Genomic DNA, 143,467 nt, shown 5'->3' on the forward strand with positions numbered 1-143,467 from the left:
GGAAAGAAATTCCCAAATAAATAACATGTACGATAAGGATAAAAGGGAAAATTCAATTAAACTCCCCCCTAAATAGCCCCTGCTCCGTTGCACACTTCCCACCTAGAATTAGAAAACAAGGGGCAGAATCCCAGCATTATGGCCACGCCTACACCTTTATGCAATGAGGCAAGGGGAGGAGCCACAGGGCTAGATACAGTGCGGCTGCCATTCCCCTTCCCTGCTATTGTGTACACTTGCCCGCCGGTAACCATGGCAATAAGCGCATCCACCCTGTACCTTATCAGCTCCGGGCCGGCTTCCAAGCAATTCTTCCCTCTGTTTAACCTCCCTTCCCAGGAATTCCTATCAGCAAGAGCAGATGGGGGGGGCTGAATGGATGCAACATCCCATAATATTAAGTCAGGGACACCTTACCCTAGAGATACCTTCTTTTCTATGAAATAATGAGCCCAGTGTTGTTTCCTCGGCTTTGCCTAGCTGTCCTGTGTCACTCTCAGGGATCATTGGTCTAATTAAAGTGACAGTAACACCTTTTTGTTTCTATTCATTGAAAACAGACAAAACACCCCTTACAATATGGCTTGGTCCACCCCCCCCACCATGATTATTAAAGGGGTTGTTCACTTCTGAGTTAACATTTAGGGGCTGATTTACTAATCCACGAATCCGAATCCCGAATGGGAAAAAATCATATTGGAAACGAACATTTTGCGACTTTTTCGGGAATTGTCGCGACTTTTTTGTAGCCGTTACGACTTGTGCGAATTGTCGCGACTTTTTCGTATAGAGCGCTAGTAAACGGCGGGCAAACCTTTCCGTTTTTATTCGCGACGGCTACGAAAAAGTTGCGACAATTCGCGCAAGTCATAACGGCTACGAAAAAGTCGCGACAATTTCCGAAAAAGTCACGTCGGCGATGAAAAAATCGCAAAATATCGATCATTACGAAAAAAAAACGCATTCGGACGTTTTTCGGACATTCATGGATTAGTAAATCAGCCCCTTAGTATGATGTAGACTAGAGAGTAATATTCTGAGATAGTTTGCAATTGGTCTTCATTTTATTTGTAGTTTATTTTATAGGGATGCACCGAACCCACTTTTTTGGGTTCGGCTGAACCCCTTGAACTCACCCCGACAGATTCGCCCTGCCAAAAAAAAGGCCGAATCCTGCCCGAATACCGAAACGTATTCTTGATTTGGTGCATCCCTTTTTGTTCGGCAGCTCTCCAGTTTCAGCAACTGGTTGCTAGGGTGCAATTTAACTTAGCAACCTGGGAGTGATTTGAGAGAGTGAATAGGAGAGGGGCTGAATAGAAAGATAAGGAATAAAAAGTAACAATAACAATAAAACTGGAGCCTCACAGAGCAATAGGGTTTGGCTGCCGGGGTCAGTTCTCCTGTTGCTAGGGCTCAAATGACCTTAGCAACCACAGGGGTTTGATTGAGAGACAGGTATATAAATAGGAGAGGGGCTGAATAGAAAGATAAGGAATAAAAAGTAACAATAACAATAAAACTGGAGCCTCACAGAGCAATAGGGTTTGGCTGCCGGGGTCAGTTCTCCTGTTGCTAGGGCTCAAATGACCTTAGCAACCACAGGGGTTTGATTGAGAGACAGGTATATGAATAGGGGAGGGGCTGAATAGAAAGATAAGGAATAAAAAGTAACAATAACAATAAAACCGGAGCCTCACAGAGCAATAGGGTTTGGCTGCCGGGGTCAGTGACCCCCATTTGACAGCTGCAAATAATTCAATAACTATACATAATAAATAAAGAAGACCAATTGAAAAGTTGCTTAGAATTGGCCATTCTATAACATATTAAAAGTTAACTGAAAGGTGAAGCCCCCGTTTAATTGCTAATTTCTGAGAAATTTCCATTTCCGCTGGCGGGGCGTTTCTCATGAAGCCGCTAATCATTAGCAGCAATGTTAGAGTGCAAGCTCCAAAGAGTATGACCCTTCCTGCTCCCTGTATTAGTCACTATTTGCCTGTAATCTGCATGTTTCATGTGTACACCCTTCTATTGTACGGCGCTTTATAAGATAATAATACTGTGATAATGGCGACCATTACTGACAGGGGCACAGAGGGCACTTGTGTTTTGTGGCCAATGTGATCAATAGTTGGGCAGCCCCATTGCCCTAGTGCCTAAAGGTGCCCATACACGGGCCGATAGTAGCTGCCGATATGAGTCCCTTAAACCGATTCAGCAGCTAATCGGCCCGTGTAGGGGCAGAAACGACAGGCCTGCCCGACCAATATCTGGCCTGAAATTGGCCAGATATCGATCGGGCAGGTTATAAAATTCAGTCGGATCGGGGACCGCATTGGCCCCAGGGCCAATTATAGCCTACACGCTCCCTGATATTGCCCACCCGTAGGTGGGGATATCGGGTGAAGAATCTCAATGTGTATGGAGGCCACAGAGAAGGGGAAACGAGGCCGTTCCCATGATGGGGAGGCTACATATATATACATATAAGCAGTAAAAGTGTTTATCTGGAGCAAACAGACACTAAGCCCTGATAGATCCCGGCAGATAGCTGTCCCTCTGCACACAGAATGGGAGCCGAGGGGTCACTACACCTGGCCGCACTCGAGCAGGAACGGCCCAAAGCAGGAAACAGCCTGTTTGTTTAGAGGGAATATTTCCTCCCATTCTCTCCCGGAAACTGAGCTCATGGAAGACAGGTGGGAGCCGGGATAGCGGGACAAGTGGCACGGAATGCTGGATATTGTCCTGCCGGGGGGGGGGGGGGCCGTCGCACTCACATTCCCAGCTACGCTCTACCCACAATATTATATTCTTATGGAACGGCACACAGTAACATGGACATGCAATGGTGTAACTTGGGCTTCACTGTGATAGTTACCCCACATTTTATACATCTAGACTGCAAGCTCCTTGGGGCAGGGCCTCCCATTATACCACTAGAGTGTAAGCTCCTTGGGGCAGGGCCTCCCATTATACCACTAGAGTGTAAGCTCCTTGGGACAGGGCCTCCCATTATACCACTAGAGTGTAAGCTCCTTGGGGCAGGGCCTCCCATTATACCACTAGAGTGTAAGCTCCTTGGGGCAGGGCTTCCCATTATACCACTAGAGTGTAAGCTCCTTGGGACAGGGTCTCCCATTATACCACTAGAGTGTAAGCTCCTTGGGGCAGGGCCTCCCATTATACCACTAGAGTGTAAGCTCCTTGGGGCAGGGCCTCCCATTATACCACTAGAGTGTAAGCTCCTTGGGACAGGGTCTCCCATTATACCACTAGAGTGTAAGCTCCTTGGGACAGGGCCTCCCATTATACCACTAGAGTGTAAGCTCCTTGGGGCAGGGCTTTCCCATTATACCACTAGAGTGTAAGCTCCTTGGGGCAGGGCCTCCCATTATACCACTAGAGTGTAAGCTCCTTGGGGCAGGGCCTCCCATTATACCACTAGAGTGTAAGCTCCTTGGGGCAGGGCCTCCCATTATACCGCTAGAGTGTAAGCTCCTTGGGGCAGGGCCTCCCATTATACCGCTAGAGTGTAAGCTCCTTGGGGCAGGGCCTCCCATTATACCACTAGAGTGTAAGCTCCTTGGGGCAGGGCCTCCCATTATAACACTAGACTGTAAGCACATTGGGGCAGGGCCTCCCATTATACCACTAGAGTGTAAGCTCCTTGGGACAGGGTCTCCCATTATACCACTAGAGTGTAAGCTCCTTGGGGCAGGGTCTCCCATTATACCACTAGAGTGTAAGCTCCTTGGGACAGGGCCTCCCATTATACCACTAGAGTGTAAGCTCCTTGGGGCAGGGCCTCCCATTATACCACTAGAGTGTAAGCTCCTTGGGGCAGGGTCTCCCATTATACAAATAGTGTCCCATTAAACCACTAGACTGCAAGCTCCTTCACACAGGGCGTCCCATTATACCAGTAGCTGTAGCTTCTCGGGTAGATTTTCCCCAGTATATAACTAGACTGCAAGCTCCTTGACACAGGGCGTCCCATTAAACCAGTAGCTGTAGCTTCTCGGGTAGATTTTCCCCAATATATAACTAGACTGTAAGCTCCTTGACACAGGGCATCCGATTATACCAGTAGCTGTAGCTTCTCGGGTAGATTTTCCCCAATATATAACTAGAGTGTAAGCTCCTTGGGACAGGGCCTCCCATTATACCAGTAGAGTGTAAGCTCCTTGACACAGGGGTCCCATTATACCAGTAGCTTCTCGGGTAGATTTTCCCCAGTATATAACTAAAGTGCAAGCTCCTTGACACAGGGGTCCCATTATACCAGTAGCGTCTCGGGTAGATTTTCCCCAATATATAACTAGACTGTAAGCTCCTTGACACAGGGCGTCCCATTATACCAGTAGCTGTAGCTTCTCGGGTAGATTTTCCCCAATATATAACTAGACTGTAAGCTCCTTGGGACAGGGCCTCCCATTATACCAGTAGCTGTAGCTTCTCGGGTAGATTTTCCCCAGTATATAACTAAACTGCAAGCTCCTTGACACAGGGGTCCCATTATACCAGTAGCTGTAGTGTCTCGGCTAGATTTCACCCAATATATAACTAGACTGTAAGCTCCTTGACACAGGGTGTCCCATTATACCAGTAGCTGTAGCTTCTCGGGTAGATTTTCCCCAGTATATAACTAGACTGTAAGCTCCTTGACACAGGGGTCCCATTATACCAGTAGCTGTAGCTTCTCGGGTAGATTTTCTCCAATATATAACTAGAGTGTAAGCTCCCTGACACAGGGAGTCCCATTATACCAGTAGCTGTAGCTTCTCGGGTAGATTTTCCCAATATATAACTAGACTGTAAGCTCCTTGACACAGGGCGTCCCATTATACCAGTAGCTGTAGCTTCTCGGGTAGATTTTCCCAATATATAACTAGACTGTAAGCTCCTTGACACAGGGCGTCCCATTATACCAGTAGCTGTAGCTTCTCGGGTAGATTTTCCCAATATATAACTAGACCGTAAGCTCCTTGACACAGGGCGTCCCATTATACCAGTAGCTGTAGCTTCTCGGGTAGATTTTCCCCAATATATAACTAGAGTGTAAGCTCCCTGACACAGGGAGTCCCATTATACCAGTAGCTGTAGCTTCTCGGGTAGATTTTCCCCAATATATAACTAGAGTGTAAGCTCCCTGACACAGGGAGTCCCATTATACCAGTAGCTGTAGCTTCTCGGGTAGATTTTCCCAATATATAACTAGACTGTAAGCTCCTTGACACAGGGCATCCCATTATACCAGTAGCTGTAGCTTCTCGGGTAGATTTTCCCCAATATATAACTAGACTGTAAGCTCCTTGACACAGGGCGTCCCATTATACCAGTAGCTGTAGCTTCTCGGGTAGATTTTCCCCAATATATAACTAGACTGCAAGCTCCTTGACACAGGAAGGCGGCTGGACTGTAAATGCTCTCTCTGGGAGAGATTCCATGACCCCACAATAGAGCGCTAGACAATCCATGGGAAAGTCCTCTCACTGTTGCTGTCTCACCTGCAGTCCCACAGTGAGTGCCGAGCATGTCTCCCATAAAGATCCCATTTAGGAGCAGCCGGCGGCCATAAAGCCACAGACCTTTGATCCAGCCCTTCCCAGTATCTCCCTGCCTACACAATCCCTGCACAATAAAGCGCATTTGTTTGGCAAGTTTATGAGTGGAGGATATCGGCGGGGGGTTTATGGGCCCCTGTTACCTGGACCATTTTGCATTTTATAGGATTTTTTTCCCTTTCTTGCTCACCCCCTGGAAATGGGGGTGCAACTGCCCAGGAACAAAACCCTGGGAAAATAGGGTTACGCCTTCGTAAACATGGCCGCTCTCTGGGTCCTAATGCAAATTCACTCCTGATAAGTAGGGCGCCATGGCAACTAACGATTCTCCATTCTCCTTTAGTCTAAAAACTACTGCTTACATGTGGCCCTGTACACTCATTATATTAACTCAATGAACCCTTATCCCCCAGAGCTTACAGTCTAATCCTCATATGATATAATAGTCACTAAATTTGCTCAGTAGAAATAACCCATAGCAACCAAGAAGATATTTGCTTTTAAACAGGTGACCAATTATACCACTAGAGTGTAAGCTCCTTGGGGCAGGGTCTCCCATTATACCACTAGAGTGTAAGCTCCTTGGGGCAGGGCCTCCCATTATACCACTAGAGTGTAAGCTCCTTGGGGCAGGGTCTCCCATTATACCACTAGAGTGTAAGCTCCTTGGGGCAGGGCCTCCCATTATACCACTAGAGTGTAGGCTCCTTGGGGCAGGGCCTCCCATTATACCGCTAGAGTGTAAGCTCCTTGGGACAGGGTCTCCCATTATACCACTAGAGTGTAAGCTCCTTGGGGCAGGGCACCCATTATACCACTAGAGTGTAAGCTCCTTGGGGCAGGGCCTCCCATTATACCACTAGAGTGTAAGCTCCTTGGGGCAAGGTCTCCCATTATGCCACTAGAGTGTAAGCTCCTTGGGACAGGGTCTCCCATTATACCACTAGAGTGTAAGCTCCTTGGGGCAGGGCCTCCCATTATACCACTAGAGTGTAAGCTCCTTGGGGCAGGGTCTCCCATTATACCACTAGAGTGTAAGCTCCTTGGGGCAAGGTCTCCCATTATGCCACTAGAGTGTAAGCTCCTTGGGACAGGGTCTCCCATTATACCACTAGAGTGTAAGCTCCTTGGGGCAGGGCCTCCCATTATACTACTAGAGTGTAAGCTCCTTGGGGCAGGGTCTCCCATTATACCACCAGAGTGTAAGCTCCTTGGGGATAGGTCTCCCATTATACCACTAGAGTGTAAGCTCCTTGGGACAGGGCCTCCCATTATACCACTAGAGTGTAAGCTCCTTGGGACAGGGCCCCCATTATACCACTAGAGTGTAAGCTCCTTAGGGCAGGGCCTCCCATTATACCCCTAGAGTGTAAGCTCCTTGGGACAGGGCCTCCCATTATACCACTAGAGTGTAAGCTCCTTGGGGCAGGGTCTCCCATTATACCACTAGAGTGTAAGCTCCTTGGGGCAGGGCCTCCCATTATACCACTAGAGTGTAAGCTCCTTAGGGCAGGGCCTCCCATTATACCACTAGAGTGTAAGCTCCTTAGGGCAGGGCCTCCCATTATACCACCAGAGTGTAAGCCCCTTGGGGCAGGGTCTCCCATTATAAAGAAAAAAAAGGTTCCATAGCAGATAACAGATAAAACACCATTGTATTCCACAGAGTTTCTCTGTTAGTTGCTATGCCACCTGGCTGCCCCCGGGGCTACACAGCATATTATAGTTTAATTACTTTGATACATTTTTTGGTGTTACCGTTCCTTTAATGCTCAGCTCTCTTATGATTGGACTAGAATTAAAAATTGCACCATATTGCACCCACAACATGCCTAGGGCCACGGCCATCCATCTCACAACATGCCTAGGGCCACGGCTGTCCATCTCACAACATGCCTAGGGCCACGGCTGTCCATCTCACAACATGCCTAGGGCCACGGCTGTCCATCTCACAACATGCCTAGGGCCACGGATGTCCATCTCACAACATGCCTAGGGCCACGGATGTCCATCTCACAACATGCCTAGGGCCACGGCTGTCCATCTCACAACATGCCTAGGGCCACGGATGTCCATCTCACAACATGCCTAGGGCCACGGATGTCCATCTCACAACATGCCTAGGGCCACGGCTGTCCATCTCACAACATGCCTAGGGCCACGGCTGTCCATCTCACAACATGCCTAGGGCCACGGATGTCCATCTCACAACATGCCTAGGGTCACGGCTGTCCATCTCACAACATGCCTAGGGCCACGGATGTCCATCTCACAGTTTTCCCAATCTGTATTTTAAAGGACAAATAAACTATCCCTTTTTATCAGCCCTAAGGCACAGGGTCTGCTTCCCAGAAACGGGGTTCGGGGGGGCTATATTTCAAGGAAGGCTATTGGATGTAACACTATCCAGCCGTCACTGAGTCTGACTCCTCCCCATCCATGTAAAAGTGTCGGCGGAATCCTGTGGTTTATCCGTGGAACAATGCAACAAAAGCGTCGTGGGTGTGATCCGAAATGTCTGCAGCCTTTGGTATCAAAGGGGGGGGGGGGACAAAGGCTCTCAGCGCTCGGGTTTGGGTCACCTTCGGCCGTGATACTGTGCCCACCCCGTTACTGGAACGGCCAATTAAATGGAGCAGGACAAAGGCCGCTGGGCACCTGATCTGAATGCCACTGGGGCTATAGATAAAGGAAGAGAGAGATACGACGTAATGCATTTGGGGGCCAAGAATAGGGGTGCCCAGTGCTTACATGCCATGGCCTCCTTAGAGTGGCAGCTGCAACAGCCAATCACGCAGAAACACACCAGTGGGTTCCCTGGGTATCTGGGGGTAGGTACGGCGGGTTCCCTGGGTATCTGGGGGTAGGTATAGGGGGTTCCCTGGGTATCTGGGGTAGGTACAGTGGGTTCCCTGGGTATCTGGGGGAGGTATAGGGGTATCTGGGGTAGGTACAGTGGGTTCCCTGGGTATCTGGGGTAGGTACAGGGGTATCTGGGGTAGGTACAGTGGGTTCCCTGGGTATCTGGGGTAGGTACAGGGGTATCTGGGGGTAGGTACGGCGGGTTCCCTGGGTATCTGGGGGTAGGTATAGGGGGTTCCCTGGGTATCTGGGGGTAGGTACAGTGGGTTCCCTGGGTATCTGGGGTAGGTACAGGGGTATCTGGGGTAGGTACAGTGGGTTCCCTGGGTATCTGGGGTAGGTACAGGGGTATCTGGGGTAGGTACAGTGGGTTCCCTGGGTATCTGGGGTAGGTACAGGGGTATCTGGGGTAGGTACAGTGGGTTCCCTGGGTATCTGGGGTAGGTACAGGGGTATCTGGGGTAGGTACAGTGGGTTCCCTGGGTATCTGGGGTAGGTACGGCGGGTTCCCTGGGTATCTGGGGGGAGGTACGGCGGGTTCCCTGGGTATCTGGGGGGGAGGTACGGCGGGTTCCCTGGGTATCTGGGGGGAGGTACGGCGGGTTCCCTGGGTATCTGGGGGGAGGTACGGCGGGTTCCCTGGGTATCTGGGGGGAGGTACAGTGGGTTCCCTGGGTATCTGGGGTAGGTACGGCGGGTTCCCTGGGTATCTGGGGGGAGGTACGGCGGGTTCCCTGGGTATCTGGGGGGAGGTACGGCGGGTTCCCTGGGTATCTGGGGGGAGGTACGGCGGGTTCCCTGGGTATCTGGGGGGAGGTACGGCGGGTTCCCTGGGTATCTGGGGGGAGGTACGGCGGGTTCCCTGGGTATCTGGGGTAGGTACAGGGGGTTCCCTGGGTATCTGGGGTAGGTACGGCGGGTTCCCTGGGTATCTGGGGTAGGTACGGTGGGTTCCCTGGGTATCTGGGTACATAATGTCCCTAGGATATAACCAGCTTTACAACATAATTGATTTCCAGCCTAACAGCAAGATTACAGTCTTTTTTTTAATTATGTCTTTAAAGTTCCTGCATTTACTAAGGCAAACTCCATACTTTCTGTCGGAGCCCGCGAGTTTCCAGTGAATCGTCATTTCTATTCGGACGGAGGAAGAGGCCTCGAGGTGACAGTCTGCGTTCGCCAGTCACTTTGCTGTAAGACGGGCGGGGGCAGTTTTTTTTTCATAGCTACAGGGAGATTAATGGAATTATTATGTGTTGTTGAAAATCCGGTTCTGGGGCAGTGACATCAGCCGCACACAGAGCTTCTCCACCACAATCCTGCATTCAGGCACACTTTACTGCTGCGCTGCAAGTTGGAGTGATATCCCCCCCCTCCCCCCCAGCAGCCGATCAGCAGAACAATGGGAAGGGAGCAAGATAGCAGCTCCCAGTAGGTATCAGAATAGCACTCAATAGTAAGAAATCCAAGTCCGGCTTGGGACTCCTCCAGTTACATGGGAGTAGGAGAAACAATAGGTTAGCTGAAAGCAGTTCTAATGTGTAGCGCTGGCTCCTTCTGAAAGCTCAGACTCAGGCACACTTTACTGCTGCGCTGCAAGTTAAAGTGATATCCACTCCAAAGCTTTAAAATAGCTTTACCACAATCATGTCCCACTGGAGAACGTCCTGGGAAAAGCTGCTCAGCCCTTCTGTTAGGAGCCATTAGTCCACCTTATGAAATGTAGAGACATGGTGGAGCGGACAAGGCCCTGATACATTGCTGGGACAATCCAGAAGACTCCTGGCTGGATCCATCATCAACATCATCATCAAGCAACCCACAGGCCTCAGTGGGCAAGGGAGCCCAGTACCTGATTTTGGGCAGCTTTCTTCTTTCAGATGTTCTAGGAAGTCCTATAGCTTCAGGTCCAAGTGTGAGCAACCAATGAAAGCCCTCCAGCTATTCCGTAGAGTCCATCTTAGTGTGTGGTCAGCTCCTCCTCTATTAAACCAAGTCAACCACATGGAAAGTACTACGTTAAGTCTTCAGGAAAGTCTATAGAAAGTGTATGCCACTGGCAGAAAACTGCAGAAATCTTGAGAAGATGGCGGCCAACGTTAGGTCCATGTGTCCTGCTTTAGGTTCTGAAACTATTCCAGTCTGACACCACTATTTGCGATGAGAAAGGTTCCATTAATCTGACTGGTCCCAGGGCAAACACAGAGAATTACAGCCCATTCCACTTCCACACAAGCTGAAGACATCTCACATACGCAGATGGAGCTAATGGGCCAAAATGATCACTTTGAGAGCAGCTGTCCCACTGAAGGTCCTTTGTGGACCTTCAATTACTTCTCTTCCCCCGGCTGCTAAAGCTGCATAGCTACATACAAATAACTGGCCACTATATGGAAACAGTTGGGCAGCATTGCCTTAGACCTCTTTGATCCAGAGGTTAAAGTTGCCCTACACGAGACATCTATGGAACTTTCCGGGTTGTCACTTTAGTACGATTGGTGCCTGCCAATTATTTTATGTACACACTTTCAAACCTGCCCAACTGATTATCTAACCGATGTGTGATGAAACATTGCTAGATGTGCGATTGTTCTACCCTTACGATAATTTGTCTGGTTTGGTGGATCGAACTGAAACTGGTCATTAAGATGCCCATACACCTTCGGGTGGGCGATATCGAGAGAATCCAGGCTAATTCGTGTATAGGCAAAGTCGGTCCGGGACCGCATCAACGAGCCGATGCGTTCCCCGATCCGACTAGATTTTCTAACCTGTCCAATCAAGATCTGCCCGATTTCAGGCCAGATATCGGTCGGGCAGGCCGGTCGGTAGTCCCCATACACTGGCCGATTAGCTGCCAAATCGGTCTAAGGGACCCATATCGGCAGCTAGAATCAGCCTGTGTATGGGGACCTTAACGATAACTGGTCATTAAGGAGAGGAAAATCTTAACGTGTATGGCCAGCGATGTCGCCAAGCGAGCGGATCTTCTCCTGATATCCCCACGTACGGGTGGCCGATATCAGGAGAATCCAGGGTAATTCGATCGTTTGGTCCTGGGGCCAAACGATCGAATTATGAAGACGGGCATAAAGTCGGTCCGGGGACCACATCAACAAGCCAATGCGGTCCCCGATCCGACTAGATTTTCTACTAGATTGGCTGATTTCAGGCCAGATATCTGTCGGCCGTGTACGGGGACCTTAAAGGTGGCCACACACGTGGCGATTTCCGATCTTTTGTGTGACTGATCGTTGCAATCGGCCACTAACATTCAGGGCTGAAACGGCAGATAAGGAGGTAGAAACAATAGGATTTCTACCTACTTCTGCCGATTCAGCCCTGAAGGCAGATTTTGATCAGGTGCCTTCTATGGCGCCCGATCAAAATCTTTTAACGAGGTTTCGTACGATATTATCGGTGCGTGTATGGCCAGCTTAAGGGAGGGGACGCTTTAGTCTTTTTCCTTGGAAACACCCATATCTCGATGCCATATCATATAATGCCGCGGGAGACAAAGAGAATGGCCGAACCTAATGAGGGGGTAATCAAGTAAGCTGCTCAGCTGCAGTAGACTAGATGGGCGGGTAGATTACAGATCTGAGATTCCATTGTTCAAGTGCAGCCCAGGTGACTGATGGGATCTTATCTCCACTCCTGCCCCTAAGCCTGTCTTCTTCCCACTGCTTCAATGCAGTTACTTCCGCTCTTCAACGAGAGCTACTACTTGCCAAGTTCCTTCATCGTTCCCAAATCTAATCCTGCCATAAAGTCGTGGCACTGTGCTTATCAGCCAGAAGATACGCCCAAACTAAAACCACACATTGTTCTCAGGAGTTACGCTGCCAAACACCCATTATACTCCTAATGAGTAAATCTCTAGCCACATCCAACAGTTTGTCATTATGGGTGAACCCCCACATCAACATTAACCCATATATTAATGGTAATAAATGAAATAACTTAAGGTGCCCATGCACGGGCCGATTCTAGCTGCCGATATGGGTTCCGTGTATGGGCACTACCGACAGAAATCGGCCACATCTCGATCGGGCAGGTTAAAAAATCTAGTCGGATCAGCGACCACACCGACTCGTTGATGCTGTCCCTCAACCGACTTTGCCTATACCCGTCGTAATTCGATCGTTTGGCCCCATTTTTTTAACCTGCCCGATGTTGCTGCCCCTACACGGGCCGATAAGCTGGCGAATCGGAGAGATTGATATCAGCAGCTAGAATCGGCCCGTGTATGGCCACCTTTACTTTCCAGCCCCAACAAAAGCTTGAGGAGACTAAAGCCAGCCATGCACGTTTAGATTTTAGTCTTCCTCCGATGAACGTTCGGATATCGGCCGTACTTTTAAATGCAACAATCTGAATCTAAAGGTCCCCATACACGGGCTGATTCTAGCTGCCGATATGGGTCCCTTAGACCAATACAGCAGCTTATCGGCCCGTGTATGGGCACTACCGGCGGGCCTGCCCGACCTATATCTGGCCTGAAATCGCCCAGATATCGATCGGGCAGGTTAAAAAATCAAGTCGGATCGGGGACCGTATCGGCTCGTTGATGCGGTCCCCGAACTGACTTTTCCTATACCCGTCGTGATACGATCGTTTGACCCTGGGGCCTGGATTTAGCCTGGATTCTCCCGATATCGCCCACCCGTAGGGAGAAGATCTGAAGGTGTATGGCCACCTTAACAGTCAAACTAAAATTGTAGGATAAAGCCTTTAAAATACAAATGGGAGGATGCTCTGAACATGAAATAGTTGGCAGACGCCAATCGTACCAAAGTGACTCCCATTGTAGGTCCTCGACTAAACGACCAATCGCCATGGTAAGAAAATTATCGGGACGATAATCTGGAGCCCACAAACAGTCCAAACCTATCAGCAAGCTTAACTTTTTGAAGCTTCAAACCTCTTCATTGTCCTATCACATGATAGGACAGGGTAACAATATACCAATCCCTTTATGTGAAACCTGCTATCCATTTATTTCCTCTTCATAATCATCTCTTTGGGGAAGCTATGGAACCCTATGGAAACTACTATCCCTGAACAGATAATACACCATGGCTTGGTCTCATAAAACTATTTGTCAAGTGACAGGAAAGCTAACAATCCCCAGTGTGGCTATTTGTGGCACGCAATAAAGATGCCCCAAGTAATCTAATAAAGTTTAGGGATTCAGGGATAACTTTGTATGCACTGGGGCCCAGTGGTTAACTGTGTGTCTTCAGTCGTTGCTAAAGTAGAAATCCTACAGCTACAGTAGGTGCCCCCAACCTTTGGTTATTTGGTAGTCCCTATGTAACCTGGCAGCCTACAGGAGGTTCTGTTTCTCCAAGCTAAAAATTCAAAAATGAGCACCAGTTTGAGGCCACTGGGAACAACACGTTGCTCGCGAGCCACTGGTTGGGGATCGCTGACCTAAAGTGTCACCGTCACCTTCTTGTCTTAAGGTGGCCATACACGCTAAGATCCGCTCGCTTGGAGAAGTCGCCAAGCAAATAGATGTTCTCCCGATATCCAAACGATCGAATTAGAACAATGGCTATAGGTGTCTGTCGGTTCAGGGACCCCATCAACGAGCCAATGCGATCCCCGACCCGACTAAATTTTTAAACCTGCCTGATTTCAGGCCAGATGTAGGTCGGGCAGGCCGTCGGTAGTGCCCATACACAGGCCAATAAGCTGCCGAATAAGTCTAAGGGGCTGATATCGTCAGCTACAATCGGCCGTGTATGGCCACCTTAACTTTCTCAATCTCAACCTAATCTCGTCATCTTGACCTACTGTCTATCATTCCAAACCATCACCATATTGCAATACAGTCACCATATTGCAATACAGTCACCATATTTCTCTACTGTCTCCATCTAGCCCTACTGTCTCCATCTAGCCCTACTGTCTCCATCTTGACCTACTGTCTCCATCTTGACCTACTGTCTCCATCTTGACCTACTGTCTCCATCTTGACCTACTGTCTCCATCTTGCCCTACTGTCTCCATCTTGCCCTACTGTCTCCATCTTGACCTACTGTCTCCATCTTGACCTACTGTCTCCATCTTGCCCTACTGTCCCCATCTTGCCCTACTGTCTCCATCTTGCCCTACTCTCTCCATCTTGCCCTACTCTCTCCCCATCTTGCCCTACTGTGTCTCCATCTTGCCCTACTGTCTATCTTTCAAAACTATCAACATATTACAATACAGTCATCATATTGCTCTACTGTCTCCATCTTGACCTACTGTGTCTATCAACACCATATTGCTCTATTGTCCTCAACTTGCCGTACTGTCTCATATTTCTCTAGATATACCATTAGGATTAATGTTTAAATAGAATAAGAAACTACCATACTGACTGCCCTGGCTCAAGTCCACCCACTAAAATAGCAGTACCCCTAAAGGCCACAGTAGATGGTGCTTTTGTGATTGTCTATGGCCGGAACTGATTCATATATTTATATGGAATTATATAAAGATTCACCATTTTGGGTAAAAAGGGAAAACCACATCCTGATGATTTACTAGAAGAGAAACTAAATGCTCCTAATTAACATTTTTTTAAAAGCTGTAGATCCTGCCCTAATCTTTCATGTACCTTTGGGATCAGCTCGGGGCTGTACTGGAGCAGAAAGGAACCTCGCGCAGATCCGAGGGCTGGATGCCGGCAGTTACAACCGAAACTGACTTCTCTGTTAATTCCTTCTTATCTGCTCAGCGGCTGATCAGCCGGAAAAGCCTCAACCATCAGGGCTGCTTGCCCACTAGACAAGAGGGTAAAGCAGTTCATAAACACTGAAAAGAACCAGAACTGTAGGATCAGGGACATTCAGATCCCGGACTACAGGTGCCTCAGAAGGCTAAGATGCTCGCTTGTTGCTAGGATCAATGACCCTGGTAACTGGGCATGAGTGTAAATGACAGTACGAATGGGCCTAAATAGAAACACATGCAACATTAATAATAAAAAAAATTACATGTAACTCAAAATCAGCCTTTTTTCTGGTTACCAGGGTCACTGTTCCTAGCAAACAGATGGCCCTTTGCATTTGTGAGAGGAGAGTGGCCCATTAACTGACCTGGAGATCTACTCTGCTTTGACCTGGAGATTCTGCTCTGTTTGTCTTTCCCAGGTTCCTTATCTGTGCCGATATATTGTCCCTGTAGTTACAAGGCTGCTTTATTGTGACCGGCCCGTATATATGTCACTGTCTCAGCCGGAATGCCCAGCGCTGAGGGGAGGAGCCCCCAGAAAAACACATACACGGTATTTACTAAGCAAATGCCTGAGAGCTTTTCCATCACGTTGACGTGGAGCTAATGGCAATAACCTGTACCCGGGCCTCTCATTAGGGGAAACTAGGGATGGGTTTTATTGGTTCCCTGGCTAATCGGGTGGGGTACACAGTCAGTCCCTCCCAGTGCAGTAGGTACAGTGGGTTCCCTGGGTATCTGGGGTAGGTACTTTCTGTGCAGGGGGGAGGGGGGATACAGAGTCAGTCCCTCCCAGTGCAGTAGGTACAGTGGGTTCCCTGGGTATCTGGGGTAGGTACTTTCTGTGCAGGGGGGGAGGGGGGATACAGAGTCAGTCCCTCCCAGTGCAGTAGGTACAGTGGGTTCCCTGGGTATCTGGGGTAGGTACTTTCTGTGCAGGGGGGGATACACAGTCAGTCCCTCCCAGTGCAGTAGGTACAGTGGGTTCCCTGGGTATCTGGGGTAGGTACTTTCTGTGCAGGGGGGGGGGATACACAGTCAGTCCCTCCCAGTGCAGTAGGTACAGTGGGTTCCCTGGGTATCTGGGGTAGGTACTTTCTGTGCAGGGGGGGGATACACAGTCAGTCCCTCCCAGTGCAGTAGGTACAGTGGGTTCCCTGGGTATCTGGGGTAGGTACTTTCTGTGCAGGGGGGGGGGATACACAGTCAGTCCCTCCCAGTGCAGTAGGTACAGTGGGTTCCCTGGGTATCTGGGGTAGGTACTTTCTGTGCAGGGGGGGGATACACAGTCAGTCCCTCCCAGTACAGTAGGTACAGTGGGTTCCCTGGGTATCTGGGGTAGGTACTTTCTGTGCAGGGGGGGGGGGATACACAGTCAGTCCCTCCCAGTGCAGTAGGTACAGTGGGTTCCCTGGGTATCTGGGGTAGGTACTTTCTGTGCAGGGGGGGGGGATACACAGTCAGTCCCTCCCAGTGCAGTAGGTACAGTGGGTTCCCTGGGTATCTGGGGTAGGTACTTTCTGTGCAGGGGGGGGATACACAGTCAGTCCCTCCCAGTGCAGTAGGTACAGTGGGTTCCCTGGGTATCTGGGGTAGGTACTTTCTGTGCAGGGGGGGGGATACACAGTCAGTCCCTCCCAGTGCAGTAGGTACAGTGGGTTCCCTGGGTATCTGGGGTAGGTACTTTCTGTGCAGGGGGGGGGATACACAGTCAGTCCCTCCCAGTACAGTAGGTACAGTGGGTTCCCTGGGTATCTGGGGTAGGTACTTTCTGTGCAGGGGGGGGGGGGATACACAGTCAGTCCCTCCCAGTGCAGTAGGTACAGTGGGTTCCCTGGGTATCTGGGGTAGGTACTTTCTGTGCAGGGGGGGGATACACAGTCAGTCCCTCCCAGTGCAGTAGGTACAGTGGGTTCCCTGGGTATCTGGGGTAGGTACTTTCTGTGCAGGGGGGGATACACAGTCAGTCCCTCCCAGTGCAGTAGGTACAGTGGGTTCCCTGGGTATCTGGGGTAGGTACTTTCTGTGCAGGGGGGATACACAGTCAGTCCCTCCCAGTGCAGTAGGTACAGTGGGTTCCCTGGGTATCTGGGGTAGGTACTTTCTGTGCAGGGGGGGGGGATACACAGTCAGTCCCTCCCAGTACAGTAGGTACAGTGGGTTCCCTGGGTATCTGGGGTAGGTACTTTCTGTGCAGGGGGGGGGGATACACAGTCAGTCCCTCCCAGTGCAGTAGGTACAGTGGGTTCCCTGGGTATCTGGGGTAGGTACTTTCTGTGCAGGGGGGGGGATACACAGTCAGTCCCTCCCTCCCAGTGCAGTAGGTACAGTGGGTTCCCTGGGTATCTGGGGTAGGTACTTTCTGTGCAGGGGGTATACACAGTCAGTCCCTCCCAGTGCAGTAGGTACAGTGGGTTCCCTGGGTATCTGGGGTAGGTACTTTCTGTGCAGGGGGGGGGATACACAGTCAGTCCCTCCCAGTGCAGTAGGTACAGTGGGTTCCCTGGGTATCTGGGGAAGGTACTTTCTGTGCAGGGGGGGAGGATACACAGTCAGTCCCTCCCAGTGCAGTAGGTACAGTGGGTTCCCTGGGTATCTGGGGTAGGTACTTTCTGTGCAGGGGGGGGATACACAGTCAGTCCCTCCCAGTGCAGTAGGTACAGTGGGTTCCCTGGGTATCTGGGGTAGGTACTTTCTGTGCAGGGAGGGGGGATACACAGTCAGTCCCTCCCAGTGCAGTAGGTACAGTGGGTTCCCTGGGTATCTGGGGTAGGTACTTTCTGTGCAGGGGGGGGGGGGGGGATACACAGTCAGTCCTCCCAGTGCAGTAGGTACAGTGGGTTCCCTGGGTATCTGGGGTAGGTACTTTCTGTGCAAGGGGGGGGGGATACACAGTCAGTCCCTCCCAGTGCAGTAGGTACAGTGGGTTCCCTGGGTATCTGGGGTAGGTACTTTCTGTGCAGGGGGGGGGATACACAGTCAGTCCCTCCCAGTGCAGTAGGTACAGTGGGTTCCCTGGGTATCTGGGGTAGGTACTTTCTGTGCAGGGGGGGGGATACACAGTCAGTCCCTCCCAGTGCAGTAGGTACAGTGGGTTCCCTGGGTATCTGGGGTAGGTACTTTCTGTGCAGGGGGGAGGGGGGGATACACAGTCAGTCCCTCCCAGTGCAGTAGGTACAGTGGGTTCCCTGGGTATCTGGGGTAGGTACTTTCTGTGCAGGGGGGATACACAGCCCCAGGGCAGTAGGTACAGTGGGTGCCTTGGCTATAGAGGGACAGGCCGCTATGTGTGGGAGACTGAGCCCGGCTTTGTTACTGAGCCGCACTCAGATCCAGAGAACCATGTAACCTGGAAGGCACAATTATTCCCTTCACAAAACATGAAACATAACAATACGTTGCATTCTGCCAAATTACCCTTCTGGGTATCACTTGCCAACACCACATGAAGATATTGGGGGGGGGGTTGCAGGGAGTAACTCCCAGCAGGCACAGACTCCCCGAGAGCAGTGGAACAATGTGCTGCGGGTCAGTAAGTTCCTGTAACGCTGGGAGCCGGGGGGGGGGGACGGGAGGCAAACAAGGCGGAACACTGAGCGCCCAATGTGTATCCAACTCTTCCCTACTCGCAATTAAAGGGCAAGTTATTTCACAAATACCGAGCAGTAATAAATACATAAGAAAATAATTAAATGTCTGCCCTACCACCTCTGCCCGTAGGTTGTGCCATGCATCAACTGCTTTCATTCGCACTTACTGGAGTCAGAACCAGCAGTGCAGAGAATACACAGAAACCCAGCGTTCAGCAATAATAAAAGGGGCAGGTTCACCTTTAACTTTTAGTACGTTATAGATTGGCTAGTTCTAAGCAACTTTTCAATTGGTCTTCATTACTTATTTCCTATAGTTTTTAATTATTTGCCTTCTTCTGTCTCTTTCCAGTCTTCAAATGGGGTGTCACTGACCCCGGTAACCAAAAACTATTGCCATGTGAGCAGGGTCGGACTGGGGGGTGAAGGGCCCACCGTGGCTCCTATCCTAGGGGCCCTGCAGGTGCCCCCAGCCAGACGTGTCCCCTAACCCCCCCCCAGCCAGGCGTGTCCCCTAACCCCCCCCCAGCCAGGCGTGTCCCCTAACCCCCCCCCCAGCCAGGCGTGTCCCCTAACCCCCCCCCACAGCCAGGCACGTCCCCTAACCCCCCCCCCAGCCAGGCGTGTCCCCTAACCCCCCCCCACAGCCAGGCACGTCCCCTAACCCCCCCCCCAGCCAGGCACGTCCCCTAACCCCCCCTTCAGCCAGACGCGTCCCCTAACCCCCCCTTCAGCCAGGCGCGTCCCCTAATCCCCCACAGCCAGGTGCGCCCCCTAACCCCAGCCAGGCACATCCCCTAACCCCCCCACAGCCAGGCACGTCCCCTAACCCCCCCCCCCAGCCAGGCACGTCCCCTAACCCCCCCTTCAGCCAGGCGCGTCCCCTAATCCCCCCACAGCCAGGTGCGCCCCCTAACCCCAGCCAGGCACGTCCCCTAACCCCCCCTTCAGCCAGGCGCGTCCCCTAACCCCCCCTTCAGCCAGGCGCGTCCCCTAACCCCCCCTTCAGCCAGGCGCGTCCCCTAACCCCCCCTTCAGCCAGGCGCGTCCCCTAACCCCCCCACAGCCAGGTGCGCCCCCTAACCCCCCCACAGCCAGGTGCGCCCCCTAACCCCCCCACAGCCAGGTGCGCCCCCTAACCCCAGCCAGGCACATCCCCTAACCCCCCCACAGCCAGGTGCGCCCCCTAACCCCCCCACAGCCAGGTGCGCCCCCTAACCCCCCCACAGCCAGGTGCGCCCCCTAACCCCCCCACAGCCAGGTGCGCCCCCTAACCCCCCCACAGCCAGGTGCGCCCCCTAACCCCCCCACAGCCAGGTGCGCCCCCTAACCCCAGCCAGGCACATCCCCTAACCCCCCCACAGCCAGGCGCGTCCCCTAACCCCCCCACAGCCAGGTGCGCCCCCTAACCCCCCCACAGCCAGGTGCGCCCCCTAACCCCAGCCAGGCACGTTCCCTAACCCCCCCACAGCCAGGTGCGCCCCCTAACCCCAGCCAGGCACGTCCCCTAACCCCCCCACAGCCAGGTGCGCCCCCTAACCCCAGCCAGGCACATCCCCTAACCCCCCCACAGCCAGGTGCGCCCCCTAACCCCAGCCAGGCACGTCCCCTAACCCCCCACAGCCAGGTGTGCCCCCTAACCCCAGCCAGGCACGTCCCCTAACCCCCCCAGCCAGGTGCGCCCCCAAACCCCCCCCAGCCAGGTGCGCCCCCAAACCCCCCTCACAGGGCCCCCCACCCAACGTCCTCCTCAGAGCACGTAAATTTGACGCGTCAGGGGAGGAGTGGTCGGGAGGGGGAGCACCGGCAAGGGTCGGGTCTGGGCCGCCGGGGTTTTTCCCAGTGTCCCATTGGCCCAGTCCGACCCTGCCTGTGAGGCTCCAGTTTTACTATTATTGCTTTTCGTAACTTTCTTTTCTATTCAGGTTCCTCACCTATTTACATACCAGTCTCTCATCCAAACCACTCCCTGGTTGCTAAGGTAACATGCACCCTAGCAACCAAATAGCTGCTGAAACTCCAAAGAGGAGAGCTCCTGAACTGGAAATAAAATAACTCCAAATAATAAATAAATCAAGACCAATTGCAAATTTTCTCAGAATATTACTAAATTACTGGGAAAAAAATAAAGAAAAAAGGTAGAAACGTGTTCCTTTCTACCCCAAGCAACAACCGCGGAAGCATCTATATTTCTATATAATTTTGGCACAGAACTGGGGTATAATTAGTTATTATTATCATCAACGTATCCTATTAAGCTGTACAATAATTACTGGTTTCTGCTATCTGCCGTATAGCGATAGGACTTGCGTCAGCCATGGGGAGGTAGTGGGTGCAGTTCCCCGTGCGCGGGCAGAGGAGGCTCAGATGACACACAGGTGCTGAGCAGGGAGCCTGACGTGAGCAGTAATGTGAGATAAGATATGGGGGGGGGGGGGAGTGATTTAAAGAACCTGCTATTGTACTTTATGGCAGCGCTGTAACAAAGGGGTAACGGCTCCGTCACTACAGTAACCTGCCGGCTTCCCTGACGTAACCATTCGCTCCGTGGCTGCGCCGCTATTTGCAGTTCAGCTGCAGTTCCCTAAACCTGAACAGGGCAGTGCGCTTGGCCTTTAATTTCCTATAATAGTAATGATCCAATACTCCCCTCTGTTACCGGCATCAAAATCCTGGTAACAGACCATTAAAGTTCATTTTGAGCTTAATTTCCCCTTTAACCCAGCCCTCGGGTACTTGGTCTCTAACACAAAGTCCAGGCTGACTTCTCTCTCTTTTTTTTTTTGCCATAACAATTGCCTACGACAGCAACCAATGCATCTCGACAGCAACTAACCCAAAGAGCTTACAATCATATGTGCTATAATAGAGCAGTATTATTAATAATCTACTTCCCCACAATTCATAGGGAGGAACAATGTTACAAGTAGAACCGTCCAATCATAAAGTCTTTTTTAATATGATTAAAGAAATGTGGGACTCATCCTATGTAATTTAACCAGTAACAGCCCCCCCCCCCCAGTCTGAGCAAAGCTTCTCTTTGTAGCAATAATACTTAATGAAATGAGTCGGTGTAGCACAGGAAGGGTTAATGAGCCGGCACCCAAGTGATTAACCCCTTGCGCACCCCCCAAGCCCGTCACCCACCTGTGAGAGTAATAGAATCCGTTCCAGGGGACAATCCACACCCAGATCCTGGATCCCTGCAGCGAGTAGAGCCCACAGCCTGCGCAGCACTCACCCGGCCCGACTCATTCCCCCGCTTGCCGGCCCCTTTTGTCCATATTCCAAATTTCTTTTTTAATTCTTTTTAATTTCCCAGCTGTGATTTCCTCACTCTCCCTTTCTCCCGGCTGTATCCAGCAATCTCTGTATCCTGAGCCAAAGTGATCTCTCCTTCCCCTCTTCTCTATCCCTCCCTCATGGACTAATCTGCCCCCTCTCTCCTCCTCCTCTTCCTCCTCCTCCTCCTCCAGCTCAGGTTGGATTCTTGACAAGGCGACTAATCTTCATTGATTTAAACTTTGCTCTTCCCTGAATAAAGTGGAAATAGGCAGGGGAACTTCCAATATATATATATATATATATACATTTACCCAATTTTCTGCATGATACTTACCAAGGAGATTTCTGCTAGATTGTAAGCTCTTGCGGGCAGGCCCCTTGTTACATACTCATATATCTCATCTGGGAACTGCCACTTACACTGTGACCTACAGCACTTATATTTGCCTATTTGTGTCTGTAAGTTACCCTCCCATATAGATTGTAAGCTCTACGGGGCAGGGACCTCCATCCTCTTGTGTCTTTGACTCTTAAAGGTGCCCATACACCTTAAGATCTGCTCGCTTGGAGATGTCACCAAGCGAGCGGATCTTCTCCCGATATCCTCACCTACAGGTGGGGCGAAACGATCGAATTATAATGACGGGCATAGGCAAAGCTGGTCCGGGGGCCGCATCAACGAGCCGATTAGATCTTGTAGAGTGTAAGCTCTTTTGGGCAGGGCTCTCTTCCCCTCCTGTATCGGTTACTGATTGCTTTATATGTTACTCCTTGTAGAGTGTAAGCTCTTTTGGGCAGGGCTCCCTTCCCCTCCTGTATCGGTTATTGATTGCTTTATATGTTACTCCTTGTAGAGTGTAAACTCTTTTGGGCAGGGCTCCCTTCCCCTCCTGTATCGGTTACTGATTGCTTTATATGTTACTCCTTGTAGAGTGTAAGCTCTTTTGGGCAGGGCTCTCTTCCCCTCCTGTATCGGTTACTGATTGCTTTATATGTTACTCCTTGTAGAGTGTAAGCTCTTTTGGGCAGGGCTCCCTTCCCCTCCTGTATCGGTTACTGATTGCTTTATATGTTACTCCTTGTAGAGTGTAAGCTCTTTTGGGCAGGGCTCCCTTCCCCTCCTGTATCGGTTACTGATTGCTTTATATGTTACTCCTTGTAGAGTGTAAGCTCTTTTGGGCAGGGCTCTCTTCCCCTCCTGTATCGGTTACTGATTGCTTTATATGTTACTCCTTGTAGAGTGTAAGCTCTTTTGGGCAGGGCTCCCTTCCCCTCCTGTATCGGTTACTGATTGCTTTATATGTTACTCCTTGTAGAGTGTAAGCTCTTTTGGGCAGGGCTCCCTTCCCCTCCTGTATCGGTTACTGATTGCTGTATATGTTACTCTGTATGTCCAATGTATGAAACCCACTTATTGTACAGCGCTGCGGGATATGTTGGCGCTTTATAAATAAATGTTAATAATAATAATTTTCTAACCTAACCGATCAAGATCTGCCCGATTTCAGGCCAGATATATCAGTCAGGCATGCCCGTCGGTAGTGCCCATACACGGGCCAATTACCTGTCGAATCAGTCTAAAGGACCCATATCGGCAGCTAGAATCGGCCCGAGTATGGGGACCTTTACCCTCCCATATAGATTGTAAGCTCTATGGGGCAGGGACCTCCATCCTCTTGTGTCTTTGACTCTTAACTTATTGCAACTGTATCTTGTATTTATTGTTATACTGTGTATTTATCTATTATTATCTTAATAACCCCCTGTTTGTATTAATATAGTCTACTGTACAGCGCTGGGTATATAAATAATGGCACTTTATAAATAAAGATATGCATACATATTGGTTTGTCTGTATGTCAGCTGCTATGGCCCTGTGACACTAGATCCCAGGAGTGCCGGCCCTGGGGCCAAAGGCTACCAGTTACATCACTTTACTTGTCCTTACTTGTACTTAGTACCTTACACACTGGCAAGCCCAGTGAATATCACTTTACTTGCCCTTTATTGATTTTGCTGTGCAGCTGATATCTTCTAATTATGCTACTGTGTTATTATTTACAGTTATTGCCCCCGGTCAATCATGTGAACAGCCCCATGGCTATCAGTGAATCCTATTTTCCCCACTACAAATGTAATAATATTATTACTACAGTCCTTTATAAAGCTCCAAAATATTCCACAGGACTGTACATAAAGGTACATAGCAGTGGCATAAAAAATTATGTGCTGGCCCCCCTGCAAAATAATCTTCAGAGGGGCCCAGCACTCAGAGAGCTATAAAGCTCCAACATATGCGTAACTAGGAAGCAGGCTCTGTAGTCACGGGTGGGCCTGGGGGACAGGGGGGCCCCGCACTGAGGGGTCTGCTTCCTCTATAGTCATTAGAACCCCCCCTTCCCAGCAGCCCACAAGGAGAGAGGGCAGGAGGCTCCCCGAGTGCTGGGCCCCTCTGAAGATTTTTTTGCAGGAGGGCCAGCACATTTTTTTATGCCACTGCTATGTACCTTTATGTACAGTTCTGTGGAATATGTTGGAGCTTTATAAAGGACTGTAGTAGTAATATTATTACATTTGTACTGGGGAAAATAGGATTCACTGATAGCCATGGGGCTGTTCACATGATTGACTGGGGGCAATAACTGTAAATAATAACAGTAGCATAATTAGAAGATATCAGCTGCACAGCAAAAAAGTGATATTCGCTGGGTTTGCCAATGTGTAAGGTACAGCGAATGTAATTGGTAACCTTTGATCCCAGGGCCGGCATAGCTGCATAGCGAATAGGACTAATTTCACTTTTCCGCTCAAGTGCTGCAAGTTGTATCCTGCATTTTACATAACTCCACATGATATAATTACTTTTGAAAGCCCTCTTATTCTAATTGCCAAATTCTAATTGCCAAGCTGTACTTTTCTTGCTTGGGGGTGGGATGGACCTGCCTAGGCAATTGCTTCTCTGTAAATACAGCAGCTAGATCTCTTTAATCTACTTGCCCGCCCATAGACTCATTCAGACCTCAGGGATATTGGCACAGATCTGTAGTGTTTTGTCACTCAGGGGACAGAACGCCCCTCCATTCATCTGAATTCAAAGCTTCAAGTACAGTTTTGGGCTGGCAATTACTGCTCAAAAACAGATAGAGAGATTTCTCTGCTGTTCCTCTTCACTACATGCTCCACCCAGTGGCGACGTGCGGAATCTGCTAATAAATATTAGTTAACTGGGTAAAATATATATCAATTGTGCATTTAAATAAGTACATTAGTAAAACTGAATAGAGCAAGTAATCAGTGGAAAAACAAAACTAATAAGGGCTGGTTTACTAACGTAAAATGAGGTGCTTTTTTGTCAATACTCCCTCTGTACTTGCAGCAGATTGATAGAATAAGGTGAAACATGCAGGGCACACAGAAACAAAAGGGTTATACAGGTATGGGACCTATTATCCAGAATGCTTGGGACTCGGATTGTTGCTCCTCGAATAAGGATTAATTATATCTCAGTTGGGATCAAGTACAGGTACTGTTTTATTATTACAGAGAAAAGGGAATCATTTAACCATTAAATAAACCCAATAGGGCTGTTCTGCCCCCAATAAGGGGTAATTATATCCTAGTTGGGATCAAGTACAGGTACTGTTTTATTATTACAGAGAAAAGGGAATCATTTAACCATTAAATAAACCCAATAGGGCTGTTTTGCCCCCAATAAGGGGTAATTATATCTTAGTTGGGATCAAGTACAGGTACTGTTTTATTATTACAGAGAAAAGGGAATCATTTAACCATTAAATAAACCCAATAGGGCTGTTCTGCCCAATAAGGGGTAATTATATCTTAGCTGGGATCAAGTACAGGTACTGTTTTATTTTATTACAGAGAAAAGGGAATCATTTAACCATTAAATAAACCCAATAGGGCTGTTCTGCCCCCAATAAGGGGTAATTATATCTTAGTTGGGATCAAGTACAGGTACTGTTTTATTATTACAGAGAAAAGGGAATCATTTAACCATTAAATAAACCCAATAGGGCTGTTCTGCCCCCGATAAGGGGCAATTATATCTTAGTTGGGATCAAGTAAAGGTACTGTTTTATTATTACAGAGAAAAGGGGAACATTTAACCATTAAAATTATAATTACTTGCTTATAATGGAGACTATGGGAGACGGCCTTTCCGTAATTCTGGAGAACGGATCCCATACCCATACCTGTATATATAATATATATATATATATATATATATATATATATATATATATATATAATATATATATATATATATATATATATATAATGTGTGTGTGTGTGTCAGTGTGTCTGTGTGCATCCACAAAATGCTGGAATTCTGAAAAATAATGCTATGCAATGGGGAAAAAAAACCCCATGGCGGAATGCTAGTGAGTGCTGCACCTTGCACTTGCTTCGTGAACCCTAGGGCTCTATTACGTGGTACCTGAGGCTTTTAGCTCCATTACATCCTGTTCGAAGCTCCACTTCCTGGAACAAAAGAAAAAAAAACAAAAAAACACATCAGCAAATTACCGGACATGTAAGTACAAAGGACACATTATATTGTGTAAGAGCATATTATCCAGATATACATCAGGGCAGCCCTCCGGCTCAGCTGCAACCTCCAGCATCCATTCAGTTGGCAACGGGATGCTGGGAATGGTCTGCAGGTTGGATATCTCAATAGTTGGGGCTTCCAGCCTTTCTACATCTCCTCTCTAACCCCAAGAGCTTACCCTGTGGAACTGTCCATCCAGCCCCTCTGATAATGGTGTTGTCTTGCCCTTATCACTAGGAAGACAGAAGGCTGATAACAGAGGGACACCGGGAGCATAAATATCTCCGGATTTCCCAAAAGTGTCGGGAAAAATAAGTAGCTGTCTCCTTGATTCCAGGATGGGCTGGGCTAGTGTCACTGATACAAAAAGAACTGTCACCAATGATATCATTTGCATCGCGTCCCCTGGGAATTTCTATGCAGATGGAACTACGGGTCATCATAAAGGAAGTGCTGGGAGAGAGTGATATGGGGAGAGCAAGACTAAAGATAAATTAGAGATTTGCAGTGGGAAAGTGTATTGCGCTTGGTCAGGCTGCCCAATGAGACCAACACTGACTACTAGGAGCTTGGAGTCCTTGTAGATAATAAACTTGGCTGTAGCAAGCAATGCCAGGCAGCAGCTGCAAGGGCAAACAAGGTTTTGAGCTGTATTAAAGGGGGTATAGATTCACGGAGGAGGGGGTTATACAGGGGTATGGGAGATAGCTCTCAGTACAAGTGAGGGAATACAGGGGTACGGGAGATAGCTCTCAGTACAAGTGAGGGAATACAGGGGTAGGGGAGATAGCTCTCAGTACAAGTGAGGGAATACAGGGGTAGGGGGGATAGCTCTCAGTACAAGTGAGGGAATACAGGGGTAGGGAGATAGCTCTCAGTACAAGTGAGGGAATACAGGGGTAGGGGAGATAGCTCTCAGTACAAGTGAGGGAATACAGGGGTAGGGGGGATAGCTCTCAGTACAAGTGAGGGAATACAGGGGTAGGGGGATAGCTCTCAGTACAAGTGAGGGAATACAGGGGTAGGGGAGATAGCTCTCAGTACAAGTGAGGGAATACAGGGGTAGGGGAGATAGCTCTCAGTACAAGTGAGGGAATACAGGGGTAGGGGGGATAGCTCTCAGTACAAGTGAGGGAATACAGGGGTAGGGGGGATAGCTCTCAGTACAAGTGAGGGAATACAGGGGTAGGGGGGATAGCTCTCAGTACAAGTGAGGGAATACAGGGGTAGGGGAGATAGCTCTCAGTACAAGTGAGGGAATACAGGGTTATGGGGGATAGCTCTCAGTACAAGTGAGGGAATACAGGGGTAGGGGGGATAGCTCTCAGTACAAGTGAGGGAATACAGGGGTAGGGGGGATAGCTCTCAGTACAAGTGAGGGAATACAGGGGTATGGGGGATAGCTCTCAGTACAAGTGAGGGAATACAGGGGTAGGGGGGATAGCTCTCAGTACAAGTGAGGGAATACAGGGGTAGGGGGGATAGCTCTCAGTACAAGTGAGGGAATACAGGGGTATGGGGGATAGCTCTCAGTACAAGTGAGGGAATACAGGGGTAGGGGGATAGCTCTCAGTACAAGTGAGGGAATACAGGGGTAGGGGAGATAGCTCTCAGTACAAGTGAGGGAATACAGGGGTAGGGGAGATAGCTCTCAGTACAAGTGAGGGAATACAGGGGTAGGGGGGATAGCTCTCAGTACAAGTGAGGGAATACAGGGGTAGGGGGGATAGCTCTCAGTACAAGTGAGGGAATACAGGGGTAGGGGGGGATAGCTCTCAGTACAAGTGAGGGAATACAGGGGTAGGGGAGATAGCTCTCAGTACAAGTGAGGGAATACAGGGGTAGGGGAGATAGCTCTCAGTACAAGTGAGGGAATACAGGGGTAGGGGGGGATAGCTCTCAGTACAAGTGAGGGAATACAGGGGTAGGGGGGATAGCTCTCAGTACAAGTGAGGGAATACAGGGGTAGGGAGATAGCTCTCAGTACAAGTGAGGGAATACAGGGGTAGGGGAGATAGCTCTCAGTACAAGTGAGGGAATACAGGGGTAGGGGAGATAGCTCTCAGTACAAGTGAGGGAATACAGGGGTAGGGGGGGTAGCTCTCAGTACAAGTGAGGGAATACAGGGGTAGGGGGGGATAGCTCTCAGTACAAGTGAGGGAATACAGGGGTAGGGGGGATAGCTCTCAGTACAAGTGAGGGAATACAGGGGTAGGGGGGGATAGCTCTCAGTACAAGTGAGGGAATACAGGGGTATGGGAGATAGCTCTCAGTACAAGTGAGGGAATACAGGGGTATGGGAGATAGCTCTTAGTACAAGTTGCCCCAGGGACTGGTCCGATTGCCATCTTGGAGTCAGGAAGGAATTGTTTCCCCTCTGCGGCAAATTAGAGAGGCTTCAGATGGGGGTTTTTTGCCTTCCTCTGGATCAACTGGCAGTTAGGCAGGTTATATATAGGCATTATGGTTGAATGTCATGGAAGTACATCTTTTTTCAACCTGACTTACTATGTTACTAGGTTACATTGGGGGTCTGCCCGGTTTAGATTGTAGGGGAACCAGGCACCCTTTTCATTAAAGACCACCTAATGCAGCAAACTGATTAGTAACGGTTGGGCCAGGTAAGGCCAAAAGTAAGGTTCTTGTCCCACTGGTTAAAAACCACCCGTGGCCTCACACAGGCACTTGTACAGGGCCCCAATCTAGGAGCACACTTCCTGGGCAAACTGCTTACTTGCCAGGAGTCATTGTCTGCCTCATTAGATGGCACCGGACATACGGGTTGGGCTGTTTGCTTTGCTACGTCACCCTGGCACCCCAGGCCAAGTGAATTGTGTGAACAAGCACTGGCTGGAAAACTCAAAGAATTCCCTACAGTTTGTTCTACAAGGGGACAGGGCAAAACACTAGTTGCAAAGGGGTGGCCAAGAGATGCTGAACTGCACACCAAAACGTAAGAAAGGCCTGTGGCACAGTGAGTGGGTGAGGGTCCCACCCAAAGGGGGTATAGCCGTGTATCTATATATACAATGGCATAACAATATATTGGCAGACACTGTGACTGCAGAGGGGGGGTGTAGTTTGAAAGACTGGGGGGCCCTGTAATGACCCACGTGCCCCCAGTACCCTCCTCCTGCCTGTGACCTCTGATCCATGCATTCACAGGTGCAGGGAGAAAGGGTCATGGTGATGAGGACAAAAGGTCTTTGAAGGGACAGGACCAGAATGTCAAGTTTGCCACCGTCTACACACACATTAGTAATATCTATATATATACACATATAGTGTATTGCTAAATATTCTAGTATTAGCCAATGATATTGACCCAAGGGCAGAGGCGTTAGGCAAATGCCACGTTTATTTCTGCTGATACAGACAGACGACGGAATGGGGGAAAAGGACAGGGCGAGGGTTTCCGAGGAACAAAACCAGTTCAGTTCAGCCTTGGTGTGGGCACACATATCTCATTGTTTTGTTTTTTTTTTTAGTTGAGAGCGGCAGTTTTTTCACCTACCATTAGATTCTTTCTAGCCCCCTCCAACACCACATCAGGATATAACTTGCAATCAGAGGCACCGGGGGGTTCACTTACCCTTTATCTTTAGTTTACAGCTGCAGGACCGGTGCCCAGAGAGGTGGGAGATCAGGGGAAGCGTAACTGCTGCACCTATAAAATACATCAATGTAACAGTAAAACAATAGAGTTGGATCAGGATCCACCTTTAAGGTGGCCATACACGCACCGATAATATCGTACAAAACCTTGTTTCGTACGATATTTGGTGCGTGTACGGTATGTCGGCGAGTCGACCAATATCGCAGGAAGCTGCTGATATCGGTCGACTCGCCGATCGGGCCAGTTAAAAGATTTTGATCGGGGGCCATAGAAGGCACCTGACCAAAATCTGCCTTCAGCACTGAATCGGCAGGAGGTAGAAATCCTATTGTTTCTACCTCCTTATCTGCCTGTTTCAGCCCTGACGGTGTGTGGCGGATCTTACGATGTTTCGTGCGAGTCAGATCGCCATGTGTATGGCCAGCTTTAATCCCAGAGGGTAAAATGACTGGCAACGCTATCTATTGCCAGATGGCCGTACACGGGCCAATTAGGGACATTCAGACTGAACTGGCAGCTTATCTGCCCATGTATGGGGTCCTCCATCTGATATCTGCCCAACAATCAGTCAGACATTGATCGGGCAGGTTCAACAGGACGAGGACGATTGACCCTTCATTCCAATGGCCCCTCATACCGGCGCGGTTACGGCATACCTCAAGGTAGGGATGTCTGGGAAAGATCTGGTAGTTTGGCACCCTCGCAGATGTTTCCGTTAATGGCCAGCTTACCCGACATGCACCTTAATTTGATATTAGAAATAAAAACTCCAATTATTATGAGTTAAAAGCAGTGTTTGTTCAACCCTTTCTGTTCTCTGGTTCTGACTCCTGAAACACTTTAGCACATCTCTCAAGGCTATTTATCAGCTGGTTGGCTGACACGTCGGCTCACAAGTCTGAGGCGGCAGTGCGGTCCCAGGAACATTGAATTAACTAAAGTCAGTGGTATTTGTGTTTGTGTAAGCTAATTGAGCAATGCTGCGGCCTGAGGGAGTGATGTAAGGGTTAAAGGGATATTGAAGTCTTAAAGGGGAAATAATCTTAGGGAGGCATAAAATGACCCAGCCAGCACCAGAACCAATTGTATGTGGACTCAGATTGACACTATCACACCAATGATAAAGTGATGTGTAACAAGGATAATCTGCACCAAAAGTTGTGCCCATTTTTAACCAGAACCCACCAGACCTGCAGGCTTCATTCCCACACACTAGTCCCACACGCAGAGTATCTTAATCTTTCGCGCCCAACCTAGCCTCACCTGCGCTCACAGCCAGCAGCCAATCAACGCTCGCTATCCGCAACCAATCAGCGCTCGCTATCCGCAACCAATCAGCGCTCGCTATCCGCAGCCAATCAGCGCTCGCTCGCCACGGCCAAGGCGCATGCGCAACAGTTACTTCTTTTCGCTTCCCGCCAGTAACAGTCCCTCACCTAGGCTCCCCCGCCCTCACACCGAACAGCCAATCAGAGCCCACGCCACCTAGCCAATGAGTGTGCGCTATGTGTAGGAGGTCCATTATTGTTTGCAATCAGTTTTGTCCCCTGAGCTTTACCTCACAGATAGCCTGTAGGAATTGACTGGCTTATTAAAATGTTGGGGAGGGGCAGCCATTTGGGACAGTACAAGTGAAAAGGGAAAGTGATTGCAAGGGCCCTGAAACCAATAGTCATTGTGGCACAAGGGGCCTCTTGTGGTAAAAAAATAAGGTGACCCATCCATGTTCACTCCCTGGGCAGTTTCTGGTTATTTTATGTAGAAATTCAGACCCAGTGCCAAGGGGTAACCCTGGGCAGGCCCAGACTGGCAGTCTGTGGATACTGGCTAACACCAGAGGGGCTGCAGTAAGATGCCATGGACAGTCACTATTTAGGAGGCTGGTTGGGGGCAATTTGGGCCTGTGTTAGGGTTGCCATTTGTCCTGTTTTGATCCGGACAGGCTAGTTTTGAGTAGGGTTGTCCGCAGGGTCGGACTGGGATACCGGGACACCGGGAAAAATCCCGGTGGGTCCCGGCGACCCAGACCCGACCCTTGTCGGCACTCCCCCTGCCCAACCGGTCCTCCCTTGATGCATTAAACTTAAGCGTGATCAGGGGAGGATGTCAGGTGCGGGGTTAGGGGACACGGCTAGCGGGAACAACTGCATGGCCCCTGGGACGGGAGCTCCAGTGGGCCCAGCACCCCCCATTCCGACCCTGGCTGTCCGGGTCAAAGCCAATCGGTGCATCAATCTTAGAGAATCCTGCCTTGTTTTCCAAATTGTGGAAACCGGGCAGGATTCTCTAACAGTGATGAGGTGATTGGCCGATTGCCACGTCATAGTCCTGTCCCCATGACGGCGTGGTTTGCCCCTGTGATATCACGCCCCGCCTCCCTGCCCCGAGGTGGCAACCCTAGCCAGTGTATTTGCCACGGCCTATTTTGAATCCTGGTCCAGGCCTGATTCTATATCAGGAAACATGCAGCACTAAATAAAATGGGTTGTCCATTTAAAAATCACTTTTATTTATCCATATTAAGATTTTAGGTGCACTGGGTCGGACTGGGGGGTGCAGGCCCCACCGCAGGGTCCCCCACCCAACGTCCTCTCCTGAGCACGCGTAAATTTAACACGTCGGGAGGAACAGTCGGGCAGGGGGAGCGCTGCAAGGGTCGGTTCGGGGCCCACCAGGATTTTTCCCGGTGTCCCGGCGGCCCAGTCTGACCCTGTAGGTGCATCACAATGGTGGATAATATTAAAAGTGGTTGTTTACCTTTAAAAGGTAACTTTTAGAATGATGTGGAGAGTCATTTTCCGAGACAATTTGCAATTGGTCTTGGTCATTTTTTAATTATTTCAGTTTTTGTTCAGCAGCTCTCCAGTTCGGAGTTTCAGCAGCTGTCTGGCCCAAATTACCTCAGAAACCAGGAAGTGGTTTGAATGAGAGACTGGTATATAAATAGATGACTTGAATAGAACAATAAGTTCTGAAAAGTAACAATAAAACTGTTGCCTCACGGAGCAATTGGTTTTTGGCTTGGAGACTTGGAAAAAGAATGCAAATAACTGAAAAACTGAAAAATAAATAATGAAGTTGCTTACAATTGGCCATTCTATATGGGAACTGGCATATGTGCAGCACATATTGAGTGCTCCTTTGAAATATATGTGTGACCTAGGGCCAAATGATCAAATTAAAATGGCGGGTATATGGGCTGTTGGACCGAAGACTGCATAAAAGAGCCGATGCGGTCCCTGATCCAACGGGAGAATCAAACCTGCACAATCGAGATCTGTTTAGGCCAGGTATCAGTCTGGTAGGCCCATCTGGGGTGAAACCTGCCCGTGTATGGCCGCCTTTAGTCAGGTATCTGCTGCCTGCGGGTGCTGGGAGTTGCTGCAGGCTGGAGTTATCACCCTTAAAGCAAGGCCTAAATGCAAGATAGTCACTGCACCTTAGGCCCAAATAAAACAAATTGCCCATAATTACTTCTGGGAGGTTGTTTGAGCTTCAACTATATGGCAAAAAAATCCTTATAGGTTTAATTTGGCCTATGGGGCCACTCCTTTACCAGTAGTACTGTGCTCCTGGGCTGGGAGTCTGGGCACAGAGATGCCATGAGAGAGACAGGAGAGACCGTAGCACAGAATGAGAGAGACACCCATGTATGTGACAGACACACAGGTACAGGCCACAAGTCACCCACGTGCTACTATTTCCATTTCCTTATCTATATCCTGCTGAATGGCAGCTGCTGCTGGCGCAGAGAGGCAATGACCTTGGCCAAACAGCTTTCATGGCCATCAAACATTTTAGAATATATATTTAGTTCTCCTTATATTTAGTTAAATCCAGGCTGCAAAATGTACCCACTGAGAGCCAAATCCCAGTACCCTTCGCAGCAACTAAAAAAAAAAAAAGAAACATTAAGTATGACACAGTCAATGGTATTCTGAGGCAATTTGCAGCGGTTTGAACCTCAATAAGTTTCTGACTGCACAGCGAGTTTGGGAGCTGCTAGCGAGTTTTGCATGTAATTTAAAGTGTTGCATGTAGATTAAGTGTATAGTAGGCGTTAAAAACAAAAAAGGCGTTTGAAACTTAAAAGGCACTATACAAGGGATTGCACTCGGGAGACTGTAAGTACCCAGTGGCAATATGAGTTGCAGTATGATTGCTGGTGTTACTCAGTGTGCATCTTGCCGCATGTATGTGGTCCTGGAGCAGCAGTTCCATGCAGCATTTACTTGTGAGAGATGCAGGTGGGTTTTCCTCTTGGAATCTGAGGTGCAGAATCTAAGGGGGGAACTGGCAGCACTGAGGGCAGCTGCAAACATGGGGGAGAACAGGAGGCTCACTGAGCAACCGCTGGCAGGGGCCGGTGTAGTGGGGGGTGGAGAAGGGACAGTGGAGGTTAATGAGGGAGACAAATTTGTAACAGTTAAGAGGGGCAGTAGGGGACACAAGGGTAGGGGGGCTGGTTCACAGATTGTACAATCCAACAGATTTGCCGCTTTAGGTGAAGATGCTGGGGAAGACAGCTCTGAGCTGGCATGTATGGAGCGGGCTGACTCTCAGAGCACCCTGGGAGCCGGCACCTCTAATACAGGTGGGGGGAATAGTGCTAGGAAGGGAAGGCAGCTCTGAGCTGGCATGTATGGAGCGGGCTGACTCTCAGAGCCCCCTGGGAGCCGGCACCTCTAATACAGGTGGGGGGAGTAGTGCTAGGAAGGGAAGGCAGGCTATAGTTGTAGGGGATTCAATTATTAGAAAGGTGGATAGGGTAATTTGTCGCAAAGACCCTACATGCCGAACAGTGTGTTGCTTGCCTGGTGCTAGGGTTCGGCATGTGGTGGAACGAGTGGACAGATTGTTGGGAGGGGCTGGGGAAGACCCGGCGGTCTTGGTACACATAGGTACCAATGACAAAGTTAGAGGAGGGGGGGAAGTCCTCAAGAACGATTTTAAAAAGCTAGGTGCAAAGTTGAGGGCGAGGACTTCCAAGGTAATTTTCTCAGAGATATTACCTGTGCCACGAGCAACATTAAGAAGGCAGCGGGAGCTTAGGGAGATTAATGCGTGGCTGAGAGATTGGTGCAAGGAGGAGGGCTTTGGGTTTCTCCAGAACTGGGCTGATTTCTCAGTCGGCTACAAGCTCTTTGCCAGGGATGGGCTGCACCTCAATGATGATGGGGCAGCTGCTTTGGGGGAAAAGATGGCTAGAGGGTTGGAGGAGATTTTAAACTAGGAGTGGGGGGGGAGGGTGCAGCGGGAAATTCTGTGGTAGACAGGATAGATGAGGTAGTGGGCATAGTAAGGGAAAATGGGGGAGGAGACTTGCTTCGGGATACTGATAATGGCAGGGAGGCCCATAAGTTGTTTACACGTCATTCTCACGCCGGAACCAGTATTAAATGTATGTTTACCAATGCAAGGAGTCTGACTGGTAAAATGGGAGAGCTGGAGGTACTGGCGTTGGAGCGGAAATATGATGTGATTGGTGTTGCTGAAACTTGGTTGAATGAGTCTCATGACTGGGCAGTTAATATTGGGGGGTATACATTGTTTCGGAGGGACAGGGGCAATAGGAAAGGAGGAGGAGTGTGTCTGTTCATTAAGCAGGAATTAAAAGCAAATATTAAGGAGGAAGTGATGGGGGTAACAGAGGGAGCTGAATCCTTATGGGTTGAGCTTCTCACAGATAGTAAGGAATCTACCAAACTAATTGTAGGGGTATGCTATAGACCCCCTAATGTAAGCGAAGAGGAGGAGGCCCAGCTCCTGTTGCAAATAGAAAAGGCTGCTAGTTTGGGGCAAGTGATAATAATGGGGGATTTTAATTACCCTGATATTGACTGGGGCAATAGTACTGCCAGGACAGTAAATGGGAACAAGTTTATAAACTTGCTGCATGACAACTTTAGGTCACAAGTTGTTGAGGAGCCAACCAGGAACCATGCTATACTAGATCTAGTGATCTCTAATGACCCAGAACGTATAGCAAATGTGCAAGTGGTTGAACCCCTGGGTAATAGTGACCATAATGTTATTTCATTTGATGTTTGGTGCAGGAAACAAATTTACACGGGGGCAACAAAGACACTGAATTTTAGGAAGGCAAATTTTAGCTCCTTAAGGGCAGCGCTTCAGGGCATAGATTGGGGCATTATGTTTTCTGATAAAAATACAGAGCAGAAATGGTTGTCATTTAAAATGATATTAAATCATTACTGTTCTCAATTTATTCCATTAATAAGAAAAAGTAGAAGTGTTAAGAATCACCCTATGTGGCTTAACTCTGAGGGAAAGAAGTTAATAGGGAGAAAAAGGAAAGCTTTTAAGAAATATAAGTCAGAGGGGACAGTAGCTGCGTTTAATGATTATAAACACTATAACAAGTGTTGTAAAACAGCAATCCGGAAGGCAAAGATAGAAAATGAGGAGCGCATCGCGGCCGAGGCCAAGACTAACCCCAAAAAGTTTTTTAAGTATATTAATCGTAAAAAGATGCAGGTTGAAGGTGTGGCCCCATTGAGTTATAATAACAATATGGTTACAGCGGATACAGAAAAGGCAGATGTGCTTAACCAGTTCTTTTCTTCTGTGTATACAGTAGGGGGAGCCAGTGGGCCAAGTCCCACCCAATAGCTGCACTGTTGCCTCAGCTCCAACTACACAGTGGTTGGCACAGGATATGGTGCTTAAAGGGTTACACACGATAAATGTAAACAAGGCACCGGGGCCAGATGGAATACACCCTCGGGTACTGAGAGAGCTAGGGGCAGAATTGCAGTGGCCCTTGTTTCTGATATTCTCAGACTCGCTTTCATCAGGTATGGTACCTAGGGATTGGAAGAAGGCGAATGTCATTCCCATATTTAAAAAGGGAGTAAGATCTCAGCCTGGCAATTATAGGCCTGTAAGTTTGACATCCGTGGTGGGCAAGTTATTTGAAGGCTTGTTAAGGGATCACATTCAAAATTATGTAGTGGAGAATGGCATTATGAGCAGTAATCAGCATGGCTTTATGAAGGACAGGTCATGTCAGACCAATTTAATTGCTTTTTATGATGAGGTAAGTAAGAAGCTGGACAGTGGGGATGCAGTAGATATAATCTATTTGGATTTTGCGAAAGCATTTGATACCGTTCCCCACAAACGACTGCTTTCTAAGCTAAGGTCTATTGGTCTTAGTGAAGTCGTTTGCACATGGATAGAAAACTGGCTACAGGATCGGGTACAGAGGGGGGTTGTTAATGGCACATTCTCTACTTGGAATAAGGTTCTCAGTGGGGTCCCTCAGGGTTCTGTACTGGGTCCACTTTTGTTTAATTTGTTCATAGATGACTTAGGGGAGGGTATTATGAGTAATGTATCAGTGTTTGCAGATGACACAAAACTCTGCAGACCAGTCAATTCTATCCAGGATGTGACATCCCTGCAGCAGGATCTTGACCAACTGGCAATCTGGGCAGCTAAGTGGCAGATGAGATTTAATGTGGATAAATGTAAGGTCATGCACCTGGGATGTAAAAACATGCAAGCCCCGTATACCCTTAATGGGACTGCACTAGGCAAATCCATAATGGAGAAGGACCTTGGAGTCCTTGTAGATAATAAACTTGGCTGTAGCAAGCAATGCCAGGCAGCAGCTGCAAGGGCAAACAAGGTTTTGAGCTGTATTAAAAGGGGTATAGATTCACGGGAGGAGGGGGTTATTCTTCCCCTTTACAGAGCGCTGGTAAGGCCCCATCTAGAATATGCTGTTCAGTTTTGGTCTCCAGTGCTCAAACGGGACATTACTGAGTTAGAGAGGGTCCAGAGAAGGGCAACTAAGCTGGTAAAGGGTATGGGAAGTCTCAGTTATGAAGAAAGACTGGCCAAGTTGGGTCTGTTTACACTGGAGAAGAGGCGCTTAAGAGGTGACATGATAACTATGTATAAATATATAAAGGGATCATATAATAACCTTTCTAATGTTTTATTTACCAGTAGGTCCTTCCAACGGACACGAGGGCACCCACTCCGTTTAGAAGAAGGGAGGTTCCATTTAAACATTCGGAAAGGATTTTTTACAGTGAGAGCTGTGAGGTTCTGGAATTCCCTCCCCGAATCAGTCGTGCTGGCTGATACATTATATAGCTTTATATAGGGGCTGGATGGATTCTTAGCAAGTGAGGGAATACAGGGGTATGGGAGATAGCTCTTAGTACAAGTGAGGGAATACAGGGGTAGGGGGGATATCTCTCAGTACAAGTGAGGGAATACAGGGGTAGGGGGGATAGCTCTCAGTACAAGTGAGGGAATACACGGTTATGGGAGATAGCTCTTAGTACTAGTTGATCCAGGGACGGGTCCGATTGCCATCTTGGAGTCAGGAAGGAATTTTTTCCCCTCTGTGGCAAATTAGAGAGGCTTCAGATGGGGTTTTTTTGCCTTCCTCTGGATCAACTAGTAGTTAGGCAGGTTATATATAGGCATTATGGTTGAACTTGATGGACGTATGTCTTTTTTCAACCCAACTTACTATGTTACTATGTTACATTTACAAACAACTTTGAAGCCGCTGATATTTTTTTTATTGAACGGGTATGGAAACTAGCTTAAAATGATATTTTCTTTCATTATGCAAAAAGTTTTTTTAGGTGGTAAAAGCTACAGTAGATTGCACTGTTTGTGTGGGTGGAATTATATATATATATGGAAGTTGTATCAGGAGTCAGAACCAGCAGTGCAGAGAAGGGAAAGGGACAGACACAGTGATAGTTACACATAACTATAAACCCAGTGAGAATGAGGGATGAATGGATATTGGGGAGTTGTATCAGGAGTCAGAACCAGCAGTGCAGAGAAGGGAAAGGGACAGACACAGTGACAGTTACACATAACTATAAACCCAGTGAGAATGAGGGATGAATGGATATTGGGGAGTTGTATCAGGAGTCAGAACCAGCAGTGCAGGGAAGGGAAAGACACAGTGACAGTTACACATAACTATAAACCCAGTGAGAATGAGGGATGAATGGGTATTGGGGAGTTGTATCAGGAGTCAGAACCAGCAGTGCAGGGAAGGGAAAGGGACAGACACAGTGACAGTTACACATAACTATAAACCCAGTGAGAATGAGGAATGAATGGATATTGGGGAGTTGTATCAGGAGTCAGAACCAGCAGTGCAGAGAAGGGAAAGGGACAGACACAGTGACAGTTACACATAACTATAAACCCAGTGAGAATGAGGAATGAATGGATATTGGGGAGTTGTATCAGGAGTCAGAACCAGCAGTGCAGGGAAGGGAAAGGGACAGACACAGTGACAGTTACACATAACTATAAACCCAGTGAGAATGAGGAATGAATGGATATTGGGGAGTTGTATCAGGAGTCAGAACCAGCAGTGCAGAGAAGGGAAAGGGACAGACACAGTGACAGTTACACATAACTATAAACCCAGTGAGAATGAGGAATGAATGGACGTATGTCTTTTTTCAACCCAACTTACTATGTTACTATGTTACATTTACAAACAACTTTGAAGCCGCTGATATTTTTTTTATTGAACGGGTATGGAAACTAGCTTAAAATGATATTTTCTTTCATTATGCAAAAAGTTTTTTTAGGTGGTAAAAGCTACAGTAGATTGCACTGTTTGTGTGGGTGGAATTATATATATATATGGAAGTTGTATCAGGAGTCAGAACCAGCAGTGCAGAGAAGGGAAAGGGACAGACACAGTGATAGTTACACATAACTATAAACCCAGTGAGAATGAGGGATGAATGGATATTGGGGAGTTGTATCAGGAGTCAGAACCAGCAGTGCAGGGAAGGGAAAGGGACAGACACAGTGACAGTTACACATAACTATAAACCCAGTGAGAATGAGGAATGAATGGATATTGGGGAGTTGTATCAAGAGTCAGAACCAGCAGTGCAGAGAAGGGAAAGGGACAGATAGACACAATGACATATATAACATGGGGAGCTACTGGGGACATGGATATAGTCACCTATCATCACTGTTTAAAGGGAAAGTTAACCACTGATTTAACCTTAGTGTCAAATTTGAATGCATCACTGTCACAAGCAGCAACACTGCAACAATCCCATAAATAAAGGCAAAGTAAGTCAGTTTGTTTTTTATTTTTTTATTAGAAAACCAGTCCCTGATAACACGCGGCTGTCCAAATTTGGGAACATACAAAGGCGACGTCCTGTGTACATTGAATTCCATGTAGTGAGAGGAATGCTGCGGGCCGCTAGTGTACAACAGAACGCAGTCTCGGCTCTCACATGTAACTGCATGTCCAATAGAAAAGGGGGGTGGAATATGAAAATGATAGGAATTTATTTGTATTTAAAAAATCCTGTCCTGCCAATCACAGCTTGGGATGTACCGGCTGCATAATTGCCCACCAATCAGATTTAAAATAATATACTTAGAACCCAGAAAATAGAGATCTATAAGGAAGGATCTGGCAGCGCCCCACCCGAATTGGGCAACCTGTATCTACTCCCAATGGCACATCCAGCACGGAGCTCGGGTAATTGGATCGTTTAATCAGAACATGATATAAAGGGATATTTGGGACAGGAAGGGCAAGGCAGTTCTAGTAGAACAAAGTCAGTACCATGAGCAGAGGCACCACACCCCGTTTGCCCTACCCGGGGGTTCCAGATCACGTAACGGCGGATATTTTGTTTCAATGCGCAGTGGATGAGTCGATCCCGCTGTGACTGCGAGTCGGCTGGGCTACATGTGGCCTGAGCCAATCCGGTCGATGGGTTTGCCTTAGTTCTTCTTGGGTTTGGGAGTATCGTACTTTCTCTTGCTCGAGAACCACAGGAGGAGGGGGATTCCGATGGATGGGAGAGTCATCACCCCGAAAGCTGCCCAGTCCAGCTGAATAATGAGAGATACCAGTTTCATGGTTAGTGCTTCCCCCTGAACTGAGCTCTGATTCTCTGTACTTCCTGCTCTTGGGCTGCTCTCTTTCCCATGGTCAGGCAGGAACCTCCCCCTGGGTAAGTGAATCCAATCTCCCCCAGTACTTACCCAGGTACAGAGCTCTGATTCTCTGTACTTCCTGCTCCTGGGCTGCTCTCTTTCCCATGGTCAGGCAGGAACCTCCCCCTGGGTAAGTGAACTGAATCTCCCCCAGTACTTACCCAGGTACAGAGCTCTGATTCTCTGTACTTCCTGCTCCTGGGCTGCTCTCTTTCCCATGGTCAGGCAGGAACCTCCCCCTGGGTAAGTGAATCCAATCTCCCCCCAGTACTTACCCAGGTACAGAGCTCCGATTCTCTGTACTTCCTGCTACTGGGCTGCTCTCTTTCCCATGGTCAGACAGGAACTTCCCCCTGGGTAAGTGAATCCAATCTCCCCCCAGTACTTACCTAGGTACAGAGCTCTGATTCTCTGTACTTCCTGCTCCTGGGCTGCTCTCTTTCCCATGGTCAGGCAGGAACCCCCCCCCTGGGTAAGTGAATCCAATCTCCCCCCAGTACTTACCCAGGTACAGAGCTCTGATTCTCTGTACTTCCTGCTCCTGGGCTGCTCTCTTTCCCATGGTCAGGCAGGAACTAATCCCTGGGTAAGTGAACTGAATCTCCCCTAGTCTATTTGGGTGTCATACATGGGTGCAAGTGGGTTAGCAAGGAGACTTGTGTAAATGAATTTAATGGTGCAACTGGGATATGGAATATGAATGCTTTCAACCCCCACCCTCCGACTGACATTCCACTGGGGTGATCAAATCACTTACAAAATGTGGGGAGAAGCGCCTGTCGAATTCCCGCTGGGCTAGGATCCCTCCTTGTCCAGGTGCGCTGGTGTATCCGACCTGTAACAATATATCAGTGGTTACTCACACACCGGGCACAAACCTGCAGCCGGGCACTACAGGCCCTGTCATTCCAAGTACCCACAGGCCCAATCAGCCCCCCACAGGCCCAAACTGTCTATGGCATCCGACAGCAGCCCCAGTGGCATTTGCCAGAACCCATAGATTGCCAGTCCGGCCTGAAAGCTGCGAACATAATAAAATTTGTCCTCTCTAGGGTAAGTGCCCCCCCGGGGGTCCTAGATGGTATAGTACCCACCATGGGTAAGTGAATCCGATCACCCACAATACATACATAATATTTTAAATTATATATATATATATATATATATATATATATATATATATATTATATATATATACACACACACACACACACACAACCTGCCAGCACAAAGTGCTTAGAGCTCAGTATGAGGTGACCAGGAGACCACACTTACCACTACTTGCCCGCCTTCCTGGGCCAGGTAAGAGATTGTGGCTGAGGTGAAGTTAAAGTATCCAGCTTTCAGCGGCCTGAGAACCACGGTGTGAGAGACATTGCTGGCGCTGTAAAGCAGTGGGTTAAGGAAAGGATAACGTGGGGGTATAGAGGGGCCCAAACCCATGGCTTTAACCCTTTGGAGGACTTAAATATACACAGAAAAACTCAATATTCCATGAAATATGAAAAATGGGGGTTCTAATGTATGTAGTAGTACAGTGGGCAAGATCAGGCTGGCACATCTAATACAGCACAGACTGGCAGTGCCAGTGGCACAGACGGAGGGCTGGCAGCAGAAAGGATACGGAGCAATTCGGTCCCACTTCACGCTCAGCATTCCCGACACAATCCCAAAATCCTCAGGGGGGAAGGAGTCGTCGGACAGCTCCACTTCCAGCGCAGCACTGGGGAAGGAACAAAGCATCATGGGAGGGGGGATTGTATTAATAAACCCCATCAATAATTAAAGGGGTATGTTATAAGATGACCTATTCTTCTTTTCAATTGATCTTCATTTTTTCTAGCTTTTGAATTTTTTGTCTTCTTCTTCTGACTCTTTCCAGCTTTCAAATGTGGGTCACTGACCCCGGCAGCCAAAAACTTTGTGAGGCTGCAATTTTTTTTTCCACTGTAGTTTTTACTACAGGTATGGGATCCATTATCTAAAAAGTTCCGAACTACAAAAACACCATCTCCCATAGGCTCCATTATAAGCAAATAAATCTAATTTTTAAAAATGATTTCCTTGTTCTCTGTAATAATAAAACAGTACCTGTACTTGATCCCAACTAAGATATAATTACCCCTTATTGGGGGCAGAACAGCCCTATTGGGTTTATTTAATGGTTAAATGATTCCCTTTTCTCTGTAATAATAAAACAGTACCTGTACTTGATCCCAACTAAGATATAATTACCCCTTATTGGGGGCAGAACAGCCCTATTGGGTTTATTTCATGGTTAAATGATTCCCTTTTCTCTGTAATAATAAAACAGTACCTGTACTTGATCCCAACTAAGATATAATTACCCCTTATTGGGGGCAGAACAGCCCTATTGGGTTTATTTAATGGTTAAATGATTCCCTTTTCTCTGTAATAATAAAACAGTACCTGTACTTGATCCCAACTAAGATATAATTACCTCTTATTGGGGGCAGAACAGCCCTATTAGGTTTATTTAATGGTTAAATGATTCCCTTTTCTCTGTAATAATAAAACAGTACCTGTACTTGATCCCAACTAAGATATAATTACCCCTTATTGGGGGCAGAACAGCCCTATTGGGTTTATTTAATGGTTAAATGATTCCCTTTTCTCTGTAATAATAAAACAGTACCTGTACTTGATCCCAACTAAGATATAATTACCTCTTATTGGGGGCAGAACAGCCCTATTGGGTTTATTTAATGGTTAAATGATTCCCTTTTCTCTGTAATAATAAAACAGTACCTGTACTTGATCCCAACTAAGATATAATTACCCCTTATTGGGGCAGAACAGCCCTATTGGGTTTATTTAATGGTTAAATGATTCCCTTTTCTCTGTAATAATAAAACAGTACCTGTACTTGATCCCAACTAAGATATAATTACCTCTTATTGGGGGCAGAACAGCCCTATTGGGTTTATTTAATGGTTAAATGATTCCCTTTTCTCTGTAATAATAAAACAGTACCTGTACTTGATCCCAACTAAGATATAATTACCCCTTATTGGGGGCAGAACAGCCCTATTGGGTTTATTTAATGGTTAAATGATTCCCTTTTCTCTGTAATAATAAAACAGTACCTGTACTTGATCCCAACTAAGATATAATTACCCCTTATCTATGTAGGCACTCCTCTATTCCTGCCTCTCTTTCAAACCACTGCCTGGTTGCTAGGTTAAAATGGACCCTAGCAACCAGATGGCTGCCAAAATTCCAAACTGAAGAGCTGCTGAATAAAAAGCTAAATAATTCAAAAAATGAAGACCAATTGCAAACTGTTTTCAAACAGCAATTTCTACATCATACTTTAATAATTAATGTATGGCGGTGGAAAAATCGCCACGTGCGACATTACCGTCTCCTAGGAAAAGAGAAGCTCCTACCTGGAGCCAACATTGTAGATGTTGTACTGCAGAGTCAGATCTTTCCCTTCCACGGCGTATCTGTTCAGCAGAGACTTGGACGCCAGCAACCGGGCCCCTTCCTCGCACCTCACCACCACCAACAGGCCCAAAAGCGCCAGAAATATGGACTTCATCTAAAGAAAAAAATAAAAACAACAAGAAAATCAGAACTTTAGTCCTTTGGTCTGAAATGACGCAGCAGTAGCAGGGCGGAATGGGGGAGATCCGACTTCTGCTACATTGTTTCAAGAGTCAGAAGCAGTTATAAATACCATTAATGTGTGTAATAAATGCATGCTGGGAAGTCACTCAGCATTATATTTGCTTTTATTTATTTCATATCTGGGTTGAGTTCACCTTTGATTCTCGCTATGGATGATGTGTCACTCACCCGGCGGCCATTGTGTCCCTAAGCTTATGGGATGGGGGGGGCTGATACTCACAGGTACCAGACTAACTCAATTCTGATTTGATTACGTTCCCTGCACCCGAAGAGCTTACTATCTATGATTCCCACCTACATGTAAGGGTGGTGTGGCTACATACTGTAATGAAAAGCCAATGCTCTGCCACTTGCTGCTGAACTACAACTCCCAACATCCTCACTGCCCCAAAGGCCAAAGATTTGATTGCATTCCCTCCACCCAAAGAGCTTACTATCTATGATTACCTCTATAGGGTCCCACCTACATGTAAGGGTGGTGTGTCAACATACTGTTATGAGAAACAAAGGCTCTGCCACTTGCTGCTGAACTACAACTCCCAACATCCTCACTGCCCCAAAGGCCAAAGATTTGATTGCATTCCCTCCACCCAAAGAGCTTACTATCTATGATTCCCACCTACATGCAAGGGTGGTGTGTCTACATACTGTAATGAGAAGCCAAGGCTCTGCCACTTGCTGCTGAACTACAACTCCCAACATCCTCACTGCCCCAATATCCCCTGGCTAATGAATGAGGCAGCCATTTTGCTGAATAAGTGACCATATTCTCCCCAGATATAAATATAAACCCCAGTGAGGAGCAAGTACAGCGCAACAGGATCCATAAGGAATAAAACATAATCAAATCCGTTCCATTGCCCCCAGTCTGGTGCCCCAACTTACCCTGCCGGCTTCCACAGCTCAACTGAGCGACCAGCAAGCTCCGCCTCCCCCAGGAAAGCAAAGGACACGTCAACTACAGCCTGCACCGGATATCCGCTCGGCCAAGCGCAAAGCGCGTCGGGAAGTGTAGTCTTTTCTACGTGGCGCGGTGGGAAGGGGCGGGGTAAAGCGCAAAATGGCGGGAAGAGAGGTGCGGGATGAAATGAGTGACTGGAAGTGTTCCTATGAGTTCCAGGTTGCCGTGTTGCCTGTCTGGAATAAGCTTTCTCGCATTTATTTTTTATTAATAGTCGGTCATACGATCCCATGTGGAGAGAAAGTGTGGAAGTGTTACTTTTGTAGCTATGGTGATGGTGTTTGAGACCAGTTGTGAGGGGGAATGTGGTGTGGGCCCCAGGGCTGCTATCAGCCCCCATAAAGTAAAGTTGCACCCTGTGTGTGCCATATAAACAGCTGATGTGACTCTATAATAAGCAGTTCATATAAAGAGTCCCATTAATCTGCTAATAAGCCAGTTTATTGGGGTCAGTGGGGTTTGCCCTAAGTTTAACCCCTTCCCACCTACCTGCCCCTGCTCTGCATTGTTATTGCTTGAGCATAGCATTCCCCCCAGCTGTCCCGCTTATTATAGTGCATCCCGCTGTCCCGGATAGTTCCCTGAATGTCCCGCATTTCCGTAACATTCATGCAACGATCCGCGATAGCGGGATGCACCTCCTGAAGCCGAGCGCTCCTGCTCCTTGCGCGGCTTCTCTCCTTATGTGGCGGCTTCTCCGGCGGTGCCAGGCCCTTTTATAAGGTTGCGCCCTGTGCGTACTGACGTCACACACACACGTACACACGGCGCAACCTTATAAAAGGGCCTGGCACCGCCGCACATGGAGCCGCATAAGGAGAGGAAGCGAACAAGAAGTAGGAGCATGTATTGGGGGGGCTCTGTGTATTGGGGGAGCTCTGTGTATTGGGGGGGCTCTGTGTATGAAGGGTACTGTGTTGGGGGGCACTGTGTATTGGGGGGCTCTGTGTATGAAGGGTACTGTGTATTGGGGGGCTCTGTGTATTGGGGGGCTCTGTGTATGAAGGGTACTGTGTATTGGGGGGAGCTCTGTGTATGAAGGGTACTGTGTTGGGGGGGCTCTGTGTATGAAGGGTACTGTGTATTGGGGGGGCGCTGTGTATTGGGGGGCACTGTGTATTGGTACTGTGTATGAAGGGCACTGTGTATTGGGGGGCACTGTATGAAGGGCACTGTGTATTGGGGGGCACTGTATGAAGGGTACTGTGTATTGGGGGGCACTGTGTATTGGGGGCACTGTATGAAGGGTACTGTGTATTGGGGGGACGCTGTGTATTGGGGGGCACTGTGTATTGGTACTGTGTATGAAGGGCACTGTGTATTGGGGGGCACTGTATGAAGGGTACTGTGTATTGGGGGGCACTGTGTATTGGTACTGTGTATGAAGGGCACTGTGTATTGGGGGCACTGTGTATTGGTACTGTGTATGAAGGACACTGTGTATTGGGGGGCACTGTATGAAGGGTACTGTGTATTGGGGGGCACTGTATGAAGGGTACTGTGTATTGGGGGGCACTGTGTATTGGTACTGTGTATGAAGGGCACTGTATGGGGGGCTCTGTGTATGGGTGGTACTGTGTATTGGGGGACACTGTGTATTGGGGGCACTGTGTATTGGGGGGCAATGTGTATTGGGGGCACTGTGTATTGGGGGCACTCTGTATTGGTACTGTGTATGAAGGGCACTGTGTATTGGGGGGCGCTGTATGAAGGGTACTGTGTATTGGGGGGCACTGTGTATTGGGGGCGCTGTATGAAGGGTACTGTGTATTGGGGGGGCACTGTGTCTTGGGGGCGCTGTATGAAGGGTACTGTGTATTGGGGGGGCACTGTGTATTGGGGGCACTGTATGAAGGGTACTGTGTATTGGGGGGGCACTGTGTATTGGGGGCGCTGTATGAAGGGTACTGTGTATTGGGGCACTGTGTATTGGGGGGCACTGTATGAAGGGTACTGTGTATTGGGGGGGCACTGTGTATTGGGGGGCACTGTATGAAGTGTACTGTGTATTGGGGGGCACTGTGTATTGGGGGCGCTGTATGAAGGGTACTGTGTATTGGGGCACTGTGTATTGGGGGGCGCTGTATGAAGGGTACTGTGTATTGGGGGGGCACTGTGTATTGGGGGCGCTGTATGAAGGGTACTGTGTATTGGGGCACTGTGTATTGGGGGCACTGTATGAAGGGTACTGTGTATTGGGGGGCACTGTATGAAGGGTACTGTGTATTGGGGAACTGTGTATTGGGGGGCACTGTATGAAGGGTACTGTGTATTGGGGGGCACTGTGTATTGGGGGGCACTGTATGAAGGGTACTGTGTATTGGGGCACTGTGTATTGGGGGGCACTGTATGAAGGGTACTGTGTATTGGGGCACTGTGTATTGGGGGGCACTGTATGAAGGGTACTGTGTATTGGGGCACTGTGTATTGGGGGGTACTGTGTATTGGGGGGCACTGTGTATTGGGGGCACTGTGTATTGGGGGCACTGTGTATTGGGGGCACTGTGTATTGGAGGGCACTCTGTATTGGTACTGTGTATGAAGGGTACTGTGTATTGGGGGGGCACCGTGTATTGGGGGGCGCTGTATGAAGGGTACTGTGTATTGGGGGCACTGTGTATGAAGGGTACTGTGTATTGGGGGGGCACCGTGTATTGGGGGGCGCTGTATGAAGGGTACTGTGTATTGGGGGGGCACCATGTATTGGGGGGCGCTGTATGAAGGGTACTGTGTATTGGGGGCACTGTGTATGAAGGGTACTGTGTATTGGGGGGCACTTTGTATGAAGGGCACTGAGTATGAAGGGTACTGTGAATGGGGGGGCACTGTGTAAGAAGGGCACTGTGTATTGCGGTACTGTGTATGGGGGGTACTGTCTATTGGGCCATTGGGGGCACTGTGTATGGGGGGCAAATCTGGTACATAGTTATAACTCACTTATAACTGACTGCCTTATCTCTATATTTGTACAATGTATTTTATATGTAGGAGTTGCTATATTGTTTTCCTTAGGTAGTACAGTATGAGGGTATAGCACATTTGCGTCTGATCTCATTATTTAAACTATATACTTGGAGTATTTTTAGAAAAAAATGGGGTGTGTTAATTGGGGCGTGGCCACAAAGGTGGGCGTGGCCAAAAAAATTCTGCACTGCGCGCGCCAAATCTTTTTGTCCCTCTTTTCATTTTTCAAATGTTGGGAGGTATAGCATAGTGACCCAATAACCAGTCATTCTCCTGCTGGAAAGTTCATGTAGGAGCCGCTCATATCATTCAGTAAATAGATCCCAATACAAACAGCTGATGTGACTCTATAATAACCAGTCATTCCCCTGCTGGAAAGTTCATGTAGGAGCCGCTCATATCAGTCAGTAAATAGATCCCAATACAAACAGCTGATGTGACTCTATAATAACCAGTCATTCCCCTGCTGGAAAGTTCATGTAGGAGCCGCTCATATCAGTCAGTAAATAGATCCCAATACAAACAGCCGATGTGACTCTATAATAACCAGTCATTCCCCTGCTGGAAAGTTCATGTAGGAGCCGCTCATATCATTCAGTAAATAGATCCCAATACAAACAGCTGATGTGACTCTATAATAACCAGTCATTCCCCTGCTGGAAAGTTCATGTAGGAGCCGCTCATATCAGTCAGTAAATAGATCCCAATACAAACAGCCGATGTGACTCTATAATAACCAGTCATTCCCCTGCTGGAAAGTTCATGTAGGAGCCGCTCATATCAGTCAGTAAATAGATCCCAATACAAACAGCCGATGTGACTCTATAATAACCAGTCATTCCCCTGCTGGAAAGTTCATGTAGGAGCCGCTCATATCAGTCAGTAAATAGATCCCAATACAAACAGCTGATGTGACTCTATAATAACCAGTCATTCCCCTGCTGGAAAGTTCATGTAGGAGCCGCTCATATCAGTCAGTAAATAGATCCCAATACAAACAGCTGATGTGACTCTATAATAACCAGTCATTCCCCTGCTGGAAAGTTCATGTAGGAGCCGCTCATATCATTCAGTAAATAGATCCCAATACAAACAGTTATTGACTCATTGGGGGGCAGTGGGGGTTCCCTTCAGTTATTAACTCATTGGGGGGCAGTGGGATTTCCCTTCAGTTATTAACTCATTGGGGGGCAGTGGGGTTTCCCTTCAGTTATTAACTCATTGGGGGGCAGTGGGGTTTCCCTTCAGTTATTAACTCATTGGGGGGCAGTGGGATTTCCCTTCAGTTATTAACTCATTGGGGGGCAGTGGGGTTTCCCTTCAGTTATTAACTCATTGGGGGGCAGTGGGGTTTCCCTTCAGTTATTAACTCATTGGGGGGCAGTGGGGTTTCCCTTCAGTTATTAACTCATTGGGGGGCAGTGGGATTTCCCTTCAGTTATTAACTCATTGGGGGGCAGTGGGGTTTCTCCCTGCAAAGCTCTGCATTGGCTTTTGCTTGATACACAAGTTACTTACGTTTCTGGGGGTTAATTTCGTAAGTTTTGGCGTAGCTTTATGCATAACGGGGTCCGGCACAGCTGTACCCCCTCTCCCCCGGATGGCGGCCCTGCGTACTGTGACTTTGAATCTGTAAATTGTTGTAATTGGACGTCACTACTGATAGAGGGACTTTTTTCCATGTATAATTTATAGGAAGTTAAATCTCTATTGTCACCATCAGTGAGTGATGTTATTATATCTGTGCAAATACAACATCCAGGGCTGACATCATGGGGGACTGGGGGGACAGTTGTCCTGGGCCTGGTGAGTTTGGGTTGGTACCTGCCGGCCCCCCTGCTGTCAGTAAGCTGCTTGTTGCTTTTCTTTTCTTTCCCCCTTTCCATCATTTCACTTGTCTCCCTGGTGTTACAGAGACCCCCATGCTCATGGTCTGTATTTTCCCTGCAGGAACTCAGGATATTGTGTTTGGGGAAGTGGATCGATAATCTGATTGGCTCACACCAAAGAACAGCATGACAGGATTGGCTGGGAACCGGCAAAGCTCTTATATGACCATGTGATGGGTGTGGTTCTTCCATCCGGCGTAGGCGCCACGTGTCCGTGTATTTAAATCCCCACGTTTCTGCTTTGAATATGAATAAATATTATGGTTTCTCTATGAGATTTCCTGTGTATCAGTCCTTTTATTCCCCGGCACCGTGCCCCTATGCAGCACATTAGGGAGCAATAATAATCCATGGGAATAGTCTCCGTCAGGCAAATGCAGTGTTTTATGTATTGTCTGCTCTCTATTATTCCTGTCTATTTGTAAATAACGTTAGGTCTGCGGCGGCAAGGAAGCCTTTCAGCATGTTGCCGCTTTCAGGGACCTTAGCAACCAGCAAGCAGCTCTGCGGGGAGAATCACTAGTAAGAGGCAGGAAGACATGCATTTATTAGGATAATAAACATTTTGGCAAAATATTTTTGTTATGAAGATTTTCCTTTAATGACCCAAAAGGGGAGGTTACTGTGCAGCTTACAGTTTTAAAGGGGAAATCAAACTGCAGAAAGGTTATGTACAGAATGTAAGGTTTTTCTCAGCCCTTTTGGGATGTTGTACAGGTATGGGATCTGTTATCCAGAATGTATGGAGCCTGGAGTTTTCTGGATAAGGGGTCTTTATGATGTGGATCACTATACTTTGTCTACTAAAAAATCATTTGAAAATTAAATAAAACCAATGGGATATTTTTTGCCTCCAGTATCAATTTCACAGTGAGCTTTTCACTTTATTTCAACTCTGTTATTTCAATTTGTTTCAGTTATACAGTTATGGTCAGGGGAATCCCCCCTTCAGCTTGCAGCTGGGTCATGTGATGTTTATGCCGGGCGCAGCTGGGTCTTGTGATGTCACAATGCACACTGTGATGTCACAATGGCCCCACATGCAGGCAGTGAGTGACAAGCTTGGGGCTTATCAGTTGGTGTTTAGCTGCGGTAGAGTTAGCGTCTCTGCTGTCGCTGATACCAACGGCCTTTCCTAGCGCCAGTGAGTGTTATTGCTGGGTGCCAGGGAAGGCTCCCTATCTAGAGATTCCCTGCTGAGAACTTTCCATTCCAGCATCTCGCGGGGAGATTTAGAGATTTCCCAAACCTACAACTTTAATCTGTAAGTACTCACCTTTATATGTACGGGGGGAATGGCTGCCATGTTGTTAGTATTTAATGACTGAGTTTAATGTAAAACTGGGAATAGGAGGCCCCGCCCACTCAGAGTTTAATTTTACTGCTGTTAATATTGAGAGTCACATTCACTGTCACGCTTCTCAAAGAATTTGTGACTTTTGGTGACATTCAGTGACATTTCCTAAATTCACTGTAAATTCTGGGGAATTTTGATTTGTTTGGATCTTTTATAGAACTTTGGTTCTGCTTAACCCAATATTAGCTTAGTTATATGCTATATATGTATATAATATTTGCAATCAGTCTGCACTCCCTCTTTACTCACATATCACATAGTCTGTCTGGGTGCGCTTTCTGGGTGTTATAACATCGTGAACAAGGTCCTAGACCAGGACCGAAACGTTGATGTAACAATTATGTAATTTTCTACAATAAAGTCAAGTATTTGGAATTGGAGTGCGCATGATCTTTGGAGTAATTTATATATGTATATATATATATATATATATACCATACCTGTGTATATATATATATATATATATACATATATAGTGTGTGTGTATGTATATATATATGTATATATTATATAGTGTGTGTGTGTGTGTGTGTGTGTATTACACACAGGTATGGGACCCGTTATCCAGAATGCTCGGGACCAGATAAGGGATGTTTCCGTAATTTGGATCTCCATAACTTAAGTCTGCAAAAAAACATTTAAATACTTAATACACACAATAGGGCTGTTCTGCCCCCAATAAGGGGTAATTATATCTTAGTTGGGATCAAGTACAGGTACTGTTTTATTATTACAGAGAAAAGGGAATCATTTAACCATTAAATAAACCCAATAGGGCTGTTCTGCCCCCAATAAGGGGTAATTATATCTTAGTTGGGATCAAGTACAGGTACTGTTTTATTATTACAGAGAAAAGGGAATCATTTAACCATTAAATAAACCCAATAAGGCTGTTCTGCCCCCAATAAGGGGTAATTATATCTTAGTTGGGATCAAGTACAGGTACTGTTTTATTATTACAGAGAAAAGGGAATCATTTAACCATTAAATAAACCCAATAGGGCTGTTCTGCCCCAATAAGGGGTAATTATATCTTAGTTGGGATCAAGTACAGGTACTGTTTTATTATTACAGAGAAAAGGGAATCATTTAACCATTAAATAAACCCAATAGGGCTGTTCTGCCCCAATAAGGGGTAATTATATCTTAGTTGGGATCAAGTACAGGTACTGTTTTATTATTACAGAGAAAAGGGAATCATTTAACCATTAAATAAACCCAATAGGGCTGTTCTGCCCCAATAAGGGGTAATTATATCTTAGTTGGGATCAAGTACAGGTACTGTTTTATTATTACAGAGAAAAGGGAATCATTTAACCATTAAATAAACCCAATAGGGCTGTTCTGCCCCAATAAGGGGTAATTATATCTTAGTTGGGATCAAGTACAGGTACTGTTTTATTATTACAGAGAAAAGGGGATCATTTAACCATTAAATAAACCCAATAGGGCTGTTCTGCCCCAATAAGGGGTAATTACATCTTAGTTGGGATCAAGTACAGAATCTGTATTATAATTATAGAGAAAAAGGAAATTTTTAAAAATTAGAATTGTTTGCTTATAATGGAGTCTATGAGAGATGGCTTTCTGTAATTCACAACTTTCTGGATAATGGGTTTCTGGATAAGGGATGCCATACCTGCATGTGTGTGTGTGTGTGTATATATATATATACATTAATATATATATATATATATATATATATATATAGCAATACACAAAATGAAAAATATAGATGTACACCAGGTATTTTTTTTTTTTTTTTAACAATTCTTTTATTGAGCATTACACCAGGTATTTTTAGTAAGAAAAAAAGTAATGGTCTTGAGAAAGGTCCGAGATGGGGACCGAAACGTCGGCCTGTTTTCTTTTTAATGATGCTAATTAAAAGTTAAGTTTTTTTCTTACTAAAAATACCTGGTGTGCATCTATATTTTTCATTTTGTATGTATATATATATATATATATATATATACACAAAAAGTTAAGGACTATGGCTTCAGTTATACAGTTATGGTCAGGGGAATCCCCCCTTCAGCTTGCAGCTGGGTCATGTGATGTTTATGCCGGCGCAGCTGGGTCTTGTGATGTCACAATGCACACTCTGATGTCACAATGGCCCCACATGCAGGCAGTGAGTGACAAGCTTGGGGCTTATCAGTTGGTGTTTAGCTGCGGTAGAGTTAGCGTCTCTGCTGTCGCTGATACCAACGGCCTTTCCTAGCGCCAGTGAGTGTTATTGCTGGGTGCCAGGGAAGGCTCCCTATCTAGAGATTCCCTGCTGAGAACTTTCCATTCCAGCATCTCGCGGGGAGAGAGATTTCCTAAACCTTCAAAAATCCAACTTTAATCTGTAAGTACGGAATGGCTGCCATGTTGTTAGTATTTATTGACTGAGTTTAATAGAATTGCCAGAAACATTTATTTCCTTCAGTCTCCAGAATTGGTGACATTCAGTGACATTTCCTAAATTCACTGTAAATTCTGGGGCCTTTTGATTGGTTTGGACCTTTTATAGAACTTTTATTTTCCTCAACCCAATATTAGCTTAGTTATATACTATATATATATATATATATATATATTTGTTAAGGAATATGGTTTCAGTTATACAGTTATACAGCTACCCCTGATGTTAACATCACATGACCCTTCAGCTTGCAGGTGGGTCATGTGATGTTTACGTCAGGTGTAGCTTGGTCATGTGATGTTTTACCTTGTTGTTAGTATTTAATTGCTGAATATTTAATGTAAAAACTGGGAATAAGAGGCCCCACTCACTGATGGGCCATTCCATTTATTTTACAGCAACATAAACTGTTTTGCTCATTATATTCAGATTCTCCTGCAAGTGAATTGCTCTACAATATTTATTTATTTCACATATAAGCCCCCCATCTAGTACTCGCTTCCTCTGAATCCCAATGTCTATGTTAAGTTCCTTTATGGAGAGTATAAGTAAAAGGAGCCATTTGGTTTCCAAATACAATAAGAAATGTATGTTTGTATTTATATCTTTATTTATAAAGTGCAACGTATGTACCCAGCGCTGTACAACAGAATACATTAATACAAACAGGGGGTTATTAAGATAATAATAATAGATAAATACACAGTATAACAATAAATATAAATAAATAAATAGAAATAAATACAAGATACAGTTGCAATAAGTTAAGAGTCAAAGACACAAGAGGTTGGGGGTCCCTGCCCCATAGAGCTTACAATCTAGATGGGATAAGAAATAATCATCTATTTACTGTTTCTGGTGCAGAACAAGAACAATGTTTAAAAGAATCCGTGGATGTTTTAGAACTATCCGGAACCGATTTCGGCGTAAGAACAAGGTAAGGCCGCTGGCACTTTCTCTGTGGGACATGGATGAGACTTGGGCGGAATGAAGCTGCTCAGGGCTCGGCCTACTCCTGATTAAGGGGCAACGTGGGGCAATTATTGGCATTAAAGCAAATACTGTGTAGGGATGGAGCCAAACAACTGGGCTGAATGTTTCTCAGATAGACGCAGAGTAAGGGCCCATTTCCTACTCACGCCTCTTTATTTCTATTTACAGGTTCATCCTCTGATCTCCGATGATACTGTGAGTACTATTAAGGGTTTATTTGTATTTATAGTGATTATAAGTGATTATTGCTATGTATAGCTCCTATACAGTATGTGGCATATTCCCACTAGGGTAGTTAGTGAGGCCTTTATCCCCCCTGGGCAGAACTACAGGGGGAACAGATCCTGCAGTTAAAGGGGGGCCCAGGAGTGTAGGGGCCCAGTAAAGCCCTAATTCATGAGCAATTTCAATATATGTTGGTAGAATAGGTCAACTTACTAATGTTTTGGGGCTAAAAGTTGAATTTGCTGTGGGGCCCAGTAACATCTAGTTATGCCACTGTTATTGCCCCTTTCATTTCTACATCCCTGGGCCCCGACTGCTGCTAAACACTTTTGTAGTGCAATATATAGGGAAATATCACCAAACTGCTGCCTGGATAGGTTAATATGTACGTTATTTTCACATTCAGGAACCAATGAACTACAATGTGCCGACCCCCGAGCAGCTTTTCCAAGTTGCACAGAGGGAATACCCAGAAGCTCCTGTACATAGAGAAGAAGAAAATGAAAAGGAGATCGAGACAAGAGTTGAAATAGAAGAAATCGTACAGAAAGTGGAAATAGAAACTGAGGTGCTTCTTCCTCAGAATATATATTACCCATATATGTATATATAGTGTGTGTGTATTTTAATGCTATAGACACATCTTTGCAAACTTTCTTTTAAACCACTTTCTTTTCTGTTTCTTTCTAGGACTGTGAAAGCAGCTTTTCTGACCCTATTCAGATGACTCCTAGTCCTGGAGCAATACTGATTGTGGTACAAGAAGCCAAGATACGACTCGGTATAATATAATATCTATACAATCAGCCTTTAACTCCACCTTTACTCTTCTTAGTGAATTTCCTAATCCCCCCCATACTCAGTATAGAGACCCACTGACTGTATAACTTATCTATAGGCGCCTCTCTGCTTTATGGCTTTTAACAACAATGTTTCTCAGTGACCAGTGGCCAACCTAATGGATTATATTTTGTTTTTTACAGAATACACTGCAGAAATAGCCCCGGCTGCTTCCTTAGCTGAGGACTATGCAGATCTATGGAAGAGACCTGAGTGCCATCAGATAGAAGGCAACGTGAGTATATTTATAAAAGAGAAATCAGAGGGTAAAACCTGGGAGAGAATACAAGTAAAATTATTTGTTCTGCTCGTGTCACTTAGAAAGCAGATACCTAGGGAACTGGTACAGTTGGGAATCCCAGTCGGCCCTCCTGCCGCTCAGCCCTTCAACTGATCTTTATATATTTCTCTTTACAGGATCTTATGGATGACTCAGTTGAACCAGTTATGATTGATCCAAGCCCTGGGGCAATGCTGATAGTGGTCCAAGAAGCCAAGTCAGGTACAGTACACAATGAACCATTGCTTTGTGTTGTGCTGAGTTGCTGTATTGTGGGTAGTAACACTATGTAACTATACAGACATACATCTGGTGGAAATGGGCATTTGTTGGTATTTGTAGTACTCAATTTATAGAATATATATATAATTATATATTGGGCTAACAATACACTTCCAAAGAGCAAACATCGAGCTCTGTAATTTACTTTTTTATTTCTTATTGATTATTGCAGAGGAGCTTAAGCCGCTATTTTTCGGCGAAGGTTTCCTTACGACTTCCCTGGGCAGTGACAGTACTTCATTAGAGACCGAGTATCTGTCAGACTCAGATACAACTACAGGCTCTGTGAGTATATTAAAGATGGAGGAAGCTTCGGAAGAGAAGCCTTCAGATTTACTACCTGAGGATCCTTCCGAAGAATCACATACAGGCTCTGTGAATGTATTAAAGATGGAGGACGCTTCGGAAGTCAGTGAGAAGCCTTCAGATTTACTACCTGAAGATCCTTCCGAAGAATCACATACAGGCTCTGTGAACATATTAAAGATCGAGTATGCTTCGGAAGTCAGTGAAAATTCAGATTTACTACCTGAAGATCCTTCCGAAGAATCACATACAGGCTCTGTGAACATATTAAAGATTGAGTATGCTTCGGAAGTCAGTGAAAATTCAGATTTACTACCTGAAGATCCTTCCGAAGAATCACATACAGGCTCTGTGAACATATTAAAGATCGAGTATGCTTCGGAAGTCAGTGAGAAGCCTTCAGATTTACTACCTGAAGATCCTTCCGAAGAATCACATACAGGCTCTGTGAACATATTAAAGATCGAGTATGCTTCGGAAGTCAGTGAAAATTCAGATTTACTACCTGAAGATCCTTCCGAAGAATCACATACAGGCTCTGTGAACATATTAAAGATCGAGTATGCTTCGGAAGTCAGTGAAAATTCAGATTTACTACCTGAAGATCCTTCCGAAGAATCACATACAGGTTCTGTGAACATATTAAAGATCGAGTATGCTTCGGAAGTCAGTGAGAATCCTTCAGATTTACTACCTGAGGATCCTTCCGAAGAATCACATACAGGTTCTGTGAACATATTAAAGATCGAGTATGCTTCGGAAGTCAGTGAGAATCCTTCAGATTTACTACCTGAGGATCCTTCCGAAAAAACAGGCTCTGTGAATATATTAAAGATTGAGCACCCACCAGAAGGCAGCGGGAGTACTGTAGATTCCATAGCTGAGTTTCTACAAAAAGACTTGATTTTAAGTGGAAATAAATCAGTGAGTAGTTTTGCTTTTATACAGTACAATAACTTACAAAGCACCAATATCAAGATAAAGTATCTGAGAAACTCTGTTTTAACCAAAATCTTGTGATTTGTATCTTTACAGGCTGCCGGGAGTAGCTCACCTGAACAGGAGTCACCTCCAGGTACAGTATCTGAGCAATGGCTGCTTCTGTCCTTCTCTTACTGCTGGGTTCTATTGTTCTATGTGCAACCACTTTCTATGGGAGCCTTTCTGTATTTATGTTGCATCCCTCAGTGTTCCCATAATATATACATGCTCTATATGTGCAACCCGTATTCTATAAAACCTCATGTGTGTTACATTATTCTCTTTCATTTTTCCCAGAATGCCACGCACGAGCAATCATTCGGGGTCGTGGCTTTGTTCGTTCAGTCAGAAGGCGGAGAATCTCAGAGAAGGTACAAATTCAGCCCGACATTAGAAATCCTATTAATGTAAGTACCAGAATGCTGGAATATATGGAGTAAGGAGTCATGAGATTATACAAGTCCCATTATAGTCTTGAACCTTCAGAATTAAGTGTCATTTTTCTCTTTAGCTTCCCCAGGCTCCTCCAAACTCCTTTATTCTTGCTCGTCCCGCTCAAATGGAGGTGTTGGCAGAGAGAGCAGTGATTGGAGGAGCATGTGCCAATCAGAAGAGGCCTTCCTCATTGTAAGTAAAACAGTCACTTGTACCAGTACTTTAATATATAAGAATATAGACTGATGCGCTTTGCTGTGACTATGGCGGGACCTTAAATATAGATTATGCCAAGGGATTTATTCACATTATCCCAAGCTCTTCCCAATCCCAATGTGCTGCTCGTGTAACCTCTATTAATCCCACGGCTGCTTCCCCATCAGAAGGCCCATGCCGCCTTGTGCTATGGGGATTTCATAGAACTTTATGTACAGTGTTCTGGAACTAGACTCTGGGTATTTAGTATCAGCACCGTCAGTGGGAATTCTATTGGGCTAAACCTTACATTTATTTTCTTTCAGTCGTCAGAACAGCTTGATCTCCACTGATGACTTCGAGTTCTTTAGATGGCTCGGCAGTGGAAGTTTTGGGCAGGTAAGTTACTCACCCCTGGTTATAATTAGGCTGTTTATTCACATTTGCACAGAAATATAAGCCTCTCGCTCTCATTCCAGGTCTATCAGGCAGAACATAAGAAGACAGGGAAGATGGTCGCCATCAAACGCATGGACAAGGAACATTACTTTGAGAATAATATGACTGAAAGGTTTGTAGGATTTTCTATTCTTTTACCATCATGGGAACTAAACTGCACTGGTGCTGTTACTCATAGTAACCAATCAGATCTTTGCTTTCAGTATTAGATTTATCCAAATTGCCAGTTAATTGCTATGGGTTAATTAATTGCCCTGTGTGACCTATTTGGCTAATTCCTTTCATGTTGGTTGGCTTCTGTTTCAGGGTTTTCCGGGAGAAATACATATTAAGGTTGGCGAGGAACTCAAGAAACCCTTTCCTTGTGAGTTTATTCTGCGCCTTCCAGAGCGAGCACCACGTGTACATAGCGATGGAATTCGCTGCTGGAGGCAGTTTATGGACCCAGTTGAAGAGAGGTGCACTCCCCCATGAAAGCACAATGTAAGTATCACTGGATGGGCTCTGCTGTTTGACCCCCATTGTCAGTATGGCAGGAATATAACCCCGGCACCAAAGCAGTGCCATTAGTCTGAGACACACTATAATTAGGGGCTATAGGGTTCTCCTCTGCTAGAGAATCTCACCTGGTATTGGTCCTGCAATTTCAGAACATCCCCAGCTTCTCTGCTCTTAGGAAAAGCCGGTTCCCTGCTGGTACCAATATGTTACCCCCCTCAGTGTATGAAATCTTTAAGACGGAGAATAAGAGCCACGCTGTATTCTTCTAATAGATGTATGTGTAAAGCAAGTGATATGTGTTTATTTTCACAGGTTCTATTCTGCGTGCATCGTAATGGGGATCAAGTTCTTACATGAGAATCAAATTGTCCACCGGTAAGTACTATAGAGAGGTAACGGGGCTTGTAGCTTGGGTGTCAGGCACAGGGACTTCTATCAGGGCGACTGGGTGTATAATACTGCAATAAAAATCTGTGGGAAATGTCCCCTACTTTCTAATATGGGATCTATGAGCTGAGCTTATGTCGATATAAAGGTTTGGCATTGATAATAGCAGGGGTAATTATGTAGATAGCCTTACCCTAATGTATAGGGTATATACCACATGTAATGGGCTTCTGAACTGGGGCAGAGGGGGCTTTGGGTTCTATGAACGTGATGCTGATAGTGGGTTCAGGCTACACAGTCAGGGTGGGGTCGGGGGGATTCTCTGCTGGGAGACCCCATACTGTGCAGTGGGAACTGAGGGCTGGAACACTATAAAGCCCATTATTACCAATAACTTTATTTGTTTCCCTGCAGAGATTTAAAGCCTGAAAATGTAGTTATAGACGGCGCTGGATATGCCAAACTTGCAGATTTCGGAGTGTGCAGAACAGGTAGGATATTCTGGCATCATTATAAAACATATAAGGTTCTGGTCCATCAATGTGCCATATTGTCCCAGGCTAAGGTTCACACACAGTGATAAACATCATGTTAGTGCTCGTTAATGTTAATACAGAATTCTGAAACCTCCATTTTGTCCGTTGTTACATATATTGAGGGCCTTTATATATTATATGCACCTTTACTCCCAGTTGATTATAAATTAACACCGTTTTGCTTGCCCTTAAGGAATTGACCACAGATCGCAAATGACCTATCCGTGTGGAACTAAATTCTACTGTGCTCCTGAAATGTTGCACGGAAGATTATATAACAGAACCGTGGACTGGTGGGCTTTAGGTGTGACTATCTATGAGATGGCTGTTGGGATGGTAAGTACAGAGCACCCATTGGTAGATCCCATTAGGCCCTAGAATGCTGCTGGTTTCTGTAGAATATTATAGGGACTGGTAAATTACAGGGTTATAGTTTAGGGCTTAGATATGTGCCCCCCCCAGTGTCATGTCCCATAATCCCTTCCGTTAAAGTGTAAACTGCAATAATCCCCTGGTTATATTCCCCCTATATAATTACAGGATGAGCTCAGGAACTATTGCCCCGCTGTAGCACTGCTGCCCTTTCCCTGCTTCTAAAGAGATGTCTTTTTGTTTCTGCAGATGCCATTTAGTGGAAATGATGCGGAGTTGCGTCAACAAGTTCTTTATAAAGAACCATCATATCCATATCTCCTGAATAAGAACACCACTGCAATAATAAGAGAAGTAAGTAGTCACATGGTACCACTGACTGACCCACGGGGCGGCCATTTGTCCCTGTGAGATATATATATATATACATACATAATTCTTTTGTTGTCATGTGATTAAGTTGTTAAACTGCGCTGGGGGCTTGTGTGTAACTGTTATTTCCCTTGTGTAGCTCCTACAGAAAGACCCCCGATGCCGCCTGGGATCAGCTACAAATGATGGGGAAGAAGTGCAGAAATTCTGTTACTTTGAGGTAAGTTCATGTTTCAGACATCTTGCAGGGCAGATGCATTTAGGAACGGGGGCAGATTTCCCATCTGGAAGGCAGAGGGTTAATATTCATTTATAAAACTGCTTTTATTTGTATTTTGTAGCCAATGAACTGGAAGGCTCTGCAGGACAGGCAGTTGCAGGCACCATTTATACCTGAGCAAGGTGCCAAGCCGACTGAAGAAGAGCAAAGTGGTGGTGGGGCTGAGACGCCCCCGAATTGGACGTGGCAAGTTGACCATGCTGTGCACTGGGCATTCAGACAGTTTGAAGAGTTGCCGGAGAAATGATAAAATAATAACAGTCCCATATATTTCTATATACGGGGAGGAAATGCCGTGACTGACTCGCTACTGCTCAGACTGTATAGAAACAGATAAACTGGTGAGTCCGGATCTTTATCATTTTGCTTTACACCTCAAACACTCAGGAACCCTCACTAACTAGTCCCACAATAATGTATTATATATATATATATATCTCATGTATTTGGCATTGATATTTCTGTTCCACACTGACAGGTCCAATACCGTCAGCCTGTAGGACCGGCCTTCAGGGTCACAGTCTGAGCAACTCCTAGAACATCTTCGTCGTTACCGTCACCCCAACCCTGAAGGAAAAGATTTCCGAGCTCTTAGAACGACGCTGGAATCCGTAACGTGCTCCCCACTATACTGCTTACGTTTGAGCCGAATGTCTCTTTGCCAAGAGACAGCGGCTCTCTAACAGGGAGGGCGGGAGGCTGAGCAGTATAGAGAGGGAGCACTCTAATGAGAGCGCAAATTCAGAAACAGTCTCGCTACGATATATGTCATTTGTATAATTCTGTTTTTGTATGTATATGTATTTCTTATTTTATATATGTACTTATTATGTATATATTTGTATGTATCTATGTTCGATGTTAAATAAATATATTTTTATAATAAAACTTAAAAAACATCTACTTTACTGCACGCGAGTAATGTTTATTACTGTAACGGCGCCATTAAGTGAAGCGGGTTCCACACATTGAACAATATACAGTTTATTTGGGTTTGGGATACAGTTTCCCATTGGACCCTCCATCTCGGTGGATGAGGGGGGCACTAACCAGGGGCCCCGTGGCACAGGGGACATGAAAGTGCAATTGGTGGGCCAGGAAAGGGGCTGGCCTTGTGGGCGGGGTTATGTTGATCATTGGTCCAGTTTTTGTAGAGTGGGTGTGTTCAGTGCAGTTCAGAGGCGTGGCCTTGCATGCAAGGGGTATTATTTCATTGGGGCACCATCCTACTTGTCTGAAGGGACCACCGCCCAGGGGTCCCGGTGAACCTTAGGATAACTAACCCATTATGCTTTGTGTATCATATAAATGTATATATGTACAATATAAATATATGTATCAACAGGGCCGCCATCAGGGGGGCACAGGGGGTACAGTTGTACCGGGCCCGGACGATGATCACTTTAAAGGGGGCCCGGCCGTGATACAGTTTTTTAGCTCGGGCCCCCTTTGAAGAACTCCGGGCCCTGCCATTGCTTCATTGGTGGCCAGCGGGAAATTTGATAGGTTGCGCCCCGTGCATCCGTACGCACGGCGCGCAACCTTATCAAATGTTCAGATGCAGCGTGGAGCCGTCAACAGGACGCAGACGGAGGAAGTCGCTGAGGCTGCAAGAAGTTGGTGGAGGGGTGGGGAAGCTGAGGGGAGCCGGAGGAATTCGCTGTGAGGCGGGGGGAGCTGAGGGGAGCCTGAGAAACTCGCGGGGGAGCTGAGGGGAGCCAGAGAAAGTCGTGGGGGAGCTGGAGGAAGCCACTGGGGGTGGAGCTGGAGGCTACTTGGAGGGGAGCTGCAGGAGGACGCTGGGGGTAGCTGGGGCACATAGGAAGAGGGGGGGAGCCGGAGGATACTTGGGGGGGAGCTGAAGTATGCTGGGAAGGAGTCTGGGTGGGAGCTGGAGGATGCTGGGAAGGAGTCTGGGTGGGAGCTGGAGGATGCTGGGAAGGACTCTGGAGGGGAGCTGGAGGATTCTGGTGGGAGCTGGGGGGGAGCCGGAGGATACTTGGGGGGGAAGGTGGGATCTGGAGGATGCTGGCAAAGACTGCGGGGGGGGAGAGCTGGAGGATTCTGGTGGGAGCCTTAGGATGCTTGGGTGGGTGGGAGCTGAAGGATGCTGGGATGGACTCTGGGGGGAGCTGGAGGACGCTGTGGAGGGGGGGGAACTGGAGGATGCTGGGGGGCCCTGGCTACCAATTTTTTAGGGGGGCCCTGGCTACCAATGTTATAGGGGGCCCTACCAATGTCTGTGTATCCTATGTACTGATGGGAGGGGCCATTGGGGGGCAGGGCGTGGGAGGAGGGGGGCCCAGAAAGTTTTGGTGTGAGGGGCCCCGTGATTTCTGATGGCGGCCCTGTGTATCAATTATTTTGGGGATTGGAGCCTCACAGTGCCCAGCATAGCTCCTCCCCCCACTGCCCACTCCCTGGGATGCCCCTCGTGCTTTCCTCTCCACAAATCAGATTTCTCCTGCCCCTATAGGGACAGTTACACAGGCAGCACAAACATAGTATAGAAACCCCCCAGGGCTGACACTAGGGGGGGCAGCAGGGCACGTGCCTAGGGGTCAGTGCCAGGAAATCTATTGATGGTCACTATTGCTGTTTTGTTGTCCCAATCCAACTAATTACTACTAATAACCTTTATAAATTGTGCCCTGCTCGCCCTGAGAACTGCTCCCATGGTGCCCAACGTGCCCTGCTGATAATCTGGGGTGCCAAGGGCACAGTCACATGACCCCATGCAGGTGGTTAAAGGGCCAAGCGCCCAGAGAGCAGAGGGGCTTGCTATGATGGAGGGATGGAGTGGGGGCAGCGCTGGGCCTAACGGTTACGCCAGTCAGTACAGCCGCCCCAGTCTGAGGGTCTCATCCTCACATCAGCCCCTTGTATCTCTGCTACTGCCACTAACTCTGCTAGCCCCGCTATAAAAGGGGCCGCTCTGGGGGGGAGAAGGGCTACAATTGTGCCGGGCCCCATGAAATCACTTCTGTAAGGGGCCCCTATCCCAGTGTAAAAGTTACACATATTGCGTAAGTTACAGATAAAGTTACACAATTTGCGTAACTTCCACCAAAACTGCTTATAAAACTGCGTAACTTCCCTAGAAACGTAAGTAACTTGTGTATCAAGCAAAAGCCAATGCAGAGAAGCTTTGCAGGGAGAAACCCCACTGCCCCCCAATGAGTTAATAACTGAAGGGAAACCCCACTGCCCCCCAATGAGTTAATAACTGAAGGGAAACCCCACTGCCCCCCAATGAGTTAATAACTGAAGGGAAATCCCACTGCCCCCCAATGAGTTAATAACTGAAGGGAAATCCCACTACCCCCCAATGAGTTAATAACTGAAGGGAAATCCCACTGGCCCCCAATGAGTTAATAACTGAAGGGAAACCCCACTGCCCCCCAATGAGTTAATAACTGAAGGGAAACCCCACTGCCCCCCAATGAGATAATAACTCAAGGGAAACCCCACTGCCCCCCAATGAGTTAATAACTGAAGGGAAACCCACTGCCCCCAATGAGTTAATAACTGAAGGGAAACCCCACTGCCCCCCAATGAGTTAATAACTGAAGGGAAACCCCACTGCCCCCCAATGAGTTAATAACTGAAGGGAAACCCCACTGCCCCCCAATGAGTTAATAACTGAAGGGAAACCCCACTGCCCCCCAATGAGTTAATAACTGAAGGGAAACCCCACTGCCCCCCAATGAGTTAATAACTGAAGGGAAACCCCACTGCCCCCCCAATGAGTTAATAACTGAAGGGAAACCCCACTGCCCCCCAATGAGTTAATAACTGAAGGGAAACCCCACTGCCCCCCAATGAGTTAATAACTCAAGGGAAACCCCACTGCCCCCCAATGAGTTAATAACTCAAGGGAAACCCCACTGCCCCCCAATGAGTTAATAACTGAAGGGAAACCCCACTGCCCCCCAATGAGTTAATAACTGAAGGGAAACCCCACTGCCCCCCAATGAGTTAATAACTCAAGGGAAACCCCACTGCCCCCCAATGAGTTAATAACTGAAGGGAAACCCCACTGCCCCCCAATGAGTTAATAACTCAAGGGAAACCCCACTGCCCCCCAATGAGTTCTTCCCTGTACTTTCTCTATTTCATTACTGCCCCCCCTTATATATTTATATATAGTGACCCCCCTTAACTGCCCCCCCCCCAGTGTAACCAATCCCAACTGGGCCAGCCTTTCCCCATAACTGAGCCCATTCCCTTTATCAGCTTAGTCGCTCTTCCCTGTACTTTCTCTATTTCATTACTGCCCCCCCTTATATATTTATATATAGTGACCCCCCCTTAACTGCCCCCCCCCCCCCCAGTGTAACCAATCCCAACTGGGCCAGCCTTTCCCCATAACTGAGCCCATTCCCTTTATCAGCTTAGTCGCTCTTCCCTGTACTTTCTCTATTTCATTACTGCCCCCCCCTTATATATTTATATATAGTGACCCCCCCTTAACTGCCCCCCCCCAGTGTAACCAATCCCAACTGGGCCAGCCTTTCCCCATAACTGAGCCCATTCCCTTTATCAGCTTAGTCGCTCTTCCCTGTACTTTCTCTATTTCATTACTGCCCCCCCTTATATATTTATATATAGTGACCCCCCCCCTTAACTGCCCCTTTTTGAATAGCACCTTATCACTTTTATATCACATTTGGCACATATTAATGAATAGTCAATTCAAGAATTTGCAGTAAGTGAATACACTTAGAGATTAAAATTTAATAATCATGTGGTGAGTGAAGTGATTTGATCAAGCATATATATATATAGGATAAGTATACAAGAAAAGGGTTGTCTATTTAAAGCATTGAATCTTTGGCTGAATGATAGAGAATGATAGATGCATTGTATCCTCTTTGATAATAGCCCACCCCTATAATAACCTGATTACCCCAAAGCTATGAGCCCCTGTAATGAGCTTTGGGGCATTTCGGTGGATAATTTTGTTGTCACACAAGAACTGCATCCCGAGTACAATGCAGGCCCTGTAAAATCTGTAATAAACTCAGATCAGTATAAAGAAATAGTATTATACAGGTACTGTTTTATTATTACAGAGAAAAGGGAATCATTTAACCATTAAATAAACCCAATAGGGCTGTTCTGCCCCCAATAAGGGGTAATTATATCTTAGTTGGGATCAAGTACAGGTACTGTTTTATTATTACAGAGAAAAGGGAATCATTTAACCATTAAATAAACCCAATAGGGCTGTTCTGCCCCAATAAGGGGTAATTATATCTTAGTTGGGATCAAGTACAGGTACTGTTTTATTATTACAGAGAAAAGGGAATCATTTAACCATGAAATAAACCCAATAGGGCTGTTCTGCCCCAGTAAGGGGTAATTATATCTTAGTTGGGATCAAGTACAGGTACTGTTTTATTATTACAGAGAAAAGGGAATCATTTAACCATGAAATAAACCCAATAGGGCTGTTCTGCCCCCAATAAGGGGTAATTATATCTTAGTTGGGATCAAGTACAGGTACTGTTTTATTATTACAGAGAAAAGGGAATCATTTAACCATGAAATAAACCCAATAGGGCTGTTCTGCCCCAATAAGGGGTAATTATATCTTAGTTGGGATCAAGTACAGGTACTGTTTTATTATTACAGAGAAAAGGGAATCATTTAACCATTAAATAAACCCAATAGGGCAGTTCTGCCCCCAATAAGGGGTAATTATATCTTAGTTGGGATCAAGTACAGGTACTGTTTTATTATTACAGAGAAAAGGGAATCATTTAACCATGAAATAAACCCAATAGGGCTGTTCTGCCCCCAATAAGGGCCTGTTGGTTAAAATGATCACCTGATTCCAACACTAACAGGGAGTAAAGCAAAACATATATATGTATATGGCTGCCATGGCAACCCCACCAAAATGAGCTGTCCTTGCACCACATAATAAGGCAGAGTTATATTATTTAGATACAAGGGACCCCACTTATTTAGAATTAACAACACTGACAGAGGTTTCCATCACTACAGGGTCTCCTTTCACAGAGGCCTCATTGACTGAAATAGGCGCTTTACCTAATATAGACATGTGAGGTACTGCATTGAATTGGTTCCTACAAACTACAATTCCCATAATGCAACATTTTACAGCGCCTCCTTCGGACTGTAGCGCTGCGCGCAAGCGCATTGTACTTCCCGTCGCCATAGCTACAACTACAATTCCCTGTATGCCTTGCGGTCGGACATGCGCACTAGACCAACCGTCACCATGCGGCTTGTAACTGACGGAGAGTAGCCCATCAAACTTGATTATCCCTGCCCTGTTAGCCCCTCCCTGCCGACCGCGATTGGCTGCGCCGTGCTTAGCGCGTCTCTTATTGGTTTAAGGTGACGGACTGACGGGTTAGGTTGCGCGATAAGGAGGTGGTTCGTTTCTTTCTTTCTCCAGAAGCTTCTTCCCCGAAGCCGGCTCTGTAATCTCCCCGCCGCCAGGATGATGGGCCGCCCGGTGCTTGTGTTGAGTAAGTGGTTGGGGTTGGGCGGGGTAGGAAGGCTCCAGGGTACGGGGAAGGAAGCTTGCTCTGTCATGGTGGCCTGAAGCCCCGGGAGTGTGATAGAATGAGGGCACTACAGGGCATGCTGGGTAGGAGGGAGGGCCACTAACATGCCATATAGGCTGCTGGGAGTTGTAGTGCCTCATTCCTTTATTACTCCCTATATACAGTGATCGCGCCCATGGCCGGTACCGAGTTATAGTTATACACTGGCAAAGGGAAAGTAACCCCGCACTATCGTTTCCTCCAATCAGGAAGGTTCTGCTAGTAATCATAGGAAGGGTTATTCCCACATAAGGGTTTAGTTTTATTCATCACTGGGACCTCTGCTTAATAAGAACCTCAGTGCCAAGTAACCACTACATCTTAATCATTGAGACCCCCCCCCCCCGGGATTGTAATCTCCCTAGCACCCCCCCCCCCGGGATTGTAATCTCCCTAGCACCCCCCCCCCGGGAGTGTGATCTCCCTAGCACCCCCCCCCCCCGGGAGTGTGATCTCCCTAGCACCCCCCCGGGAGTGTGATCTCCCTAGCACCCCCCCCCCCGGGAGTGTGATCTCCCTAGCACCCCCCCCCCCGGGAGTGTGATCTCCCTAGCACCCCCCCCCCGGGAGTGTGATCTCCCTAGCACCCCCCGGGAGTGTGATCTCCCTAGCACCCCCCCGGGAGTGTGATCTCCCTAGCACCCCCCCGGGAGTGTGATCTCCCTAGCACCCCCCCCCGGGAGTGTGATCTCCCTAGCACCCCCCCCCCAGGAGTGTGATCTCCCTAGCACCCCCCCCCCGGGAGTGTGATCTCCTAGCACCCCCCCCGGGAGTGTGATCTCCCTAGCACCCCCCCCCCCGGGAGTGTGATCTCCCTAGCACCCCCCCCCCGGGAGTGTGATCTCCCTAGCACCCCCCCCCGGGAGTGTGATCTCCCTAGCACCCCCCCCCCGGGAGTGTGATCTCCCTAGCACCCCCCCCCCGGGAGTGTGATCTCCCTAGCACCCCCCCCCCCGGGAGTGTGATCTCCCTAGCACCCCCCCCCCCCGGGAGTGTGATCTCCCTAGCACCCCCCCCCCCCGGGAGTGTGATCTCCCTAGCACCCCCCCCCCCCCCCCCGGGAGTGTGATCTCCCTAGCACCCCCCCCCCCCCCGGGAGTGTGATCTCCCTAGCACCCCCCCCCCCCCCCCCGGGAGTGTGATCTCCCTAGCACCCCCCCCCGGGAGTGTGATCTCCCTAGCACCCCCCCCCCGGGAGTGTGATCTCCCTAGCACCCCCCCCCCCCCCGGGAGTGTGATCTCCCTAGCACCCCCCCCCCCCCGGGAGTGTGATCTCCCTAGCACTCTGCTCCTTCCCCCTTGCATCCCAGTGGGCCGCTCTCTGAAGCCCCCCGCGTTTATTAAATGCCCAGTGGGTCTGACTCCTCCCACCAAAGCTGGAAATAGTTGGGCAATTGGCCAGTAGCATCACCATTTCCTTGCCACTCTGTTGGCCACTCCCCTCTGTGGCCCCGCTGGAGCGGAGATGGCAGGGGTTGGCCTGGGACTGGGGGGGTTTCTAGGCAGAGAGGCTGCAACCCAATTTCAGGGGGTTAGGAAAAGACTTTCCAACTGTACAACTATAACTCCCAGAATCCCTACCCACAAGCTTTGTTATTGGCTGGGATACCCACCAAAAGTAAAGTCTTTGCTTCTGTTACACAAGGGGGTTCTGGTTTGGTTAAATGGAGCTTTTATTGCCCATGCTTCTAGTTAAACCAGTCGGGGGTGTCTCCAGGCAGCAGGGCTGTAACTTACACATTCACTCTTACATTGTGTTTCAGGCCAGAACATAAAAAGGGAGTCTGGGAGGAAGGTCCAGAGTGGGAACATCAATGCTGCAAAGGTACCACCCTGCTGATCCATCAGCGCCACCTTATTCCCTAGCTCCCCGGTTGCGCTTTGCAGAACTGATCCGGATCTCTCTCTCTCTTTCAGACTATTGCAGACATCATTCGCACATGCCTTGGGCCCAGGGCTATGATGAAGGTAACTGGGGCAGCTACAGCTGTAGGAAGGGTGCGGGTTCTGCTACGGGCGGCGCCATATTGTGGGTCAGGGTTAGTAATTACTCATTTGCTCCCTTTCCAGATGCTGCTGGATCCCATGGGTGGAATTGTAATGACCAACGACGGCAATGCAATTCTTAGAGAGGTATGTGTAAAAACACTTTCTATGCATCTTTTAACTGTGTTTAGATGGAGGCCTGGTTGCTAAGGGCAGAGCAGTTAGCAACCAGTTAAACGTAACATGATATAAGCTGCCAGTTCAGTCCTTTTGGTGCCATCTGACGGGCCTGACCGGCTGAAAATCTGGCAGGTTGGATTGAGGACCATATCTGTGTGCTAATTTCTACTAGCCACATGGGTGGCACCTCGCTAGTGTAGGGCAAAGCTCACCCATAAAAACAAATCTCTGTCCCCCAACAGATCCAGGTGCAGCACCCAGCTGCCAAGTCTATGATAGAAATCAGCCGCACCCAAGACGAGGAGGTTGGCGATGGGACCACTTCTGTTATCATTCTGGGTGAGTTGCCTCAGGGGTTATGTGGCTGGGTGTGGGCATGGTATCTTGGGGGGTTGGTTAGGGGGCTGGGTGCAGGCATGGTATCTTGGGGGGTTGGTTAGGGGGCTGGGTGCAGGCATGGTATCTTGGGGGGTTGGTTAGGGGGCTGGGTGCAGGCATGGTATCTTGGGGGGTTGGTTAGGGGGCTGGGTGCAGGCATGGTATCTTGGGGGGTTGGTTAGGGGGCTGGGTGCAGGCATGGTATCTTGGGGGGTTGGTTAGGGGGCTGGGCACTGGCACGGTATCTTGGGGGGTTGGTTAGGGGGCTGGGCGCAGGCATGGTAGCTGGGGGTTGGTTAGGGGACTGGGCACTGGCATGGTATCTTAGGGGGTTGGTTAGGGGGATGGGCACTGGCATGGTATCTTAGGGGGTTGGTTAGGGAGCTGGGCACCGGCATGGTAGCTGGGGGTTGGTTAGGGGGCTGGGCACCGGCATGGTAGCTGGGGGTTGGTTAGGGGGCTGGGCACCGGCATGGTAGCTGGGGGTTGGTTAGGGGGCTGGGCACTGGCACGGTATCTTAGGGGGTTGGTTAGGGGGCTGGGCACTGGCACGGTAGCTGGGGGTGGGTTAGGGGGCTGGGCACTGGCGCGGTAGCTGGGGGTGGGCTGGGCGCTGGCACGGTAGCTGGGGGTGGGTTAGGGGGCTGGGCGCTGGCGCGGTAGCTGGGGGTGGGTTAGGGGGCTGGGCACTGGCGCGGTAGCTGGGGGTGGGCTGGGCGCTGGCGCGGTGTATCTAACACATTACGCCTATATCACAGCTGGAGAGATGTTGTCGGTTGCGGAACAGTTCTTGGAGCAGCAGATGCACCCTACTGTGGTTATCAGCGCCTATCGGAAAGCCCTGGACGACATGGTCAGCACCCTGAAGGAGATCAGGTAGGGCGCGGGGATCCTGTTGTGCCTGGGGGAACGAGAATTTAGTGTGTTTGTGCCGTTACACCTCCCGTCTCTGTCCCCCCCCCAGCACCCCAGTCGATACAAATGACCGCGAGCTGATGCTGAAGATCATTAACAGTGCGGTCAATACCAAGGCGATCAAGCGCTGGGCGGATATGGCCTGTGGCATCGCTCTGGACGCCGTAAAAACCGTCGAATTGGAGGAGAACGGCCGAAAGGAGATCGACATCAAGAAATACGCCAAAGTGGAGAAGGTGAGACGCCATTGTGTGCCGGGGAATTCCCCTCCCCCAGGTACAGAATATTTAGGTTTTATAGCTCGGGGGGGGGGGGGGGGGGGGGAATATTAAAGTGGTACTACACTTTGAATTCCCACAGTATGGTGTAGGCAGACTGTTTGCAATTGGTCTTTTTTTTTTTTTTGTTTTTGTTCTGCAGCTTTCCAGTTAGGCAATTTTTAGTTATCTTGTTGCTAGGGTTCAGTTTACCCTAGAAACTTAGCAATGGTTTGAATGAGAGATGGGAAGATGAATAAGAGCTACTGAATTAAAAGCTACACAGCAGTAGGGTTTGTTGTTTTGTTGCCAGGGTCGGTGACCCCCATTTGAAAAGCTGGAAAGAAAAAGCAGAATTTAACATTGACTTGCCCCTAAGTGTTTCCTTTCTCCCCACTATTAGATTCCCGGGGGGATTATTGAAGACTCCTGTGTTCTACGGGGCGTCATGGTCAACAAGGACGTCACTCACCCCAAGATGCGGCGCTTGATCAAGAACCCTCGTATCGTTCTCCTGGATTGCTCCTTGGAGTACAAGAAGGGGGAGAGCCAGGTATGCAGAGAGATTCCCGGTGGGGGGGCCCCTGAATCCCCCCCAGTCCGACCCCGCTGACGGCTTATATACAGCAGGGGGTTCTGTTATGACTGGAGCCCCTAGCAACGTAACACACAGGCTCCTCCTACACAGGTTCTGTGCCCCATAGATACCCCGTGCCCCATATGGTTCTTCTCGCCCACCTCGTATGGCGCTTTATCCCCACAATAACATTCCCCCCCCACAGACAGAGATTGAGATCACGCGCGAGGAGGACTTCGCCCGCATTCTGCAGATGGAGGAGGAGTACATCCAGCAGGTCTGCGAGGACATCATCCGACTCAAGCCCGACGTTGTCATCACTGAGAAGGGCATCTCCGGTAATGATCTGTCACCTAGGAACTCTGGGGGGGGGTAGGAGTGCAAGCTTATGGGCCACATACCCCCCAGCTGTGGGGGTCCAAGGGCTGCCTCCCAAAAACTGCCACCCTAGGCACCGGCACCCAGTTACCTATGTATAAATACCCCCTAGCCACAGGCCCTGTGTCCATGGCACCCTGCAGCAGCCCCTGGGGCCATATTTATGCACCCCTAGGGGTATATTTATCATGTGGAGTTAAACATTACCAATGATGTTGCTCGTAGCAACCAATCAGATGCTTTGGTTTTCTAATTGTTGAAATCTAATTTGCTTCCTCTGGGCAACATCACTGGTAATGTTTCACTCCACTTATTACTAGGGATGCACCGAACCCACTTTTTGGGGGTTCGGCCGAAGGGTTAAAAGTTGTCACGCGCTCTGCACGCTGCAACAAAAAATTTTCCCAGTACCATTTAACCCTTTCTGAATGCTATTTATGATTCGGTTCGGCCGGAACCATCGCTTCGGCCGAAACCAAATCCATAAAAAAAAAATAAAGCCGGATTCGGCCCTACTTTTTACACAGCATGATAAATATACCCCCTAAATACCCCCATGGGGCAAGAGACTCCGCCTTCCCTATTTCTAATGCAATTTGTTTATTCCAGATCTGGCTCAGCATTACCTGGTGAAGGCCAACATCACGGCCATACGCAGAGTCCGCAAAACTGACAACAACAGAATAGCAAGGTGAGACCCCCCCTCATACAGAAATCCTGCTTCTATACCGACGGGGGGCCCCAGTTAGGTGGGATTTGGAGAACACCAGTGACCCTTATCCATTGGGGCCTTCAGGGAAGTAATGAGGTTTGGGGGGGCTCAGTCAGCCCTGGCAATGGGGCAATAAACGGCAGTGGGGACAGTTTTCTTTGCTGTACTTGACCTTCCTGCCCCGTCCTGTTCCCGGCAGAGCCTGTGGCGCTCGCATAGGCAGCCGCACAGACGAGCTGCGCGAAGAAGACGTCGGAACTGGCGCCGGGCTCTTCGAAATCAAGAAGATCGGAGATGAGTATTTCACCTTCATCACCGAGTGCAAGGACCCCAAAGCCTGCACCATTGTCCTGCGCGGAGCCAGCAAAGAGATCCTGGCAGTAAGTGCCTCCCAGCATCCTCTGCTTTTCTCCGCCCCCCCCCCCTTTTTTTTTTTTTAACCTTATTCCTTTCCCGCAGGAGGTAGAGCGTAACCTGCAGGATGCCATGCAAGTCTGTCGCAACGTGGTCATCGACCCTCACCTGGTGCCGGGGGGTGGAGCTGCCGAGATGAGCGTGGCTCATATCCTCACTGAGAAATCCAAGACCATGACGGGGGTGGAGCAATGGCCGTACCGCGCAGTGGCCCAGGCCCTCGAGGTCATACCCAGGACTCTCGTACAGAACTGCGGCGCCAGCACCATCCGTGTACTCACGTCTCTGAGGGTAAGTCCCAGGGAAATTCTGCAGCTTCATTGGCCGGTATATAAAGGCTTTTAAAGGGGAAGGAAAGGTGGAACCAACAAATGTATTTGTAGCTGTAATATTGGTGTGTAGGCGCCATCTCAGTGCATTGTGCCTGAGTCTGAGCTTTCAGCCAGCGCTACCCATTAGAACTGCTTTCAGCTAACCTATTGTTTCTCCTACTCCCATGTAACTGGAGGAGTCCCAAGCCGGACTTGGATTTCTTACTATTGAGTGCTATTCCGATACCTACTGGGAGATGCTATCTTGCTCCCTTCCCATTGTTCTGCTGATCGGCTGCTGGGGGTGAGGGGGGGGATATCACTCCAACTTGCAGTGCAGCAGTAAAGTGTGAGTGAAGTTTAATGAAGACTGAAGAAATTGGCAGACTCCACCTTTCCTTCTCCTATAAGCTGGGCCAGTAACTTGCGTGGGGCTGCATTTAGAGTCCCACCGTGTCCCCCAATAATATCCCTGCCGCTCTGTTCCCCAGGCCAAACACACACAGGAAGGCTGCCAGACCTGGGGAGTGGATGGGGAGGCCGGAGTTCTGGTCGACATGAAGGAATTGGGCATCTGGGAGCCGCTGGCTGTCAAGCTGCAAACCTACAAAACTGCAGTGGAGGTAAGGCCTGATGGGTAGTTAACCCTTCCCATGCTGCCCACTTTTGCACCGCACAGAATCTAGTTCTGGTATTGGTTCTGTAGATGTGTTCTGGGTGGGAATGAAGGGTTAATGGTAGCAATTAAGTTACTTTTCATTTACGCACGCTCAGGGGAGGGGGGGGTGTGAAGGCTGCGCAGGGGGGCCCATTGGGCTGTGTGAATTATATAGATGAGCCCCACACTCTTTGCCAGGGTCGGACTGGGGGGGGGTAGAGGGCCCACTGTGGCTATTGCCTTAGGGGCCCCTGAACCCCCCAGTCCAGCTCTGGCAAAAGGTGTGGGGCTCATCTATATAATTCGCATACAGAACATGCCCGGGTTTATATTTATAAAGCTGGACAAGACGGTGAAAACAAAATGGCGGGCGTGGGGGCTATAATTTTTTACAGTCGCATTGTTTCCTTCCCCACAGACGGCCATTCTGCTGCTCCGCATTGACGACATCGTATCGGGCCACAAGAGAAAGGGAGAAGACCACGGCAGGCAGCCGGCAGCCCCCGGCCCACAGGCCCCCCCAGAAGCAGAATGAGGAGGGAGAGTAAAGGACGGAACGGCGCCGGCGTCCCACCGAAGCACTTGAACAGCTTTATTTTATTTTTTTCATTAAAGCTGTTGTCTCCGCCCACCGCCTCTGTATCCGCATCCTGGCAGGGCGGAAACGTTCTATTTATTACGGTGTGGGAGGAGCCTGACGGGAGGCTTAGGGGAGATTGTAAGAGAAACATCTATGTAACGATTCGCTACCGACAATAAAACTTCGTTTGGATTCCACTTGTGTGTGTTTGCCTGATTTATGGGGTGTCATTTGTATAAACCTGCACCCCGAAAATATATATAATAGATCTAAATTAGACTATTCCCCATAGGTGTATAATGCAATGATGCTTTACTTACCCTTTAAATAGGAAAAGGTGTGTTTTTTTTTTTTTTTTTTTTTTGACAAATCTGAAGTAGTGTAACATTTTGCTGCTGTATTTGAAACCCGGGGGGAGGGGGGGCACAGCTTCTATTGGGATAAATGATTCGGCAGCTAGAGGACAGGGTTTCATTGATGTTTAAAGGGGAAATAAAGCCTTTGTAATATTCCTGCTAAAACGAGCAATGTGTAATATACAAGTGTGTTTGGGTGTGTCCCAAGGTTCCTACCCCAGATGCAGCACAGTATGGTGTGGGCGGGGGGGGCTCAGTATTTTGCAATGATTTAAACTGATCTCTTATAGAAAATCATATAGTTAAATGCACAAGTCCAGGGGCACAAAGGCAAAGTGGGTCCCCTCTCTGCTCTCTCACTAGCTTTTTGCACTATCCTGGGCATGCTCAGTGCTGCCGATGTGCGTCCTATGTGTACAGACCAATCCCTTGGCTCTGCTATGGATATGGGGGCATGACTGGGGTTCATAGAGGCCTTAGAATGAAGCAAGTTGCTGGGTGTGATTACATCAGGTTGGGTTAATACTAAATGTGTAATGCTTGGTTGGACTCTCTGGGGTGGGGGACACCAAAGTCTGACAGCCCCATATGACAGAGGCAGTTTGGGAAATGGGGAATGTTTATTATAGAGTGTATTACCGGTGAGCGACCAATGAGCAATTGGATTTTAACACCTACAAGTTGGAAAACAAAAGCTCTGATTGGTTGCTATGGGCAACATCACCCACCCATGTTTCTAGCCATTTGGCTACCATTTGTGGGGTAATTGCCCCCCCCCCCCCCCCACTTCCCTATATAATATATAGTCCTTGCGTCTCCCCATAGAGGGGGCAAATGCCTGAGGGGCAGCAGTAAGAGCCATAGGCAATTGGGCAGTTTGAGTCTCTCCCAGCCGGGGCCCGTACCCCCCGCAGAGCCCTGTATTGGGCAAAGGCCGCCTGACAGACCCCGGCTTTATATTGGGCTATTGCGGCCTCCGTATGTTACTGGCTCTGCCCGCACTCACTGGGGCCAATCGGCCCGCAAGCGATCCCTGAGCGCCAAGAGCAGCGCCTGTCTGCCCCGGGGCATCATGGGAGTCAGCGCCTGTCTGCCCCGGGGCATCATGGGAGTCAGTGCCTGTCTGCCCCGGGGCATCATGGGAGTCAGCGCCTGTCTGCCCCGGGGCATCATGGGAGTCAGCGCCTGTCTGCCCCGGGGCATCATGGGAGTCAGCGCGTCACCTGACTGATCATGTGACAAGCCGGAAGCGATACCGGGGAAACAGAAGCGGCAGTCGGGGAAATGGCTAGTGACCGGGGGTGGCGGCTGCTCCTGTTCGGGCTCCTGTGTGTAGGGGCCCTGGGGCAGGAGCAGAGCCGGGAGGTGAGTCTGTTCTGTATTATACAGGGGTAAGTAGGGGAGGGGCATTATACAGGGGTATGTAGGGGAGGGGGCATTATACAGGGGTAAGTAGGGGAGGGGGGCATTATACAGGGGTATGTAGGGGAGGGGCATTATACAGGGGTATGTAGGGGAGGGGGCATTATACAGGGGTATGTAGGGGAGGGGCATTATACAGGGGTATGTAGGGGAGGGGGGCATTATACAGGGGTATGTAGGGGGGGGGGCATTATACCAGGGGTATGTAGGGGAGGGGGGCATTATACAGGGGTTATGTAGGGGAGGGGGCATTATACAGGGGTATGTAGGGGAGGGGGCATTATACAGGGGTATGTAGGGGAGGGGGGCATTATACAGGGTATGTAGGGGAGGGGGGCATTATACAGGGGTATGTAGGGGAGGGGGCATTATACAGGGGGTATGTAGGGGAGGGGGGCATTATACAGGGGTATGTAGGGGAGGGGGCATTATACAGGGGTATGTAGGGGAGGGGGCATTATACAGGGGTATGTAGGGGAGGGGGCATTATACAGGGGTATGTAGGGGGGGGGGGCATTATACAGGGGTATGTAGGGGAGGGGGCATTATACAGGGGTATGTAGGGGAGGGGGCATTATACAGGGGTATGTAGGGGAGGGGGGCATTATACAGGGGTATGTAGGTGGAGGGGGGCATTATACAGGGGTATGTAGGGGAGGGGGGCATTATACAGGGGTATGTAGGGGAGGGGGCATTATACAGGGGTATGTAGGGGAGGGGGGCATTATACAGGGGTATGTAGGGGAGGGGGCATTATACAGGGGTATGTAGGGGAGGGGGGCATTATACAGGGGTATGTAGGGAGGGGTATTATACAGGGGTATGTAGGGGAGGGGCATTATACAGGGGTAAGTAGGGGAGGGGGGCATTATACAGGGGTATGTAGGGGAGGGGGGCATTATACAGGGGTATGTAGGGGAGGGGGGCATTATACAGGGGTATGTAGGGGAGGGGGGCATTATACAGGGGTATGTAGGGGAGGGGGGCATTATACAGGGGTATGTAGGGGAGGGGGGCATTATACAGGGGTATGTAGGGGAGGGGGGCATTATACAGGGGTATGTAGGGGAGGGGCATTATACAGGGGTAAGTAGGGGAGGGGGGCATTATACAGGGGTATGTAGGGGAGGGGGGCATTATACAGGGGTATGTAGGGGAGGGGGCATTATACAGGGGTATGTAGGGGAGGGGGCATTATACAGGGGTATGTAGGGGAGGGGCATTATACAGGGGTATGTAGGGGAGGGGGGCATTATACAGGGGTATGTAGGGGAGGGGCATTATACAGGGGTATGTAGGGGCATTATACAGGGGTATGTAGGGGAGGGGCTTTATACAGGGGTAAGTAGGGGAGGGGGCATTATACAGGGGTATGTAGGGGCATTATACAGGGGTATGTAGGGGAGGGGCTTTATACAGGGGTAAGTAGGGGAGGGGGCATTATACAGGGGTATGTAGGGAGGGGCATTATACAGGGGTATGTAGGGGAGGGGCATTATACAGGGGTATGTAGGGGAGGGGGCATTATACAGGGGTATGTAGGGGAGGGGGGCATTATACAGGGGTAAGTAGGGGAGGGGGGGCATTATACAGGGGTATGTAGGGGAGGGGGCATTATACAGGGGTATGTAGGGGAGGGGCATTATACAGGGGTATGTAGGGGAGGGGGCATTATACAGGGGTATGTAGGGGAGGGGGCATTATACAGGGGTATGTAGGGGAGGGGGCATTATACAGGGGTATGTAGGGAGGGGCATTATACAGGGGTATGTAGGGGAGGGGGCATTATACAGGAGTATGTAGGGGAGGGGGCATTATACAGGGGTATGTAGGGGAGGGGGCATTATACAGGGGTATGTAGGGGAGGGGGCATTATACAGGGGTATGTAGGGGAGGGGCATTATACAGGGGTATGTAGGGGAGGGGGCATTATACAGGGGTATGTAGGGGAGTGGGTAGTACGACATGCAGGGAAGAAAGGGTTAATGGAAGGAATGCAGCTGCCAGCGAATCAGAAAGCAGAAGTGGCTGTGCTGGGACAAAGGGAACCAGAGGACACACAGAGCTGTGATTGGGCATGTCATTAACCCCTTCAGCTCCTCCCAGTACTGTAGCACTAATGGTTTGGCACAGCAGTAGCACAGAATGCCCCTCTAGCCCCGCCCCATGTAACTGCCCCCTGCTGCCTGATACCTAGTGCTGGGCGGTATGACCAAAAATTTATATCACGGTATTTTTCAAAATTATATCGGTATCACGGTATTTGACGGTATTTTTTTTCCCCCATGCATGATTAGGTGACCACCCCAAACACCCGCCACCCGCACCCCCCCGCCACCCCAAACACCCCCCCATCCGCACGCAGCCCCCCCACCCCCCCATCCGCACGCACCCCCCCACCCCAAACACCCCCCATCCGCACGCACCCCCCCCCACCCCCACGCACCCCCCCCACCCCAAACACCCCCCCATCCGCACACACACCCCCCACCCCACCCCAAACACCCCCCATCCCCTTCACATAAATATAACCCCCCACCCCACCCCCCCCAAACACCCCCCCATCCCCTTCACATAAGTATAACCCACCCACCCCCACCCCAAACACCCCCCCATCCCCTTCACATAAATATAACCCCCCACCCCACCCCACCCAAACACAACCCCATCCCCTTCACATAAGTATAACCCACCCACCCCCACCCATCCCCTTCACATAAAATATAATTACTGGCCAGGAACCCCCCGACAGCTCACATTGGTATCCGACTCTGAATGCGTCCTAGTGATGGCGCTTTTGTAGAGTGTGCGCGCTGACGTCACGTGCGCACCCGGAAGTATTCAGCACACCGGTATGGGGGTATGTAGAAAATTCATATCGGTTTCAAAAAAACAAAACGGTGATCGGTTTTTACCGGTATACCGCCCAGCACTACTGATACCCATGTATTGTGGGGGTGCCGACAAGCCCCCCCAGTCTCATAGAACTATAACTAATAACCATGTTGTGCCCCCCAGTCTCACAGAACTCCTACTAATACCCATGTTGTGCCCCCCAGTCTCACAGAACTCCTACTAATACCCATGTTGTGCCCCCCAGTCTCACAGAACTCCTACTAATACCCATGTTGTGCCCCCAGTCTCACAGAACTCCTACTAATACCCATGTTGTGCCCCCAGTCTCACAGAACTCTAATACCCATGTTGTGCCCCCAGTCTCACAGAACTCCTACTAATACCCATGTTGTGCCCCCCAGTCTCACAGAAACTCCTACTAATACCCATGTTGTGCCCCCCAGTCTCACAGAACTCATACTTATACCCATGTTGTGCCCCCCAGTCTCACAGAACTCATACTAATACCCATGTTGTGCCCCCCAGTCTCACAGAACTCCTACTAATACCCATGTTGTGCCCCCCAGTCTCACAGAACTCCTACTAATACCCATGTTGGTGCCCCCAGTCTCACAGAACTCCTACTAATACCCATGTTGTGCCCCCCAGTCTCACAGAACTCCTACTAATACCATGTTGTGCCCCCCAGTCTCACAGAACTCCTACTAATACCCATGTTGTGCCCCCCAGTCTCACAGAACTCCTACTAATACCCATGTTGTGCCCCCCAGTCTCACAGAACTCCTACTAATCCCCATGTTGTGCCCCCCAGTCTCACAGAACTCCTACTAATACCCATGTTGTGCCCCCCAGTCTCACAGAACTCCTACTAATACCCATGTTGTGCCCCCCAGTCTCACAGAACTCATACTTATACCCATGTTGTGCCCCCCAGTCTCACAGAACTCCTACTAATACCCATGTTGTGCCCCCCAGTCTCACAGAACTCCTACTAATACCCATGTTGTGCCCCCCAGTCTCACAGAACTCCTACTAATACCCATGTTGTGCCCCCCAGTCTCACAGAACTCCTACTAATACCCATGTTGTGCCCCCCAGTCTCACAGAACTCCTACTAATACCCATGTTGTGCCCCCCAGTCTCACAGAACTCATACTTATACCCATGTTGTGCCCCCCCAGTCTCACAGAACTCCTACTAATACCCATGTTGTGCCCCCCAGTGTCACAGAACTCCTACTAATACCCATGTTGTGCCCCCCAGTCTCACAGAACTCCTACTAATACCCATGTTGTGCCCCCCAGTCTCACAGAACTCCTACTAATACCCATGTTGTGCCCCCCAGTCTCACAGAACTCCTACTAATACCCATGTTGTGCCCCCCAGTCTCACAGAACTCCTACTAATACCCATGTTGTGCCCCCCAGTCTCACAGAACTCCTACTAATACCCATGTTGTGCCCCCCAGTCTCACAGAACTCATACTTATACCCATGTTGTGCCCCCCAGTCTCACAGAACTCATACTAATACCCATGTTGTGCCCCCCCAGTCTCACAGAACTCCTACTAATACCCATGTTGTGCCCCCCAGTCTCACAGAACTATAACTAATCCCCATGTTGTGCCCCCCAGTCTCACAGAACTCCTACTAATACCCATGTTGTGCCCCCCAGTCTCACAGAACTCCTACTAATACCCATATTGTGCCCCCCAGTCTCACAGAACTCATACTAATACCCATATTGTGCCCCCCAGTCTCACAGAACTCCTACTAATACCCATGTTGTGCCCCCCAGTCTCACAGAACTATAACTAATCCCCATGTTGTGCCCCCCAGTCTCACAGAACTCCTACTAATACCCATGTTGTGCCCCCCAGTCTCACAGAACTCCTACTAATACCCATGTTGTGCCCCCCAGTCTCACAGAACTATAACTAATCCCCATGTTGTGCCCCCCAGTCTCACAGAACTCCTACTAATACCCATGTTGTGCCCCCCAGTCTCACAGAACTCATACTAATACCCATATTGTGCCCCCCAGTCTCACAGAACTATAACTAATCCCCATGTTGTGCCCCCCAGTCTCACAGAACTCCTACTAATACCCATGTTGTGCCCCCCAGTCTCACAGAACTATAACTAATCCCCATGTTGTGCCCCCCAGTCTCACAGAACTCCTACTAATACCCATGTTGTGCCCCCCAGTCTCACAGAACTCATACTAATACCCATATTGTGCCCCCCAGTCTCACAGAACTCATACTAATACCCATATTGTGCCCCCCAGTCTCACAGAACTCCTACTAATACCCATATTGTGCCCCCCAGTCTCACAGAACTCCTACTAATACCCATATTGTGCCCCCCAGTCTCACAGAACTCCTACTAATACCCATGTTGTGCCCCCCAGTCTCACAGAACTCCTACTAATACCCATATTGTGCCCCCCAGTCTCACAGAACTCCTACTAATACCCATGTTGTGCCCCCCAGTCTCACAGAACTCCTACTAATACCCATGTTGTGCCCCCCAGTCTCACAGAACTCCTACTAATACCCATATTGTGCCCCCCAGGTGTGGCTGCAGTACAACCCGGGCACGTTGGACACGTCGGTGAATGTGCTGCACGCCCGCGCCGTGGGTAACGGGAGCACCATTCACTACGTGTGGAGCACCCTGGGCACCCCGGCCGTGCTGCTCATCTACAGCGAGAGCGAGACCAGCCAACTGCGCGTCAACTGGAGCAAACTGCTCTCCCCGGAGCCCCAAGGGGCCCTCAGCGTGGAGCCGGCCGCCAGTGTGCGCTACGCCACCGCCATCTTGTTCACCAGGGTAAGTGATTATGGGGTAGGGGTAAGATCAAAGTGTGGGGGGCTCATTCCCTAAGCACACCCTTTATACAATGACGACTTATTCGCCCCCCAGATCTTCGAGTATCAGGACGTGAACAACACGGCGAACTTCTCCGGGACAGACGAGAAATACTTCTACCCTCCGTACGACTTGTCCCGCCTCCGCTGGGAGAACGCCAACGCCAGCGTAAACGCCACTTCCCTCAGCGCCAACCTGACCTCCGACCCCAGCAGCTTCCAGAATGGCAGCGTCTCTTTCAGGGTAATGGGAATGGAGCACGAGGCCTATTCCTAGCAACTTTGCAATTGGTCTTCATCATTTATTTCTTATAGTTTTTAAATTATTTCTCTTCTTCTGACTCTTTGCAGCTTTCAAATGGGGGTCACTGACCCCGGCAGCCAAACCCTATTGCTCTGTGAGGCTCCAGTTTTATTGTTATTGTTACTTTTTATCACTTATTTTTCTATTCAGGTCCCTCTCCTATTTATTTACCAGATTCCCGTTCAAGCCACTGCCTGGTTGCTAAGGTAACTAGGACCCTAGCAACCAGATAGCTGCTGAACAAAAATTGAAATAATTCAAAAACTACAAATAATAAAAAATGAAGACCAATGGCAAATTATCTCATAATATTGCTCTCTACATCATACTAAAGCTTAACCCTAAGGTGAACAACCCCCGTAAGGGCAAGAGCGTTTGAGGCATGGTCATACTTTCCCTTTAATCAATTAATTAATACTGAATTGTATCCATTTGATCTAGATCTCTGCATACAGCACAGCAGGGCGGGACACCTCCTCCCCGCGCCTGCGCCATACGGCCAACTGCACCAAGCTGGAGTTCCTGTTGGCGGGTATCCGGCCGCGGGGCAACAACTCCCGCTTTGCCCTAGAGATGGCGACCGTCGAGCAGGAGGGGGGCAAGAAAATGCAGTCCGTCCGCTCTATTGACGACGAGTACACCCCCTCGGTATTCGAGGTAAAGCCGCCTCCCTGTTTGTGAGCATTCTGGGAGTTGTAGTGCTAAATAATGGGGGTCTTTGGCCTGGGCCGTTCTATTAACCCCTTGTTATCTGGCAGATGATGCAGTTGGTGCCGGACGCCCCCAATTCCAGCCTTGCCCGCGGCTTCCTGCAGTGGAAGTCTGTCGCCTACGGCTCCCCCAATGGCACCAGAGCGGATATCCTCCCGTGCCAGCTGTACCCGCTGCGGCCCGTGAACGCCACCTTCCCTGCTGGCAGCATTGCCCACGCCTACTTCGGAGACGCCCTGGGAGACGCCTACAACCTGGAGGCCTTTAATATCTCCTTCGGGATAGCGGACGGCGACTTTTACGACAAGAACCAATTTTTAAGCTGGTGAGTGGGGTCCATGGCTCTAATCATTTGATTGGCCGTTAGTAGGTCTATTCCCATGATTGCACCTTGGGGCAGTTGTGATGCCCAAAGCTTATTCTTATGGCCCTTTTCTACCCGTACCTGCAGCCATTATCGCCTCCCAGCTGTAGCCTTTTACTCCACATACAACAGCGCCTCCATGTAAAGCTCAGGCCAACTGCAGAACTGCACCCTGCTAATTCCATAGTTACATAGGGTTGAAAAAAGACCAGAGTCCATCAAGTTCAACCCACACCCTATACTGATCTATCTTTACCAACACATTCAATTGTCTTAACCTTACTCTGTACTCGCAGGTCGGCCCTGATTGGCTACGGTGACCCACCCCGGGACTCCTTCTCCATCCTGGTCATCTGTATAATGGCGGTGGCCCTGGGCACGCCCCTCTTGCTGCTCATTATCGGGGCCATTGTGGTGACAGCCATGAGGCACAAAGTCTACTCCAATTACGAGCCCATAAACTGAGGACCAATGGCATCGGGACTGACACAACACTGGACTTATTAATAACTGGAAGCTCAATCCTGTCCCTGGGCCTGGCGGCACAGAGTCTCATTGGGTTCCCTGGACCAGCACCAGCGCTACTTTTTGTTTGTTTGTTTGTTTTCCCCCTCAGCAGCTGCCTCACTGATGGAAACACTGTATTTCTGCCACATTTCTTGCCAAAAACCACTACTTTTTTAATTCCCCTGTGCGGTGACTGTAGCTGTGCCGGCCCCAGGTAGGTTCGCTTTTAAAGGGGAAGTTTACATGGGATTCTAGAATGGACCGGAGCCCAAACTTCTGTAAGACTTGCTTTAGCCAATGGGGACCTTCAGTCGTGGCTTCTCTTTATTGGCCGCGCTGGTGGGGGGGTGGATCTTACTGCCCGTGCTGGTGGGGGGGTGGATCTTACTGCCCCTCGGTGCTGCCATATTGCGCTTAGTACTTGAATATAGAAATGAGCTGAAGGGGCTCCTATTGGGCGCCTCAGGCTGCTACGGTGCAACTGACAGAAATCCAATTGGTTATATTTAGCCACGCCCACTCGATGGGGGGGTTGTTATATGTTAATTTGCTTCTAACATTCCTGCTGCCTTGTCCCCGCCCTCTGCTTCTGCCCCTTTCCTGAGGGGACGTGGGTATTGGCTGAAACTCTACCCCCCTCCCTTTGTGCATATGCATTAACCCTTTGAGCACCAGGCACTGTAGAATATATGGGGTTGGGCGTATACATTTTTCTGGAACCCTATAGCTCCATGCTCGCTCGGACCGGCAGTTACAGGGTTAAATACACACAGATTTTACTGTCAGTCAAATAAAAAGGGGAGGGAATTCCAAGCAAGTTTTTGAGCCAGGCAGCCAATCAGAGGGAACATATGGAAAGTGCCTCGTTAGGAGATGACTCTTCTACTACCAATTAGTAATGATTTGCTGTTTCTTATTAACACTTTATCTGCCCGTCCCCTTTCCTTTCTCCCCCAGCACCTTTACTGTGTAAATAACGCCTCTATTTGGTTTTTCAATAAAAAAAAGTATTTTTCGGGTTCCATTTTTTCATGTTTTGGGGCATTTAGTGTGAACTACAGCTCCCAGCATCCCCCACCAACACTGTACTGTGTGAGACAGCGACCTCTAGTGCCCAGGGGTCCTTAATAACCAACCATCTTTGGGAGATGGTACAGTACAGTGTTGGTGGAGGATGCTGGGAGCTGTAGTTCAGTTGTAGTGTCGTATTGGGCCTCTCCCAGCAGTGCTTCATGTCATATTGAGGTAAGGTGGAAATGAGAAAGGGCTGATGGGAAATGTTTCTGCCCCCAATAAGGGGTAATTATATCTTAGTTGGGATCAAGTACAGGTACTGTTTTATTATTACAGAGAAAAGGGAATCATTTAACCATGAAATAAACCCAATAGGACTGTTCTGCCCCAATAAGGGGTAATTATATCTTAGTTGGGATCAAGTACAGGTACTGTTTTATTATTACAGAGAAAAGGGAATCATTTAACCATGAAATAAACCCAATAGGGCGGTTCTGCCCCAATAAGGGGTAATTATATCTTAGTTGGGATCAAGTACAGGTACTGTTTTATTATTACAGAGAAAAGGGAATCATTTAACCATTAAATAAACCCAATAGGGCTGTTCTGCCCCCAATAAGGGGTAATTATATCTTAGTTGGGATCAAGTACAGGTACTGTTTTATTATTACAGAGAAAAGGGAATCATTTAACCATTAAATAAACCCAATAGGGCTGTTCTGCCCCAATAAGGGGTAATTATATCTTAGTTGGGATCAAGTACAGAATCTGTTTTATTATTACAGAGAAAAAGGAAATCATTTTTAAAAATGAGAATTATTTGCTTATAATGGAGTCTATGGGAGATGGCCTTTCCATAATTCGGAGCTTTCTGGATAATGGGTTTACGGATAAGGGGTCCAATACCTGCACTGGAATTTTTTTAACGTGGTTCCAATGATTATAATTGATGTTTCTGAGTGGGTTTTTCTACCCCGCCAGTGACCACTTTCCGCAGTGCCGGAGCCGAGATGCCCAGGGTACCGGAGCCAATATTTCCTGACAGATTGGGCAATTTAGTCTTAAATTTTTATTTTTTTTTTACAAATCTAAAGTTTAAAGAAAGAAAATGGGGACAATTAAAAAAAAAAATCTTTATGAATCTGGAAAATATCCAACCTGCAGAAAAACATTCCTGCCATTTGTAATCCAAACCGAACAGAAAAAAAAAAGAAAGTTGCCCCGGAGCCAATGTGAAATTGCCTAACTGCCCCCAAGGAGTACGAGGATCCCGCCGCTGCCACCAAAACGCCATGTTACACTGTCCCCGGGAGGCATTGTGGGTTTCACTCCAAACTGGGCCCAGTAACATAACCAGTAACAGTTACCTTTAGCTTGTCTAGTGCAATTAATATAATAAAAGCCAACGTCTTATTGGTTGCTGAGGGACCCAGGGCAAATCCGTGCTTTTCCATAACCCTTCTGGTCACTATTTGCTTGAAATGCCAAGGTAAGATGGTTGGGTGAGACCCAGGTCTTCAGTATCGTCATTGTTCTGGCCTCAGCTTCCCACCACTAGCAAATGCCACCAAGCCAGGGCTGGCTGCCATATTCTACATTCAGCAGCCTTAGGCCTGTAGGAAAGGAGTCCAACGCTTTCTAGTCCAACGCTCTTTCTCCTGTCTCTGGGTCGATCTCCACGTCCATTTCTGTAACAAAAGCACTTCCATTAGTACAGTTTGGGCCTAGGGGGGACTGACCCATAAACACGTCGGTACCATTAGTACAGTTTGGGCCTAGGGGGGACTGACCCATAAACACGTCGGTGCCATTAGTACAGTTTGGGCCTAGGGGGGACTGACCCATAAACATGTCGGTGCCATTAGTACAGTTTGGGCCTAGGGGGGACTGACCCATAAACACGTCGGTGCCATTAGTACAGTTTGGGCCTAGGGGGGACTGACCCATAAACACGTCACTGCCATTAGTACAGTTTGGGCCTAGGGGGGACTGACCCATAAACACGTCGGTACCATTAGTACAGTTTGGGCCTAGGGGGGACTGACCCCATAAACACGTCGGTACCATTAGTACAGTTTGGGCCTAGGGGGGACTGACCCATAAACACGTCGGTGCCATTAGTACAGTTTGGGCCTAGGGGGACTGACCCATAAACACGTCGTACCCATTAGTACAGTTTGGGCCTAGGGGGGACTGACCCATAAACACGTCACTGCCATTAGTACAGTTTGGGCCTAGGGGGACTGACCCATAAACACGTCGGTGCCATTAGTACAGTTTGGGCCTAGGGGGGACTGACCCATAAACACGTCGGTACCATTAGTACAGTTTGGGCCTAGGGGGACTGACCCATAAACACGTCGGTACCATTAGTACAGTTTGGCCTAGGGGGGACTGACCCATAAACACGTCGGTGCCATTAGTACAGTTTGGGCCTAGGGGGACTGACCCATAAACACGTCGTGCCATTAGTACAGTTTGGGCCTAGGGGGACTGACCCATAAACACGTCGGTGCCATTAGTACAGTTTGGGCCTAGGGGGACTGACCCATAAACACGTCGGTGCCATTAGTACAGTTTGGGCCTAGGGGGGACTGACCCATAAACACGTCGTGCCATTAGTACAGTTTGGGCCTAGGGGGACTGACCCATAAACACGTCACGGTGCCATTAGTACAGTTTGGGCCTAGGGGGACTGACCCATAAACACGTCGGTGCCATTAGTACAGTTTGGGGCCTAGGGGGGGACTGACCCATAAACACGTCGGTGCCATTAGTACAGTTTGGGCCTAGGGGGGACTGACCCATAAACACCTCGGTGCCATTAGTACAGTTTGGGCCTAGGGGGGACTGACCCATAAACACGTCGGTGCCATTAGTACAGTTTGGGCCTAGGGGGACTGACCCATAAACACTCACTGCCATTAGTACAGTTTGGGCCTAGGGGGACTGACCCATAAACACGTCGGTGCCATTAGTACAGTTTGGGCCTAGGGGGGACTGACCCATAAACACGTCGGTGCCATTAGTACAGTTTGGGGCCTAGGGGGACTGACCATAAAACGTCGGTGCCATTAGTACAGTTTGGGGCCTAGGGGGGACTGACCCATAAACACGTCGGTGCCATTAGTACAGTTTGGGCCTAGGGGGACTGACCCATAAACACGTCGGTGCCATTAGTACAGTTTGGGCCTAGGGGGACTGACCCATAAACACGTCACTGCCATTAGTACAGTTTGGGCCTAGGGGGGACCGACCCATAAACACGTCACTGCCATTAGTACAGTTTGGGCCTAGGGGGGACCGACCCATAAACACGTCGGTTGCCATTAGTACAGTTTGGGCCTAGGGGGGACTGACCCATAAACACGTCGGGTGCCATAGTACAGTTTGGGCCTAGGGGGGACTGACCATAAACACGTCACTGCCATTAGTACAGTTTGGGCCTTTAGGGGGGGACTGACCCATAAACACGTCGGTGCCATTAGTACAGTTTGGGCCTAGGGGGGGAACTGACCCCCATAAACACGTGTGGTGCATTAGTACAGTTTTGGGCCTAGGGGGACTGACCCATAAACACGTCGGGCTGCCATTAGTACAGTTTGGCCTAGGGGGGACTGACCCATAAACACGTCGGTGCCATTAGTACAGTTTGGGCCTAGGGGGGACTGACCCATAAACACGTCACTCCATTAGTACAGTTTGGGCCTAGGGGGGACTGACCCATAAACACGTCACTGCCATTAGTACAGTTTGGGCCTAGGGGGGACTGACCCATAAACACGTCGGTGCCATTAGTACAGTTTGGGCCTAGGGGGGGACTGACCCATAAACACGTCGGTACCATTAGTACAGTTTGGGCCTAGGGGGGGACTGACCCATAAACACGTCGGTGCCATTAGTACAGTTTGGGCCTAGGGGGACTGACCCATAAACACGTCGCTGCCATTAGTACAGTTTGGGCCTAGGGGGGACTGACCCATAAACACGTCGGTGCCATTAGTACAGTTTGGGCCTAGGGGGGACTGACCCATAAACACGTCGGTGCCATTAGTACAGTTTGGGCCTAGGGGGGACTGACCCATAAACACGTCGGTGCCATTAGTACAGTTTGGGCCTAGGGGGGACTGACCCATAAACACGTCGGTACCATTAGTACAGTTTGGCCTAGGGGGGACTGACCCATAAACACGTCGGTGCCATTAGTACAGTTGGGCCTAGGGGGGACTGACCCATAAACACGTCGGTGCCATTAGTACAGTTTGGGCCTAGGGGGGACTGACCCATAAACACGTCGGTACCATTAGTACAGTTTGGGCCTAGGGGGGACTGACCCATAAACACGTCGGTACCATTAGTACAGTTTGGGCCTAGGGGGGACTGACCCATAAACACGTCGGTACATTAGTACAGTTTGGGCCTAGGGGGGGACTGACCCATAACACGTCGGTACCATTAGTACAGTTTGGGCCTAGGGGGGACTGACCCATAAACACGTCGGTGCCATTAGTACAGTTTGGGCCTAGGGGGGACTGACCACATTAGGGCCTAGGGGACTGACCATAAACACGTCGGTACCATTAGTACAGTTTGGCCTAGGGGGACTGACCCATAAACACGTCGGTACCATTAGTACAGTTTGGGCCTAGGGGGGACTGACCCATAAACACGTCGGTACCATTAGTACAGTTTGGGCCTGGGGGGACTGACCCATAAACACGTCGGTACCATTAGTACAGTTTGGGCCTAGGGGGGACTGACCCATAAACACGTCACTGCCATTAGTACAGTTGGGCCTAGGGGGACTGACCCATAAACACGTCGGTACCATTAGTACAGTTTGGGCCTAGGGGGGACTGACCCATAAACACGTCACTGCCATTAGTACAGTTTGGGCCTAGGGGGGACTGACCCATAAACACGTCACTGCCATTAGTACAGTTTTGGGCCTAGGGGGGACTGACCCATAAACACGTACTGCCATTAGTACAGTTTGGGCCTAGGGGGGACTGACCCATAAACACGTCACTGCCATTAGTACAGTTGGGCCTAGGGGGACTGACCCATAAACACGTCACTGCCATTAGTACAGTTTGGGCCTAGGGGGGACTGACCCATAAACACTTCGGTGCCATTAGTACAGTTTGGGCCTAGGGGGACTGACCCATAAACACGTCGGTGCCATTAGTACAGTTTGGGCCTAGGGGGACTGACCCATAACACGTCGGTACCATTAGTACAGTTGGGCCTAGGGGGGACTGACCCATAAACACGTCGGGTACCATTAGTACAGTTTGGGCCTAGGGGGGACTGACCCATAAACACGTCGGTACCATTAGTACAGTTTGGGCCTAGGGGGGACTGACCCATAAACACGTCGGTACCATTAGTACAGTTTGGGCCTAGGGGGGACTGACCATAACACGTCGGTACCATTAGTACAGTTTGGGCCTAGGGGGGACTGACCCATAAACACGTCGGTACCATTAGTACAGTTTGGGCCTAGGGGGGACTGACCCATAAACACGTCGGTACCATTAGTACAGTTTGGGCCTAGGGGGGACTGACCCATAAACACATCACTGCCATTAGTACAGTTTGGGCCTAGGGGGACTGACCCATAAACACGTCGGTACCATTAGTACAGTTTGGGCCTAGGGGGGACTGACCCATAAACACGTCGGTACCATTAGTACAGTTTGGGCCTAGGGGGACTGACCCATAAACACATCACTGCCATTAGTACAGTTTGGGCCTAGGGGGGACTGACCCATAAACACGTCGGTACCATTAGTACAGTTTGGGCCTAGGGGGGACTGACCCATAAACACGTCGGTACCATTAGTACAGTTTGGGCCTAGGGGGGACTGACCCATAAACACATCACTGCCATTAGTACAGTTTGGGCCTAGGGGGGACTGACCCATAAACACGTCGGTGCCATTAGTACAGTTTGGGCCTAGGGGGGACTGACCCATAAACACGTCGGTACCATTAGTACAGTTTGGGCCTAGGGGGGACTGACCCATAAACACGTCGGTGCCATTAGTACAGTTTGGGCCTAGGGGGGACTGACCCATAAACACGTTGGTACCGACCCAATCTCTTACCCATACTGGAGTCACTGGGAGACGGGGGCCGGACATCGTTGCTGGGAGACAGATACCCATTGGGATAGTGAGAGCCCAAAGCCGGGGTAGTTAGGAATCCCTGGAGGGGGTCAGTGGGCAGATGGTGTAGATGGTTGAGGTGCAGTTGGGTGGAGGGACCGGGGCTGGGAATTTGCCCCAAGTGAAACCTGGAGTTATCGATTAGGGCCACATGTTTCATTTCCTGGGAGTTCTGATCCAGTTCCAGTTTCGGAAGGACCGGCCCATTCAAGTTGCCGTTGATCCCTTCTAGAGAGAAGTGCTGGGGGTGGGCTGCAGGAGAGAGGCCCGTGTCTGTGGGGGACCACTTCTCCCCCGTCGGGGGCAACGGACTGACATGGAAGACATCTGCAAGACAAACGGATCATTAAATGGATCCTGTTCTGCCATAATTATACGATCGATCAGAACCATCGAGGCTGAACAGCTATTGGGCTGGGGGGCAACTCTTGGACTCTCAGAGAAGAGGGTACCACCACCAGCTTCTCGCCCAGAGCCCACTGAGCACGTGCAGTGCCCCAGGCACACAATAGATCCAAGATGGCGAGCTGACACCTTGAAAGGCTTGGATCATTGTTGCTTAAACTGCGGAGACGTCATAGCAACCAATCAGCAATCGATCACCCTTCTGCCGGCCAATGAAAGCAGTTGGACGCGTGGTTGCTATGGGTTCCTGGTCTCGAGCTCAGAGCAAGTCTATATAGTAAGGGTGACCAGAGGGGTCAAACTTCCAAGCATAGATGGGTGGGGGGAGGTATAGTGTGTGAATAGGGAGCCCGACACACAGGTGGGAGAACCGGTCCAACCTGTTCTGTTTGGGAAGGCCACACCCCTCCCCCTTTAACCCCTTGCAGGCAGGTGGAAAGCTACAACTGTGGGGGGGGGGGGGCAGTAATATCACAGCTACAGGCTCAACTGTCGGGCCAGGGGCCAATCTCGTCTGGGGCCCCCAACCTGTGCTGATCATGGGAAACCAATGGCTTCCAGCTACATAGGAGGCCCAAACGGGTATGTGCTGCCGATGCCAGTCTCCATGTCTCCGTGTCTCTATGGCAACATAACCCACCGGCATGAAACATGGCCGAACTTGCCTTCCAATTATCAATTGCATTATAGGGAAAGGGTGATAATTAGTAATTATACCACCCCAGTTTTGCAAGTGGCAATGCCCAAACTGGCATAGGGACCACTCCTAATATGTATGGTGTTACACACACCACTTTCTATGCACTTCCTGCTCCTGGGCTGCTCTCTTTCCCATGGTCAGGCAGGAACCTCCCCCTGGGTAAGTGAATCCAATCTTCCCCCAGTACTTACCCAGGTACAGAGCTCTGATTCTCTGTACTTCCTGCTCCTGGGCTGCTCTCTTTCCCATGGTCAGACAGGAACCTCCCCCTGGGTAAGTGAATCCAATCTCCCTCCAGTACTTACCCAGGTACAGAGCTCTGATTCTCTGTACTTCCTGCTCCTGGGCTGCTCTCTTTCCCATGGTCAGACAGGAACCTCCCCCTGGGTAAGTGAATCCAATCTCCCCCCAGTACTTACCCAGGTACAGAGCTCTGATTCTCTGTACTTCCTGCTCCTGGGCTGCTCTCTTTCCCATGGTCAGACAGGAACCTCCCCCTGGGTAAGTGAATCCAATCTCCCCCCAGTACTTACCCAGGTACAGAGCTCTGGTTCTCTGTACTTCCTGCTCCTGGGCTGCTCTCTTTCCCATGGTCAGACAGGAACCTCCCCCTGGGTAAGTGAATCCAATCTCCCTCCAGTACTTACCCAGGTACAGAGCTCTGATTCTCTGTACTTCCTGCTCCTGGACTGCTCTCTTTCCCATGGTCAGGCAGGAACCTCCCCCTGGGTAAGTGAATCCAATCTCCCCCCAGTACTTACCCAGGTACAGAGCTCTGATTCTCTGTACTTCCTGCTCCTGGGCTGCTCTCTTTCCCATGGTCAGGCAGGAACCTCCCCCTGGGTAAGTGAATCCAATCTCCCCCCAGTACTTACCCAGGTACAGAGCTCTGATTCTCTGTACTTCCTGCTCCTGGGCTGCTCTCTTTCCCATGGTCAGGCAGGAACCTCCCCCTGGGTAAGTGAATCCAATCTCCCCCCAGTACTTACCCAGGTACAGAGCTCTGATTCTTTGTACTTCCTGCTCCTGGGCTGCTCTCTTTCCCATGGTCAGGCAGGAACCCCCCCCCTGGGTAAGTGAATCCAATCTCCCCCCAGTACTTACCCAGGTACAGAGCTCTGATTCTCTGTACTTCCTGCTCCTGGGCTGCTCTCTTTCCCATGGTCAGGCAGGAACCTCCCCCTGGGTAAGTGAATCCAATCTCCCCCCAGTACTTACCCAGGTACAGAGCTCTGATTCTCTGTACTTCCTGCTCCTGGGCTGCTCTCTTTCCCATGGTCAGACAGGAACCTCCCCCTGGGTAAGTGAATCCAATCTCCCCCCAGTACTTACCCAGGTACAGAGCTCTGGTTCTCTGTACTTCCTGCTCCTGGGCTGCTCTCTTTCCCATGGTCAGACAGGAACCTCCCCCTGGGTAAGTGAATCCAATCTCCCTCCAGTACTTACCCAGGTACAGAGCTCTGATTCTCTGTACTTCCTGCTCCTGGACTGCTCTCTTTCCCATGGTCAGGCAGGAACCTCCCCCTGGGTAAGTGAATCCAATCTCCCCCCAGTACTTACCCAGGTACAGAGCTCTGATTCTCTGTACTTCCTGCTCCTGGGCTGCTCTCTTTCCCATGGTCAGGCAGGAACCTCCCCCTGGGTAAGTGAATCCAATCTCCCCCCAGTACTTACCCAGGTACAGAGCTCTGATTCTCTGTACTTCCTGCTCCTGGGCTGCTCTCTTTCCCATGGTCAGGCAGGAACCTCCCCCTGGGTAAGTGAATCCAATCTCCCCCCAGTACTTACCCAGGTACAGAGCTCTGATTCTCTGTACGTCCTGCTCCTGGGCTGCTCTCTTTCCCATGGTCAGGCAGGAACCCCCCCCTGGGTAAGTGAATCCAATCTCCCCCCAGTACTTACCCAGGTACAGAGCTCTGATTCTCTGTACTTCCTGCTCCTGGGCTGCTCTCTTTCCCATGGTCAGGCAGGAACCCCCCCTGGGTAAGTGAATCCAATCTCCCCCAGTACTTACCCAGGTACAGAGCTCTGATTCTCTGTACTTCCTGCTCCTGGGCTGCTCTCTTTCCCATGGTCAGGCAGGAACCCCCCCCTGGGTAAGTGAATCCAATCTCCCCCCAGTACTTACCCAGGTACAGAGCTCTGATTCTCTGTACTTCCTGCTCCTGGGCTGCTCTCTTTCCCATGGTCAGGCAGGAACCCCCCCCTGGGTAAGTGAATCCAATCTCCCCCAGTACTTACCCAGGTACAGAGCTCTGATTCTCTGTACTTCCTGCTCCTGGGCTGCTCTCTTTCCCATGGTCAGACAGGAACCTCCCCCTGGGTAAGTGAATCCAATCTCCCCCAGTACTTACCCAGGTACAGAGCTCTGATTCTCTGTACTTCCTGCTCCTGGGCTGCTCTCTTTCCCATGGTCAGACAGGAACCTCCCCCTGGGTAAGTCAATCCAATCTCCCCCCAGTACTTACCCAGGTACAGAGCTCTGATTCTCTGTACTTCCTGCTCCTGGGCTGCTCTCTTTCCCATGGTCAGGCAGGAACCTCCCCCTGGGTAAGTGAATCCAATCTCCCCCCAGTACTTACCCAGGTACAGAGCTCTGATTCTCTGTACTTCCTGCTCCTGGGCTGCTCTCTTTCCCATGGGCAGGAATAGTTATTACAGACAATCATAGCTCTCAGTATTGAAATGGACATTCCTACGGGGGCTAAAGCATACGGCCCCGCCCTGTAGCAGCCACATGTAAGAACTAGTCTTTCTACTTTCTTTCCCTTTCTGAACAGCCAGATGCATGACGTTAGGGCTGCCTCTCTCTCCCATTTAAAGGGTAACTAGCAGTAAATGTAGATGCATTGTGCATAGCCTCACAGAAATCAGTACAGTCTGCAGCATCAACCTATTGCCCCGACATGGGGTGCTGGTCACCGGCACAGGAGGGGGCGCTGCATCCTTGCTTCTCTATAGAAAGAAGAAATTGCCCTTTAGGTTGGCAAAATTGGGGATATTTCTTTACCCAAACACCCCCCCCGGCCCCTTCTGCTGGGCAATATGAAGAAGTGAAATTCTCCCCCCCCCAGTGACGAGTATGATGGTCCGTGGGTGTAAGGAACTGAGGAACTGCTTTTGATTACAAGGCAATACATGGGAATATAGAATGTAAAGGGGAAGTTAGTCACATACCTTGGGTAGTCACTTACTGGAACTTACCCCTATGTCAAAATACTGAGGCCTCCTTCCTCATGGTGGTACCCCCCCCCCAACCAGATCATCATGTACCAGGCCAGATACTCATTTTTGGTGACAGAAGCTTGACTTGGGCCTAATTTTATCTATGTGTCCTTAAGTCATCACTCATGAACTTGGATTTTTCTACTGTGGGTTCTGGGGTATTATACATGGAATTGGCACTGTATTTATCCTGCTGTGGGTTCTGGGGCATTATACATGGAATTGGCACTGTATTTATCCTGCTGTGGGTTCTGGGGTATTATACATGGAATTGGCACTGTATTTATCCCGCTGTGGGTTCTGGGGTATTATAAATGGAATTGGCGCTGTATTTATCCCGCTGTGGGTTCTGGGGTATTATACATGGAATTGGCACTGTATTTATCTGCTGTGGGTTCTGGGGTATTATACATGGAATTGGCACTGTATTTATCCCGCTGTGGGTTCTGGGGTATTATACATGGAATTGGCACTGTATTTATCCCGCTGTGGGTTCTGGGGTATTATAAATGGAATTGGCGCTGTATTTATCCCGCTGTGGGTTCTGGGGTATTATACATGGAATTGGCACTGTATTTATCCCGCTGTGGGTTCTGGGGTATTATACATGGAATTGGCACTGTATTTATCCCGCTGTGGGTTCTGGGGTATTATACATGGAATTGGCACTGTATTTATCCTGCTGTGGGTTCTGGGGTATTATACATGGAATTGGCACTGTATTTATCCCGCTGTGGGTTCTGGGGTATTATACATGGAATTGGCACTGTATTTATCCTGCTGTGGGTTCTGGGGTATTATACATGGAATTGGCACTGTATTTATCTGCTGTGGGTTCTGGGGTATTATACATGGAATTGGCACTGTATTTATCCCGCTGTGGGTTCTGGGGTATTATAAATGGAATTGGCGCTGTATTTATCCCGCTGTGGGTTCTGGGGTATTATACATGGAATTGGCACTGTATTTATCCCGCTGTGGGTTCTGGGGTATTATACATGGAATTGGCACTGTATTTATCCCGCTGTGGGTTCTGGGGTATTATACATGGAATTGGCACTGTATTTATCCTGCTGTGGGTTCTGGGTATTATACATGGAATTGGCACTGTATTTATCCCGCTGTGGGTTCTGGGGTATTATACATGGAATTGGCACTGTATTTATCCTGCTGTGGGTTCTGGGGTATTATACATGGAATTGGCACTGTATTTATCCTGCTGTGGGTTCTGGGGTATTATACATGGAATTGGCACTGTATTTATCTGCTGTGGGTTCTGGGGTATTATACATGGAATTGGCACTGTATTTATCTGCTGTGGGTTCTGGGGTATTATACATGGAATTGGCACTGTATTTATCTGCTGTGGGTTCTGGGTTATTATAAATGGAATTGGCACTGTATTTATCTGCTGTGGGTTCTGGGGTATTATACATGGAATTGGCACTGTATTTATCTGCTGTGGGTTCTGGGGTATTATACATGGAATTGGCACTGTATTTATCTGCTGTGGGTTCTGGGTTATTATAAATGGAATTGGCACTGTATTTATCCTGCTGTGGGTTCTGGGTATTATACATGGAATTGGCACTGTATTTATCCCGCTGTGAGTTCTGGGGTATTATACGTGGAATTGGCACTGTATTTATCTGCTGTGGGTTCTGGGGTATTATACATGGAATTGGCACTGTATTTATCCCGCTGTGGGTTCTGGGGTATTATACATGGATTGGCACTGTATTTATCCTGCTGTGGGTTCTGGGGTATTATATATGGAATTGGCACTGTATTTATCCCGCTGTGGGTTCTGGGGTATTATATATGGAATTGGCACTGTATTTATCCCACTGTGGGTTCTGGGGTAATATACATGGAATTGGCACTGTATTTATCTGCTGTGGGTTCTGGGGTAATATACATGGAATTGGCACTGTATTTATCTGCTGTGGGTTCTGGGTTATTATGCATGGAATTGGCACTGTATTTATCTGCTGTGGGTTCTGGGGTATTATACATGGAATTGGCACTGTATTTATCTGCTGTGGGTTCTGGGGTATTATATATGGAATTGGCACTGTATTTATCCCACTGTGGGTTCTGGGGTATTATACATGGAATTGGCACTATATTTATCCCGCTGTGGGTTCTGGGGTATTATACATGGAATTGGCACTGTATTTATCCTGCTGTGGGTTCTGGGGTATTATACATGGAATTGGCACTGTATTTATCCTGCTGTGGGTTCTGGGGTAATATACATGGAATTGGCACTGTATTTATCTGCTGTGGGTTCTGGAGTATTATACATGGAATTGGCACTGTATTTATCCTGCTGTGGGTTCTGGGGTAATATACATGGAATTGGCACTGTATTTATCTGCTGTGGGTTCTGGGGTATTATACATGGAATTGGCACTGTATTTATCCCGCTGTGGGTTCTGGGGTATTATACATGGAATTGGCACTGTATTTATCCCGCTGTGGGTTCTGGGGTATTATATATGGAATTGGCACTGTATTTATCCCACTGTGGGTTCTGGGGTATTATATATGGAATTGGCACTGTATTTATCCCGCTGTGGGTTCTGGGGTATTATACATGGAATTGGCACTGTATTTATCCCGCTGTGGGTTCTGGGGTATTATATATGGAATTGGCACTGTATTTATCCCACTGTGGGTTCTGGGGTATTATATATGGAATTGGCACTGTATTTATCCCGCTGTGGGTTCTGGGGTATTATACATGGAATTGGCACTGTATTTATCCCGCTGTGGGTTCTGGGGTATTATATATGGAATTGGCACTGTATTTATCCCACTGTGGGTTCTGGGGTATTATATATGGAATTGGCACTGTATTTATCCCGCTGTGGGTTCTGGGGTATTATACATGGAATTGGCGCTGTATGTATCCCGCTGTGGGTTCTGGGGTATTATACATGGAATTGGCACTGTATTTATCTGCTGTGGGTTCTGGGGTATTATACATGGAATTGGCACTGTATTTATCCCGCTGTGGGTTCTGGGGTATTATACATGGAATTGGCACTGTATTGATCCTGCTGTGGGTTCTGGGGTATTATACATTTGAATTGGCACTGTATTTATCCTGCTGTGGGTTCTGGGGTATTATACATGGAATTGGCACTGTATTTATCCTGCTGTGGGTTCTGGGGTATTATACATGGAATTGGCACTGTATTTATCCTGCTGTGGGTTCTGGGGTATTATACATGGAATTGGCACTGTATTTATCCCGCTGTGGGTTCTGGGGTATTATACATGGAATTGGCACTGTATTTATCTGCTGTGGGTTCTGGGGTATTATACATGGAATTGGCACTGTATTTATCCTGCTGTGGGTTCTGGGGTATTATACATGGAATTGGCACTGTATTTATCCTGCTGTGGGTTCTGGGGTATTATACATGGAATTGGCACTGTATTTATCCTGCTGTGGGTTCTGGGGTATTATACATGGAATTGGCACTGTATTTATCCCGCTGTGGGTTCTGGGTATTATACATGGAATTGGCACTGTATTTATCCCGCTGTGGGTTCTGGGGTATTATACATGGAATTGGCACTGTATTTATCCCGCTGTGGGTTCTGGGGTATTATACATGGAATTGGCACTGTATTTATTCCGCTGTAGGTTCTGGGGTACTATACATGGAATTGGCACTGTATTTATCCCGCTGTGGATTCTGGGGTAATATACATGGAATTGGCACTGTATTTATCCTGCTGTGGGTTCTGGGGTATTATACATGGAATTGGCACTGTATTTATCCTGCTGTGGGTTCTGGGGTATTATACATGGAATTGGCACTGTATTTATCTGCTGTGGGTTCTGGGGTATTATACATGGAATTGGCACTGTATTTATCCTGCTGTGGGTTCTGGGGTATTATACATGGAATTGGCACTGTATTTATCCTGCTGTGGGTTCTGGGGTATTATACATGGAATTGGCACTGTATTTATCCTGCTGTGGGTTCTGGGGTATTATACATGGAACTGGCACTGTATTTATCCCGCTGTGGGTTCTGGGGTATTATACATGGAATTGGCACTGTATTTATCCCGCTGTGGGTTCTGGGGTATTATACATGGAATTGGCACTGTATTTATCTGCTGTGGGTTCTAGGGTATTATACATGGAATTGGCACTGTATTTATCCTGCTGTGGGTTCTGGGGTATTATACATGGAATTGGCACTGTATTTATCCCGCTGTGGGTTCTGGGGTATTATACATGGAATTGGCACTATATTTATCCCGCTGTGGGTTCTGGGGTATTATACATGGAATTGGCACTATATTTATCCCGCTGTGGGTTCTGGGGTATTATACATGGAATTGGCACTGTATTTATCCCGCTGTGGGTTCTGGGGTATTATACATGGAATTGGCACTATATTTATCCAGCTGTGGGTTCTGGGTATTATACATGGAATTGGCACTGTATTTATCCCGCTGTGGGTTCTGGGGTATTATACATGGAATTGGCACTATATTTATCCCGCTGTGTGTTCTGGGGTATTATACATGGAATTGGCACTATATTTATCCAGCTGTGGGTTCTGGGGTATTATACATGGAATTGGCACTGTATTTATCCCGCTGTGGGTTCTGGGGTATTATACATGGAATTGGCACTGTATTTATCCCACTGTGGGTTCTGGGGTATTATACATGGAATTGGCACTGTATTTATCCCGCTGTGTGTTCTGGGGTATTATACATGGAATTGGCACTGTATTTATCCCGCTGTGGGTTCTGGGGTATTATACATGGAATTGGCACTGTATTTATCCTGCTGTGGGTTCTGGGGTATTATACATGGAATTGGCACTGTATTTATCCTGCTGTGGGTTCTGGGGTATTATACATGGAATTGGCACTGTATTTATCTGCTGTGGGTTCTGGGGTATTATACATGGAATTGGCACTGTATTTATCCCGCTGTGGGTTCTGGGGTATTATACATGGAATTGGCACTGTATTTATCTGCTGTGGGTTCTGGGGTATTATACATGGAATTGGCGCTGTATTTATCCCGCTGTGGGTTCTGGGGTATTATACATGGAATTGGCACTGTATTTATCCCGCTGTGGTTCTGGGGTATTATACATGGAATTGGCACTGTATTTATCCCACTGTGGGTTCTGGGGTATTATACATGGAATTGGCACTGTATTTATCCCGCTGTGGGTTCTGGGGTATTATACATGGAATTGGCACTGTATTTATCCCGCTGTGGGTTCTGGGGTATTATACATGGAATTGGCACTGTATTTATCCTGCTGTGGTTCTGGGGTATTATACATGGAATTGGCACTGTATTTATCCTGCTGTGGGTTCTGGGGTATTATACATGGAATTGGCACTGTATTTATCCTGCTGTGGGTTCTGGGGTATTATACATGGAATTGGCACTGTATTTATCTGCTGTGGGTTCTGGGGTATTATACATGGAATTGGCACTGTATTTATCCTGCTGTGGGTTCTGGGGTATTATACATGGAATTGGCACTGTATTTATCCTGCTGTGGGTTCTGGGGTATTATACATGGAATTGGCGCTGTATTTATCCTGCTGTGGGTTCTGGGGTATTATACATGGAATTGGCACTGTATTTATCCCGCTGTGGGTTCTGGGGTATTATACATGGAATTGGCACTGTATTTATCCCGCTGTGGGTTCTGGGGTATTATACATGGAATTGGCACTGTATTTGTTATAGTGAGTACAGTTGTAGTGTAACTAACACCTTAGCGCTATAGATGTCAGTTATGATTGTTATGGATTGTTGTGATTTTCCCTTGGGGGAATCCTTTGCCCCCGGCACAGTTTTGTGGCACAGATACAATCGCCGGTTGCCGCTGACAAGGAAGTTGACATTTATAAAGGGGAAACACGTAAATACCTGCTACACGTTATACACAGAGGGATACGGGGGTAGGGGTTGCCACCTTTATCGCCGTGCAGCGCTGACATCATCCCACCAACTGCCAATCATCCGCCAGACGCAATTCGGATTTCTGCCTAGTTTTCAGAATGTTAAAATCCGGGCAGAAGGTGGCAACAAGAGCTTACAATCTAAGCCAGTTGATATTGCCGTTTCAGCCCACATCAGGCTGCGACACACTGGCTGTGACTCTATGGTATCTATGGGCAGCCGTGCCGCGGATCCAGCCCACATTGTCGCCACCCGAAGCAGTGTTTGTTATGATTAACGTCTCTGACGGGAGGCAGTTCCCTCTATCGACTACTCTTTAAGCAGCGTAATATTTTGGATTTTTGCTTTTATTATATTTTTTCCTCTCTCGCCCCCACGTTCCATGGCCCTTTAGCGCAGGAAGATTGCAGCCCATAGGGTACAGGGCATTCCCCGGGCGCCGGTGCCAGCGGGTACCACTTACCGTAACTGCTGTTCGACCTGGATTTCCTCTCGCATTTCCCAAATGGGAATCTCTGGAAAGCCTTTCGGAATATGCACTGCTTTCTCCGGCTCGGAGCTCTCTCAGCTGCCATCTCAGCCCAGCGCCCTCTCCCTGCTCTCTTCCTGGATTTATCCTGAGGGGGAGGAGGAGGAGGAGGGGGAGGAGGAGGAGGGAGAGGAGGAGGAGGGGGAGCAGGAGGAGGAGGAGGGGGAGTGGCCAAGCTTTTTGTTTTTTTTCCCTTCCTCTTTTTTTTTTTTTAAAGGGAAACTTAAACTGTAACCTGTAAATAGAAATCCAGTAATAAAACGGCCAATCAGAAGGAGGAGAGAGACATTGGGACAGTGGAGAGTTTAAGGTAGAGAGATAGAGGGAGTTGGTTCCCGAAGGAGTAGTAGGTACCTGGGACCGACTCCCAGTGCAGTTGGCAAATACTCACAAAACAATAAATTAGAAAGTGGTGGAGAGAAAAGATCCGAAAGATGTTACTGGTGCCCATTAGCCGGGGCCCCAGAAGCAGAATCATGGTAGGAATAAAGCCCCCGCACGTCCAGCCCTCGCCCCAGCTACCGAGGGGTTAACATAATGCCCTGTAGGACCGGGGTGGGGGTGGCGAAGATGAAATCAGGCAGATAAAGATGTGTATAAGGCACTGTGTATTCAACAGAACCTGATAAACCACTTCTGATAATCTCCTAGAAAGCCCTTTCTTAGCGGTCAGCGGCCCAGAGCATGCTGGGAGTTGTAGTTTAGTAGCAGTCCCTGTATAAAGCCCACAGGGCAGTTTCATGATAAACATTGTACCAACAGATAAAAAGCACCGGGAGCTGATTATTTAGTAACTGTGATTTGCTAAACTCCCCCACGGCGCTGACTGTAGCGCCCCCTAGGGCTGCACTGTTTGTAGGGTGTTATAGTTCTGCGCAGGTCCCATTGTGGAACAATTCAATTCAACTTGATGAACTTGCGCATATGGAAAGGCAAAGAAATGGCTTTAATGGTTTGTGATTAATCACCTGATCCAGTTTCACCTGCTGGGACCCCCGACTGGAACCTCATAAATCTGCCCCTCACCCTAAACCCATGTTATACCGGCAATGGCAGTGCCAAACAGAGGGACTGTAGGGCAAGATGGAGACAGTAGGGCAAGATGGGGACAGTAGGACAAGATGGAGACAGTAGGACAAGATGGAGACAGTAGGACAAGATGGAGACAGTAGGACAAGATGGAGACAGTAGGGCAAGATGGAGACAGTAGGGCAAGATGGAGACAGTAGGGCAAGATGTGGACAGTAGGGCAAGATGTGGACAGTAGGGCAAGATGTGGACAGTAGGGCAAGATGGAGACAGTAGGACATGATGGAGACAGTAGGGCAAGATGGAGACAGTAGGGCAAGATGGAGACAGTAGGGCAAGATGTGGACAGTAGGGCAAGATGGAGACAGTAGGACAAGATGGAGACAGTAGGGCAAGATGGAGACAGTAGGGCAAGATGGAGACAGTAGGACATGATGGAGACAGTAGGACAAGATGGAGACAGTAGGGCAAGATGGAGACAGTAGGACAAGATGGAGGCAGTAGGACAAGATGAAGACAGTAGGGCAAGATGGAGACAGTAGGACAAGATGGAGACAGTAGGGCAAGATGGAGACAGTAGGGCAAGATGGAGACAGTAGGGCAAGATGGAGACAGTAGGACAAGATGGAGACAGGTGTGTGAGCGCACAGGTGTGGGCGCAGGGTGGGCCACAGGTATGGGCGCTGGGTGGGCCACGGGTGTGGGTGCAGGGTGGGCCACGGGTGTGGGTGCTGGGTGGGCCACGGGTATGGGTGCTGGGTGGGCCACGGGTATGGGTGCTGGGTGGGCCACGGGTATGGGTGCTGGGTGGGCCACGGGTATGGGTGCTGGGTGGGCCACGGGTATGGGTGCAGGGTGGGCCACGGGTATGGGTGCTGGGTGGGCCACGGGTATGGGTGCAGGGTGGGCCACGGGTATGGGTGTAGGGTGGGCCACGGGTGTGGGTGCTGAGTGGGCCACAGGTGTGGGTGCAGAGTGGGCCACAGGTATGGGTGCAGAGTGGGCCACAGGTATGGGTGCAGGGTGGGCCACAGGTGTGGGTGCTGAGTGGGCCACAGGTGTGGGTGCTGAGTGGGCCACAGGTATGGGTGCAGGGTGGGCCACAGGTGTTGGTGCAGGGTGGGCCACAGGTGTTGGTGCAGGGTGGGCCACAGGTATGGGTGCTGAGTGGGCCACAGGTATGGGTGCTGAGTGGGCCACAGGTATGGGTGCTGAGTGGGCCACAGGTGTGGGTGCAGGGTGGGCCACAGGTGTGGGCGGGGGAACATGTACTTTCTATGGGTGCAGCATGAAAGCGGAGCCGCCTTGCACCCTGTGACACCTGCCTATAGACAAAGGGTTTATGTTCCCCTAACAAAAGGCTCCCACAATTCCCCGGTATAAGGAGTCGTTAGCGACAAAGGGTATAAGAACAACCATGGGCAGGTCAGTAACTACCCGCCCCTAACTACCCGGGTATTGTTACACCGTATTGTAATGGCCACTTACTGATAAATGTGCCACCCGTGGTGTTTGCTCAGGATTAGAGCGCAGGGTGCTGGGGGGGGGGAGTTAGCATTGGGCGCAGGGTGCTGGGGGGGTGGGAGTTAGCATTGGGCGCAGGGTGCTGTGGGGGGGGAGTTAGCATTGGGCGCAGGGTGCTGGGGGGGTGGGAGTTAGCATTGGGCGCAGGGTGCTGGGGGGGTGAGTTAGCATTGGGCGCAGGGTGCTGGGGGGGTGGAGTTAGCATTGGGCGCAGAGTGCTGGGGGGGTGGGAGTTAGCATTGGGCGCAGGGTGCTGGGGGGGTGGGAGTTAGCATTGGGCGCAGGGTGCTGGGGGGGTGGAGTTAGCATTGGGCGCAGAGTGCTGGGGGGGTGAGTTAGCATTGGGCGCAGGGTGCTGGGGGGGTGGGAGTTAGCATTGGGCGCAGGGTGCTGGGGGGGTGGGAGTTAGCATTGGGCGCAGGGTGCTGGGGGGGGGTGAGTTAGCATTGGGCGCAGGGTGCTGGGGGGGGTTGGGAGTTAGCATTGGGCGCAGGGTGCTGGGGGGGGTGGGAGTTATCATTGGGCGCAGGGTGCTGGGGGGGTGGGAATTAGCATTGGGCGCAGGGTGCTGGGGGGGTGGGAGTTAGCATTGGGCACAGGGTGCTGGGGGGGTGGGAGTTAGCATTGGGCGCAGGGTGCTGGGGGGGGGGGTGAGTTAGCATTGGAGTGAATAGTACAGACGGGGGCACAGTAACCAGTACTCACCTTTGCACCTGTTTTAAAGGGGAAACTAAACCCTCATATACATTTTTTTAACTGCTAAGCCCCCCCCCCCCTCCACCCATATCATGTCCATTCTCAAACTCCACAGTAAAAGATTTAGTTCCCCTTTAATATAAGACTATAAATATGTACAATTTGAGATATCAGTGTTCAGGGTGGGACTGGGGGTGTTCAGGGTGGGACTGGGGGTGTTCAGGGTGGGACTGGGGGTGTTCAGGGTGGGACTGGGGGTGTTCAGGGTGGGACTGGGGGTGTTCAGGGTGGGACTGGGGTGTCCAGGGTGGGACTGGGGGTGTCCAGGGTGGGACTGGGGTGTTCAGGGTGGGACTGGGGTGTCCAGGGTGGGACTGGGGGTGTCCAGGGTGGGACTGGGGTGTTCAGGGTGGGACTGGGGTGTTCAGGGTGGGACTGGGGGTGTCCAGGGTGGGACTGGGGGTGTCCAGGGTGGGACTGGGGTGTTCAGGGTGGGACTGGGGGTGTTCAGGGTGGGACTGGGGGTGTTCAGGGTGGGACTGGGGGTGTTCAGGGTGGGACTGGGGGTGTCCAGGGTGGGACTGGGGGTGTCCAGGGTGGGACTGGGGGTGTCCAGGGTGGGACTGGGGGTGTCCAGGGTGGGACTGGGGGTGTCCAGGGTGGGACTGGGGTGTCCAGGGTGGGACCGGGGTGTCCAGGGTGGGACCGGGGTGTCCAGGGTGGGACCGGGGTGTCCAGGGTGGGACCGGGGTGTTCAGGGTGGGACTGGGGGTGTCCAGGGTGGGACTGGGGGTGTCCAGGGTGGGACTGGGGTGTCCAGGGTGGGACTGGGGTGTCCAGGGTGGGACTGGGGGTGTCCAGGGTGGGACTGGGGTGTCCAGGGTGGGACTGGGGTGTCCAGGGTGGGACTAGGGTGTCACGGGTGGGACTGGGGTGTTCAGGGCCCACCGACACTGCCACCTGTGGGTTGCCCACCCCAGTCACGTCATCAGACCCCCTTCCCCCACCCCATACCGTGTTTCCTCCTTGTGCCCACGATAGGGGGGGGGGTGTACTGGCGCCCACAGTTGGCGAAGGGATGGTTTAACCATCAAGTTTCTCATCATGAAATTGCCCAGCCCGGGGCATTATGGGTACCTGACTATATATATATCCATATTTAGCTTAGACTCGCACCCCCGGCCGCTATTGGTTGCAGCTTCTGTACGGGAGAGATACTCAGGGCCACCATGGGGTCCAACAGGGGGGGGGCAAGTTTGTCGTTTGACTTGTGCCCAGTTGGATCATTGTGTGAAATCACCCGCAATTGGTCTTCAATTTTTTATTATTTGTAGTTTTTTTAATTATTTCAATAATTGTTCAGCAGCTCTCCAGCTTGGAGTTATAACGGCTATCTGGTTGCTAGGGTCCAAGTTACCTTAGCAACCAGGGAGTGGTTTGAATGAGAGGCGGGTATATGAATAGGGGAGGGGCTGAATAGAAAGATAAGGAATAAAAAGTAACAATAACAATAAAACTGGAGCCTCACAGAGCAATAGGGTTTGGCTGCTGGGGTCAGATATCCTGTTGCTAGGGCTCAAATTACCTTAGCAACCAGGGAGCTGTTTGAATGAGAAACTGGTATATGAATAGGGGAGGGGCTGAATAGAAAGATAAGGAATAAAAAGTAACAATAACAATAAAACTGGAGCCTCACAGAGCAATAGGGTTTGGCTATATACAGGTTCCCATAGGCCTGTACCAACTGAGGCAGATGGTGGGGGATGTTCCATTAGTGCCTATATATGTGCAGTATTCAGACTGAACCACACAAGCATGGGGGGGGGGGGGGTACTAGAATAAAATACAGCTCCTCCCTCTGGTGAGAACCCAATTGGGCAGTTCCCCCACATTTCAGATATCCAGTTGATTGGCTGTGCCCAATATATAATATATATAATATAATTAAAAATCCCCGTTAACGACATTTTACCTTTTTTTCCCCCCCTACAAAGCGAAGAGAAATAGCGAGAAGTGGGCGGCGCCGCTGAGAGACAAATAAGCGCTTTTCCCCGTACAAACGCACCAGTAATGTCACATTTATTTGCACACAGACCCTGAACACTAACGTACAATCAGCTCCTCCTCCTCCAACCAGGACTCGGGGGGGAAAAAACCAAAAAAAACAAAAAACATTTCCTGGTTCTTATTGCGGCGGCGCGTTCTGCGTCAACTCTAGCGAGCCGACTGTTCTAAGTGCCCTGGGGGATGCTGGGAAAAAAAGGGGGAGGCGGCCCAACTTTTTTTTTTTTTTAAATTCTGTTTACATTTTTTGCCTAAAAAAAAAAATATAAACAGGATTTAAAAAAAAAAAAAAAAAAAAAATTTAGTTGATGGTTGAGGCTCATTCGCCGTGACATTGACCAATAGCAACGCAGCAAACTGACTCCGGCCCTTTAACAAACAGCGAGCAGAATTGGATTTTTTTTTTTTTTAAATTCTGTTTAGATTCTTCAGGGCAAAAAAAATAAACAGAATTTAAACAAAAAAAAAAAAAAATACAAGTGGTTTCAAAGGGCTTAGTTGACCTTTAAATGAAATTCCAGTCTGATGTCAGCAGCGACGTTATGAGCCAATGAGCAACGGGGGCGGAGTCATTTAGAAACCACGAGCGATCATAGAATTTTTGATGGATTTTCATTATTTTTATCTGTTTTTAATCAGAAAAAAAAAAATCACTTTTTAGGCCCCAAAAATGAAAATACATTTTTTAAAAATAAAAATTCATAAAAAATATGTCCGGTTGCTGATTTTAAAGAAATCATTTACAACTTTGGGGTCAAAAACATCGATTTTTCCTGTTTAAATACAGATAAATAAATAAAAATTCATGAAAAAATGCCATTTTCGCTGTTTTTAAAGGGCTGAGTTCACCTTTAAACTAACTTCCCGTCTCCATTGGTCGATAAAGTCATTTAAAGGTAAACTAAGCCCTTTAAAAACAGCAAACTAATGTATTTTTACTTTTAAAAAATTCTGTTTCTATTTTTTGGGTAAAAAAAAACTATTTTTTTCCAGAATTTTTAAAAAAATAAAAAAGTCGTTTGAACTCGCGGCTTTAGTTTACCTTTAAATTCATTTCCATTCAAAGTTGTTTTTTTTAGGTTTATTTAATTAGCCTTTTTTTTTTTTAATTATGAAATGGGCTCTCTGGTTACTAAGGAGCAATTTACCATAGCAACCAGGCAGCCGGATGAATAGGGGAGGGCCAAAATAATAAAAAGAGTAGTACAATAGGGAAAATAGTCTCAAAGAGCGATCGTTTTGTGGGCGACTGGGGTCGGGGACCCCAAAATTTTTTCCAAAAACTATAAAAAAAAATGAACATCGTATTCGTTACTTTACAGGTGAACTTCCCCTTTAGGCCAAGGACTGAGGTAAACGTTACAATATGTGGAACAAAAAAAAACAATGACCAATGTAAACTTTTCTTCGGGTCGGAGATAAATACGAACAGACCGAGGGGGAGGGGCTTAAGGCAACATTATCACTCCTACGTGTTTCCGTAACTTTTTTCTTTTTTTTTCTCCCCGTGGAAGAGTCACGTGACCATAAGCCGCAAAAACCTAAAGTGACTGGGGGGGGGGGGGGGGGGTGTTTGTAAGGGCCGCTGTTTTGGGGGGGCGGAACCGTCGCGGATATCGTCCGTTATTCATAAATTACGCACAACAAAGAAAAAAAAAAAAAAAACTTCCTAAGTCACACAATGAATGTCGGGGGGAAACATTATATCGGGGGACCGGGGGGGACGGGACACAGAGCCGGACTGCCATTTCTGGTGAGAAGGTTCCATATGGATCTCTATATATATATATCTATATATCTGTACATAAATATATATACTCGTAATAATGTGGGCGGAGCCTATTAACAGCGTGGGCGGCGGCTCCTGGCGGGCTCGGAAGCAGCACAGTGCTAACCCTTCCATATATTCATAGATTTGTATTTTTTTTCCTTTTTTAGTTATTTATCAAAAAAAAAAAAAAAAAAAAAAGTCAAAAATAATGGTGGGGGGAGGGGTGAATTCATAGTTAAGAGCACCATTTACTAAGCAAAGTTAACCCCCAGTGGGCGGTGGCGTTAGAGAGAGAGGGGGGGGCGGGGTTATCCCTGCGCAGTAAACGCAGCCTCATGATTGGGTGCTCGGGCCTCACAGAGACGACTGCACCATTAAGTTCCGTAGCAGTTTCTGCCGGCCCACCTCGTAGTCTTCCTCGTCCACGTTGACCAGCAGTTTGATGGCCTCGTGGCCCACGGCCTGCTTGAGCGAGTCTGTGATGAAGACGCCCTTGAGGGCCTCCAGTAAGGAGCCGTTGATGTAGTCGCGCCAGAAGGCGTCCAGGTAGGTGAGCTCGGAGAACTTGATGTCGCAGATGATGGAGCCCAGGTCGCGGGACTTCAGGATGGTGTTGGCCTGGTTGAAGCGCTCGAACTGGCGCTCCAGGGGGTCCTGCTTGTTGGAGAAGACGTTTCCCTGCAGGGCGGTCTCGTGCTGACAGTACTCTGCGCGCACTCGCAGCCGGATATCTGGGGGGGTCACAAATAGGCTCGTTACCGCCATTTTATAGCAGGCGTTGGAATGTACCACTGCACCAGGGGGGATAGGAATATGGCACAGTCCAATCCCTGATCTCTACAGAGCATTCTGGGATAGTAACCACCCCATTTACCTCTATGGGATCTCTACAGAGCATTCTGGGATAGTAACCACCCCATTTACCCCTATGGGATCTCTACAGAGCATTCTGGGATAGTAACCAGCCCAGTTACCTCTATGGGATCCCTACAGAGCATTCTGGGATAGTAACCAGCCCAGTTACCTCTATGGGATCTCTACAGAGCATTCTGGGATAGTAACCACCCCATTTACCCCTATGGGATCTCTACAGAGCATTCTGGGATGGTAACCGCCCCAGGAACTGGCCATCATGCAACTGTTCTGCTATGGACATGTGGTGAAGATGCTCAGGAAGCCCCAGTAAAGGAGTGTGATTGGTCAGATAAAAGCCTGGCTATTGGCCAATCAGCCCACAGGAGGAATGGACTGGCCCGCCCCATGTACCAGTGGATGGACAGATCCTGGTTATGACCATCCGGTTGGCACACACATACATATGGAGTGATAGCCATTTAAGGGTGCCATCAGCTGGAAGGTACCAACCCCCCTTGTAAAAGCTGAACCCCAATGGGAATCTTTGTAACATTCAGCCCCTAGGGGGCGCTGCCATCCTTACCACAGGTCTGTTTTTCCTTGGGATCAGGGGTGGCGGACTTCCTTCTTTTCCGTTGGCTGCTGAGCGGGGGTCGGCCCCGGACGGGTCGCTTTGTGCAGATCTGAGGTCCGGAGGGGGAAGAGCAGACGACGGGGTGGTGAGGGGGTGCTGGGGGGGGGGCAATACAAAAAGGAAAGGTTAGAAAAATAATACGAATATTGTACAGCTCCGCCCCACTGACAACAAAGGACATATTTTCCCCCCACACAAAGCAGGAATACATATGCCCATGTGCGGCAATGGCTGAACCGGGGGGGAACAACAAAAAAAAAGGGGGGGGGGGAGCAATTAAATCTACGGAAAGTTCCATAACCAGTAGGCAGAACCCAGGCACCCTCAACAGCAGCCGTGTGATATAATATAAGAAACAAGTCTAGTAACCCATGGTAACCAGATGACCTGTAAATGCTGCATGCTGATTGGCTCCCGTTACCTGGCGTACGCGGGTGGTCGGTCTCGGCCTCGGTGCTGCTGTGCCCCCGCGGCGTCACGTAGTGAATAGACGTCTCTTCCAGGTATTTGTCCACCAGGTCGGGACACACTGAGGGGAGAGAGACACACGGGCAGTTAGACATGAACAGTCACATCTACATTCCTGCTGATTTGATTGGACGGAGAGCCAATATAATGCACCAATCATAGGGCTGGACTTGAGGGTTGTGCTACCACCACACCAGGCCTGGGGGCGCTATAACTGGCTGCTCTACGCTGGGGCCTATACACATTTACTTCTCTGTTCTGTTCCAGTAAAGGCGAATGGGTCGGGTCCAAGGTGTCTCAGTACCGGTACTGGGAATGTATTGGGAATGGTACTGGGCAAGCGCCTTACTATGGCAGAGCCACGGCCAGTTCTTTTAGCTCCAGTCCGCCTAAGTCTCATTATTTCTCAGAATTAATGGACAGATTTGAGGGTTTATTTACCCTTTAAAATCCTGGGTAGGCTGGAATAGTCTGTAGCTGCTCATTATGAATAAGGGGGGTGTAATCCTTCAGTGAGAACAGGGAGTGCAGGTTGTTGCTGAACTTGCCCCGGGCCCCTCCTCCTCGGGGCAACTGAGCTGACCACCCACTACCACCTATAGAGCCTCTCTCCCATTCTAAAGCTCCAAAGCATTCTGGGAAGGTAACCACCCAGTTACCCCTATGGGATCTCTACAGAGCATTCTGGGAAGGTAACCACCCCAGTTACCCCTATGGGATCCCTACAGAGCATTCTGGGATAGTAACCACCCAGTTACCCCTATGGGATCCCTACAGAGCATTCTGGGATAGTAACCACCCAGTTACCCCTATGGGATCCCTACAGAGCATTCTGGGATAGTAACCACCCCAGTCACCCCTATGGGATCTCTACAGAGCATTCTGGGAAGGTAACCACCCAGTCACCCCTATGGGATCCCTACAGAGCATTCTGGGAAGGTAACCACCCAGTTACCCCTATGGGATCTCTACAGAGCATTCTGGGAAGGTAACCACCCAGTTACCCCTATGGGATCTCTACAGAGCATTCTGGGATAGTAACCAGCCCAGTTACCTCTATGGGATCTCTACAGAGCATTCTGGGATAGTAACCACCCAGTTACCCCTATGGGATCTCTACAGAGCATTCTGGGATAGTAACCACCCAGTTACCTCTATGGGATCTCTACAGAGCATTCTGGGATAGTAACCAGCCCAGTTACCTCTATGGGATCTCTACAGAGCATTCTGGGATAGTAACCACCCAGTTACCGCTATGGGATCCCTACAGAGCATTCTGGGATAGTAACCAGCCCAGTTACCTCTATGGGATCTCTACGGAGCATTCTGGGATAGTAACCACCCCAGTTACCTCTAGGGGATCCCTACAGAGCATTCTGGGATAGTAACCACCCAGTTACCTCTATGGGATCCCTACAGAGCATTCTGGGATAGTAACCACCCCAGTCACCTCTAGGGGATCCCTACAGAGCATTCTGGGATAGTAACCACCCAGTTACCTCTAGGGGATCTCTACAGAGCATTCAGGGATAGTAACCACCCAGTTACCTCTATGGGATCTCTACAGAGCATTCTGGGAAAGTAACCACCCCAGTTACCTCTATGGGATCTCTACAGAGCATTCTGGGATAGTAACCGTCCCAGTTACCTCTATGGGATCCCTACAGAGCATTCTGGGATAGTAACCACCCAGTTACCTCTATGGGATCTCTACAGAGCATTCTGGGATAGTAACCACCCAGTTACCTCTATGGGATCTCTACAGAGCATTCTGGGATAGTAACCACCCAGTTACCTCTATGGGATCTCTACAGAGCATTCTGGGATAGTAACCACCCAGTTACCTCTATGGGATCTCTACAGAGCATTCTGGGAAAGTAACCACCCCAGTTACCTCTATGGGATCTCTACAGAGCATTCTGGGATAGTAACCGTCCCAGTTACCTCTATGGGATCTCTACAGAGCATTCTGGGATAGTAACCACCCAGTTACCTCTATGGGATCTCTACAGAGCATTCTGGGATAGTAACCACCCAGTTACCTCTATGGGATCTCTACAGAGCATTCTGGGATAGTAACCGTCCCAGTTACCTCTATGGGATCTCTACAGAGCATTCTGGGATAGTAACCACCCCAGTTACCCCTATGGGATCTCTACAGAGCATTCTGGGAAAGTAACCAGCCCAGTTACCTCTACGGGACCTCTACAGAGCATTCTGGGATAGTAACCACCCCAGTTACCTCTATGGGATCTCTACAGAGCATTCTGGGAAAGTAACCGCCCCAGTAACCTCTATGGGATCCCTACAGAGCATTCTGGGATAGTAACCACCCAGTTACCTCTATGGGATCCCTACAGAGCATTCTGGGATAGTAACCGCCCCAGTTACCTCTATAGGGAAGGAACTGGCCATCATGCAACTGTTCTGCTTTGTGGGGTAGGGATGCCCAGGGAGCCCCAGTTAAGGAGTGTGATTGGCTGGTATCCAGGCCCCTATCCAACCAATCAGCCTACAGGAGGAATGGACTGGCCCGCCCCATGTACCAGCAGACTGACAGATCCTTGTTATGACCATCCGGTTGGCACACACACATTTGGACGGATACCCATTTAGGGAGCCATCAGCTGGAAGGGTTGTGCTACTGCCATCTTGTTCTACAAAGGCTGATATCCCCGGCACCGTGACATCTGCCCGACCCCTATCCCCGGCACCGTGACATCTGCCCGACCCATATCCCCGGCACCGTGACATCTGCCCGACCCCTATCCCCGGCGGACCTGCCGACCATCCCGACGTGACATCTGCCCGACCCATATCCCCGGCACCGTGACATCTGCCCGACCCCTATCCCCGGCACCGTGACATCTGCCCGACCCCTATCCCCGGCACCGTGACATCTGCCCGACCCCTATCCCCGGCACCGTGACATCTGCCCGACCCCTATCCCCGGCACCGTGACATCTGCCCGACCCCTATCCCCGGCACCGTGACATCTGCCCGACCCCTATCCCCGGCACCGTGACATCTGCCCGACCCCTATCCCCGGCACCGTGACATCTGCCCGACCCCTATCCCCGGCACCGTGACATCTGCCCGACCCCTATCCCCGGCACCGTGACATCTGCCCGACCCCTATCCCCGGCACCGTGACATCTGCCCGACCCCTATCCCCGGCACCGTGACATCTGCCCGACCCCTATCCCCGGCACCGTGACATCTGCCCGACCCCTATCCCCGGCACCGTGACATCTGCCCGACCCCTATCCCCGGCACCGTGACATCTGCCCGACCCCTATCCCCGGCACCGTGACATCTGCCCGACCCCTATCCCCGGCACCGTGACATCTGCCCGACAAATGGCTGCATCTGACACAATATCTGTATGTGTATGGGCAGCTTTCAGACAGATGGGCCAATCGTGCCCAATTTCCTGCGGAACAGAGGGGCAGCGCGGAGTTGTTGGTCACTGTATAACGAGCCTCGCCAGTTACTGCCAGGGAACCAATATGGCAGCTCCTAGCAGTGGATCCCAGGGTGCCACTCACCCGCCCTCCTGCGTTTCAGCGTGACGTAGGGCAGCAGGTCGTGCCGCGTGATGATCCGCAGGAGCTGAAGGACCTGTCGGAAGTTGGTCTCGTCGCAGCGGCCCTGCCTCTCCAAAGCCAACAAGAAGTCCCGCCCACTGCGAATCATTCCCCTCTCATAGTCATCAATAACATCCACAAACAGGAAGGAGAGAACCCGCACGTCCCTGTGCGTCAGGTGAGTCCCCACAATGTCAAACATACGGTGCAAACTGTACAGCCCGTGCTCCCGGTCCCCATTCTCCTCCGGCCAAGCCTGCTCCCGGCTCCGCTTCATATGGGCCATGTCCCCAGTTCAACCCCCCCCCGCCGTGCCAATGGTATCTCCCAGCCCAATGGGAACCTACAGAAAGAAACAGAGACACGTTATATATGGCAGCTCCGACCCATATGTATAAATACAAATATACAGAGAAGGAATGTTCTGGGCACACAATAAGCTGTACCCCCATACTGTACTGTCTAAGGGAAACACTATGGCACCCCCTACCCATATGTATAAATACAAATATACAGAGAGGGAATGTTCTGGGCACACAATAAGCTGTACCCCCATACTGTACTGTCTAAGGGAAACACTATGGCACCCCCTACCCATATGTATAAATACAAATATACAGAGAAGGAATGTTCTGGGCACACAATAAGCTGTACCCCCATACTGTACTGTCTAAGGGAAACACTATGGCACCTCCTACCCATATGTATAAATACAAATATACAGAGAGGGAATGTTCTGGGCACACAATAAGCTGTACCCCCATACTGTACTGTCTAAGGGAAACACTATGGCACCCCCTACCCATATGTATAAATACAAATATACAGAGAAGGAATGTTCTGGGCACACAATAAGCTGTACCCCCATACTGTACTGTCTAAGGGAAACACTATGGCACCCCCTACCCATATGTATAAATACAAATATACAGAGAAGGAATGTTCTGGGCACACAATAAGCTGTACCCCCATACTGTACTGTCTAAGGGAAACACTATGGCACCTCCTACCCATATGTATAAATACAAATATACAGAGAAGGAATGTTCTGGGCACACAATAAGCTGTACCCCCATACTGTACTGTCTAAGGGAAACACTATGGCACCCCCTACCCATATGTATAAATACAAATATACAGAGAGGGAATGTTCTGGGCACACAATAAACTGGGCTGGAAAAGCAGGCAGGTAGCCATGTCCTGTAGCTCTAGTCTGACCTTTAAACCCCAATGTGATCGCTAGGGTCACAGATTCATGGAAACCAGGACTGTGGTAAACTAGGAACGGTCTGTACAGGAAAAGACCGTACATTGGGCTCCCTAGCTGCCGGAATCTCTCTGTACCTCATGCCCCAACCTTAGGTTATAATTACGAATAAGAAACCACTGGACCACACAGATTCTGTTCCTCTGATCCAATCCCTCGCCTGAAACTGCTGGCACAGAACTACACACATCTGTATCCAAGCTGCTCCCGCAGAGCTCTCCCAATGCTACAGCCAGCTGGCCCCGGGCTCCCGCACAGACGGGGGCAGAACATGAACTCCAATTGGCTGGAAAAAGCAGCTGAGCACTCTGGGAGCTGTATTCCACCTATATCCATACAGGGCAGGACTGCTGCTTACAATGGGGGGATCAGATAGGATCTGTGCCACTGTGACAGAATGCTCTGTTATACAGATAGCTAGAATCTCAGCCATAAAGCAGGGCAGGACTGCTGCTTACAATGGGGGGATCAGATAGGATCTGTGCCACTGTGACAGAATGCTCTGTTATACAGATAGCTAGAATCTCAGCCATAAAGCAGGGCAGGAATGCTGCTTACAATGGGGGGGATCAGATAGGATCTGTGCCACTGTGACAGAATGCTCTGTTATACAGATAGCTAGAATCTCAGCCATAAAGCAGGGCAGGACTGCTGCTTACAATGGGGGGATCAGATAGGATCTGTGCCACTGTGACAGAATGCTCTGTTATACAGATAGCTAGAATCTCAGCCATAAAGCAGGGCAGGACTGCTGCTTACAATGGGGGATCAGATAGGATCTGTGCCACTGTGACAGAATGCTCTGTTATACAGATAGCTAGAATCTCAGCCATAAAGCAGGGCAGGACTGCTGCTTACAATGGGGGGATCAGATAGGATCTGTGCCACTGTGACAGAATGCTCTGTTATACAGATAGCTAGAATCTCAGCCATAAAGCAGGGCAGGACTGCTGCTTACAATGGGGGGATCAGATAGGATCTGTGCCACTGTGACAGAATGCTCTGTTATACAGATAGCTAGAATCTCAGCCATAAAGCAGGGCAGGACTGCTGCTTACAATGGGGGGGATCAGATAGGATCTGTGCCACTGTGACAGAATGCTCTGTTATACAGATAGCTAGAATCTCAGCCATAAAGCAGGGCAGGACTGCTGCTTACAATGGAGGGATCAGATAGGATCTGTGCCACTGTGACAGAATGCTCTGTTATACAGATAGCTAGAATCTCAGCCATAAAGCAGGGCAGGACTGCTGCTTACAATGGGGGGATAGGATCTGTGCCACTGTGACAGAATGCTCTGTTATACAGATAGCTAGAATCTCAGCCATAAAGCAGGGCAGGACTGCTGCTAAATGGCTGAAGTTAATGACAGTGCAGCAAGTTAACTCATTCAGAGCTGAGAAGGGACTGGGAGAGGGAGAGGTCTCTATATTCCCTGACAGTCTCACCTACATCTCAGTTTAATGCCTATGTATCAGAGAGAGCAGCGCTGCCCCACTTAGTACATATAGGGAGCCTATTATCTCTCATACATGTTGGGGGGCAGATTATATTAAAATTATGTCATACAGCAACGTGTGTGGAACCCCAAAGCAGACTGGGGCCATACAGACTCCGCCCCCCCCCCCCCCAGCCGAACTGCCCTGAAACAGAGGAAAAGAGACCTCCCTTCTCTCACTTTTGGTGAAGATTACAGAGAGCTGGCACAGAGCTGGCACAGAGCTGGCACATACAGAGACATAGGGCCCAGAATGGCACAAATCAAGAGGAAGGTGGGGGGGGGGGGGGGGGGGTCCTGTGAGGTACAGGGGCCTATCTGAAAAATGATTGGGGGAGGGGGGGCTGGGCAGGATAGGGGTGGGGTTACTAAGCCATATATGTTTAGGGGAAACAAGATTGGGGGTACACAGGCCCAGACTGAGGATAATAGTGGGGAAGGGCAGGTTTTGGGGGTCCAGGGTGGGGAGGGGTTAATATGGGGAGGGGGTAGATTTGGGGTTGGGTTGGTACAGGGGCCCAGATGGTAGGGCCAATACTAGGGGAGGGACAGGTTTGAAAGCCCTATGCAGGGGTGTGTATATGGGGGGCAGAAAGTTTGTGGGGGATACAGAGCCCCTATGACATGTGCAGAGGATGGGGTAGGTTTGGGGGTAACAGGAAGTGGGACAGGAAGTACAGAGGGACAGGGAATAATGGGGAATAAAGAGTCTGGCGACCCCAGGGAAGGGGGGGAGGTTCTGGGGGTACATATACAGGAACTGGAAGCACAGGGAGGGGGGGAGGTTCTGGGGGTACATATACAGGAACTGGAAGCACAGGGGGGAGGTTTCGGGGGGTACATATACAGGAACTGGAAGCACAGGGGGGGAGGTTCTGGGGGTAACATATACAGGAACTGGAAGCACGGGGGGGGGGAGGTTCTGGGGGTACATATACAGGAACTGGAAGCACGGGGGGGGGAAGGTTCTGGGGGTACATATACAGGAACTGGAAGCACAGGGAGGGGGGGTTCTGGGGGTACATATACAGGAACTGGAAGCACAGGGGGGGGGTTCTGGGGGTACATATACAGGAACTGGAAGCACAGGGGGGGGGTTCTGGGGGTACATATACAGGAACTGGAAGCACAGGGAGGGGGGCTTCTGGGGGTACATATACAGGAACTGGAAGCACAGGGGGGGGGGTTCTGGGGGTACATATACAGGAACTGGAAGCACAGGGAGGGGGGCTTCTGGGGGTACATATACAGGAGCTGGAAGCACAGGGGGGGTTCTGGGGGTACATATACAGGAACTGGAAGCACACGGAGGGGGAGGGAGGTTCTGGGGGTACATATACAGGAGCTGGAAGCACAGGGAGGGGGGCTTCTGGGGGTACATATACAGGAGCTGGAAGCACACGGAGGGGGGCTTCTGGGGGTACATATACAGGAGCTGGAAGCACACGGAGGGGGAGGGAGGTTCTGGGGGTACATATACAGGAACTGGAAGCACAGGGAGGGGGGCTTCTGGGGGTACATATACAGGAGCTGGAAGCACACGGAGGGGGAGGGAGGTTCTGGGGTACATATACAGGAACTGGAAGCACAGGGGGGGGGAGGTTCTGGGGGTACATAACAGGAACTGGAAGCACAGGAAGGGGGGGTTCTGGGGGTACATATACAGGAACTGGAAGCACAGGGAGGGGGGGTTCTGGGGGAACATATACAGGAATTGGAAGCACAGGGAGGGGGGTTCTGGGGGTACATATACAGGAACTGGAAGCACAGGGGGGGGGGGAGGTTTCTGGGGGTACATATACAGGAACTGGAAGCAACGGGGGGGGGGGAGGTTCTGGCCGGGGGTGTACATATACAGGAACTGGAAGCACGGTGGGGGGGGGGAGGTTCTGGGGGTACATATACCAGGAACTGGAAGCACGGGGGGGGGAGGTTCTGGGGTACATATACAGGAATGAAGCACAGGGGGGGGAGTTCTGGGGTACATATCAGGAACTGAAAGCACAGGGGGGGGGGAGGTTCTGGGGGTACATATACAGGAACTGAAGCACAGGGGGGGGAGGTTCTGGGGTACATATACAGGAACTGGAAGCACAGGGGGGGGAGGTTCTGGGGGTACATATACAGGAACTGAAAGCACAGGGAGGGGGGGAGGTCTGGGGGTACATATACAGGAACTGGAAGCACAGGGGGGGGGAGTTCTGGGGGTACATATACAGGAACTGGAAGCACATTCAAGGGGGGGAGGTTCTGGGGGTACATATACAGGAACTGGAAGCACAGGGGGGGTCTGGGGGTACATATACAGGAACTGGAAGCACAGGGGGGGGAGGTTCAGGGGGTACATATACAGGAACTGGAAGCACAGGGGGGGGAGGTTCTGGGGGTACATAAACAGGAACTGGAAGCACAGGAAGGGGGGGGTTCTGGGGGTACATATACAGGAACTGGAAGCACAGGGAGGGGGGTTCTGGGGGTACATATACAGGAACTGGAAGCACAGGGAGGGGGGTTCTGGGGGTACATATACAGGAACTGGAAGCACGGGGAGGGGGGGAGGTTCTGGGGGTACATATACAGGAACTGGAAGCACAGGGGGGGGGAGGTTCTGGGGTACATATACAGGAACTGAAAGCACAGGGAGGGGGGGAGGTTCTGGGGGGTACATATACAGGAACTGGAAGCACAGGGGGGGGGAGGTTCTGGGGGTACATATACAGGAACTGGAAGCACAGGGGGGGGAGGTTCTGGGGGTACATATACAGGAACTGAAAGCACAGGGAGGGGGGGAGGTTCTGGGGGTACATATACAGGAACTGAAAGCACAGGGAGGGGGGGAGGTTCTGGGGGTACATATACAGGAACTGGAAGCACAGGGGGGGGGAGGTTCTGGGGGTACATATACAGGAACTGAAAGCACAGGGAGGGGGGGAGGTTCTGGGGGTACATATACAGGAACTGGAAGCACAGGGGGGGGGAGGTTCTGGGGGTACATATACAGGAACTGGAAGCACAGGGGGGGAGGTTCTGGGGATACATATACAGGAACTGGAAGCACAGGGAGGGGGGTTCTGGGGGTACATATACAGGAACTGGAAGCACAGGGGGGGGTTCTGGGGGTACATATACAGGAACTGGAAGCACAGGGAGGGGGGCTTCTGGGGGTACATATACAGGAGCTGGAAGCACACGGAGGGGGAGGGAGGTTCTGGGGGTACATATACAGGAACTGGAAGCACAGGGGGGGGAGGTTCAGGGGGTACATATACAGGAACTGGAAGCACAGGGGGGGAGGTTCTGGGGGTACATAAACAGGAACTGGAAGCACAGGAAGGGGGGGTTCTGGGGGTACATATACAGGAACTGGAAGCACAGGGAGGGGGGGTTCTGGGGAACATATACAGGAACTGGAAGCACAGGGAGGGGGGGTTCTGGGGGTACATATACAGGAACTGGAAGCACAGGGAGGGGGGGTTCTGGGGGAACATATACAGGAACTGGAAGCACAGGGAGGGGGGGTTCTGGGGGTACATATACAGGAACTGGAAGCACGGGGAGGGGGGGAGGTTCTGGGGGTACATATACAGGAACTGGAAGCACAGGGGGGGGGGGAGGTTCTGGGGGTACATATACAGGAACTGAAAGCACAGGGAGGGGGGGAGGTTCTGGGGTACATATACAGGAACTGGAAGCACAGGGGGGGGGAGGTTCTGGGGGTACATATACAGGAACTGGAAGCACAGGGGGGAGGTTCTGGGGGTACATATACAGGAACTGGAAGCACAGGGGGGGGGAGGTTCTGGGGGTACATATACAGGAACTGGAAGCACAGGGAGGGGGGTTCTGGGGGTACTTATACAGGAACTGGAAGCACAGGGAGGGGGGTTCTGGGGGTACATATACAGGAACTAAGAAGCACGGGGGGGAGGTTCTGGGGGTACATATACAGGAACTGGAAGCACGGGGGGGAGGTTCTGGGGGTACATATACAGGAGCTGGAAGCACAGGGAGGGGGGGAGATTCTGGGGGTACATATACAGGAGCTGGAAGCACAGGGGGGGGGGTTCTGGGGTACATATCCAGAACTGGAAGCACAGGGAGGGGGGAGATTCTGGGGGTACATATCCAGGAACTGGAAGCACAGGGAGGGGGGGAGATTCTGGGGGTACATATACAGGAACTGGAAGCACAGGGGGGGGTTCTGGGGGTACATATACAGGAACTGGAAGCACAGGGAGGGGGCTTCTGGGGTACATATACAGGAGCTGGAAGCACACGGAGGGGGAGGGAGGTTCTGGGGGTACATATACAGGAACTGGAAGCACAGGGGGGGGAGGTTCTGGGGGTACATATACAGGAACTGGAAGCACAGGGGGGGGGGAGGTTCTGGGTACATATACAGGAACTGGAAAGCACAGGGGGGGGAGGTTCTGGGGGTACATATACAGGAACTGGAAGCACAGGGGGGGGGAGAGGTTCTGGGGTACATTTACAGGAACTGGAAGTACAGCCAGGGGAGGGGGTTCTGGGGGTACATATACAGGAACTGGAAGCACAGGGGAGAGAGGTTCTGGGGGTAACATATACAGGAACTGGAAGCACAGGGGGGGGAAGGTTCTGGGGGTACATATACAGGAACTGGAAGCACAGGGGGGGGAAGGTTCTGGGGGTACATATACAGGAACTGGAAGCACAGGGGGGAGAGAGGTTCTGGGGGGTACATATAAAGGAACTGGGAAGCACAGGGGGGGGAGGTTCTGGGGAATACAGGAACTGGAAGCACAGGGGGGAGAGAGGTTCTGTGGGTACATATACAGGAACTGGAAGCACGGGGGGGGGGAGGTTCTGGGGTACATATACAGGAACTGGAAGCAACAGGGGGGAGGAAGGTTCTGGGGGTACATATACAGGAACTGGAAGCACAGGGGGGGAGGTTCTGGGGGTACATATACAGGAACTGGAAGCACAGGGGGGGGAGGTTCTGGGTGGTACATATACAGGAACTGGAAGCACGGGGGGGGAGGTTCTGGGGGTACATATACAGGAACTGGAAGCACAGGGGGGAGAAGGTTTCTGGGGGTACATATACAGGAACTGGAAGCACAGGGGGGGGAGGTTCTGGGGGTACATATACAGGAACTGGAAGCACAGGGAGGGAGGTTCTGGGGGTACATATACAGGAACTGGAAGCACAGGGAGGGGGAGGGAGGTTCTGGGGGTACATATACAGGAACTGGAAGCACAGGGAGGGGGAGGGAGGTTTCTGGGGTACATATACAGGAACTGGAAGCACAGGGAGGGGGGGGGTTCTGGGGGTACATATTACAGGAACTGGAAGCACAGGGAGGGGGAGGGAGGTTCTGGGGTAACATATACAGGAACTGGAAGCACAGGAGGGGGAGGGAGGTTCTGGGGGTACATATACAGGAACTGGAAGCACAGGGAGGGGAGGGAGGTTCTGGGGGTACATATACAGGAACTGGAAGCACAGGGAGGGGGAGGGAGGTTCTGGGGGGTACATATACAGGAACTGGAAGCACAGGGAGGGGGGGTTCTGGGGTGGTACATATACAGGAACTGGAAGCACAGGGGGGGAGGTTCTGGGGGTACATATACAGAGAACTGGAAGCACAGGGGGGGAGGGAGGTTCTGGGGGTACATATACAGGAACTGGAAGCACAGGGAGGGGGAGGGGAGGTCCGGGGGTACATATACAGGAACTGGAAGTACAGTGGGGGGGAGGTTCTGGGGGTACATATACAGGAACTGGAAGCACAGGGAGGGGGGGAGGTTCTGGGGTACATATACAGGAACTGGAAGCACAGGGGGGGAGGTTCTGGGGGTACATATACAGGAACTGGAAGTACAGGGGTGGGGAGGTTCTGGGGTTACATATACAGGAACTGGAAGCACAGGGAGGGGGGAGGTTCTGGGGTACATATACAGGAACTGGAAGCACAGGGGGGGGGGTTTCTGGGGGTACATATACAGGAACTGGAAGCACAGGGGGGTCTGGGGGTACATATACAGGAACTGGAAGCACAGGGGGGGGGGGAAGGTTCTGGGGTAGCATATACAGGAACTGGAAGCACAGGGGGGGAGGTTCTGGGGGTACATATACAGGAACTGAGCAAGGGGGGGGGAAGGTTCTGGGGGTACATATACAGGAACTGGAAGCACAGGGAGGGGGGAGGTCCTGGGGGTACATATACAGGAACTGGAAGCACAGAGGGGGGGTTCTGGGGGTACATATACAGGAACTGGAAGCACAGGGGGGAGGTTCTGGGGGTACACATACAGGAACTGGAAGCACAGGGGGGGAGGTTCTGGGGGTACATATACAGGAACTAGAAGCACAGGGGAGTTTGGGGGTACATATACAGGAACTGGAAGCACAGGGAGGGGGGGAGGTTCTGGGGTACATATACAGACTGGAAGTACAGGGGGGGGGAGGTTCTGGGGGTACATATACAGGAACTGGAAGCACAGGGAGGGGGGAGGTTCTGGGGGTACATATACAGGAACTGGAAGCACAGGGGGGGGGGTTCTGGGGTACATATACAGGAACTGGAAGCACAGGGGGGTCTGGGGTACATATACAGGAACTGGAAGCACGGGGGGGGAGGTTCTGGGGGTACATATACAGAACAGGAAGCACAGGGGGGGAGGTTCTGGGGTACATATACAGGAACTGGAAGCACAGGGGGGGGAGGAGGTTCTGGGGTACAATACAGGAACTGGAAGCACAGGAGGGGGGAGGTTCTGGGGGTACATATACAGGAACTGGAAGCACAGGGGGGGGGTTCTGGGGGTACATATACAGGAACTGGAAGCACAGGGGGAGTCTGGGGGTACACATACAGGAACTGGAAGCAACAGGGGGGAGGTCTGGGGGTACATATACAGGAACTAGAACACCAGGGGGGGAGGTTCTGGGGGTACATATACAGGAACTGGAAGCACAGGGAGGGGGGGAGGTTCTGGGTACATATACAGGAACTGGAAGCACAGGGGGGGGAGGTTCTGGGGGTACATATACAGGAACTGGAAGCACAGGGGGGGAGGTTCTGGGGGTACATATACACGGAACTGGAAGCACAGGGGGGGAGTTCTGGGGGTACATATACAGGAACTGGAAGCACAGGGAGGGGGGGTTCTGGGGTACATATACAGGAACTGGAAGCACAGGGGGGGGGTTCTGGGGGTACGTATACAGGAACTGGAAACACAGGGGGGGGAGGTTCTGGGGTACATATACAGGAACTGGAAGCAGGGAGGGGGGGTTCTGGGGGTACATATACAGGAAACTGGAAGCAAAGGGGGGGTTCTGGGGGTACATATACAGGAACTGGAAGCACAAGAGGGGGGGGGGTTCTGGGGGTACATATACAGGAACTGGAAGCACAGGGGGGAGGTTCTGGGGGTACATATACAGGAACTGGAAGCACAGGGGGGGGAGGTTCTGGGGTACATATACAGGAACTGGAAGCACAGGGAGGGGTTCTGGGGTACATATACAGGAACTGGAAGCACAGGGGGGGAGGTTCTGGGGTACATATACAGGAACTGGAAGCACGGGGGGGGGGAGGTTCTGGGGGTACATATACAGGAACGGAAGCACAGGAGGGGGGGGAGGTTCTGGGGGTACATATACAGGAACTGGAAGCACAGGGAGGGGGGTTCTGGGGGTACATATACAGGAACTGGAAGCAAAGGGGGGGGGTTCTGGGGGTACATATACAGGAACTGGAAGCACAGGGGGGGGAGGTTCTGGGGGTACATATACAGGAACTGGAAGCACAGGGAGGGGGGGTTTGGGGGTACATATACAGGAACTGGAAGCAAAGGGGGGGGTTCTGGGGGTACATATACAGGAACTGGAAGCACAGGGGGGGGGTTCTGGGGTCTATACAGGAACTGGAAGCACAGGGAGGGGGGTTTCTGGGGGTACATATACAGAACTGGAAGCAAAGGGGGGGGTTCTGGGGGTACATATACAGGAACTGGAAGCACAGGGGGGGAGGTTCTGGGGGTACATATACAGAACTGGAAGCACAGGGGGGGAGGTCTGGGGTACATATACAGGAACTGAAGCACGGGGGGGGGGTTCTGGGGGTACATATACAGGAACTGGAAAGCACAGGGGGGGGATTCTGGGGAATATACAGGAACTGGAAGCACAGGGGGGAGGTTCTGGGGTACATATACAGGAACTGGAAGCACAGGGGGGGGAGGTTCTGGGGGTACATATACAGGAACTGGGAAGCACAGGGGGGGAGGTTCTGGGGTACATATACAGGAACTGGAAGCACAGTGGGGGGGGTTCTGGGGGTACATATACAGGAACTGGAAGCACAGGGGGGAGGTTTCTGGGGGTACATATACAGGAACTGCCGAAAGCACAGGGGGGGGGTTCTGGGGGTACATATACAGGAACTGGAAGCACAGGGGGGGGAGGTTCTGGGGTACATATACAGGAACTGGAAGCACAGGGGGGGAGGTTCTGGGGTACATATACAGGAACTGGAAGCACAGGGGGGGGGGAGGTTCTGGGGGTACATATACAGGAACTGGAAGCACAGGGGGGGCGGAGGTTCTGGGGTACATATACAGGAACTGGAAGCACAGGGAGGGGAGGAGGTTCTGGGGTACATTATACAGGAACTGGAAGCACAGGGAGGGGGGGGTTCTGGGGGTACATATACAGGAACTGGAACACAGGAGGGGGGGTTCTGGGGGTACATATACAGGAACTGAAGCACGGGAGGGGGAGAGGTTCTGGGGGTACATATACAGAACTGGAAGCACAGGGAGGGGAGGGAGGTTCTGGGGGTACATATACAGAACTGGAAGCACAGGGAGGGGGGTTCTGGGGGTACATATACAGGAACTGGAAGTACAGGGAGGGGGGGGTTCTGGGGTACATATACAGGAACTGGAAGCACAGGGAGGGGGAGGGAGGTTCTGGGGGTACATATACAGGAACTGGAAGCACAGGGAGGGGGGAGGTTCTGGGGGTACAATACAGGGAACTGGAAGCACAGGGGGGGGGAGGTTCTGGGGTACATATACAGGAACTGGAAGCACAGGGAGGGGGAGGGAGTTCTGGGGGTACATATACAGGAACTGGAAGCACAGGAGGGGAGGTCTGGGGTAATATACAGGAATGAAGCACAGGAGGGGGAGGTTCGGGGTACATATACAGGAACTGGAAGCACAGGGAGGGGGGGAGGTTCTGGGGTACATATACAGGAACTGAAGCACAGGGAGGGGGAGGGAGGTTCTGGGAGGGTACATATACAGGAACTGGAAGCACAGGGGGGGAGGTTCTGGGGTACATATACAGGAACTGGAAGCACAGGGGAGGGAAGGTTCTGGGGGTACATATACAGGAACTGGAAGCACAGGGAGGGGAAGGTTCTGGGGGTACATATACAGGAACTGGAAGCACAGGGAGGGGGGGAGGTTCTGGGGGTACATATACAGGAACTGGAAGCACAGGGAGGGGAGGTTCTGGGGTACATATACAGGAACTGGAAGCACAGGGAGGGGGGTTTGGGGGTACATATACAGGAACTGGAAGCACAGGGAGGGGGGGAGGTTCTGGGGGTACATATACAGAACTGGAAAGCACAGGGGCGGGGGGGTTCTGGGGGTACATATACAGGAACTGGAAGACAGGGGAGGGAGGTTCGGGGGTACATATACAGGAACTGGAAGCACAGGGAGGGGGAGGGAGGTTCTGGGGGTACATATACAGGAATGGAAGCACAGGGGGGGAGAGGTTCTGGGGTACATATACAGGAACTGGAAGCACAGGGAGGGGGAGGAGGTTCTGGGGGTACATATACAGGAACTGGAAGCACAGGGAGGGAGGTTCTGGGGGTACATATACAGGAACTGGAAGCACAGGGAGGGGGGGGGAGGTCTGGGGGTACATATACAGGAACTGGAAGCACAGGGGGGGGGGGAGGTTCTGGGGGTACATATACAGGAACTGGAAGCACAGGGAGGGGGCTTCGGGGGGTACATATACAGGAACTGGAAGCACAGGGGGGGGAGGTTCTGGGGTACATATACAGGAACTGGAAGCACAGGGGGGGGAGGTTCTGGGGGTACATATACAGGAACTGGAAGCACAGGGGGGGGGAGGTTCTGGGGTACATGGGGGGGGGGAAGGCAGGGGTAGTGATTGGGGGGAGGCTTGGGGGCCCCAGAGCAGCCAGCCTATAGAGCCAGGGCAGGGGAGGGGAGGGCGGGGGCAGAGCGGGCTGGCTGGTAGGGAAGGTATGAGAGGGGAGGGGGCTCCTCTAGGGTCTCTTACCCCCTCCGGCTGCAGCTGCCGCCCCACGGGCAGGTCCGGTCTCTCTCTGCTCTCAGGACGGGGCAGCCATTATAGATCCGTCAGCTTCTCTATCAGCAGCAGCAGCACAGGGAGTCGGGAACATCCGGGCACCGCTGCCGGGGTGGAGAGGAAGAGCCGTTGGAAGAGGAGGAGTTCTGGCTAATTATTGGCCCTTGGCGCTCTCCGTAGTTCAGCTTCAGTCCCATAGGAAAGAAGGCGGGCAGGCGGCCACCTTAACTACGGGCAGCGTTTTGTTGACATCCGGTGCTGGCTGAAAGCTTCAGCTCTATCCGCCTCAAGGGATATGGCCGCCATGTTAGTAGTGGGCAGCCTGGCAGAAAGAATGCTTCATAGTTTATTAATTTTAAACACAAAATTATGACTTTTATCTCTAATTAACGAGTTCCCTTTCTTTCTCTGGGAGCTCTCACAGAGCATGATGGGTAGTTTGAGATGGGAATCTTCAGCAGGAACAGCCCCTATGCTTATAACGCTGGGCTGGGAACTTATTATAGGCGGGGCCTGTATCCCTTGCATTAAACTGGGCCCCCTATTGGCTCTAATGAGTCCCTGGCTGATATGGGCCCCTGTCCGGCTCTGTATATGGACTGGTCTGTAACCAAGGTTCCTTTATAGAACTCTGATGTCACAAGTGGATATTTTGTGTGTAAACTGCTGGTTTTCTTTCCCCGCCCCCTTGTCTCTGATGTCATTGCCGACATCATCATCCTTATATCATTTTGTCATTTTCCCTGTAACAGTGATGTCATTTGTGATGGTAGATACATTTCCACTGAGGTTCCTGCCTGACCATGGGAAAGAGAGCAGCCCAGGAGCAGGAAGTACAGAGAATCAGAGCTCTGTACCTGGGTAAGTACTGGGGGGAGATTGGATTCACTTACCCAGGGGGAGGTTCCTGCCTGACCATGGGAAAGAGAGCAGCCCAGGAGAAGGAAGTACAGAGAATCAGAGCTCTGTACCTTGTTAAGTACTGGGGGGAGATTGGATTCACTTACCCAGGGGGAGGTTCCTGCCTGACCATGGGAAAGAGAGCAGCCCAGGAGCAGGAAGTACAGAGAATCAGAGCTCTGTACCTGGGTAAGTACTGGGGGGAGATTGGATTCCCTTACCCAGGGAGAGGTTCCTGCCTGACCATGGGAAAGAGAGCAGCCCAGGAGCAGGAAGTACAGAGAATCAGAGCTCTGTACCTGGGTAAGTACTGGGGGGGAGATTGGATTCACTTACCCAGGGGGGGGTCCTGTCTGACCATGGGAAAGAGAGCAGCCCAGGAGCAGGAAGTACAGAGAATCAGAGCTCTGTACCTGGGTAAGTACTGGGGGGGAGATTGGATTCACTTACCCAGGGGGAGGTTCCTGTCTGACCATGGGAAAGAGAGCAGCCCAGGAGCAGAAGTACAGAGAATCAGAGCTCTGTACCTGGGTAAGTACTGGGGGGGAGATTGGATTCACTTACCCAGGGGGAGGTTCCTGTCTGACCATGGGAAAGAGAGCAGCCCAGGAGCAGGAAGTACAGAGAATCAGAGCTCTGTACCTGGGTAAGTACTGGGGGGAGATTGGATTCACTTACCCAGGGGGAGGTTCCTGTCTGACCATGGGAAAGAGAGCAGCCCAGGAGCAGGAAGTACAGAGAATCAGAGCTCTGTACCTGGGTAAGTACTGGGGGGAGATTGGATTCACTTACCCAGGGGGGGGTCCTGTCTGACCATGGGAAAGAGAGCAGCCCAGGAGAAAAAGGTAGAAAGTGGGTATTTGTTGCCTCTGATCAAGTTCTACCTTGGGTGACAATGAGACCCTCGTTTGAGACGGAGCTCCTGTAGGGGTGGCATATAACTGCCAGCTGGGAAAGTCACATGACTCTCACTATGCACAGGGTAAGGTTAGAGCCTATTACTGTACAAGCCTATGGGGACTTTCATAATGGGGCTTAGTGAAGGGGTTACATTTTTAATTGCAAATAATTAACCGTGGGTGCACCAAGCTGGTCCATTTAGAGAGTGAAACCCTGATCAGGTTAAAAAAACCACACACAGAAAATCTCAAGGTAATAGAACCCCACAAAGTGCCACAATTATGTTACTGTGATTGATAAAAAGAAATAAAAGCTGAAATTTGAATTTCAACAATTTTATTGTAAAACCATTATTGCAGTAAAGCTGCGCGGCCACTAGGTGTCACCATTAGCAAAGGCCTCTAGGTGCTTGGAGAGGGGAGGGGGCAGTTTTATCTGTTTATTCTTCTGTATCACTGGGGTTGTTTTGGTTCAGACTTCTGTTTGGGCTCATATTGGGCCTGGGCCCCTAACAGAACCCTGTCGGTGGCACTGATAACGCAGGTGTCATTGTCGGGAACAATGGGAGTTGCAGAAAACCACCCAGGGACACAGGAGTATAACATAGGGGGGGGGGGGCAGGGATTCAGTTACCCAACCAGCAGCTCAGGGCAATTACCCATGTTACTGGGGCAGGTAAGTGCCATTATATAGCCATAATTGAGTAGCAGTAACCGGCACTCTCTTACTGCCACCAGTTTGCTTTCCTTTATGTGACGTCGGACCTGCCGGGCTCCCTGTGGGGGGTTGGATTCTGAGCAAGGGATTGGCTGCAGCGGGGTTACTGTGACTGCTGGGAGTTGTACTGTAATAGTAACGTAAGGGCTGAAATACTGATGTGAAGTGTTACTCCATCCTGCCCCACTCTCTGTATTTCACAATAGTGTTTCCACTTTCTCTGTCTTTCCCTACTGTCTCCGAATCCTACTGTCCCCATCTTGTCCTACTGTCTCCGAATCCTACTGTCCCCATCTTGTCCTACTGTCTCCATCTTGTCCTACTGTCTCCATCTTGTCCTACTGTCTCCATCTTGCCCTACTGTCTCCGAATCCTACTGTCCCCATCTTGTCCTACTGTCTCCATCTTGTCCTACTGTCTCCATCTTGTCCTACTGTCTCCATCTTGTCCTACTGTCTCCATCTTGCCCTACTGTCCCCATCTTGCCCTACTGTCTCCATCTTGCCCTACTGTCCCCATCTTGCCCTACTGTCTCCATCCCGCCCTACTCTCTCCATCTTGTCCTACTGTCTCCATCTTGCCCTACTGTCCCCATCTTGTCCTACTGTCTCCATCCCGCCCTACTGTCTCCATCTTGTCCTACTGTCTCCATCTTGCCCTACTGTCCCCATCTTGCCCTACTGTCTCCATCTTGCCCTACTGTCCCCATCTTGCCCTACTGTCCCCATCTTGTCCTACTGTCTCCATCCCGTCCTACTGTCTCCATCTTGTCCTACTGTCTCCATCTTGCCCTACTGTCCCCATCTTGCCCTACTGTCCCCATCTTGCCCTACTGTCCCCATCTTGCCCTACTGTCTCCATCTTGCCCTACTGTCTCCATCTTGCCCTACTGTCTCCATCTTGCCCTACTGTCTCCATCTTGCCCTACTGTCTCCATCTTGCCCTACTGTCTCCATCTTGCCCTACTGTCTCCATCTTGTCCTACTGTCTCCATCTTGCCCTACTGTCTCCATCTTGCCCTACTGTCTCCATCTTGCCCTACTGTCCCCATCTTGCCCTACTGTCTCCATCTTGTCCTACTGTCTCCATCTTGTCCTACTGTCCCCATCTTGCCCTACTGTCTCCATCTTGTCCTACTGTCTCCATCTTGTCCTACTGTCCCCATCTTGTCCTACTGTCTCCATCTTGCCCTACTGTCTCCATCTTGTCCTACTGTCCCCATCTTGTCCTACTGTCTCCATCTTGCCCTACTGTCTCCCTATTGTCCTACTGTCTCCATCTTGTCCTACTGTCTCCATCTTGCCCTACTGTCCCCATCTTGCCCTACTGTCTCCATCTTGCCCTACTGTCTCCATCTTGCCCTACTGTCTCCCTATTGTCCTACTGTCTCCATCTTGTCCTACTGTCTCCATCTTGCCCCTACTGTCTCCATCTTGCCCTACTGTCTCCATCTTGCCCTACTGTCTCCATCTTGCCCTACTGTCTCCCTAATTGTCCTACTGTCTCCATCTTGTCCTACTGTCTCCATCTTGCCCTACTGTCTCCATCTTGCCCTACTGTCTCCATCTTGCCCTACTGTCCCCATCTTGCCCTACTGTCTCCATCTTGTCCTACTGTCCCCATCTTGCCCTACTGTCTCCATCTTGTCCTACTGTCCCCATCTTGCCCTACTGTCTCCATCTTGTCCTACTGTCCCCATCTAGCCCTACTGTCTCCATCTTGTCCTACTGTCTCCATCTTGTCCTACTGTCCCCATCTTGTCCTACTGTCTCCATCTTGCCCTACTGTCTCCATCTTGTCCTACTGTCCCCATCTTGTCCTACTGTCTCCATCTTGCCCTACTGTCTCCCTATTGTCCTACTGTCTCCATCTTGCCCTACTGTCCCCATCTTGCCCTACTGTCTCCATCTTGCTCTACTGTCTCCATCTTGCTCTACTGTCTCCATCTTGCCCTACTGTCTCCATCTTGCCCTACTGTCTCCATCTTGCCCTACTGTCTCCATCTTGTCCTACTGTCTCCATCTTGTCCTACTGTCCCAATCTTGCCCTACTGTCTCCATCTTGTCCTACTGTCTCCATCTTGCCCTACTGTCTCCATCTTGCCCTACTGTCTCCATCTTGCCCTACTGTCTCCATCTTGTCCTACTGTCTCCATCTTGCCCTACTGTCTCCATCTTGTCCTACTGTCTCCATCTTGTCCTACTGTCTCCATCTTGTCCTACTGTCTCCATCTTGCCCTACTGTCCCCATCTTGCCCTACTGTCTCCATCTTGCCCTACTGTCCCCATCTTGCCCTACTGTCTCCATCCCGCCCTACTCTCTCCATCTTGTCCTACTGTCTCCATCTTGCCCTACTGTCCCCATCTTGCCCTACTGTCTCCATCTTGCCCTACTGTCTCCATCTTGCCCTACTGTCTCCCTATTGTCCTACTGTCTCCATCTTGTCCTACTGTCTCCATCTTGCCCTACTGTCTCCATCTTGCCTCCATCTTGCCCTACTGTCTCCATCTTGCCCTACTGTCTCCCTATTGTCCTACTATCTCCATCTTGTCCTACTGTCTCCATCTTGCCCTACTGTCTCCATCTTGCCCTACTGTCTCCATCTTGCCCTACTGTCCCCATCTTGCCCTACTGTCTCCATCTTGTCCTACTGTCCCCATCTTGCCCTACTGTCTCCATCTTGTCCTACTGTCCCCATCTTGCCCTACTGTCTCCATCTTGTCCTACTGTCCCCATCTAGCCCTACTGTCTCCATCTTGTCCTACTGTCTCCATCTTGCCCTACTGTCCCCATCTTGCCCTACTGTCTCCATCTTGCCCTACTGTCCCCATCTTGCCCTACTGTCTCCATCCCGCCCTACTCTCTCCATCTTGTCCTACTGTCTCCATCTTGCCCTACTGTCCCCATCTTGCCCTACTGTCCCCATCTTGTCCTACTGTCCCCATCTTGTCCTACTGTCCCCATCTTGCCCTACTGTCCCCATCTTGCCCTACTGTCTCCATCTTGCCCTACTGTCCCCATCTTGCCCTACTGTCTCCATCCCGCCCTACTGTCTCCATCTTGTCCTACTGTCTCCATTTTGCCCTACTGTCCCCATCTTGCCCTACTGTCTCCATCTTGCCCTACTGTCTCCATCTTGTCCTACTGTCTCCATTTTGCCCTACTGTCCCCATCTTGTCCTACTGTCTCCATCTTGTCCTACTGTCTCCATTTTGCCCTACTGTCCCCATCTTGCCCTACTGTCTCCATCTTGCCCTACTGTCTCCATCTTGTCCTACTGTCTCCATTTTGCCCTACTGTCCCCATCTTGCCCTACTGTCTCCATCTTGCCCTACTGTCCCCATCTTGCCCTACTGTCCCCATCTTGTCCTACTGTCTCCATCCCGTCCTACTGTCTCTATCTTGTCCTACTGTCTCCATCCCGCCCTACTGTCTCCATCTTGTCCTACTGTCCCCATCTTGCCCTACTGTCTCCATCTTGCCCTACTGTCTCCATCTTGCCCTACTGTCCCCATCTTGCCCTACTGTCCCCATCTTGTCCTACTGTCTCCATCCCGCCCTACTGTCTCCATCTTGTCCTACTGTCTCCATCTTGCCCTACTGTCCCCATCTTGCCCTACTGTCTCCATCTTGCCCTACTGTCCCCATCTTGCCCTACTGTCCCCATCTTGCCCTACTGTCCCCATCTTGCCCTACTGTCCCCATCTTGCCCTACTGTCTCCATCTTGCCCTACTGTCTCCATCTTGCCCTACTGTCTCCATCTTGCCCTACTGTCTCCATCTTGCCCTACTGTCTCCATCTTGTCCTACTGTCTCCATCTTGCCCTACTGTCTCCATCTTGCCCTACTGTCTCCATCTTGCCCTACTGTCCCCATCTTGCCCTACTGTCTCCATCTTGTCCTACTGTCTCCATCTTGTCCTACTGTCCCCATCTTGCCCTACTGTCTCCATCTTGTCCTACTGTCTCCATCTTGTCCTACTGTCCCCATCTTGTCCTACTGTCTCCATCTTGCCCTACTGTCTCCATCTTGTCCTACTGTCCCCATCTTGTCCTACTGTCTCCATCTTGCCCTACTGTCTCCCTATTGTCCTACTGTCTCCATCTTGTCCTACTGTCTCCATCTTGCCCTACTGTCCCCATCTTGCCCTACTGTCTCCATCTTGCCCTACTGTCTCCATCTTGCCCTACTGTCTCCCTATTGTCCTACTGTCTCCATCTTGTCCTACTGTCTCCATCTTGCCCTACTGTCTCCATCTTGCCCTACTGTCTCCATCTTGCCCTACTGTCTCCCTATTGTCCTACTGTCTCCATCTTGTCCTACTGTCTCCATCTTGCCCTACTGTCTCCATCTTGCCCTACTGTCTCCATCTTGCCCTACTGTCCCCATCTTGTCCTACTGTCCCCATCTTGCCCTACTGTCTCCATCTTGTCCTACTGTCCCCATCTTGCCCTACTGTCTCCATCTTGTCCTACTGTCCCCATCTTGCCCTACTGTCTCCATCTTGCCCTACTGTCTCCATCTTGCCCTACTGTCTCCATCTTGTCCTACTGTCCCCATCTTGCCCTACTGTCTCCATCTTGTCCTACTGTCCCCATCTTGCCCTACTGTCTCCATCTTGCCCTACTGTCTCCATCTTGCCCTACTGTCTCCATCTTGCCCTACTGTCTCCATCTTGCCCTACTGTCTCCATCTTGCCCTACTGTCTCCATCTTGCCCTACTGTCTCCTTCTTGCCCTACTGTCTCCTTCTTGTCCTACTGTCTCCATCTTGCCCTACTGTCTCCATCTTGTCCTACTGTCTCCATCTTCTCCTACTGTCCCCATCTTGCCCTACTGTCCCCATCTTGCCCTACTGTCCCCATCTTGCCCTACTGTCTCCATCTTGTCCTACTGTCTCCATCTTCTCCTACTGTCCCCATCTTGCCCTACTGTCCCCATCTTGCCCTACTGTCCCCATCTTGCCCTACTGTCTCCATCTTGCCTTACTGTCCCCATCTTGCCCTACTGTCTCCATCTTGCCCTACTGTCTCCATCTTGCCCTACTGTCTCCATCTTGCCCTACTGTCTCCATCTTGCCCTACTGTCTCCATCTTGCCCTACTGTCTCCATCTTGCCCTACTGTCTCCATCTTGCCCTACTGTCTCCATCTTGCCCTACTGTCCCCATCTTGCCCTACTGTCCCCATCTTGCCCTACTGTCTCCATCTTGCCCTACTGTCTCCATCTTGCCCTACTGTCTCCATCTTGCCCTACTGTCTCCATCTTGCCCTACTGTCTCCATCTTGCCCTACTGTCTCCATCTTGCCCTACTGTCTCCATCTTGCCCTACTGTCTCCATCTTGTCCTACTGTCTCCATCTTGCCCTACTGTCTCCATCTTGCCCTACTGTCTCCATCTTGCCCTACAGTAAGACAGAGAGAGCTGTAGCTGAGGTGGAAGAGATCACACAAGCCGCGTCCCCTGACCACTGCCGGCCCCTGACAATGGGGGTGACGGTTCCCGGCTGCACATCCTGTGAGTGAGGTCTCGGTGTAAGAGAGAAGCAAACGTGTAAGAATGAGACATGTGTGTGCGTGTTAGACTGAGTGAATATATTATGGGACGATACATTATAAGGGGAGCCCCCCCCAAAATAAACGTTTATACCACAGTCAGGGCCCCGGGCCCCACATACTCCCATTAGCGCAGCACTGACCCATTGTATGTTGCCCCTCATGGGGCATTATTGCAGGAAATAGTTATTTTGGCGGCGCTAGAGGGTTCATTTGATTGGCTGTAGAGATCCATTGAGAGCCAATCGTATCCTCTCTGTTAGTGTTGCCAGGCAGAATCCCTGCCATCAAGTGAGACTGGGCTGCCGTTGGTTTGCCAGAAAGGAAACAGAAAGTGCTTATACCTTGGCCACATTAGACATTGGGCAGATAAATGAGTTATTATCACGGTGTAATAATGGTAATGGCCCAACATCTCCCCCGACCGCTGCAGATATACAGTAATATGAACATGGCTGCAGTACTCACCTGCTTTCTGGCCCCGCCTACCTGCTCTACTTCCTGGTTCTGTACTGAATCAAGAGCCCAGGAAGGGGCGGAGACAGTGATTGGCCAGTCACAGGGATCTTAGGGATGGAGAGAAGGGATTTTATACCTAATTGGGGACAATGCTAGCCACTTCAGTAACCCATAGCAACCAGCAAGTGGTAAACATCTACTGGCATCACACCGGCCTTCCCCTGCGGGGGCGCTATATAGGGGAACAGCACTGACGGGGCAGTTCCTTATTGTATAAATGTCAGTTTGGGGCTGTTTCCATGAGGTTTCCCAGTAATGAGAGACACATAAGCACATTTACTTCTCATTTCCTTCATTAAAGGGGAAGTTACACCAGGAAATGACCTCATTTTACAGTAGCGACTGCTCTTTTCCCACAGGCTGACCGTGCGTTCTGCAGAAATGGTTTATTTAGAATTTTATGCTGACATCGTGAGTTGGAGGGCCCCCGCTTGTGCTAAGCAGAGTAAACAAGTCAGGCGGCAGTCAGTACAACAGAGTACAGGAGTCAGGCTGATGATAGAGACAGGCGGCAGTCAGTAGAACAGAGTACAGGAGTCAGGCTGATGATAGAGACAGGCGGCAGTCAGTAGAACAGAGTACAGGAGTCAGGCTGATGATAGAGACAGGCGGCAGTCAGTAGAACAGAGTACAGGAGTCAGGCTGATGATAGAGACAGGCGGCAGTCAGTAGAACAGAGTACAGGAGTCAGGCTGATGATAGAGACAGGCGGCAGTCAATACAACAGAGTACAGGAGTCAGGCTGATGATAGAGACAGGCGGCAGTCAGTAGAACAGAGTACAGGAGTCAGGCTGATGATAGAGACAGGCGGCAGTCAGTAGAACAGAGTACAGGAGTCAGGCTGATGACAGAGACAGGCGGCAGTCAGTAGAACAGAGTACAGGAGTCGGGCTGATGATAGAGACAGGTGACAGTCAGTAGAACAGAGTACAGGAGTCAGGCTGAAGATAGAGACAGGCGGCAGTCAGTAGAACAGAGTACAGGAGTCGGGCTGAAGATAGAGACAGGCGGCAGTCAGTAGAACAGAGTACAGGAGTCAGGCTGATGATAGAGACAGGCGGCAGTCAGTAGAACAGAGTACAGGAGTCAGGCTGATGATAGAGACAGGCGGCAGTCAATACAACAGAGTACAGGAGTCAGGCTGATGACAGAGACAGGCGGCAGTCAGTAGAACAGAGTACAGGAGTCGGGCTGATGATAGAGACAGGTGACAGTCAGTAGAACAGAGTACAGGAGTCGGGCTGATGATAGAGACAGGTGACAGTCAGTAGAACAGAGTACAGGAGTCGGGCTGATGATAGAGACAGGTGGCAGTCAGTAGAGCAGAGTACAGGAGTCAGGCTGATGACAGAGACAGGCGGCAGTCAGTAGAACAGAGTACAGGAGTCAGGCTGATGATAGAGATAGGCGGCAGTCAGTAGAACAGAGTACAGGAGTCAGGCTGATGATAGAGACAGGCGGCAGTCAGTAGAACAGAGTACAGGAGTCAGGCTGATGATAGAGACAGGCGGCAGTCAGTAGAACAGAGTACAGGAGTCAGGCTGATGATAGAGACAGGCGGCAGTCAGTAGAACAGAGTACAGGAGTCAGGCTGATGATAGAGACAGGCGGCAGTCAGTAGAACAGAGTACAGGAGTCAGGCTGATGATAGAGACAGGCGGCAGTCAGTAGAACAGAGTACAGGAGTCAGGCTGAAGATAGAGACAGGCGGCAGTCAGTAGAACAGAGTACAGACTAGTGGCCCAGGCAACAATGCAAAAAGTCATTTTGGCCAATTCCCTCTTTTACTCAGTAATTGGGGGGTTTTGCACCCCTTATTGATATTTTCACCCATATAGTGTTTATTAACCCCGTGACGTGGTCTCTGACACCTTAGGGCTAAAGGCAGGGGTTGTAGCTATGCACCGGCAGCCTTGGCTCCCCTTACAGTCCTGCTGGCTGGAGGTGCCTGCCAGGGATTGAACTAGGAGAGAGAAGAACATTGGGCAGAAACCCCCACTTATTTAACCCCCTAACGGCTGTGTTGCTAGCAGCACCCCCATTGCAGATCCAATTCAGAGGTGACATTATTTAACCCCCTAACTGCTGTTTTGCTAGCAGCACCCCCATTGCAGATCCAGTTGAGAGGTAACATTATTTAACCCCCTAACTGCTGTGTTGCTAGCAGCACCCCTATAGCAGATCCAATTCAGAGGTGACATTATTTAACCCCCTAACTGCTGTTTTGCTAGCAGCACCCCCATAGCAGATCCAGTTCAGAGGTGACATTATTTAACCCCCTAACTGCTGTGTTGCAAGCAGCACCCACATAGCAGATCCAGTTCAGAGGTGACATTATTTAACCCCCTATCTGCTGTGTTGCTAGCAGCACCCCCATAGCAGATCCAGTCGAGAGGTGACATTATTTAACCCCCTAACTGCTGTGTTGCTAGCAGCACCCCCCTTGCAGATCCAGTTGAGAGGTGACATTATTTAACCCCCTAACTGCTGTGTTGCTAGCAGCACCCCCTTAGCAGATCCAATTCAGAGGTGACATTATTTAACCCCCTAACTGCTGTGTTGCAAGCAGCACCCACATAGCAGATCCAGTTCAGAGGTGACATTATTTAACCCTCTAACTGCTGTGTTGCTAGCAGCACCCCCATGGCAGATCCAGTTGAGAGGTGACATTATTTAACCCCCTAACTGCTGTGTTGCTAGCAGCACCCCCATTTCAGATCCAGTTGAGAGGTGACATTATTTAACCCCCTAACTGCTGTGTTGCTAGCAGCACCCCCATAGCAGATCCAGTTGAGAGGTGACATTATTTAACCCCCTAACTGCTGTGTTGCAAGCAGCACCCCCATTTCAGATCCAGTTGAGAGGTGAAATTTCCGGGTATCACCTTGTGAGAGGCGTCGGGGGGCGTAGGAGCCTCTGTGTGTGAGAGAACTTTCATTTCCCAGCTCTGACCCACTTAGTGTGAGAGATCTCGGCCCTCGGGCAGGAAGTACACACAGGATGTGTCTCTATAGCGTGTCTATCTTGGGCACACTGGTCAGCTTGGCGGGGGGCCTGGTTGGCTGGGGGGGGCCTGGTTGGCTGGGGGGGGGCCGAGGCACCAACCCGCTGTGGCTGAACCCATTACACGCATTTCTGCCCCTGGGACTGTGTTTAATTCAGCTGCACATTGGCCGGAACCCCCACATCAGCAAAATAAAGGGGAAGTTAAACTTCAAATTATAAAAGAAGCTGCATGTCTGGAAGGACTTTGAATATGTACGAAAGATAAACATGCATTTTATTCTATCCCAGCCCCGTGGGATCGTTTATTTAGAATTTTTTTATTGCCTCATATTGTAAAATGAAGTGCTTTCAAGTTGCTAATGTCAGTGGCCATAGCAACCAGGCAGAAGCTAAAGGTTCATTTAAGACTTAAACCCACCCCCCTTGGTTATTGAGAGCAATCACGGTGGGGGCAGAAGCAGAGGCAAAGGCAGCAGCTAGGGGTTTGTTTATACAGAGCTCATTATTTCTGCTGAACATCCTTGGACAGGGGGGGAGGGAAGTTGCTGAGAATATTGATCCCTTTTAATTATCATCGAAAGCCCTGTGGCAAAATGAAGACCAGGCCGGAGGCAGTTAAGACTCAGTACAGTTTATTGTACAATATCAGTTTGGGGTAAAGCGCTGCGGAGAGGGGGGACAGGGTTCTTATTACAGGGGGGGCGAGGGGGGTTACAAATAAGCGGCTTGGGGGGGCCGTTAGCAGATAAGCGAGTTATTAAATATCTGACCTTAAAAATACATTCATTTTCCTATATATGAAGCAGAGCAGGACCCCCCCCTAATCACGGCTCCCCCCGGTGCGCCCCTGGGATGCTAAAGAAATAGGGGGGTGATGGGGATATAGACACATATATATATATATATACAGGGTCGGACTGGGCCGGCGGGACGGGAGTGATCTCTGCTGGGAGCTCTGGGGCCCCCTCTCCCAATGCAGGGTGGGTGGCAGGATCCCGGGGGGGAGGGGGTGCAGGGGTCCCCCAGTCCAACCCTGTATAGATATAGGTACACGGCGCGGCACTGGGCTGCCTTATAGCGAGTAATTATGGAAAATTGTATTGTGACATCATTTGGGATTTCAGTGACATCATACTGTGATGTCATTACCAATCACTCTATATGGTCTTTATTTTAGTGGCTGGGGAGCTATTTCCCAGAATGCTTTGTGCCCCCGCAGGTCAGGGTAACTAATTCCCAGCCCAAGAGAAACATCATAAAGTGAGAGTGAACCCCCACATTCGGAGCCCCCCACAGTCCTGGGTAACATGCGGGAGGGTAATGGGCCTCCTCTTGGGTCAGGAAAGTGCAAAATTCTCGGTTGCTATGGACAGTGGGCGGGGCACCCAGCGGATCAGTTGTTCTTGGCGTCGCCCTTTAAGGTTTCATAGGTGGTTTTATCCACAGGTTCCAGGCCCTGCAGGGGAACAGCAGAGATATAACATCTAGATTATCTATCCATTATTATTATTATCTAGATATATCCATAGGCTTGGGCAGTACCGCAGGGACAGAATGGCAGCCCCCCCCCCCCCATATATATATATATCAGGCACAGGGATAAAGGGTTAAAGGCCATACTCACCGTGTAAACGCCCTCCTCTACTTTTTTCTAGAAAAAAGGGGAAAATGTATTTAATGGCTGATTTATCACTTGCATTTTATAGAAACACTTTTCCTTTATACAATTTACGTCTAAAAGGCTGGGCCAACCTGTAGCCAATCAGAGCATTACAATAGCCCCAGGGCTAGACCAACCTGTAGCCAATCAGGGAATTACAATATCCCCAGGGCTAGACCAACCTGTAGCCAATCAGAGCATTACAATATCCCCAGGGCTAGACCAACCTGTAGCCAATCAGAGCATTACAATATCCCAGGGCTAGACCAACCTGTAGCCAATCAGGGAATTACAATATCCCAGGGCTAGACCAACCTGTAGCCAATCAGGGAATTACAATATCCCAGGGCTAGACCAACCTGTAGCCAATCAGGGAATTACAATATCCCCAGGGCTAGACCAACCTGTAGCCAATCAGGGAATTACAATATCCCAGGGCTAGACCAACCTGTAGCCAATCAGAGCATTACAATATCCCCAGGGCTAGACCAACCTGTAGCCAATCAGAGAATTACAATATCCAGGCTAGACCAACCTGAGCCAATCAGAGCATTACAATATCCCCAGGGCTAGACCAACCTGTAGCCAATCAGAGAATTACAATATCCCAGGGCTAGACCAACCTGTAGCCAATCAGAGCATTAAAATATCCAGGCTAGACAACCTGTAGCCAATCAGAGAATTACAATATCCCCAGGGCTAGACCAACCTGTAGCCAATCAGAGAATTACAATATCCCAGGGCTAGACCAACCTGTAGCCAATCAGAGCATTACAACATCCCCAGGCTAGACCAACCTGTAGCCAATCAGAGATACAATATCCCCAGGGCTAGACCAACCTGTAGCCAATCAGAGCATTACAATATCAGGGCTAGACCAACCTGTAGCCAATCAGAGAATTACAATATCCCCAGGGCTAGACCAACCTGTAGCCAATCAGAGCATTACAACATCCCCAGGCTAGACCAACCTGTAGCCAATCAGAGCATTACAATATCCCCAGGGCTAGACCAACCTGTAGCCAATCAGGGAATTACAATATCCCCAGGGCTAGACCAACCTGTAGCCAATCAGAGCATTACAATATCCCCAGGGCTAGACAAACTCGTAGCCAATCAGAGAATTACAACATCCCCAGGCTAGACCAACCTGTAGCCAATCAGAGCAATTACAATATCCCAGGGCTAGACCAACCTGTAGCCAATCAGGGAATTACAATATCCCCAGGGCTAGACC

At 49.6% G+C, this 143,467-nt stretch overlaps 8 protein-coding genes across 12 annotated transcripts in view; 3 read left to right on the forward strand and 5 right to left on the reverse strand.

Annotated features, from left to right (window-relative positions):
• arhgef2 (Rho/Rac guanine nucleotide exchange factor 2) overlaps positions 1-22,114 on the reverse strand; it is a 107,766-nt gene extending 85,652 nt beyond the window's left edge. Inside the window, exon 1 of the mRNA XM_031890300.1 lies at positions 21,899-22,114. The gene's annotated coding sequence lies outside the window, so the exon portion shown is untranslated. The remainder of the gene's footprint in view (positions 1-21,898) is intronic.
• Positions 22,115-40,346: 18,232 nt separating this feature from the next.
• ssr2 (signal sequence receptor, beta (translocon-associated protein beta)) lies at positions 40,347-45,801 on the reverse strand. The gene is given in 6 exon segments (NM_001004800.1): positions 40,347-41,112; positions 41,975-42,052; positions 42,493-42,601; positions 42,842-42,940; positions 44,628-44,782; positions 45,757-45,801. Coding segments are annotated over 5 exon segments (552 nt in total). The 5' UTR covers positions 45,757-45,801; the 3' UTR covers positions 40,347-41,001.
• A 5,968-nt stretch (positions 45,802-51,769) lies between these two features.
• Positions 51,770-62,799, forward strand: LOC101730833. Of its 4 annotated transcripts, XM_031890673.1 has the most exons (19): positions 51,770-51,949; positions 55,317-55,389; positions 55,614-55,640; positions 56,077-56,238; positions 56,361-56,451; positions 56,654-56,745; positions 56,928-57,012; positions 57,245-58,302; positions 58,414-58,453; positions 58,657-58,766; positions 58,871-58,986; positions 59,316-59,388; positions 59,469-59,931; positions 60,262-60,324; positions 60,751-60,827; positions 61,066-61,598; positions 61,756-61,836; positions 61,958-62,237; positions 62,375-62,712. In XM_031890673.1, exons 2-13 carry the CDS (start codon positions 55,327-55,329, stop codon positions 59,655-59,657), a joined length of 2,106 nt encoding a protein of 701 aa, XP_031746533.1. In that variant the 5' UTR covers positions 51,770-51,949; positions 55,317-55,326; the 3' UTR covers positions 59,658-59,931; positions 60,262-60,324; positions 60,751-60,827; positions 61,066-61,598; positions 61,756-61,836; positions 61,958-62,237; positions 62,375-62,712. The 4 variants fall into 4 exon arrangements, with proteins under 4 accessions (XP_031746533.1, XP_031746532.1, XP_031746535.1 ...); XM_031890672.1 differs by having other exon boundaries at positions 60,751-61,598; XM_031890675.1 differs by having other exon boundaries at positions 60,751-61,598; positions 61,958-62,799.
• A 5,570-nt stretch (positions 62,800-68,369) lies between these two features.
• cct3 (chaperonin containing TCP1 subunit 3) lies at positions 68,370-76,020 on the forward strand. The gene is given in 14 exon segments (NM_204008.1): positions 68,370-68,399; positions 70,241-70,302; positions 70,395-70,445; positions 70,548-70,610; positions 70,886-70,982; positions 71,780-71,897; positions 71,986-72,172; positions 72,597-72,746; positions 72,976-73,108; positions 73,758-73,839; positions 74,060-74,240; positions 74,320-74,565; positions 75,077-75,208; positions 75,662-76,020. Coding segments are annotated over 14 exon segments (1,647 nt in total). The 5' UTR covers positions 68,370-68,371; the 3' UTR covers positions 75,779-76,020.
• A 1,000-nt stretch (positions 76,021-77,020) lies between these two features.
• On the forward strand, positions 77,021-86,235 carry glmp (glycosylated lysosomal membrane protein). Its single transcript, XM_031891453.1, has 7 exons — positions 77,021-77,225; positions 77,358-77,544; positions 83,034-83,291; positions 83,385-83,573; positions 84,075-84,290; positions 84,392-84,669; positions 85,005-86,235. Exons 2-7 carry the CDS (start codon positions 77,464-77,466, stop codon positions 85,171-85,173), a joined length of 1,191 nt encoding a protein of 396 aa, XP_031747313.1. The 5' UTR covers positions 77,021-77,225; positions 77,358-77,463; the 3' UTR covers positions 85,174-86,235.
• Positions 86,236-87,342: 1,107 nt separating this feature from the next.
• Positions 87,343-103,380, reverse strand: LOC116406886 (ras-associated and pleckstrin homology domains-containing protein 1-like; the record flags this gene model as incomplete). The annotated part of the gene is made up of 3 exons (XM_031891898.1): positions 87,343-87,917; positions 92,340-92,726; positions 103,161-103,380. Coding segments are annotated over 3 exons (657 nt in total), but the record flags the coding sequence as incomplete, so codon positions are not given.
• Positions 103,381-109,634: 6,254 nt separating this feature from the next.
• Positions 109,635-129,151, reverse strand: dedd (death effector domain containing). The gene is made up of 5 exons (XM_031891451.1): positions 128,945-129,151; positions 115,816-116,197; positions 112,221-112,328; positions 111,749-111,895; positions 109,635-111,041 (listed from the first exon to the last, which is right to left on the reverse strand). The coding sequence occupies exons 2-5, from the start codon at positions 116,138-116,140 to the stop codon at positions 110,665-110,667; spliced, it is 957 nt and encodes a 318-aa protein (XP_031747311.1). The 5' UTR covers positions 116,141-116,197; positions 128,945-129,151; the 3' UTR covers positions 109,635-110,664.
• A 12,029-nt stretch (positions 129,152-141,180) lies between these two features.
• fcer1g (Fc fragment of IgE receptor Ig) overlaps positions 141,181-143,467 on the reverse strand; it is a 26,583-nt gene continuing 24,296 nt past the window's right edge. For both annotated transcript variants that reach the window (XM_031892022.1, XM_031892023.1), the window contains exons 5-6: positions 142,195-142,221; positions 141,181-142,026 (exon numbers count right to left, since the gene is read on the reverse strand). In XM_031892022.1, the coding sequence (XP_031747882.1) occupies positions 141,964-142,026; positions 142,195-142,221 (90 nt within the window). In that variant the 3' untranslated portion in view covers positions 141,181-141,963. The remainder of the gene's footprint in view (positions 142,027-142,194; positions 142,222-143,467) is intronic.

The sequence above is a fragment of the Xenopus tropicalis genome, chromosome 8 (assembly GCF_000004195.4).
Source record: "Xenopus tropicalis strain Nigerian chromosome 8, UCB_Xtro_10.0, whole genome shotgun sequence".
Taxonomy (NCBI): Eukaryota; Metazoa; Chordata; class Amphibia; order Anura; family Pipidae; genus Xenopus; species Xenopus tropicalis.

Coding starts and splice junctions, on each gene's coding strand:
- LOC101730833 (XM_031890675.1), top strand. CDS start 55,327: ATGTTTAAAAGAATCCGTGGATGTTTTAGAACTATCCGGAACCGATTT. Junction 56,239..56,360: donor AAGTGGAAATAGAAACTGAG/GTGCTTCTTCCT, acceptor GTTTCTTTCTAG/GACTGTGAAAGCAGCTTTTC. Junction 57,013..57,244: donor GGTCCAAGAAGCCAAGTCAG/GTACAGTACACA, acceptor TGATTATTGCAG/AGGAGCTTAAGCCGCTATTT.
- glmp (XM_031891453.1), top strand. CDS start 77,464: ATGGCTAGTGACCGGGGGTGGCGGCTGCTCCTGTTCGGGCTCCTGTGT. Junction 83,574..84,074: donor ATGGCAGCGTCTCTTTCAGG/GTAATGGGAATG, acceptor CATTTGATCTAG/ATCTCTGCATACAGCACAGC. Junction 84,670..85,004: donor AAGAACCAATTTTTAAGCTG/GTGAGTGGGGTC, acceptor CTGTACTCGCAG/GTCGGCCCTGATTGGCTACG.
- dedd (XM_031891451.1), bottom strand. CDS start 116,140: ATGGCCCATATGAAGCGGAGCCGGGAGCAGGCTTGGCCGGAGGAGAAT. Junction 112,329..115,815: donor GCTGAAACGCAGGAGGGCGG/GTGAGTGGCACC, acceptor CTCTCCCCTCAG/TGTGTCCCGACCTGGTGGAC. Junction 111,896..112,220: donor CGACCACCCGCGTACGCCAG/GTAACGGGAGCC, acceptor CCCCCCCCCCAG/CACCCCCTCACCACCCCGTC.